The sequence below is a fragment of the Populus nigra genome, chromosome 19 (assembly GCF_951802175.1).
Source record: "Populus nigra chromosome 19, ddPopNigr1.1, whole genome shotgun sequence".
NCBI classification, from domain to species: domain Eukaryota; kingdom Viridiplantae; phylum Streptophyta; class Magnoliopsida; order Malpighiales; family Salicaceae; genus Populus; species Populus nigra.
Window position 1 is genome coordinate 7,132,715 of NC_084870.1, and position 139,513 is coordinate 7,272,227.

General features: G+C 33.7%; 19 protein-coding genes and 1 long non-coding RNA gene across 26 annotated transcripts; 8 read left to right on the top strand and 12 right to left on the bottom strand.

Moving 5' to 3' along the window:
• Positions 1-5,994: 5,994 nt before the first annotated feature.
• Positions 5,995-7,999, bottom strand: LOC133679703 (probable mannitol dehydrogenase). The gene is made up of 5 exons (XM_062102375.1): positions 7,848-7,999; positions 7,404-7,517; positions 6,700-7,213; positions 6,452-6,605; positions 5,995-6,356 (listed from the first exon to the last, which is right to left on the bottom strand). Exons 1-5 carry the CDS (start codon positions 7,946-7,948, stop codon positions 6,157-6,159), a joined length of 1,083 nt encoding a protein of 360 aa, XP_061958359.1. The 5' UTR covers positions 7,949-7,999; the 3' UTR covers positions 5,995-6,156.
• A 3,933-nt stretch (positions 8,000-11,932) lies between these two features.
• On the bottom strand, positions 11,933-14,173 carry LOC133679704 (probable mannitol dehydrogenase). The gene is made up of 4 exons (XM_062102376.1): positions 14,003-14,173; positions 12,647-12,684; positions 12,376-12,533; positions 11,933-12,263 (listed from the first exon to the last, which is right to left on the bottom strand). The coding sequence occupies exons 1-4, from the start codon at positions 14,136-14,138 to the stop codon at positions 12,065-12,067; spliced, it is 531 nt and encodes a 176-aa protein (XP_061958360.1). The 5' UTR covers positions 14,139-14,173; the 3' UTR covers positions 11,933-12,064.
• Positions 14,174-21,542: 7,369 nt separating this feature from the next.
• LOC133679118 (probable mannitol dehydrogenase) lies at positions 21,543-23,483 on the bottom strand. Its single transcript, XM_062101627.1, has 5 exons — positions 23,341-23,483; positions 22,896-23,009; positions 22,203-22,716; positions 21,957-22,110; positions 21,543-21,861 (listed from the first exon to the last, which is right to left on the bottom strand). The coding sequence occupies exons 1-5, from the start codon at positions 23,439-23,441 to the stop codon at positions 21,662-21,664; spliced, it is 1,083 nt and encodes a 360-aa protein (XP_061957611.1). The 5' UTR covers positions 23,442-23,483; the 3' UTR covers positions 21,543-21,661.
• Positions 23,484-27,762: 4,279 nt separating this feature from the next.
• On the bottom strand, positions 27,763-30,333 carry LOC133679904 (probable mannitol dehydrogenase). The gene is made up of 5 exons (XM_062102633.1): positions 29,976-30,333; positions 29,552-29,665; positions 28,429-28,942; positions 28,162-28,315; positions 27,763-28,045 (listed from the first exon to the last, which is right to left on the bottom strand). Exons 1-5 carry the CDS (start codon positions 30,134-30,136, stop codon positions 27,846-27,848), a joined length of 1,143 nt encoding a protein of 380 aa, XP_061958617.1. The 5' UTR covers positions 30,137-30,333; the 3' UTR covers positions 27,763-27,845.
• A 1,771-nt stretch (positions 30,334-32,104) lies between these two features.
• Positions 32,105-33,784, bottom strand: LOC133679915 (anthocyanin 5-aromatic acyltransferase-like). Its single transcript, XM_062102651.1, has one exon. The coding sequence runs from the start codon at positions 33,660-33,662 to the stop codon at positions 32,247-32,249; it is 1,416 nt and encodes a 471-aa protein (XP_061958635.1). The 5' UTR covers positions 33,663-33,784; the 3' UTR covers positions 32,105-32,246.
• Positions 33,785-34,485: 701 nt separating this feature from the next.
• Positions 34,486-35,184, top strand: LOC133679107 (arabinogalactan protein 23-like). Its single transcript, XM_062101617.1, has one exon. It carries the CDS (start codon positions 34,781-34,783, stop codon positions 34,961-34,963), a length of 183 nt encoding a protein of 60 aa, XP_061957601.1. The 5' UTR covers positions 34,486-34,780; the 3' UTR covers positions 34,964-35,184.
• Positions 35,185-35,801: 617 nt separating this feature from the next.
• On the top strand, positions 35,802-37,696 carry LOC133679992 (uncharacterized). The gene has a single exon (XM_062102763.1). The coding sequence runs from the start codon at positions 36,628-36,630 to the stop codon at positions 37,618-37,620; it is 993 nt and encodes a 330-aa protein (XP_061958747.1). The 5' UTR covers positions 35,802-36,627; the 3' UTR covers positions 37,621-37,696.
• A 1,929-nt stretch (positions 37,697-39,625) lies between these two features.
• On the bottom strand, positions 39,626-46,486 carry LOC133679991 (uncharacterized). Of its 2 annotated transcripts, none has more exons than XM_062102762.1 (9): positions 46,040-46,486; positions 43,888-43,988; positions 43,408-43,771; positions 41,961-42,785; positions 41,783-41,840; positions 41,486-41,547; positions 41,294-41,400; positions 41,119-41,206; positions 39,626-40,316 (listed from the first exon to the last, which is right to left on the bottom strand). In XM_062102762.1, the coding sequence occupies exons 1-9, from the start codon at positions 46,160-46,162 to the stop codon at positions 39,999-40,001; spliced, it is 2,046 nt and encodes a 681-aa protein (XP_061958746.1). In that variant the 5' UTR covers positions 46,163-46,486; the 3' UTR covers positions 39,626-39,998. The 2 variants fall into 2 exon arrangements, with proteins under 2 accessions (XP_061958746.1, XP_061958745.1); XM_062102761.1 differs by having other exon boundaries at positions 41,961-42,788.
• Positions 46,487-60,167: 13,681 nt separating this feature from the next.
• Positions 60,168-61,341, top strand: LOC133680478 (zinc finger A20 and AN1 domain-containing stress-associated protein 5-like). Its single transcript, XM_062103459.1, has one exon. The coding sequence runs from the start codon at positions 60,324-60,326 to the stop codon at positions 60,861-60,863; it is 540 nt and encodes a 179-aa protein (XP_061959443.1). The 5' UTR covers positions 60,168-60,323; the 3' UTR covers positions 60,864-61,341.
• A 4,120-nt stretch (positions 61,342-65,461) lies between these two features.
• LOC133679758 (sm-like protein LSM7) lies at positions 65,462-68,551 on the bottom strand. Its single transcript, XM_062102444.1, has 6 exons — positions 68,422-68,551; positions 68,258-68,310; positions 68,102-68,183; positions 67,281-67,352; positions 66,744-66,796; positions 65,462-65,955 (listed from the first exon to the last, which is right to left on the bottom strand). The coding sequence occupies exons 2-6, from the start codon at positions 68,258-68,260 to the stop codon at positions 65,866-65,868; spliced, it is 300 nt and encodes a 99-aa protein (XP_061958428.1). The 5' UTR covers positions 68,261-68,310; positions 68,422-68,551; the 3' UTR covers positions 65,462-65,865.
• A 231-nt stretch (positions 68,552-68,782) lies between these two features.
• On the top strand, positions 68,783-70,191 carry LOC133680441 (large ribosomal subunit protein eL31). The gene is made up of 2 exons (XM_062103400.1): positions 68,783-68,952; positions 69,755-70,191. The coding sequence occupies exons 1-2, from the start codon at positions 68,867-68,869 to the stop codon at positions 70,035-70,037; spliced, it is 369 nt and encodes a 122-aa protein (XP_061959384.1). The 5' UTR covers positions 68,783-68,866; the 3' UTR covers positions 70,038-70,191.
• Positions 70,192-70,333: 142 nt separating this feature from the next.
• Positions 70,334-73,730, top strand: LOC133680439 (protein gamma response 1-like). 2 transcript variants are annotated; one of them, XM_062103397.1, is made up of 3 exons: positions 70,334-71,264; positions 71,501-72,711; positions 73,003-73,730. In XM_062103397.1, the coding sequence occupies exons 2-3, from the start codon at positions 71,505-71,507 to the stop codon at positions 73,713-73,715; spliced, it is 1,920 nt and encodes a 639-aa protein (XP_061959381.1). In that variant the 5' UTR covers positions 70,334-71,264; positions 71,501-71,504; the 3' UTR covers positions 73,716-73,730. The 2 variants fall into 2 exon arrangements, with proteins under 2 accessions (XP_061959381.1, XP_061959382.1); XM_062103398.1 differs by having other exon boundaries at positions 71,505-72,711.
• Positions 73,731-76,261: 2,531 nt separating this feature from the next.
• Positions 76,262-77,693, bottom strand: LOC133680440 (DNA damage-repair/toleration protein DRT100-like). The gene has a single exon (XM_062103399.1). The coding sequence runs from the start codon at positions 77,529-77,531 to the stop codon at positions 76,434-76,436; it is 1,098 nt and encodes a 365-aa protein (XP_061959383.1). The 5' UTR covers positions 77,532-77,693; the 3' UTR covers positions 76,262-76,433.
• Positions 77,694-81,712: 4,019 nt separating this feature from the next.
• Positions 81,713-85,017, bottom strand: LOC133679577 (uncharacterized). Its single transcript, XM_062102214.1, has 7 exons — positions 84,684-85,017; positions 84,489-84,592; positions 83,055-83,123; positions 82,921-82,979; positions 82,446-82,506; positions 82,308-82,361; positions 81,713-82,147 (listed from the first exon to the last, which is right to left on the bottom strand). The coding sequence occupies exons 1-7, from the start codon at positions 84,847-84,849 to the stop codon at positions 81,866-81,868; spliced, it is 795 nt and encodes a 264-aa protein (XP_061958198.1). The 5' UTR covers positions 84,850-85,017; the 3' UTR covers positions 81,713-81,865.
• A 1,024-nt stretch (positions 85,018-86,041) lies between these two features.
• LOC133680454 (SURP and G-patch domain-containing protein 1-like protein) lies at positions 86,042-91,884 on the top strand. Of its 2 annotated transcripts, none has more exons than XM_062103413.1 (9): positions 86,042-86,228; positions 86,947-87,426; positions 88,214-88,340; positions 88,477-88,583; positions 88,938-89,084; positions 89,783-89,917; positions 90,005-90,184; positions 91,212-91,390; positions 91,543-91,884. In XM_062103413.1, the coding sequence occupies exons 2-9, from the start codon at positions 87,006-87,008 to the stop codon at positions 91,567-91,569; spliced, it is 1,323 nt and encodes a 440-aa protein (XP_061959397.1). In that variant the 5' UTR covers positions 86,042-86,228; positions 86,947-87,005; the 3' UTR covers positions 91,570-91,884. The 2 variants fall into 2 exon arrangements, with proteins under 2 accessions (XP_061959397.1, XP_061959396.1); XM_062103412.1 differs by having other exon boundaries at positions 86,959-87,426.
• A 6,888-nt stretch (positions 91,885-98,772) lies between these two features.
• On the top strand, positions 98,773-102,109 carry LOC133679359 (transcription factor bHLH130-like). 3 transcript variants are annotated; one of them, XM_062101931.1, is made up of 8 exons: positions 98,773-98,929; positions 99,258-99,416; positions 99,517-100,114; positions 100,796-101,100; positions 101,193-101,366; positions 101,480-101,545; positions 101,639-101,707; positions 101,812-102,109. In XM_062101931.1, the coding sequence occupies exons 3-8, from the start codon at positions 99,535-99,537 to the stop codon at positions 101,881-101,883; spliced, it is 1,266 nt and encodes a 421-aa protein (XP_061957915.1). In that variant the 5' UTR covers positions 98,773-98,929; positions 99,258-99,416; positions 99,517-99,534; the 3' UTR covers positions 101,884-102,109. The 3 variants fall into 3 exon arrangements, with proteins under 3 accessions (XP_061957915.1, XP_061957916.1, XP_061957914.1); XM_062101932.1 differs by having other exon boundaries at positions 99,258-99,403; XM_062101930.1 differs by having other exon boundaries at positions 99,258-99,362.
• Positions 102,110-107,491: 5,382 nt separating this feature from the next.
• On the bottom strand, positions 107,492-112,652 carry LOC133679799 (cucurbitadienol 11-hydroxylase-like). 2 transcript variants are annotated; one of them, XR_009836208.1, is made up of 10 exons: positions 111,924-112,652; positions 111,478-111,808; positions 111,222-111,371; positions 110,872-111,120; positions 110,685-110,774; positions 110,491-110,569; positions 110,293-110,399; positions 110,038-110,165; positions 108,171-109,917; positions 107,492-107,862 (listed from the first exon to the last, which is right to left on the bottom strand). XR_009836208.1 is itself a non-coding variant. In XM_062102497.1 (9 exons), the coding sequence occupies exons 1-9, from the start codon at positions 112,121-112,123 to the stop codon at positions 109,827-109,829; spliced, it is 1,425 nt and encodes a 474-aa protein (XP_061958481.1). In that variant the 5' UTR covers positions 112,124-112,652; the 3' UTR covers positions 107,492-109,826. The 2 variants fall into 2 exon arrangements, 1 of the variants encoding a protein (XP_061958481.1); XM_062102497.1 differs by having other exon boundaries at positions 107,492-109,917.
• A 6,161-nt stretch (positions 112,653-118,813) lies between these two features.
• On the bottom strand, positions 118,814-122,287 carry LOC133680587 (beta-amyrin 16-alpha-hydroxylase CYP87D16-like). The gene is made up of 9 exons (XM_062103604.1): positions 121,977-122,287; positions 120,802-121,132; positions 120,392-120,541; positions 119,970-120,218; positions 119,773-119,862; positions 119,596-119,674; positions 119,399-119,505; positions 119,129-119,256; positions 118,814-119,033 (listed from the first exon to the last, which is right to left on the bottom strand). Exons 1-9 carry the CDS (start codon positions 122,186-122,188, stop codon positions 118,925-118,927), a joined length of 1,455 nt encoding a protein of 484 aa, XP_061959588.1. The 5' UTR covers positions 122,189-122,287; the 3' UTR covers positions 118,814-118,924.
• A 6,845-nt stretch (positions 122,288-129,132) lies between these two features.
• Positions 129,133-130,172, top strand: LOC133679242 (uncharacterized). The gene is made up of 2 exons (XR_009836138.1): positions 129,133-129,695; positions 129,781-130,172. It is a non-coding gene; the product is annotated as an uncharacterized LOC133679242 (long non-coding RNA).
• A 1,249-nt stretch (positions 130,173-131,421) lies between these two features.
• Positions 131,422-133,617, bottom strand: LOC133679188 (cytochrome P450 705A5-like). The gene is made up of 2 exons (XM_062101711.1): positions 132,590-133,617; positions 131,422-132,372 (listed from the first exon to the last, which is right to left on the bottom strand). The coding sequence occupies exons 1-2, from the start codon at positions 133,496-133,498 to the stop codon at positions 131,743-131,745; spliced, it is 1,539 nt and encodes a 512-aa protein (XP_061957695.1). The 5' UTR covers positions 133,499-133,617; the 3' UTR covers positions 131,422-131,742.
• Positions 133,618-139,513: the final 5,896 nt, after the last annotated feature.

Consider the following 139,513-nt stretch of genomic DNA (forward strand, 5'->3'; position numbering starts at 1 on the left):
CCAGATTATCCTACCTCTGTTAGTGTAAATGCTCATGATATTGTTCATATGCACGAGACATGTGCACTGGTAAAAACAAAAACAAAGAAAAGGTCATCTGCACTGGTTAGCATTTCCCCAGAGTTTCATGTATATGTTGTTTGTTGGGCTTGTTTCATCGGAAGACACGGTTGGCTTCGGCTATACAACAAAATGGTCCCCTACCATCCCCGAATCCCACTCTTGAACATCTCCTAATGGAAATCCCATGACGAAATCGATGGCTGGCTCCCTCGGAAATATGCAGCTTTTGTTGTCAACCAAGGTTTTGTCTTTCCTTGTATTTTCAAGTCCAACATTTTGAGGGGTGCTGTGCTGTTGTTCCTTTCCTTTCTTTTCTTTTTTTCTTAAAAAAAATTAAATAAATCTTTTCCTTACTAAAATTAATAGACGATTGCCACTAAAATGCCCCAAAGCAGGCATACAATAAATTAATTATCGTGTGTATAGTGCGACTCTGGTTCATAAATATCAATCTTGATCCATAGATGATAATTTCCGCAATTTATAACACCATTGTTAAAAATGAACTTCAGCTTCTATCATCATACATTATAGCAATTGATCATATATACATTCTATTTTCCTAGCTAACAATTTGTCATAATTTACAAATTTCTTCGGTCTGGCAAAATGGAAAACAAAATCTACATTGTGCCAAATAAAACTGAACCTTATAGGAAACACAAACTCAAAATTATCATTTCTGTAGAGTAAAAAATGTGCATTGGCCATGCTTTTAATCCATTTCCAACTTTAGTCATGAGCAAGTTTTGTTTCGAGATATTTCGTAGGGCTTAAACTTAGACAGAGACTGTGTTGATGAACATTTGTGCCCTGTCCTAGTTCATATGAATTGTGATGGATGTACAGTATCACTCTGATGGTTAAAGCTACTGCATTATGCATTCATAAAAAGAGATGCAAGTATGTCTGGTAGCCAGATCAGGTGAACGCAAAAAAATAATGGCAAAAAATAAACCAATTCACCAAAAACAATATTATATGAACCGCATTTTATTTATTCTTAAAATAATAAATAAAATCATGAACAGGAAACCATTTTCTCTTTTTGCATCAACAGATAATAAAATCAAGAACAACAGGCGAAGTAATTATACAAAGTTCCTCAAAAAGAAAGTCAAACGAGCAGCGCGATGTCCAAATTTACTTAATGCTTAAGGAAAGCAAGCAGAGATAACAACAGGGACGAGCACAAGACAGCCGCGGACACCCCCAGAGAATAGGCTGCTCCCTTGTCCATTGTTGGTGCAGGTGCTGGCTCCATCTCAAGATCTTGAGCAGTAGCAGTTGCAAAATACATGGCCACAACAAAGAAGATGGCCATAGCCTTGAATGTACTCACTAATTGTGCCATGGAGACAGAAAAATATAAGGTGCAAGAAAAATCTGGTGTTTGCTGAGTATGTTAAACTGCTTACTGTGTGCTGCTAGTACTGTCTGTGCGCTCTGAGAGAGCTTAGACCCGAGGGCTATTTATAAGGTTTTGTGGAGGCTTGTGGGACCCCAGAACAGAACTTGGAACACCTGCGCCATGTTCACAGGTGAGAACCTTCTGAGTCGAGCAAGTAAAATCAACATTTGTGGTTGCTAGCCACATGGTTTGGGTTGGTTAAGCTGCTTCCATCCCAAGGGCCTTAACCTGTAAGGAAATTTCTAGTGTGGGACTTTGAATACTACGCCCTTTCTTTCTATTTTTTTCCGTCCATAAGTTTCTTTATCGTGTCGTGATTGAATTAAAATCAAAGTGATCGAATTAAAATCAAACATCAATTACAAGGTGATTTTGGGCCCAGATTGTGACAACGACGTTAGCCAGTGCAATTTCTGAATTGTCACGATTATTAGCCCCTCTAAGATTTCGTGAGCTGTGTCTAAAATACAATGCTAAAATTTTGAACCACATTTTACAGCTCAAATTTCAATATTTCTTTTGAAAAGTAGTTTATTTTTGGAAAGTAAATTCCAAGAAAATAAATGGTAAAAAATAAACTTCAATTATATAATTTTATTTCTTATTATCTCCTCTTCTTTTATCATGGATTGCATGTGTTATTAAAAAAAAAATGTTGTCCTAACTAAAACTAGTTTCGTCAATTTCCATTTGCTTACGAAGGTGTTTCCATCAAAATTTTCCAATAAAAGCATGACACATGTATCATTTAATCAGCAATTAATTGGGTGTTAAAACATGTGAGCAGGTCTCTCATGCCCTCCATTCGTATCTGCCCTCGTTCATAAATAGGGAAGGAAAAAAAATCTCCATCGATAGAGCGACATTAGACCACGAACTTATCTCAAGATGTCAATGCTCAAAAAGAAAAATTGAACGCTAATCAATGAAGACAGAGAAAAATAATTCTGACTATTAGCAGTGGAATTTGATTCCTTTAAGTTTTCAGAGATGCAAGGCAAAAGAAAGGACTAGAATGAGAATACCTAATTTGATTGTACCAGTAAGCTATTTTTAAGAATTTAGTTCTTAAGGACAAGCCTTGAACTTGAATCAATTAATCCCCCCTCTCCTTGGAGGAAAAAAAAAATGTAGCAGACTATATAAATTATTATTTTTATTTATTAACATGGATATCCGGGTTAACTTTCGTGTATCTCAACTAATCCCACGAACCATAAAGTTAACAACCATATAAACTTCTAGCGATTATAATATTAATAACCATATAACTATAATTTAATTAACTCCTCGTGTCCTGTATATACTAAGAAGTTATTGGAATAATTTTTCTTTTCTCTAAGAATATATGACAGCTAACATTAATGCGGATTAGTCCATGCTACCCTCTTTTCTTTGGGTAAAAAAAAATGGATATTTAATAGTTTTATTATACATCCAACAAGAATTATTGTATTTTTCTCATAAGTTATTATATTTATGTCAAGATTTAAATTTATCAGGAAACCGTAGTGAATAAGATTATTAGATATTGATTTATCTGTTAACTATTTATGATTTATTAATCTCCATTCAATTTTTTTTTCTACTCTAGTAATTGACCAGCAGACAAAAGTTGATCTCGCCTCCAAGTTCCTCAATTTTTTTTTTATAAATTAACGCTGCTTAAAAATTTTTGGTAAAATAATATATCCATAAAAAAAACCTCGGAAACGAAAAAGGTAAAAAGCAAAGCCCATTTAATTTGCCAAAATGAATATTATAAAAAGAGTTGCTAAAACGAAATAATAATTTATTAATATCAAAGAAAATACACAAGTTTTAATAAATCGATATATACATGCCCTCATCTAAAAACAAATACAACCACAAGACAACCCATATATAATAAATAAATCTTTATTTCACTGTATAAACAAACAAATAAATTATACAATATAATAAAAGGGCTCAGTATTCCTCTTACTGTTTACCTAGACTCAAAGTACTGTGAATTGAAGCAGTGTAATGACAGCTCAGCCTTTATCAAAGAGAGTTGCAAGGGCAGTAGGGAAGGGATGGGGTTGTCTTTTCAATGGGATGCATTTGGCATCGAATGGATAGTTGAGGAGAAAATGATCACTTCAAGTTTTGGTAGGGCTGCTCTAGGTGTCAATCAGGCTCGTGCACCCACGTGAGGATACCTGGTGCTTAGGCTGACCAGCCCTTGTCCCGGATCAGACCCGAGCACCACGTGGAGCTGGGGCTGGCTTGCCCTTTCCCTGGGTATCCGCCAAGCCCGCGCATCCACATAAGGACCCTGACGCATGGGTTGACCTACCCTTGCCCTGGGTGTCAGCCAAGCTTGTGCCCCCACGTGAGGACACCCAGCACTTGAGCTGATCTGCACTTGTGCTGGGAGTGACCAAGCACCATGTGGTGCTAGGGCTGGCTTGCCCTTGCCCTGGGTCAGACCTGAGTGCCATATAGCGCTGGGGCTGGCGTGCCCTTGCCCTGGACGTGACCAGGCTCACGTCCTCACGCGGGGACACTTGACGTTGACGTTGCCTTGCCCAGGGCGCACAGCTAGATCGCCCCACTTGGGTCCGGACACACCCTAAGCCCAACAACCTGGTTGGGCATGGACGCGACCAGGTCCAATTCCATGTTAGGCCTGGACGCCTCCACGCCTTACACCACGTTGGATTTGGCGTGGTCGCGTCCACCTCCATGTTGGGCCTGGACGCCTCCACGCCCAACCCCATTTTGGGTATGGACGCGACAAGGTCCCGCGTTGGGCCCAATACAATGGGTTCTGCGCAGGACCTAAGTATAATGAGTCCTCGCTAAAACCAAAATAATTTATGTTATAAATATTCTTTGGTTTTTTTAATATAATAATATGTGTTATAAATATTATTATTTCTTTTATAACTCAAAGTGTTTATATAAAAAATATTATTATTTGTGTTATAATTATCCTTGGAATTCTTAATATAATTATTTTTGTGATAAATATTATCATTTTTATTATAATTCTAAATATTCATATAAAAAATAATATTATTTGTGTTATTAATAATATTATTTTTATTATAATTAATACGATGAATATTAAAAATATTATATTTTATAAAAATAAAAAGTAAACCCTCCGTATAAATCGTTACCTAACACACTAGTTCCCATGTCAAACACTCAACGTAATTTGTGTTGACAAGGAAAGTTAACACAAAAAATTGATTTAAAATTAATGGGATTAATTTAATAAGATCAAAGTTGAAAACTAATTTTTAAATGATCATTTATCTGTTTTTTTAAAGACTACGTACTATATCTTTGTAGCCCTGTTGTCGACCCGGCAATATTGAAAGGTAACATGGTGATTAAAAACTTCTAATTAGTGTTTTTGTCAGCATTCAATGCATAAAAAATAGTGAGAAATAAGAAGGCAGTCGTTATCCATGTCCCCCTTCCACACGCATGATCTGATTTTGAATTATGGGACAGATAGTGACCTAATTAATTTAACAATTCAACACCTTAATATTCTTAATTATAATAGAGAGAAAGAAAGCAGTTGAATGAGTCTTTTTTAGAAGTATACTGGCATCATTTTTAAAATGTTTTTTATCAAAAAATTATATTAAAATTATATATTTTTTTATTTTTTAAAAATTATTTTTGATATCATCACAGTAAATGATCTAAAAATATTAAAAAATAATAATTTAAAAAGAAATAAAAAAATATTTTTATTAAAAGTATTTTTCAACGTAAAAACAAACCTGCCATGTCTCTCTTCAACACACATGATGTGTTTTATCTATTTTGAATTATGGGATAGATAGTGACCTAATTAATTTAACAATTCAACACCTTAATATTCTTAATTATAAGAGTTCTTTCTTCCTCCATGTTTGACGTCCTTTATTCTAAACTCATCCAAGCGCTGGCTGTACAATGAAATCAACAACACCAAACACATAAAATATTAAGAGAGAAGTAGTTCTCTCTCACGTCAAATTATAATTAAAGGAGGAAAGTATTTTTTTTTTTTTAGAGAGAGAAAAGATGGAAATAAATTAATTTTATTCAATGTGTGGGATTGAAAAGATCATGATTAAATTGACAATAAGGGTTTAAGTAATTATGATAAAGGAAAATAAATTAATGTGTGGGGTTGAAAAGATCAAGATTAATACGACCTATATTTGTTAAAACGGGACTTACTGATAATTTGTCCAAAGAATAAGGTCATGTCTGCAAATAACAGGGTTGCTCTCTTTGTTGAAATCTAATAGTTTTCCAATGTACTGAGTAAAAACATGTGCATGTAAAAATAAATCTGAAACGGGTAAGGTTGAAGTACAGGCGCTTGAAAAGAAAAACATTGCAGTTTTCTTATCTTAAATTGGGCTGGGTTAGCCGAAATGTACTCCATTGATCGATTCATATAAAGTGATGCTCTTCTGATAAATAATAACAAAGTGAGGTGCTCAAACAAAATAAGTAAAAGCTGAAATACTTGAACAGAAATATAACAAAAATAGAGGTACTAAATAACGTCACATCATTGCTTCAATTTTCAAACCATGATTAAATTATGCGCATAGAGGCGGCACCGAAAACTCCAGATTTTTCAAACTCACGAATCTGACATTACATGCGTTTTATTCGTACAGTGTTTATGAGTAGAGAATTCAAATCTTCATTGTGTTGCCGATATCGATAACAAATCGGTATCTGACATCTGTTTTCAAAAGCCGCTCCATGGCTGTGTTCACATAATCCATCGAGATAACCTCTATGTCTGCCGTGATGTTGTTCTTGGCAGCAAAATCAATCATCTCTTGCGTTTCCTTCATTCCTCCGATGCAACTCCCACCCACTATTTTTCTTCCTGCCAAGCCAATAACATGGAATTCGTCGCTGTCAGCTCAATATATACCAAAATAAATTTAGAACACATACTGAGATGCATGCATATATACACACCCATGATCAGAGGAAACACTGGTAGCTCAAGTGGCTTTTCAGGCGCACCAACCAAGACCAGCTTTCCTTGAGTCTTCAATAGACTAATCAGAGGCAAGATAGGATGCATGGCCGACACCGTGTCAATTACACCATCCATTGTGCCCATTGCAGCCTGAATAACAAACAATATCATATCATGTTTGATGTCGTTTAATTAGTTTTTACAGATGTATACAAGGAATGTGCTCTGAACCATGTTTATATACCTGCATCTCATCCTGGTCACGACTAACTAGAAACGAGTCAGCACCAAGATGCTCAAGGGCTTCTTGTTTCTTCTTGGGAGAGGTGCTAATAACTGTAACCTTGACCCCCATGGCCTTTGCAAACTTTACAGCTACATGACCTAGCCCGCCAAGCCCAACCACGCCCACATGCATACCCGGTTTGTCAAGATTAAAAAACCTCAAGGGGCTGTAAACTGTAATCCCAGCACATAGGAGAGGTGCAGCGGCATCTAGAGGTAGGTTGTCTGGAATACGAACTACGAAGTGCTCATCCGTGACCATGCTGTCTGAGTAGCCTCCGTACGTGGTGGTTCCATCGTGGTATTTGGTACTGTAGGTGAGTATCATTTTTGGGCAATAATTCTCGAGATCGTTGTTGCAACTATCGCAAGAGTGGCATGATCCAACCATGCACCCCACCCCCACTTTGTCTCCTACTTTGAACTTCTCAACTTTGCTTCCTACCTCTGTCACTTCCCCAACAATCTCATGCCTGCAGTGCCAATTTAATTTAATTAACCCTCAGATTCAATGCATGGATGAATTTAGTCCAGTCAAAGTTCCTCTAAACATTTTCCTTGGACTGCCAATTGCCATTCATAATGTTTATGTGCAAAAAAAATGAGAAATAACTATATTAACTATATATACGGTCATAGATTTTTCTTACTGTGTGTACATACCCGGGAACTAGAGGGTACATGGAACTACCCCACTCATTCTTGGCCATATGAAGGTCTGAGTGACATATTCCACAAAACAGCACCTTGAATCGCACATCCTTCTCTCCTGTAGACCTGTTGCAAGAAGGTGTTTCTTGCTTAGCATAAACCGCAAGTGAAAATGAGATATTCATAGGTAGAAAATCAATCAGATCGCCATTCACCAACCATAATATTACTAAAAATATAAAGCTATAAACATGTGATTCAATAAACTTGTTTCACATATTAAAAATAATAGACTGCCATATATCTGATGTAGCCCATCTTGCAGCAGCGCTGAATGCTTGTTGGTGTTTAGAAAAACAAGAAGAAAATGGATCCAAGCAAACCGAGCTAGACGAAAAGAAAAATAAAATCCCATAATTAAATAAAGCAGCGACAAGATGGAGGAGAGGGAATAACCTCCTGGAGAATTTGAAAGGGGAGAGGACCCCGGATTGGTCTCTGGCTGCCCATCCAAAAGCCTTGGTAGGATGTTCTTCCTCGTAAGATTTTTCTGCCATTTTCCCCCTCTTTTTGCTTTATTTGGTCCTGCCGAGAGAGAGTGCGTGGTGCACCAATTTATAATGCGTATAATGGGCAGCGATGACATACTGGGTGAGCTAAGCACCTTTAGTCGCTCACCCGTGAGCTAATCAATTACCTTGAGAGAAAAGCCATCTGTCCATGTAATAATAATACTTACCTTGACTTCTCGGCTGAGAAATTTCCCCTAAAGCCTGCTCAAGTATGCTGTCGCTTACTCTCAACTCTATTTCCTTGCGTTGAATTAACAAGTGAAAAAAAAGAAACATGTGAATTTCCGGCTTCCAAACCAATGGTTTAGAATAATATATTGAAAAATTTAATGTGATTTTTAATGCATGAACTTTTATGATTTCCTTAGATGATGCTTAAATTTTATTTGACTAGATTTCCAAATTAAAAAACAAATAAAATATGGATGTCCCTCCATTTGTGTCAACACATCTCTTGTCGTGTGATATGGCATGGTGATGTGTCAACAATTGCTTGAGACACATTAACTTAAAAACTCTAAATTAATTTTTAAAATAATGTAAAATGTACCACAGTTAATGATATGTTTCATTATATTATGTTTTTTAATTGAAAAATGTGAAAAAATATGTTAATATTTATAAAATAACATATCATATGTAGAAGTCCTTTAATTAAAAAAACATGATAAATGAGCTCACTTTCAAATGGATCGAAGTTGCAAGAGATCAATTCCAACCTTTTTTAGTACTTGATCGAGGGATTGGTTTTGTAATGATTTAATTTTGTTCAGAAATGTTTGTAGTAATCTGGACCCAGTGTGTAACGGTAGAAATAAAAAATTTTCTATCCCTCAAATTTCATGATAGTTATTTTTATTTTATTTTTATAATTAAAATAAACAATATAAAAAATAAATAAGTTTTTATATATTCTTTTATCAATAAAACATAAAACATTGACACATTAAATATTCAAGATATTTTAGAATCCTTCATAAATAAAGAGTTTCAATCTAGAAAAAAAAAATTTAAAAAATATAAATTATTTTTAAAAAGTAATCATTTCAACTAAAGAAATTTTTTATCAGAAGCTCTAAAGCTTCATTTATCTATACTTGAAATTTACAAAGAACAAAACTCTATTATACCAAAGCAAAGATGACACCCCATAAAAAATTTACAACAATACTTTAAAAACAAATTAAGGATACTTTTTAAAATATTAAATTATTAAATCTCGTTTCATAATACATATTCAAATTCATGTTTATACAAAGCACAAATATTCATTTAATTTCACTAATAAATCATATCATGGTATTTCTACTTCTTTTATTTCTCATTACCTCTCGTTTTTTATTCTCATCTTCTCTTCTCAAAGTCTTTTGTGGTTTTCAATTTATTAGGTTTTGTACAGCTTTACTTGTTTCACAGTTAGATATGAACATTGCTGCATTGCTTCATCGCCTTTAAAATAATTCAATCTTTTATTTTTCTTCTTCAACTCTCTGCTCTTCATCGCCTTAATTTAAAATAATTAAATAGAACTGTTGACCATTAGTGGGATAATGAAAAGGAGAGGGATTATTAAAGGTGGGCTGTGATTTTCCAAGATTTCTCCTTGTAGTGATGAAAAGGAGAGGGAAGAAACTTTTGTAATGTTGTTGACGTGGTTTTTTTTAATCATAATTAATAACTTGATTCTATTATATAAAAATTAATTAAATTAGTTGCAAGGAAGTTGTTGTATTAATAATAAATATAATAAAATATAAATAAGTTATTATAATAATATTTTTTTATATATATTGGAGTTCATATAAGAAAAAAATCAACCATACATATACTCTTCAAAATATCATTTTAATAATTTGGTTACTACGAATGGCTTTTGCTACCATCGGAGGTGTTCCAAAAAGATAAACATGATATAGTACATATTTGATAGGAAACTTTTCTTAACATGACAAACAAAAAAAAAAGGTGATACCGACGTTTTTTTAACGAGTAAGAAAAACATGATACTTGATTATTAACTTAACAAGATTTAATAAACATGTTTAATTTAATAATATAATTTTAAAAATTAAAATATTGTAAATAATATGAATAAAAAAAAGACAATAATTAATTATACTCAAGAAGTGAAAAAAAAAGCTTATCATCGATGTATCATCTCACTATAACAACTGCTCAACTATCAGAAATAACTTATCAAAATCATTCAAATGTTATTATGAAAAGCTTTATATCAATAACAAGAGAGGCTACACGGTGTGGTTAGAGTAATGAATTAGAAAACAAACTAATCAAAATATCATAAGATAAATATCTCATGCTTATATTTGATTTGATTTAAAAATAAATTTATAAAAAAAGATAAATTAAACAAAAAACGATAAATAAAAAGACCTGAAATAACTCGGGTTATTATCCAAATTAATGAAAAAATCTATAGAAAAAAGTAATGGGGTCCAATATTTAATTTAATAAATATTAAGGGGTGAAATTGAAAAAACACGACCTTACAAAAAAAGCAAAATTTATAAACCTGAGTTAATCTTCTCAATTCACAACCCCTGAAATCCTAGACTCGTGCTCAGTGAAGAAGTTCAATTATCAACAAATTAAATGCTGCAGCATGAAATCGTAAAAAAAGGGATCAATCTAGAAAAAATTTTCAAGGAAAAAAAACATAGCAAATAAAATAATGAGGATCAAATTGGAAGAAAAAAACCTTAAAAGGATGAAATCATAAAAAAATAAACTTTAAAAAATAATCCCAAATAAAACAAATATCAATTAAAAGAATAAGAACCAAATCTGAAAGATAAAAAATATTGAAGGGGATGAAATTGAAAAAAAATTCAATTTTATAAATCATCTCAAATAAAACAAATAATAATAATAAAAAAGAAATAACAAAGAAAAAGGCTGCTTTTATTTTTTGCAAGGTCAACACAAAAATCAAGGTGAGAGGAAAAGGATAAGGAAAAAAAGAGTTACATACACTAAATTGGATGTCCATTTGAAACACACATCACACCTGGACAAAGAGAAAGCAAAGACTAATCTAATGTCACTCTAGAAGCCACTATAACACCACCTCACAACGTCTCACGTAGTGGCAGAGGCGTGGGGGTTGGCAGGAATCCTGGCCCCTGCAAGGAAAATTTTCCCGGCCACTCCCTTGGCCCTCATTTAATACATATTTCAATAAAACAAATCTTTTTAAAATGATTCTTTTAATTTGGCTCTCCTCAATTTTTTTTTCTTGCTTCGCCCCTGGTCTCACGCATAGCCTAAAAGGATTAATGACATTTAACACGATGGCATGTGTGCAAGTCATTTTTTTAAAAAAATATCTATGCTAGATCAAATATCAAACAACTCGTCAAATAATATTATTATTACAAAAACTCAATATAAAAAAAATATATAAAGATCCATACATCAAAGCTATAAAAAATCTAAAACGATGAAGCCTCTAAATCCAACTTTTACAGGTGATCAAGTAATTTTACTATAATAAATAAATGTAAAAATCTTGTAAGAGTTTAGGATTAAAAGATTTGTTTCCTCTGTGATTTCAGGTTTGAGCCCTATGATTACTTATTTGATGATCATTGGAGGCTTACATAATCGTTAACTTCAGGGCCCGTAAGATTAGTCGAGGTGCGCGCAAGCTAGCTCAGACACCCACGTTAAACTAAAAAAAAAAAACCTTATTACCCTTGTGCAATTCATAAATAACTTTACGACCGTCAGAAAAGGATTATTCTACCCTCCATGCGAGGGTTAATAATTCTGGTACGCATGAAAAATCCCTACATTATTGTAATAAATTCACTCTTGGTCCACAATATTTAGGGTGGGCACTTGTAGTTTTTTTTCTTCTTAATATTGCATTGCAATTTTCTTATTTTAAATTGAGTTGGGTCAGTCGATGACAACCACAACAACAGAAGTTTTAAAAACTGTTACAAGTTGTACTCTACATTGATCTGTTTATATAAATTAAGAGGTGCTTAAAGAGTACCAAAAACTGAAGATGATTCAAGCTCATGAATTCTCATATTACATGCATTTTATTCTTGCAATATTTATGGGGGAGATAATTCAATTTTTCATTGTGTTGCCAATATCAATGACAAATCGATACCTAACATCAGTTTTCAATAGCCGCTCCATGGCAGTGTTCACATAATCCATTGAAATCAACTCGATATCTGCTGTTATGTTGTTCTTGGCAGCAAAATCAATCATCTCTTGTGTTTCCTGCATTCCTCCACCAGCACTCCCACCACTATTTTTCTTCCTGTTAGGCCAATAACATGGTAGTTATACTAATATTTATCTGTTTGATTACCCAGGAGAAGATCAATGCTGCGTTAAATTTAGAACACATACTGTGATATATGCATTTATACATGCCCACGATCAAAGGAAACACTGGTAGCTCAAGTGGTTTCGCAGGCGCACCAACCAAAAGCAGCTTTCCTTGAGTCTTCAATAGACTAATCAAAGGCAAGATAGGATGCATGGCCGACACCGTGTCAATTACACCATCCATTGTGCCCATTGCAGCCTGAATAACAAGCAATATTAGATCACAAAACAAACATACAGGATAAAAGATTTGATTTAATGTTTAATTAGTTTACAAATGCAAGGAAGGTGCTCTGAATCATGTTTATATACCTGCATCTGATCCTGATCACGGCTAACCAAAAATGAGTCGGCACCAACAAGGACGGAGCCAAGAATTTTTTCTATCTTAGACGGTTAAGCAGATATATATAAATTATTTTTCAAGATCAATTATTAACTTATATATATAAATTTTTTAAGTTAATAATAAAATTTAAATTTAAATTTAAATTTAAAGTATATAAAATTAAAAAAATAAAAATAAATTATACTATCGAAGTTGCACCCTGGTCAAATCTGAATTAATATCTTCAGCAAGCTCTCATTCCATGTAAATCATCATAAAATATGCAAAAAACTCATCTTTTATTTTATTGCGAAAACACAGTTTTAACATGTTTTATTGCTGAAAATACTCGCTTTATGGTGGCAATGAAAATAAACAAAGTCAAAATAAGATAAATCAACTTGTCAATCAAATAATAGTACTGCCGTGATTTATTTATTTTAATTAATCCTTGATATAATTCAGAAATGGTAGACATATTTTAAAAGTTCTTATAATGAATCACATCAATTTAATAATGTTATATCCGAGATCTCAAATAATACATCTCATGTTAATTGAAATATAAAATTTCTTAGCAAGCTAGCAAATAGCATCAACTTTAAATGATTTAAAGTTGTCCTTAGGTTTTAAAGAAGAACCAAGTACAACGAGTTTCCCGATTAATATTTATCTTTCCTATTTTATAAGAGAATTTATTGTAAAAGCTTATAAATTACAGTATAAAATAATTAAATTTTAATAAATATTTTAACAAGATTTAGTTAATGAATGTCATGAGAAAACTGGTTAGTTTTTTAAATTTTAACCGAACCAAGATTAATATATTTAATAACATCTTGCTTTTAATACTATAATATATATCAACTAAATCTTTTAGTCTATGTATGTGAAATCCAAAATAATTTTATATTTTTTAAAATATTAAAGACAAAGAAAAAAATATAATTTAATTATTTTTCATGAAGATATTCTTATCAATTTGTTGGATAAAAGATAGATTATTTAAATAAAAATTTAATAAAAAAATTCAATATTTCAACTAGGTTTTTACTGAGTTATGCATTTTGATTGTTTGCTAAGAATCATTTTGCAATTTTAAATAATATTAGATGGGATTACCAATGCCAAATTGGGGTTTTTTTTTTTAATGAGAATACATTAAGTAAAATTTAATTGAGATCCATCAGAGCACTACAACAATTTTTTTCAGAACTTATTAATTGCTGCATTTAATTACTGCATTTGTGTTTAAATTAGAGTTTTAGATACTGAAGGTCAGGATTTATTTTTTTACCAGGGCTACAGCCCTCCTCAGCCTTGTACATCCCTCTGCCTATGGGCACCAAGATGCTCGAGGGCTTCTTGTTTCTTGTTGGGTGAGGTGCTAATAACTGTCACCTTGGCCCCCATAGCTTTTGCAAACTTTACAGCTACATGACCTAGCCCACCGAGCCCAACCACACCCACATGCATACCGGTTTGTGAAGACCGTAAAATCTCAAGGGGCTATACACTAAAAATGTAACACGTGATTCAATAAACTTATTTCACATATTAAAAATAAAAGACTGCCATATATCTGATGTAGCCCATCTTGCAGCGGCGCTGAATGCTTGTTGGTGTTTAGAAAAACAAGAAGAAAATGGATCGAAGTAAACCGAGCTAGACGAAAAGAAAAGAAAATCCCATAATTAAATAAAGCAGCGACAAGATGGAGGAGAGGGGATAACCTCCTGGAGAATTTGAAAGGAGAGAGGACCCCGGATTGGTCTCTGGCTGCCCATCCAAAAGCCTTGGTAGGATGTTCTTCCTCGTAAGATTTTTCTGCCATTTCCCCCCTCTTTTTTCTTTATTTGGTACTGCCGAGAGACCGTGCATGGTGCACCTGTTTATAATGGCGGGTGGTCTGCCATTGCGTATTGGCAGGGATGACATACTGGGTGAGCTAAGCACCTTATCTTTCATGATGTGATAAAACTGATGTGATTGTAGATGCCTAATTGACAAGTAAAAATGTATCATCAACTGCGTATAATACAGATGAACGAGTGGATGGATAGAAAGAAAGAAGAATTATAATGATTAAGATTAGCAGTAATAAAAAAATAAATAAAAATTGAGGTTAATAATAATGGGGGGGAGAGTAAGGGATGGAAAAAGAGTAGAAATTTTGATATCGAGCAAAGAGGATGTTGGTGTTTTGCATGGTAGGAAATTAATTAAAATTAATTATAATATGCATTATATACACACCAAGTAAAAAACATTGCTTTGTAATCTTGTCATAATATTATTTTTTAAAGGATGTTGCTATAAACTATATGTTTTTATTGTTAATTAAGTGAATATAATATAATAAATATAATATAAATTTGTTTTTGGATTGATCTGGTTCTGACTCATAACTTGATTTTTATACTAAATCGATCACAAATCAGATTTAAAAATAATAATAACAATTACCTTGACTTCTCGGCTGAGAAATTTTCCATAAAGCTATCTCAGGTATACTGTCGCTTACTCTCAACTCTATTTCCTTGCGTTGAATTAACAAGTGAGAAAAAAAAAACGTGAATTTCCGGCTTCCAAACACTTGTTTTCCTCCAATAAAATAATATATTGGAAAAGTTAATGTGATTTTTAATGCATAAACTTTTATGATTTCCTTAGATGATGCTTAATTTTATTTGAATAGATTTCCCAAATTAATAAATAAATAAAATATGGATGTCCCTCCATTTATGTCAGCGTGTCTCTTGTAGGGTGACATGGTGATGTGTATATAACGGGGCTGCTCTCTTTGTTGAAATCTATCAGTTTTCCACTGTACCGAGTAAAAGCATGTGCATATAAAAATAGGAGTGTGCTTGTTGTTTAGGTAGTTTTTTTTTTTTGAAAAAAATAAATTTTAAAAAATATAGTTAATTGTAGTTAGTTGGATTTTGATATCTATTTGGTATAAATTATGGTTGAATTTTATGTGTAGTAAAAAAATATTTTTAAAATGTTTGGTTTATGTTTGAAAGAGTGGTTATGATTGCTTTTTATAGTGTTTTTTACTTGAAAATGTATTAAAATAATATTTTTTTTATTTTTTAAAATTATTTTTGATATCAGCGCATCAAAATAATCTAAAAACACCAAAAAAATATTAATTTGAAGCAAAGAGAAAAATAAAAAAATTTCAAATTTTTTCAAAAACGCATTTGAAACACAAAAACAAATAGAGTTATAGGAATTTTTTTTGCTTTTTTTTTAATTTTTAATTTTATTTTATCTTTTAATATTAAGTTAGTTGAAAATTGAATTTTATTTTTTATCTGTTTTTTATGGGGTTATCTTGATTTCATACCACATGTTGCGGGTTGGATAAGTTAACTTGGGTTGATTTTGTTTAATTTTTTTATCCTTTCTTAATTGAGTCTTTTTTTAATTGGGTTTTATAATATTTTTTTTTAATTTTTTTCTGTAAGGTTATCTTCATCTCATGATCCAGGTTGTGGGTTTAGTAACTTGATCAAAGTTGACTAGATTTATTTTTTAAGTTTTTTATTAATTGAATATATTTTTTAAAAAATCACCATTCAACAACTCAAATCTTTTTTTTTTCAATTTCATCCATCAATATTAAGTTATTTAGAAATTTAGCTATGCATTTTTTTTTTCAATTTGCTTTTTATAGAGTTATCCCGGTCTTAAGGATTTATTTTTTTTCACCTCTTAATTTCAACCTTCAACATTAGATCTATTGGGAATGGAGCTTCATGACTTTTTTATTTGCTTTTTATGAAGTTATCCTGATTCATGACCTAGGTCATGGGTTTAATATGTTAGTTTGAGTTGACTTGGATTGTTTTTTTGTTATTTATTATTTATTTTTATTTCATCATTGAAAACTAGGTTGGTTGAAAATTGAGATTCATATGTTTTTTTTACTTTCTTTCTATGAGATTATCTCAATCTCATGGTCCATATCACGAGTTTTGTGGATTGACATTACCAGAAAATCGGTAAATACAAACGAAGATACCGAGAAAATATTTTCGTTGGTAAATTTCCGAGAAATTTTACCGATGGAAATATTCCCTTGAGGATATTACAATGGGAAAAAAATTAAAACAAAGCAAAAAAATGACGACAAGTCATTTTTACCAACGGAATAAATTCCGTCGGTAAATTCGTTGGTAAACTCGTTGGTAAACTTTGAAGACTGTTAATCATGTCAATTACAAAGGGAATCACCGATGAAATTTTCCGTCGGTATATTTCAGAGAGCTCTAGAATTGTTCACTTTCCAATTGCACTGTTAATTGTTGTTCTTTACGTACAAAATCACCGACATATTGAAAATTCATCTGTGTTATTTGGTGGTTTTCTGAAAAAATTCAATTAATTTAAAATTTTCATTTAAATATTACAGACGGAATCACCGACGGATTGAAAAATTATCAGTAATTGTTGGCAGTTTTTGAAAAAAATTTACAAAAGTAAAAATTTAAATTAAATATCACCGATGAAATAATTAAAAAATATTAATATTCAATTATCCGTCAGTAAATCCGTCGCTAACGCGCTCCAATAAAAGCCCGAATCTCTTTATTTCACAAGAGAAAAACTTATTTCTTATTATTCTTCTTATTCTACTTCTACTTCTACTTCTTCTTCTTCTTCTTCTTCTTCACTATATGTAAAAAAAATATCTATTTCTTTCTCTTCTTTTCTCTCCTCATCTCCTTATCTTTTCCTCCATACTCGGGTATGTCTTCTTCTTCTTTCTTCTTTTATCCTCTTATTTTTTTTAATTAATATGCTTCACTTACAACAACATTAAGGTAAGATTTTTCTTTTTTCTTCTTCTTTCATGATTTTTTTTCACTATATTTGTTTTTTATTTTATTTTTAATTGTTTTGTTCTTAATAATTGTATAAATGTTGTTGTGAGATTTTTTTTCATATAAGATCAATTTTTAGTTGATTTATTTATAGGATTTTTAAATTTTTAGCAATTGCAACTTTATTTTTTTCATATGAATTTTTTTAGTTGAATTTATTTTTTCATTTTATTTATTTGTTGCAAATTTGTTTGAGTTGATTTTTTTATTCTTTTTTCCAAGCTTTTTGAGTATATATTATACAATGTTGATTTATGTTAATTTAATTATTTTATAATTTTATAAAATGATTTTTTTAAATATTTTTAAATAATCCGTTGGTAATAAAAAAATATTATTACCGAGTGATATACCGACGAAATGAAGCAGGTAATTTTTTTTATCAACAGAAAAAAAAAATTACCGATGAAAAATTCACCGACGGATCATTTTCATCGGTAATTTCATTGGTAAATTACTTACCGACGGAATATGTGTCTTACGCTGCCGGAAAAATTATATCGGTAAAACTATTAAATCTTGTTGTGTGATTTGAGTAGTTTTTTTTGTTAATTTTTTTATTCAATATTCTTTTTTAAATTCCATCCTTCAATACTGAGGTTGGTTAGGAATTGATCTTCATAATATATTTTGATTTGTTTTTTATACGGTTGTTACAATTTCATGACCTGGATTGTGAATTTAACAAGTCAATCTGGATTTATCCAACATGTAACTATCTCAAAAAAATTTTAAAAATCATCTAATATGTTACAATATTGATATTTTTTTTTAAAATATCATTCAATATACATTATCTTTTAAGTTTATAATTAATTTTTCTTATTAAGAAACATGTTAATATCGCGTCAACATTTTTTTTTAAGTAGTAACAATGATAACAATAATAGTAATGATGATGATTATGATAATAATAGATGTGATGGTGGTGGTAATAATAATAATGACAATGATAATACTAGTGATAATGACACTAATAGTAATAACAACAATAGTGATAATAAAAACTAAACTGATAAAAAAAACAACTAAAAATGAAGGAGGTTTTCTTGTAGCTATAAAGACAATTTACTATTCACTATAATAGTCAAGTGATGTCTATAGCATTAAAAAAAAAAGACTTGCCTTGGAGTTAGGGGTGCTTTTGTATCTTCACATAGCTTATTAGTTATTATAGATTTGGCTGGGGAATTTTGACCTATTTAATATTTTTAATGGCAATAAAATAACAAAAAAAACTCCTAATAATAAAAGAATCAACACAGTAAGGACAAATGTATTTCAATATTTTTATTTTTTTATAATAGTTAAATTACACATATATCTTTGAATTCAAAAAATATAAGTAATTAGGATCAGGGGTATTAAGATCTTTTAACCTAGAATTTTTTTTTTTGTTAATTGTATGATTGATTAATGATGAAAACATAATTTAACATCTACATAATATTTTTAATCTGGAAAAAATGTTGACACGTTGGGGTCACCACGTAGTTTGGATGGCACGGGTGGCAGTTCCCAGTGATCAAAAATAAACTTTCGTGGTATAATTTTATTCATCTTGTCTTTCCTTTTATTATGAGCTGCACGGGTTGTCAAAAAATAAACAACGTTGCCCTAATCTTAATTAATATTGATACATATTTATGATGTTGGTCTTTTATGTTCTTTTTTAACCTCATTTTAGTACCCAAACAATATTTTTTTATATGAAAAAATATATAAGCCCCGCGGAGAAGAGGGGACACTAAAGCTAGTTTTGTCTATTTCCATTTGCTTACGAAGGTGTTTCCATCAAAATTTTCCAAAAAAAGCATGACACATGTATCATTTAATCAGCAATTAATTGGGTGTTAAAACATGTAAGCAAGTCTCTCATGCCCATATAATTTGCAACGAAAAAGAAAAAAGCAAAGCACATATAATTTGCTAAAATGAATATTATAAAAAGAGTTGCTAAAACGAAATAATAATTTAGTAATATCGAAGAAAATACACAAGTTCTAATAAATCGATATATACATGCCCCTCATCTCAACAAAAATACAACCACAAGACAACCCCATATATAATAATAAATAAACCTTTATTTCACCGTATAAACAAAGAAATAAATAATAGTACTAAAAAAATCCCTCAAAAAAAGACTCTCAAAAGAGTACACATGTATGAATCCCATCCCAGTAACATAAAAATAACCAAGAGAATCACAGATCACAAAAACCTAGTGCCTCAAAAGAGCAAGCATAGACAAGAAGAGAGAAGAGCAGATAAGAAGAGCCCCAGACATCCCAAGAAAAAAGGAAGCAGCTCCGTTGTCCATTCCAGGAGCTGGCGCTGGCGCTAACTCTCCAAGATCTTGGGCGGAAACAGCAACACTGGCAAGCATTGCCATCACAACAGCAGCAGCAGCAAACAACTTCATTGCAGCAAATGCCATTGTACAAAATCGGGTGTCAAGACACGAAAACAAACCCTTTCAAGAGATATACTGAGAGCGTAACCAAGTCTTGAATATTGTTCAGTGTTCTTGATCCAGGGTGGTGATGAGAAGGACGAAGTGGCAAGGGGTGTTTATATAGTGAGGGTTGGTGTAGGTTTTCACAAAGAAAACGTGTGGGGTCATAGATAACGTGGACAGCTGGAGAGACACGTTGAGGCGGAGAAACACAGAGGCCAGCAATAAAACGGCTGGTGCTTAAAAATAATTTGATTTTTACTAACGTTAGCGGACACTTGTAGTCCTGATTTTATTTCCCTATCTTGGTAAACCGTTACCCAACACTAGTTCCCATGTCAAACACTCAACGTCATTTGTGTTAACATGGAAAGTTAACACAAAAAATTGATTTCAAATTAATGGATTAATTTAATAAGATCAAAGTTGAAAAACTAATTTTTAAATGATCATTTATCTGTTTTTTTAAGGAATACGTACTATATCTTTGTAGCACCCGGCAATATTGAAAGGTAACATGGTGATTAAAAACTTCTAATTAGTGTTTTTGTCAACATTCAATGCATAAAAAAATAGCAAGAAAGAAAGTAGTCGAACGTGTATGTTGGAGAGTATGATCATGATTACTTTTTGCGTAAAATATATTAAAATAATTTTTTTTTTTAAAAAAATTATTTTTAACTTTAATATATTAAAATGATCTAAAAATATCAAAAAAATACTAATTTAAAGTAAAAAGAATAAAAAAAATTAATTTTTTTTAAAAATATAAAATATTAAAATAGGACCGTTATCCATGTCCTTCTTCGACAGACATGATGTGTTCTATCAATTTTGAATTATGATGGTCACTGGAGGTTTGCTTCCTCTGTGGTCTCAGATTCGAGCCCTGTGGTTGCTCATATGATGGCCTCTTGAGGTTTACATGGTCATTAACTTCAGAGCCCATGAGATTAGTCGAGGTGCGCGCAAGCTGACCCGGACACCCACATTAAATTAAAAAAAAATTTGAATTATGGGACAGTACTGACCTAATTAATTTAACAATTCAACACCTTAATATTCTTAATTATATTAAAATATTAACACCAAACACATATTTGACGTCCTTTATTCTAAACTCATCCAAGCGCTGGCTGTACAATGAAATCAACACCAAACACATAAAATATTAAGAGAGAAGTAGTTCTGTCTCACGTCAAATTATAATTAAAGGAGGAAAGTTTTTTTTTGTTTTAGAGAGAGAAAAGATGGAAATAAATTAATTTTATTCAATGTGTGGGATTGAAAAGATCATGATTAAATTGACGCTAAGGGTTTAAGTAATTATGATAAAGGAAAATAAATTAATGTATGGGATTGAAAAGATCAAGATTAATATTAGTTAAAACGGGAATTACTGATAATTTGTCCAAAGAATAAGGTCATGTCTGCAAAGAACAGGGCTGCTCTCTTTGTTGAAATCTAATAGTTTTCCACTGTACTAAGTAAAAGCAATGTGTTGCCGATGTCAAATCACACGTTTTATTCGTACAGTGTTGATGAGTTAGAGAATTCAAATCTTCATTGTGTTGCCGATGTCGATAACAAATCGGTATCTGACATTACATGCGTTCTATTCGTACAGTGTTTATGAGGTAGAGAATTCAAGTCTTCATTGTGTTGCCGATGTCTATAACAAATCGGTATCTGACATCTGTTTTCAAAAGCCGCTCCATGGCTGTGTTCACATAATCCATCGAGATAACCTCAATGTCTGCCGTGATGTTGTTCTTGGCAGCAAAATCAATCATCTCTTGTGTTTCCTTCATTCCTCCTATGGTACTCCCTCCCACTATTTTTCTTCCTGCCAAGCCAATAACATGGAATTCGTCGCTGTCAGCTCAATATATACCAAAATAAATTTAGAACACATACTGAGATGCATGCATATATACACACCCATGATCAGAGGAAACACTGGTAGCTCAAGTGGCTTTTCAGGCGCACCAACCAAGACCAGCTTTCCTTGAGTCTTCAATAGACTAATCAAAGGCAAGATAGGATGAATGGCCGACACCGTGTCAATTACACCATCCATTGTGCCCATTGCAGCCTGAATAACAAACAAAATATTATATGATGTTTGATGTTTAATTAGTTTTACAGATACAAGGAATTAATGTGCTCTGAACCATGTATATATACCTGCATCTCATCCTGGTCACGACTAACCAGAAACGAGTCAGCACCAAGATGCTCAAGGGCTTCTTGTTTCTTCTTGGGAGAGGTGCTAATAACTGTAACCTTGACCCCCATGGCCTTCGCAAACTTTACAGCTACGTGACCTAGGCCGCCAAGCCCAACCACGCCCACATGCATACCCGGTTTGTCAAGATTAAAAAACCTCAAGGGGCTGTAAACTGTAATCCCAGCACATAGGAGAGGTGCAGCGGCATCTAGAGGTAGGTTGTCTGGAATACGAACTACGAAGTGCTCATCCGTGACCATGCTGTCTGAGTAGCCTCCGTACGTGGTGGTTCCATCGTGGTATTTGGTACTGTAGGTGAGTATCATTTTTGGGCAATAATTCTCGAGATTGTTGTTGCAACTATCGCAAGAGTGGCATGATCCAACCAAGCACCCCACCCCCACTTTGTCTCCAACTTTGAACTTCTCAACTTTGCTTCCTACCTCTGTCACTTCCCCAACAATCTCATGCCTGCACTGCCGATTTAATTTAATTAACCCTCAGATGCAATGCATGGATGAATTTATTCCAGTCAAAATTCCTCTAAGCATCTTCCATGAACTGCCAATTGCCATTCATGATGTTTGTGTGCAAAAAAAATGAGAAATAACTATATACGGTCATAGATTTTTCTGACCGTGTGTCCATACCCGGGAACTAGAGGGTACGTGGAAGTACCCCACTCATTCTTGGCCATATGAAGGTCTGAGTGACATATTCCACAAAACAGCACCTTGAATCTCACATCCTTCTCTCCTGTAGACCTGTTGCAAGAGGTGTTTCTTGCTTAGCTTAGCATAAACCGCAAGTGAAAATGAGATATATAGGTCAAAAATCAATCAGATCGCCATTCACCAACCATAATATTACTAAAAATGTAAAGCTATAAACATGTGATTCAATAAACTTATTTCACATATTAAAAATAATAGACTGCCATATATCTGATGTAGCCCATCTTGCAGCTGCGCTGAATGCTTGTTGGTGTTTAGAAAAACAAGAAGAAAATGGATCGAAGTAAACCGAGCTAGACGAAAAGAAAAGAAAATCCCATAATTAAATAAAGCAGCGACAAGATGGAGGAGAGGGAATAACCTCCTGGAGAATTTGAAAGGAGAGAGGACCCCGGATTGGTCTCTGGCTGCCCATCCAAAAGCCTTGGTAGGATGTTCTTCCTCGTAAGATTTTTCTGCCATTTCCACCCTCTTTTTTGTTTTATTTGGTACTGCCGAGAGAGTGTGCATGGTGCACCTATTTATAATGGCGGGTGGTCTGCCATTGCGTATTGGCAGGGATGACATACTGGGTGAGCTAAGCACCTTGAGGCGCCCATCCGTGAGCTAATCAATTACCTTGAGAGAAAAGCCGTCTGTCCATGTAGTAATAATAGTTACCTTGACCTCTCGTCTGAGAAATTTCCCATAAAGCTATCTCAAGTATGCTGTCGTTTACTCTCAACTCTATTTCCTTCCGTTGAATTAACAAGTGCAAAAAAAAAAACAAGTGAATTTCCGGCTTCCAAACCAATGGTTGTGTGCCTCCCAATAAAATAATATATTGAAAAAGTTAATGTGATTTTTAATGCATGAACTTTTATGATTTCCTTAGATGATGCTTAAATTTTATTTGAATAGATTTCCAAATTAAAAAATAAATAAAATATGGATGTCCCTCCATTTGTGTCAACACATCTCTTGTCGTGTGATATAGCATGGTGATGTGTCAACAATTGCTTAAGACACATTAACTTTAAAACTCTAAATTAATTTTTAAAATAGTGTAAAATGTACCAGAGTTAATGATATGTTTCATTATATTATGTTTTTTAATCGGAAAGAATGAAAAAATATGTTAATATTTATAAAATAATATATCATATGTAAAAGTCCTTTGATTAGAAAAACATGATAAATGAGCTCATTTTCAAACAGATCAAAGGTCCAAAAGATTAACTATTTAGTAGGTGGTTCAGTTGTAAGAGTTTAAGAGTAAGATGTTTGTTTTTTTTGTGATCTTAGTAGGTTTGAACCTCGTAGTTACTAATATAATGATCATTAGAAATTTACATGGTCATTAACTTCAAAACCCATGGAATTAGTTGAGGTATGTGCAAGCTGACCCGGATATCCATGTTAATAATAATAATAATAAAAAGGTGCGGGAGATCAATTCCAACTTATTTTAGTTGAGGAATGGGTTTTGTAATGATTTAAAAGTTCAGAAATGTTTGTAGTAATTTGGATTCAGTGTGTAACGGTAGAAATCAAAATTTTTTATCCCTCAAATTTCATGATAGTTATTTTTATTATTAAAATAAATAAGTTTTTATTTTTTTTTCAATAAAATATTGACACATGAGATGAAATATTCAAAATATTTTGTTAAGTGACATTATAAAAAAACATGAGAATCATTTATAAATAAAGGGTCTCAATCTAGAAAAAAAAGAATTTTTAAAGATATAAAAGTTTCTTTTAAGACAAGCGTTTCAAATAAAAAAACTTTTTTATTGAAAGCTTTAAAACCTTATTTTTTTATGCTTGAAGTCTACAAAGAATAAAATTTTATTAGACCAAAACATAAACGATACCCTATAAAAATTTTTCAACAGCACTTTAAAAACAAATCAATGATATTTTTTAAAATATTAAATCATCAAATCTTACTTCACAGTACACATTCCAATTCATGTTTCTACAAATCACTTTTCTTGATTTAATTTCACAAATAAATCATATCATGGTATTTCTACTTCTTTTATTTCTCATTACCTCTCGTTTTTTATTCTCATCTTCTCTTCTCAAAGTCTTTTGTGGTTTTCAATTTATTAGGTTTTGTACAGCTTTACTTGTTTCACAGTTAGATATGAACATTGCTGCATTGCTTCATCGCCTTTAAAATAATTCAATCTTTAATTTTTCTTCTTCAACTCTCTGCTCTTCATCGCCTTAATTTAAAATAATTAAATAGAACTGTTGACCATTAGTGGGATAATGAAAAGGAGAGGGATTATTAAAGGTGGGCTGTGATTTTCCAAGATTTCTCCTTGTAGTGATGAAAAGGAGAGGGAAGAAACTTTTGTAATGTTGTTGACGTGGTTTTTTTTAATCATAATTAATAACTTGATTCTATTATATAAAAATTAATTAAATTAGTTGCAAGGAAGTTGTTGTATTAATAATAAATATAATAAAATATAAATAAGTTATTATAATAATATTTTTTTATATATATTGGAGTTCATATAAGAAAAAAATCAACCATACATATACTCTTCAAAATATCATTTTAATAATTTGGTTACTACGAATGGCTTTTGCTACCATCGGAGGTGTTCCAAAAAGATAAACATGATATAGTACATATTTGATAGGAAACTTTTCTTAACATGACAAACAAAAAAAAAGGTGATACCGACGTTTTTTTAACGAGTAAGAAAAACATGATACCTTGATTATTAACTTAACAAGATTTAATAAACATGTTTAATTTAATAATATAATTTTAAAAATTAAAATATTATAAATAATATAAATAAAAAAAAAGACAATAATTAATTATACTTAAAAAGTGAAAAAAAAAAGCTTGTCATCGATGTATCATCGCTTCACTATGACAATTGCTCAACTATCAGAAATAACTTATCAAAATCATTCAAATGTTATTATGAAAAGCTTTATATCAATAACAAGAGAGGCTAAACGGTGTGGTTAGAGTAATGAATTAGAAAACAAACTAATCACAATATCATAAGATGAATATCTCATACTTATATTTGATTTGATTTAAAAATAAATTTCTAAAAAAAGATAAATTAAACAAAAAACGATAAATAAAAAGACCTGAAATAACTCGGGTTATTATCCAAATTAATGAAAAAATCTATAGAAAAAAATAACAGGGTCCAATATTTAATTTAATAAATATTAAGGGATGAAATTGAAAAAACACGACCTTAAAAAAAAAAAAAGCAAAATTTATAAACCTGAGTTAATCTTCTCAATTCACAACCCCTGAAATCCTAGACTCGTGCTCAGTGAAGAAGTTCAATTATCAACAAATTAAATGCTGCAGCATGAAATCGTAAAAAAAGGGATCAATCTAGAAAAAATTTCCAAGGAAAAAAAACATAGCAAATAAAATAACGAGGTTCAAATTGGAAGAAAAAAACCTTAAAAGGATGAAATCATAAAAAAATAAACTTTAAAAAATAATCCCAAATAAAAAAAAATATCAATTAAAAGAATAAGAACCAAATATGAAAGATAAAAAATATTGAAGGGGATGAAATTGAAAAAAAAATCCAATTTTATAAATCATCTCAAATAAAACAAATAATAATAAAAAAAAAGAACTAAATACTAAGAAATAACAAAGAAAAAGGCTGCTTTTATTTTTTGCAAGGTCAACACAAAAATCAAGATGAGAGGAAAAGGATAAGGAAAAAAAGAGTTGCATACACTAAATTGAATGTCCATTTGAAACACATATCACACCTGAACAAAGAGAAAGCAAAGACTAATCTAATGTCACTCTAGAAGCCACTATAACACCACCTCACAACGTCTCACGTAGTGGCAGAGGCGTGGGGGCTGGCAGGAATCCTGGTCCCTGCAAGGAAAATTTTCCCGGCCCTTCCCTTGGCCCTCATTTAATACATATTTCAATAAAACAAACCTTTTTAAAATGATTCTTTTAATTTGACCCTCCTTAATTTTTTTTTCTTGCTTCGCCCCTGGTCTCACACATAGCCTATGTTCTCACGCATAGCCTAAAAGGATTAATGACATTTAACACGATGACATGTGTGCAAGCCATTTTTTAAAAAAAATATCTATGCTAGATCAAATATCAAACAACTCGTCAAATAATATTATTATTACAAAAACTCAATATAAAAAAAGATAAAAAAAAAAATATAAAGATCCATACATCAAAGCTATAAAAAATCTAAAACGATGAAGCCTCTAAATCCAACTTTTACAGGTGATCAAGTAATTTACTATAATAAATAAATGTAAAAACCTTGCAAAAGTTTGGAATTAAAAGATTTGCTCCTTTTGTGATTTCAGGTTTGAGCCATATGGTTACTCATATGATGGTCATTGAAGGCTTACATAATCGTTAACTTTAGGGCCCGTAGAATTAGTCGAGGTACATGCAAGCTAGCTCGGACACCCACGTTAAACTAAAAAAAAAAAAAAACTTATTGCCCTTGTGCAATTCATAAATAACTTTACGACCGTCAGAAAAGGATTATTCTACCCTCCATGCAAGGGTTAATAATTCTGGTACGCATGAAAAATCCCTACATTATTGTAATAAATTCACTCTTGGTCCACAATATTTGGGGTGGGCACTTGTAGTTTTTTTTCTTCTTAATATTGCATTGCAATTTTCTTATTTTAAATTGAGTTGGGTCAGTCGATGACAACCACAACAACAGTAGTTGTAAAAATTACTACAAGTCGTACTCTACATTGATCTATTTATATAAATTAAGAGGAGCTTAAAGAGTACCAAAAACTGAAGATGATTCAAGCTCATGAATTCTCACATTACATGCATTTTATTCTTGCAATATTTATGGGGGAGATAATTCAATTTTTCATTGTGTTGCCAATATCAATCACAAATCGATACCTAACATCAGTTTTCAATAGCCGCTCCATTGCAGTGTTCACATAATCCATTGAAATCAACTCGATATCTGCTGTTATGTTGTTCTTGGCAGCAAAATCAATCATCTCTTGTGTTTCCTGCATTCCTCCACCAGCACTCCCACCCACTATTTTTCTTCCTGTTAGGCCAATAACATGGTAGCTATACTAATATTTATCTGTTTGATTACCCATGAGAAGATCAATGCTGCGTTAAGTTTAGACCACATACTGAGATACATGCATTTATACATACCCACGATCAAAGGAAACACTGGTAGCTCAAGTGGTTTCGCAGGCGCACCAACCAAAACCAGCTTTCCTTGAGTCTTCAATAGACTAATCAAAGGCAAGATAGGATGCATGGCCGACACCGTGTCAATTACACCATCCATTGTGCCCATTGCAGCCTGAATAACAAGCAATATTAGATCATAAAACAAACATACAGGATAAAAGATTTGATTTAATGTTTAATTAGTTTACAAATGCAAGGAAGGTGCTCTGAATCATGTTTATATACCTGCATCTGATCCTGATCACGGCTAACCAAAAATGAGTCGGCACCAAGATGCTCGAGGGCTTCTTGTTTCTTGTTGGGTGAGGTGCTAATAACTGTCACCTTGACCCCCATAGCTTTTGCAAACTTTACAGCTACATGACCTAGCCCACCGAGCCCAACCACACCCACATGCATACCCGGTTTGTCAAGACCGTAAAATCTCAAGGGGCTATACACTGTAATTCCAGCGCATAGGAGAGGTGCGGCTGCATCAAGAGATAGGTTGTCTGGAATATGAACTACGAAGTGCTCATCTACGACCATAATGTCCGAGTAGCCCCCGTATGTGGTGGTTCCATCTTGGTATTTTGCACCATATGTGATTATCACTTCCGAGTAGTAATTTTCAAGATTGTTGCTGCAACTATCGCAAGAGCGGCATGATCCAATCATGCCCGCCACCCCCACTTTGTCTCCAACTCTGAACTTTTCAACTTTGCTTCCTACTCCTGTCACCTGCCCAACAATCTCATGCCTGCATTGCCAATTTAATTTAATTTAATTAACACGTTTAATCACAATGCATGAATCAAATTATACTAGTCAAATTTGCTCTTTATACTAGTAAAAACTCCTCTAAACATTTTCGCTGGACTGCCAATTTTCCATTTATAATACATTGTTCGCAATGTTTATATACACAAAAAATATTATCATGTCGTAATATAATAAAAATCAAACCTACCAAATCCCTAAATCAGTAAATATATGATTATTATTTTAGGCAATTTCAGTAGATTAGTGGCGATAAATTAATCATGAAAGAGAATTTTCAATAAATTTACAAAATTACCATGTTCCTCCCACAACAATTGATCAAGTTAAAGATCGTAACAGAGAGGAGAGAAGGCGGCGGCGGCGGGGTGTTGGGTGGTTAAAATTTGATTGCTTTTGAGTCAAAAAAGAAAAAGAGATCCAAATCATAGTTGCAATTTTAAAGGGGAAAAATGGAGGAATCAGAAAGCGTGAAGGTTGAAACTCAGAACAGAAAATGTTGGTGCAAGCAAAAACTAAAGGAAAATGTTTAAAATGAAAGTCAAGATACAGAAGAAGTTAAAAGATTTCTCTTGCAGTATGTTCATACCCAGGAACTAGAGGGTACGTGGAAGTACCCCACTCATTCTTGGCCATATGAAGGTCTGTGTGACATATTCCACAAAACAGCACCTTCAATCTCACATCCTTCTCTCCTGTTGACCTGTTGCAAGAGGTATTTTTGCTTAGCATAAACCGCAAATGAAAATCAGAAATATTAAAAGGTAAGAAGTTTAGTCAGATCGCCACCACCGACCAAAATATTACTTAGAAGACATATAACTACAGAGACGTGATTTAATCAACTTATTTTACTAAAAGACTGCCATGTCTGATGTAGCCCATTCTGCAGCTGTACTGCAAGTTTATTGATGATTAAAAAAAAAGAAGAAAATGGGTCTAATTAAACCGAGCAAAGAAAAAAAACCCCATAATTATATAAAGTAGCAACAAGATAGAGGAGAGGGAATAACCTCCTGGAGAATTTGAAAGGAGAGAGGACCCTGGATTGGTCTCTGGCTGCCCATCCAAAAGCCTCGCTAGGATTTTCTTCATCGTAAGATTTTTCTGCCATTTTCCCCCCTCTGTTAGCCCTACTTGGTAATGCCGAGGGAGTGTGCATAGTGCCATCCATTTATAATGGCGGCTGGTCTGCTATTGCGTACAGTGGACAGGGATGACATACTGGGTGAGCTAAGCACCTTTAGAGAGAGAAGTCCCTCTCGTCCATGAGCTAGTCAATTTCCTTGAGAAAACAGTTAGTTAGTATCTATAACAAATATAAGGTGCGGGAGATTCACCGGAGCTCCCTCCCCGAATTTTTACGTTCATCAGTATAGTATGGTGACATTATTTTGATATTTTTGAAGGGTTTACAAGTTATTATTAATTTGTTTGGGATACTTTTATTATTTTAATATTTTTAAACAGTAAAATAATCAAAATATTTCTTAAAATAAAAAAATAAGTGGTATCGAATAGGAATATTTAGATTTTTTATATCATCAACAACCCTATCCTTTTTTCCTTCCTTCATTTCTCCCTCCTTCCCCGTAAATACACTTGTCATTATGTGTTTTGGTTATTACAAATTTAGACTTTTGAGTTTTGATAACTGTTTTTTAGTTTTTTTTTGTTAATTTTTTGTTTGTTTTTAAATTAATAATTGATTCTTAATTTGTATATATAATATATTTTAATTCGATATGGAATGAATTTGTATAGTATAAAGAAGTGAAAATTGGTCGAGTTCTCAAATAAATTGAAACTGACAATGTGAAGGTAGGGGTTGAATGATAATAAAAGAAAAAAATCGTGGTGATATTATTATTGTACATTATTAATTGGATTAGATTTTAACACTATGTTGGTACAAACATTTTACTTGAAACCAAACCTTTCATTTCAGCATGTTTCAAGTGGTATGGGCTTAAAGTAACCTTACTGTTTAGGCCTAGCCCAAGTAATAAGGGCTCGAAGTAACCCTATAATTTGGGCCTGGCCTAAACTCGAAGTAACCTTATTAACACAGCGCATAGCACTGGTGATTTGATATATATTTTTTTAAAAAAAAAATTGACCAAAATCCATAAACCCCTGGTTTAATCCAAAAACTAGAGGCTGCTTCAAACCAACACAAAAACTAAAAACTAAAGATTGAATAACGATTCAGACTCACGAAACCTCATATTACATGCCATTAATTCAATGAGTTGCTAGTGTCAACAGCAAATCGGTGCCTAACATCTCCTTTCAGGAATCGTTCCATGGCAGTGTTCACATAATCCATTGATATAACTTCAATGTCTGCCGTTGTGTTGTTAGTTAATGCATGGGATTACAAAGCATGACAGGGATGGGCATTAAGCTAGCAGGACCATGTGTTCGTCAACGCTGGGGATTATAACGGGTATTCGAGGATCAATTTTTTTTATATATATTATATACTATTTTTTATTCATCAGATAAAAGCTTTAAATATTTATAAATTATGCATTAGGTTTCAGGTTTTTTAGTATCTAATATGAATTAGTATCTATTATTTATTAATCATTAAAAAATAAAAATAATTAATATATATATTTGAAGTAGGTATATGCTGCTAAATGATAAAATAATAAATATTATTTATATATGTGTGTTATGTTAATATAAAGGCATGTATTCATCATATTTTATTAAAAAAAAACTTTAAATACTCTATAAATATATTTATACAATATAAATATATATTTTGAGTTAGGTTTAAGTGGGTTTCGAGTCGGGCTTGACAATATCTAAGACTAAATTCTAATAAAATTTAATTTTGAATAATAAAATAAAAAAGAATACAAATTTTTAAAAAAAAAAACTCAAGTAGACCGGATTAACATGTTAACCTTGCAACATGAATTATAAAATTAAGACAACCTTATAGAAAATAAACCACAACTAATCATAAAACTCAATCTTTCATGAGATAAAAGTTAAATAATGAAATTTTAAAAAAAATATAAATTAAAAAATAAATATAAAAAAATATTATTTTAATAAATAGTATCATGTGAGAAGATGCATGGTAAAATCACTAACATTTTTAATTTTTTTTTTAAATAACAACAACAACAAAAATCATCATAAATATGATTTAAAATTGAGTTCCATCCCCAATTAAATAGGAGAAAAAAAGGAATGATCCTGCAATAAAAGAAACAGGCATGCCAAAGAAAGAAATGCATCTAGAAATAAAAAGGACGGACGGACCATTATTGAAGAGCCTCGAGTTCTTGAATAAAGAGAGTCTTGAAAGCATCCATTTGACCCGTAGGGAGGGCTAAGCCTACCTCAATTCCACCCTTTTCGTCCCTGCTCTCAATGAGTGAAATGGCTCTCATTTTATCGATCGAAATATCCTCTATCTTCTTAGGCCTCCCCCACCCAAAATCCGTCTCATAGAGATTCAACTTCGGAGACCCGGAAACAATAACATGGATCACCGACCCAAACATTACCTCCCATTCTGAAATCCATTTTTCTGCCCCGCCAAACATTGCCTTATCCAACCTTCTAATTGTTTTTCCAATCACATTTGCAGCCACAATTATCCCATCTTCTCCCATTAGTTCATTCCTAGTTGCCGTGGACCGACCAAACCCAACACAGTTACCAAAATATGTGGTGGGCACCGGAAAGTCTATCCGGGTCATACCACCAGCAATAAAGCCAAGATAGATCGGATCCTCCCCCCTTGAATAGCAGTGGTTTTCACTTCCACCCCTCTGAATTTTAGCTCTCACTAAACAAACCCAAATAAAAGCACATGTTAACACATATGAAGATAAATGTACAGGTTGTGGTTGATTCTTGCTCTTGCATTGAACAACTATCCAATTCTTGATCCTCTCCATATCTGCCAATCTCACCACAAACGTGGCTCGGACCATATTTGGCAAATCTACTTGGGCTTCAGGTCCTTGAACCATTTCTTGTGAAGATTTTCTCTTCCACAATTCCTTCAAGAAAATCTCCTCGAGCCCATGTTCATCTTTTATCACTGACCGATTGTAAGATGGTAATGAAGCGATGGAGAGAGAACAGTCATGTGCGCTTAATAAGGCCCATGCCTTGATAAAATTGTTGAATGTCCTTCCATCAGCAACCACATGATGATAAGCAAGACCAATGCAAATCCCACAATTAGCGAAAACAGTAACCTGGACGGCAAACAGTGGAACCACTTCTACTTGTGCGCCAGTTGCTAAAGTACTGGTAGTAGCCAGTTTAGGCACAAGAGGGTAAAACCCATTGACATCTCTTGCATAATTACTAGTAAAGTAACTGAAATCACCACTAGACTCGGCAACTGTCAATGTGACAGAATCTCCATCATTGTAAACAATGTTAGGCTTAGTGGATCCTGCTGGGGAAAAAACGAGGTTTCCAGCAAAAGGAAAGAAATGTTGGAGAGCAAGGGATAGAGAGTGCTTGAGGCTGGGGATAGTGGTGGATAGGAAGTGAGAGGTGGAGTGTGGATATTCATAGAAAGTGAGAGGTTGGCTTGGAGAGAAAAATAGCCATGGTATGTCCAAGAAAGTAAGTGGAAGAATAGTTGGTGGCGCTGAATTGGGTGGTGGAGAGACTATGCAGTGCTCTACAACCTTAACTGTGGTGGATTTAGCCATGAGAGAGAGAATACGGGTTAGCTATAGAGTATAGACTACGAGAAAAATGAAGGAAATTTGATGCAAGGTAAGCTAGCTCCTACAACTCAAAGCTAGAGTATTTATAAATGGATAAATTAGCCAATTACCTGACGCACGGAGATTTATTATAGGCAGTGATGACGTTATTTAACACCTCGTCTACACGGCTACAATGAGTTGTGAGCTGCTCTCCATATGAAAATATTAATCACAGATCTTCGGAGGAACTCTGTGATGATCCCTTCATGCCTAAAACCCTCTCTTCTGGTCTACTCAACAGCCAATAACAAGCTTTTACAGTGTCTTCCCCATCCCTGTCGTAAGGCCAAACCAACCGGCACATTGATTAATGTACATAACAGCTTGGCCTTCATTCTAATGCAGCAACCGTTCCAGTTTATTTACATTCCCATCCTCCATAAGGTCCTGACCCAGGCAATATTACAGTTTGGTAGAAATAAAATAACCTAGATGAACCTAATTAATTAAATTTCATGTGTTTATTTATTTAATTACATAGTTTAAAAAACGAAAGAGTTACCCTAATATATATACAAGGGTAAGAATAATGAAAAGACTTGGAATGAACTATTAGTTAGTTCATTAAATTAAATTTGAATAATATAATAAAGAATTTTCTGAAATTAAATAATATTGTTAATTGATAGTTTAATTTGTAGACATCGTATAACATTTATGATTAATAATACCTGGAACGACGAAGTTATAATAACCCTTTAATCCAAAAAACAACGAAAATGAATTGTTAAAACTGCTAAATTCTCTCTTTGCCATATCATTTGGAGAAACATCCTCCTGTATTATATAAACTAACTACAGCACAAGACTCGCTCAAAACAATGAGCTTCGCCCCTATGAAACAAAAATACAAGCCTCTAATTTTTAAGTTTGACCAAGATTAGTGCACAAAAACAGCTGTTATCTTCCAACAACAGCTCCACCCAACCCCTATATATATCACCACCATGCCACGAATATTTTTCAGGCTGCAAGCTCTGTATCAAAGCAGGTTCGGCAAAGTTTTTTCTATCGCTATCGAGAGGTTATTTTGCCGTTTCACTGCCTGAAAAACAGCGATGGAAATGAAGAAGATTGCATGCGCTATCCTCTTCGCTGCTGCCTCCGTGATTGCAGTGATGGCTGATGAGGTTGCTGCTCCTGCCCCATCACCAGCAAGTGGTGCATCAGCTAGCTTGCCAATTGTTGGTTCATTGGTTGGCGCCTCCCTTGCTTCATTCATTGCATTGTACTTGCAGTAAATTGTTCACACCTCAAACCAATTAAAGAAGGAGATGGGGAATCAAGGAGCTTGAAGAGAGGAGAGTAAAAAGATGTATCAAGATGTTCTAGCTTAATTTATTTTCTTAGAATTTCTTTTTCCATGCAAAGAATTGCGGAGAATTTCTCCTCTTTCTAATTCGTTTGATTCTCATGTTATCAATTTTATAGAATTCAATAAAATAACCAACTTTTGGTGGAAGTTTGTTAATTTTTTAGTGTATTTAATCTTGGATTAATATAATACGCTTTTGTGCTCAATTTCTCTCTCTTTTGTTAGGCTATTTTATGTATTGGGTATTTGGGTTGATGACTACTGTTTTAATTTCCTTGATTATTGATTGTATAAAAAACAACAAAGAGCAAAAAAATGGAGCAAATTTTTTATTATTTGCGTTTTTGAGCTTTCTCCCACAACATCAGTTTATTCCGTGTTTATTTTTACGGTTTAATCATGTTAAAAATAAATTTTATAAAATAAAAAATATTATTTTAAAATATTTTAAAATAAAAAATACTTTTAAGAACAATTTATTTGATACAGCTCACAGAGGATTGTGCTTCATATGTGCCGTCTTTGTAATCAATGAAAACAAAGGAATCTGGGTCACACGCTTCATAAACAATTAAAAAGGTAACATTACATCACGTGGCATCATCTACTATTCACATGAATGACAGTCTGCTGCCTCCTGGACTCATCTTGATGCACACATGTGAACCATGCGTTGAGAGATGAAATGGGGTCACCAGGCATATCTCCCTGTAAATCGCAAGAACTACTAATAACCCGCATTGAAGTAGCGAGGATACTATATATTTTTAGTTTTCTTCTGGGCAGCAAGTAGTTTTGGTAATGCCCTCTATGAAGTTTTCTTCTGTTGCTTCTCTTGTGCTTCTTGCAATAGTGTGCTAAAAAATCACTGTCCTTGCTTTCGATGATGCTTTGGCTCCCTTGCCAGAAATGGCTACCGGATCAGCTGTTTCTTATTCGGCTGCGGTTGCTGCTATGGCATTCTCTCTTATGTAAACTTATGTATTTGGGGTCATCCTGCATTAGACTCTTCGTGGCTAGAATGTGTGTTTGTGTAGTGACTTTTATGTATTTTAGGAAAATATTACAATACTCTTCGCTTGAATTATGATGATCTTCTGATGCTATTCAAGAAATCGAAAGTGTTGTTCACAATCTTAAAAATCTAAGCAAAAATAAAGGGTTGAATTACTCGAAGTGGAACACTGGAGGTGAGAGTATCGACTGGAAAACAAGAATCGGACCAAGTATCATAAGAGCCCGACCGTTTCTTATGGCTTTTCTATAAACAAAGCTTTCAGTTTTCAATGTCTGGGCTCTAGGGTTTCCACGGCCCAAAGTTTTGAGTGCAGGTGTTGCTATGTTTTATTGGATAATTTACTTCCAGGAGAACCTCATTAATTGAATAAGTTCTTGGGAAAGTGAATCTGAAGATTTGGGTTGGGCTGGATTGGTTGAAAAAGAAAGAATTAGGCATGGCCTCAAGCTCTGCAACAAGTCAAAATCCATTCGTTCCACTAACCACCATCGCTACCCGATGTATTTCTGCACTTCAAATCAATAGCCACCGCAAGATTTCTGGTCTTAGACTTTAGAACACACCACACCAGTATGGCTTCCGTTGTGATCTCACGTAGACTCTCTCATAAGTTACTAAAACCCTCTCCTTCCTCGTCTATTTCCTCCCTTTTCATCTCCCATGGACCCCAAAACCACCCTTCCCTTGATTCTAATTCCGGTCTTTCTCAACAACCAACCTTAAACACTAATCTCAATATCTCTAATTCCTTTTCAAGCTTTCCTGCTCGTTACTCCACTCTGAAACACCAATCACTAATAGATCCAAAACCCCCAAATCTTACTCTCTATTTTATTAGATCGGACTCTCGTACTAGTACTAAAACCAGAGGTCATGACTTTACTCGTTCTAGTTATTTCTCCGCATCTGATATCGAAAAAGCCCAAAATCCAGCTAAAACCCCTGATTTCAATCAAAAAGGTTCTATTTTTACAAAATCCAAGGATTCTAGTTTGGATAGTGAGCTGAAAAATCCTAGATTTATTAGGTTGTTGAACCTTAAACCCAGATATTTTTCAAGTTCAAGTTCACCATCAGAATCCGATAAGTCCCAAAACCAAAGCGAGCATCCAAGCCAAATCCCTGATCTCAAACACCAAGAAATTGAGGGACCAACTGTAGAAAGGGACCTCTCAGCTTTAGCCAATGAGACCAGAGAGGTTTTGGAAAGTATGATGAAGAATATTTATGGTCTGAGCAGAGCTGTTGCTGTGCTGGGTCTGGTTCAACTAGGACTTGGAGCCTTGATCTCTTATGTTACAAAAGCAACTCCCATGACTGAGGTGTCAATTCAAAGTTTTGTGGCTTTCGGATTCCCTTTTACATTGGCCTTTATGTTGAGGCAATCATTGAAGCCAATGTACTTCTTTAAGAAGATGGAGGAGCTAGGAAGGTTGCAGATTTTGACTTTAACACTTCAGGTTGCTAAAAATTTGAATATCTTCTTTGTGAGGGCTCGTGGGGTTTCCTTTTTGTGCATTGCGGGGATGTCAGTTGGGCTGTTGATCACTTTGTTGTCAAGATGATTTCTTCCATTTTGATTTTTCAAGTCTCAGTTATCATAATAATAAATGTTAATTCTCATGGTTAGATTTTCTTTAAGAGTTTTCACATTGTTGTGTTGCTATACTTCCTAAGATGTCCCAAACAGAAGATTCATGTTATGGTGGTCGCGATTTTGGGTACGAATGTGCCTATTATTTCTGGCCAGGTCTATTTTGGACTTTGCTGTTGAATACAACTCTTATGTCACAGATTCGCCATCATCGCCATTTTGAGCATGGAAGTAATGATTTGAATTTTGATAGCTATTAGGGAAGTCTGAATGGTATCGTCGTTACTTGTATTTGTAGACCAATTACGGGATTTATGCTTTCTAGCTCCTTTGGGAATTCAGCCTTCGTACAACTCACCTTCATGGGTATAACGGTTTTGAGTTTTTAATCCCGTAGACATCCATTGGTTGATCCAATAATATCCGCCATGTCTGGACTCCTGGTTCATTTGTTAGACAGGTGTTGTTCAAACATCCAAACAGGTTTAAATAGTTTCTTTCCCTATAAACCTGCTCTGGCGGTGGACAATGCAGAAAGATACAGGGACTAGAAAGGATCATGGGTTGGGTTAATGGTTTGAGAAAGTATAGCCCGGAAAAAAATATAGCATGTTTGGTGAGCGATTGCTGATATTTGTCTAGACACCGGACCCCGATTTCTTGCATACGCCATTACCTCCAGTGTGTGACGCAGGAATATTCTTTAAACTGTCAGTGATAACTATACTTTAATGATATGCTATTTTCATTTAAATTTGCTAGAAACCAGTTCCATCCATGAATTGTTGATTCTAACAACATCGTATATTGATGGTAATTGTTAAGTTGTGCTTACGATCAAGGTTTAGGTGCAGAAATTGAATCTCAACGCTGTCCAGAAAATTTGAAATTGCAGAAAATTCAGCCACACTCGAAGTTAAAAAGCACCGTGTACGTGCATTCTAAATTGTTCTATACAGTCACCCAAGAAGAAACTTTCTTCGTAGAGTAGATGTTTTGCTGGTGAAAATAACACTTGAAGACAGGAGCAGAAACTGAAAAGGTGTCATCTAATGGGGAGTTCTCGTTTTTGAGTGAGTTTGCAACATTTTATGGAACCTAAGTCCCTTGACCTTGCAGATCTCTCCTAACATGATCTATTGGAATATGGATCATAGAGACATTTAACGGATCTATGATCATCAACGGGTGTGATCCTTTGGAAGGTACCAGAACAAAACACCAAAGCCAGTCTCCTTGATGCTACGAGTTTGTTCCCTGCTCAAATAACACCACCAGAAGGAGACTGTTTTGTAGGATAAAACTCTCATAGCCAAACAGCCTTGTATGAAAACCCCGAGGAAGAATTGTTGGAAGTAAAATACTGGTGCCACCAAACTATCTAAATCTGGCGGCACAGGCTTGGTTGCTGTATAATACAAAGCAGATCTCGATGCTACTGTACAAGTAGAGGCACATCCGATGGGCTGTCAAAGATTTAACGCGAAGAGTGACTATAAGAGCTACGCAAGAGATCAGCAAGGCACCTATCTGGGTGTGCTACTGCTATTGTAGATGTAACCAGTAGATCTAGGAACTTTGGAAGTTTTGGCATGGAATTATACGAGAGGGTTTTCTAACTGAATGATTTCCCCACCGGCTTCCTGTAATGGCTTCCTGGACCAAGTTTGATTTAATGGATAGCACGCAGTGAAAAAATATACAACCAAGGCAAAAACTAAAGACTACATATCGCCTTCCTGTGTAAAAGTTGGAAACAAGTTCACCAACCAACCTAGGAGATCTTCAAGTATCACATGAAAGCAAAGCAACGAAAACCCCTGATGTTTTTTCTGTTTTTGGACATACTAAAGAGAAGGTGAGCACATGCTCTAATAACAGCAACTTAGTCAATTCTTTTTCTTTTTTTATTTGTTTTCTTTTTCATTCTCTTTCTCTTTTTTCAATTAAAAAAAAACTGAACAAAACAAAATCCCTCAAGACAAAGGTATCAACTGTTTCCTTCCTATTCACAAAATTCAATCTCATGGTGTATATAACTCAGGGGTGGGACAGCTTTGCGAGAGTCCCAGGTATTTTTCCGATTCAGATCCAGCAAACTCCAGCCCCTCCAAAAAAGAACCCCAAAATATTTGCTAAAAGAAACCCTCCCTGTTCACTACACTTCAAATATTCGCTAATTTTAGCATATGTCCTCCATGTACAGAAAAATCTTAATCTGAGGATGAGGATCTGTGGATTCATCTCCTTCCTAGAACCAAAAAATCTGCCAGAGTTCTGATTCAGGCATTTTTATGCAACCTGTTCCGATCAAAATCTGGATGTTCAGGGAAAAGAAAACATGAACTGTCAAACTCCAGCAGTACCCGAACACCGATCTGGTTTTGGTTCTGTGCGGACATAGGTGAGACTGCGGACAGAAGGGGAGACAACACTGCTGCCAGAGACTGCAGCACTACTCCCAGCTGGAGTAGCTTGAGCATCTCGCTTCCACTGCAAACTTCTCGCACCAGGTTTCACATGGAGCCGAGGCCTAAATGCAGCAGGAGTGCCTCTTGGAAAAGCTGCTCTAGAAAACCTACCAGCAGTATACGAAGATCCACGGGCAATGCGGGGCCATGTTGTAATAGGATTAGCTTCTTGGTTGGAAGAGCTTCTCTTCATGACCTGCACGACAACAATATTGTTAAGATGCCTACCAAATCTTGGAGAAGACTCCTAAGAAAGTAATAAAATGTGCATCGGTTCCAACAAATTGCTCATCAAATCTAAATCCTAGCTACCATCTTTTCAAGCTAAAATGAAAGCATGCTTTAAGTTCTGATTGCTCCATAGAAAATAAGATGCTTCCTTATTATCAATGAGAATTGAAAACAGCAGTTTTAACGCTTCATCTACAAGCAGGCATGTGTGACTCTACCAGCTTGGACCACGTCTCAAACTTGATCGCTCAATATATGCTTGTAAAAGAACTTATATGCTTGTAAAAGAACTTAGGCCTTTCAAAAATATATTTAACCGAACAAATCTCAACAACTTTCCATCATGGAGTCATTCGATGTACTTTTGCGATACTTTTCATTTATGAATGTATGCATGCACACAGGCACTTGCAAGCCCCCACATGCACGAGAAGAGCACACAAAGTGGCTGCAAGAAAACTTGCAAAACAACAACTAAGTCACAGCCAATGAGGAGCAAAAGCACACAAGCGTGGTTCATTTTTTCATCGTAAATATTGACATCATAACAAAAAAATCTTCCAGCTAATGCAGCCATTGATTTAACTTTTTCAAATTTTGGCAACTTCATCTATCTATCAAACCAATAAACAAAGTTTGAAAAAAAAAGGAAAATGCACAGAACATACTCCTCAACTGACAGACATGCAAGCAACAAAAAAATAAAGACACCAGAACAGAAAAGACCACTGCTTGTAGCAAGATAAGATGGTCTCTATGTTCATCACCTTCAGAATACGTGACATAAACGAGGTGCCATCAAGAGACAATGCATTGTCTGCTGCCTCTTTGCGCATAAATTCCACATATGCTGACCTGCATAGTCATGTTGACTTAGCCCCAACAAAAAACAATTCAAAGAATTGCTAAGGAAACAGAGCTGACTAGTGTAAAACAACTCACCCTGTTGGTTGTCCTGTTGCTGCATCAGTTACTATAACCACTTTGAGTACGTCACCAAACTTGTTAAAATGCCGAGACAGACTGTCCTTAGTTGCAGCAAAATGAACCTGTGAATAGAGCAGTGAAAATATTACCAGGATACAGTGATGAATGATTCTTCAAAGCTACAGCTTGATGCGCATCAGCACTTACATTGCTAACAAAAATGGTTCGAGAATCAGCATCTTCTAAGGGGCAACCTGCAGTGTATGGACCTGAAGAATCATCCAAAACAACCTCATTTAAATATTAAAGAAAAATGGCCATAAGAAACAAGCAGGACACATATCAGAATGGCGACCTTCTTGCCATAGATGAGTTTGAGATGATGTCAACCATGAAAAACACCCAAATGGGTTAACTCCATAAGTCACAACTAAACTAACATAAATTTCATTTCATATTAGAACAACAGATTCAATGGCACTTAGAAGATTCTATAGAACTGACCGGATGCAGATGATGGAGGCTTCTGAGGTTCTTGCTGAATATCACCAGCAGGTTTTGCCTGTTCATCATCACGCCACATAAAAAGTGTCATCAGTCAATGCAAAGGAGGAATGGCAAGTGATTTCATAATAGAAAAGGCAAGAAGGATAAAGAACCCTGGCAAACGAGACCATCTTACATTTCCATTACCAACTGAGACAGGCTTGCTAACCTCCTTCATTAGCTTAGCACCAAATCTCCCAGCATTTCCTTCATTATTCTGAACCGATTTCTGATTATCCATTGCAGCATCCCTGGGTTCTTGATAATGAGGTGGCCTCCATGTATTCACATTCACAGAAATGTTTACTATTTTAAGAGAAGTGTTTGCAGCTGACTGATCCTTAGCTAAATTGTATTTTGACATGAGTGCATCCTCACCCTTGCTTCCGTAAGATGTGCCAGTATGAGAAACATCCATAACCCTATGATCTACAACATTGGCATCATCATAACCTTCATTATCAGACATCAAATCAGAAGTCAATCCAGCTTCATGCTCCATCATATTCATAGCCCCTGCATGTCCACAGTACTTGCTTCTTTGAGGATAGTTTGAGTGGTTTTGCTCCTGAATTCCATTAAGTTCTTCATATTTGTCATCTTCAACAGCGGCATCTCTAAATTCAGTGACTTGTTCAGTGGTCAATGATGCATCCATATCACGACCAAGCCGGTCAAACACACTTCCTGAAGATTTAACTTTTACTACATCTTCAGCAGCTTCTTGCACAGCTTTTAATACAGTAGCCATGGGGTTTGGAACTCTTGCAATTGACGAGAGCCTCCTAGGACGATCAACCAATGATGTGTCTTCAGTACATGTAGACACTACTGAGCGAAGACGCTTCAGCGAGGGTTCTTTTACCATGCCAGATGGTCTCAAAGTTCTGACAGCATCTCTCACTGCAAACTGAAGTAGTCGTCGAGGAGCACGACTGGTTGCTTGAGAAACTGTGTCCCTCTGCTAAAAAGCTTGTTAGTGAATGTAAAATTTGATGATCAAGGTACAAAGCTCTTATTTTCATTAAAAAAGAAGAAGAAGAAGAGAGAGAGAGAGAGCTTGAGTATTGAAATTATATTAAGATTCACAGCATGATGGAATCTAGTATTCAAAATCAGATGAGTAGGTATGTCTATTGCTAACCCTACCACCAGCAATCACACATCATACATCCTCCAAATTTTAGTTAAGAAACATAGTTCCCCAGGTCTGAACCACAGGGAATTATTTAATCTATTGTGTGTAAATTCACTTTAACAATTGAAGTTTTTTTTTTCTTAATGTGGAAACCCTGTGCAGCATAATGTGCAATAGAAGCTGTTTTATAGGCTGAGTGATGGTAGAAAATTATGGCCTCAAGTTTGTAAGCAAAGCAGAAACATAAATCTCCTAATTTCCAACAAAACATGAATTTGTGTAACTTTATTATGATTTTGGGAGCTTTAGATTATATCATAAATCTCCTAATTTCCATTCTTGATTTTAAGAGCACCCGTTAATGCCCATTTAGATAAAATAAAAATAATTAACTTTTAGGCCATACTACACAGTCAAATATGAAAGAAAAACTAGAAATCCAAACCTTCACATGTTGTCGCTCATCATGCTGACTCCTTTTCTTCTGCTGTGGAGGATGGGGAGATGTAGATCTTCTTGCACGACTGACTTCGCAATGAGTTTTTTCCTCCTGATGAATATTAACAACCACAGAGCTTCGAAGAGGAGGCCGGTGGTTCACATCTCTCACTACACCTTTCCATTCTCTTTTATGCCGGCCTCTATATGAATTATCAGGCTTCACTTTTTGGGGTTCAGAATCCATATGATGAGATTCATTCCCCCCAGTCTGTTCTGCCAGTGTGGGATTTGTTCTGGCCACTTCATCTGTGCCAGTCTCCTGAGGCTGTACATACAAATCCAGATTTGTAGCCAAGTGATCCCACAGCCTGTTAAAAAACAAGTGATCTCTTTATACAAATGGGAATGACTTAAAACAGAGTTAACAATAATATATTTTCTACAATATCAAAGGCATCAATAACTGGAATGAGAATCAAATTACCAGGATACAAAAGACTCACTGTCATCCCCCAAAAAAACATTCAATTCATTTCTTGCTTCTTCCTTATCCCTGCCATTTCTCAGCAAGACAATTACATATTCCTGCCAAAACATTTATATTTTAAGCATCGAGGAGAAAATTGTCAAACCCTCTGCTGAACCATGGAATATCGTAATAATAGAAATGTATTATGAATGTGCTTTTTAAGACAACTAATAACTAACAGGACTTAAAAATACTAAATGTGGTATCAATAACAAAAGAACATCACTCTGGAAACAAATATGTGATGTATAGAACTGACATTGGGAAGAACTTTTAGGATTAAACCTTTATAAACAACATAGGAAAAAATATAAAGGTAGTTCCAAGCTACTCAAATTTATAGACAAAGTAGCACAGGTGCAGTCTTAAAATTAGTTTTATTTTCTGAAATTATTATTAAGAGTATTACCATGTGACTTTTAAAATATTTCCTTAGGTTAGGTTTTGTTGCATTGATAATAAGACTAGTGTATTCTTTTCCTGCAAAGATCTAGGGCTTTAACTGGTGTAAATAGGCTGCTAGGACTATTTTTATATTTATCAATCTGTTCAGATTTTAGAGTTTTCTTGGTGAGCCGTAAACCTCATTATCTTGTTACAGCTTCAATTTTATTCATATCTTAACCATTTTTCAGCTGTAAATGCTGTTTTTTACTGCTTTTCTCTTCTCAACCTATGTCACAGAATCTCTCAAAGCATGTCCTGTAACATACATCAACATCTAAAAAATACACAAGTGCATTGGCTTCCCACTTCAGGCCAGATTCCAGCTCAAACTGTACATGATCCTGACCTAATACCCAAAACTGTACCAAATTCAGAAAATTAGTCCCGTAGTCAAATCACCCAAAAAAATAAATGAAAGCAAAAGGATCCTTGTATTTTTTTTTATACATAGAAAAAAAGAACCAACTCAGAACTCCATGTCCAGTCTGAATTAAATTCCTACGTGTACCTGAGCACCAATGAGAGCAACATGACACAACAAAACCAATTTATCAACACTTCATTCAGCTAAATGCCGGCTCACTTGATAAAGTCCACTCAAATAACTGAACAGTCCCATGTGAATAAGGCCAGGCAGCTAAAAATAATCTCAAGTACAAATTCTAAATCCTGCAAGGTTTTGATACTCCTTACCTTTTTTTCATATTCATAAACAACGTATTGCCTTTGCTAACTTCTCAATGTAGTACAGAATTCCAATAATCATGTAGCATGTTCAACCCCCATGAGACAATGCACTATCATGTGCACAGTCATTCATTTGAATCTTACCTTAGAGCAAAACCTTAAAAGTTTCCACAATCTACACATAACCAATTTCCTGGAGGTAACCCTGCTTTATTGCAAGATATTCAAATTCATTAACCTCAGCCCACATGAGGAAATAAAATATGTCATTGCAAATAAAATATTTATGCAATCCACCCACAGAGTTCCTTGCAGCGATAAAATATCAACCATCAACGAGACATCCAGAATCATAATAGCCTCAGATAAAATTCCAAAATGCAAAATCCCTAAAAACACCCAGAGGGTTGGACAGCATTCAACGAACTATGCACACCGAAAATGAGGTCAATTTACAAAAATGTTTGGCACATTTCCCTCACACAATTTTGAACGTTCTCTAGTTCAAAAGCAAACATGTAGCAATTACAGTTTCACCATTTATCTTCTCGCCTACGCGCTATCACCAATTATCTCACCGTGCATGTCCACATAACCAGTGACATTAACAAGTAACAGCTCTAACAGATTCTAAATTTATGTCATTTTCACCTCTCTTAATGTTAGCCCAGCAACAGCATTTTCCACTACATGAAAAATCACAGGATGAAATTCCACAAATACCTCTCCTGAACCAGTTCATAGCAGCATAAACTCACTTCAACTTTGCTAGACTCAATCCCAAACTAGTCGGGATAAAATGAACCCCATCATTTCATAGAAGGAAACAAAAAATAACACGATATCTAGACTCCAAAACTAGCCAGTCAAATTAAACCCTAAAGAATAGATTCACTGCACGCGAAATTCAAAATTTCAAAGAATACAAAAGCAACGAAATTTATTATTCATATACTCATACATAAATTCGTACCACAAGAACATCGTCAGTGTAATCGCCCATAAACTCCTTGAGCTTCTCGCTAACTCTATCTCTCAACAAAGCGGCTCCATCTCCACTGAAATTAACCCTAATTTTTTTATCCACGCTTCCCATCTCTCTCAAACAATCAGAAACCCTGATTAAATTTTCCGGCTATTAAATCGCCCGCAAAAAAACAATGATTGAAAGTCTACGATTCTGAAAACACACCCTAAGTTTGAGGGTTTAAGCGGCAATAAAAATTCTTCGACATTAATAGAGATGGTGTCATAAGTAAATGCGGATGGGTTAAGATTTTCTCGGGAAAGTGGGGGAGAATTATGGGGTTTCATGGAAATAAAAAAACCCCAGAGGATTTTAAATTTCCGGAGTTATGGCAGGGGTGTGGAATTTTTAAAAGAGATAAATTTCGGCATGGGTTTTTTAACGTTGCACTGGATTCTGTTATAGCGAAATTATGTTTTTGCCTTTCAGTTAAAAAAGAAAAGAAAAGGAAGTCTTGGTGTAGGGGCAGTTTAGTCTTTTCCACTTACCCATTAATATTGGATGGCATATTTATCTTTTTTAAAAAATAAACAGTCAAAATATTTATTTAATCTCGTTATCAAAAAAAAAAAATTAAAGTGGTTGATTAATGGTATATTTGACTTTTTGCTTATTAGATATAATAAAAATACAACATACTTTAACATGACACTTTGCCACGTTATCTTGAATGTGGGTCTGATAAACATGACAGATTTAAGGAATTTGAACTTGACAATTAGCCCAGTCCAAGATCATGTAGGTTTGGTAAACATATTAAACCTAAACCGCTTGGACTTAGCAATTAGCTACGTCCAAGGCACTTGGATCTAGTGCTTTACTGAGTCTAAGGTCACATGAGTTTGGCAAACAAGTCAGACCCAAGACACTTGGACTTGACAATCAGTTAAATTTAAGGTAATGATCATCCTTCCTGGCATGTTCAGGAGAATGACTAACCTCTGTGTGATCTAATCTCAGGGGATAACTCAACATCTATGAGCTTGGCTATATTTAACGTTTTAAAACTCTAATATCCTCACATCTTTTCAGGTATATAAAAAAACTTTAAGGACCCGTCATATTTTTATCTAACATTAATATAGATGTACAGAATATCCATTCCTCATTAAATATTATCAGAGTAATTACGCTGTAATCATTTCTTTTCATAAAATGACAAAACTCATGAGTTATAAATATACCATGAGACATTCAGAACAAATATTCACAATCTTCATTATCTACTGCATATATATTTTTAGAGCATCTCTTTCTAAAATATTCATGTATTTTCTCTCTCTAAAAAAATATTCATTTAAGCATCGGAGAGTTCCCGCGCTCGATCAAATGCGATCTTTTGCAAGTACTAACCACGAGTAGCTTTGACCTACCAAGAACCAGATACAAACTATCAACTATCTTATTTTAAAAAAATAAAAGAAATTATTATGACCATTTGATTAATTGATTGTCCAGCACGAAAGCCCTATTCTCATGCTAGTTGGATTTTTGGAACATCATCAATTTCAAAAGCATAACAATATATTTTAACCAGGTATAATTTAAATAAAGATACAATACAATCATTAAATATCAAACACTCTTTTTATCCCATAATACAATACTGAATAACATAGCAACACAATACAATACAGCTTATTTATACTAAATTTAATTATATCTTTAAAAATATATGTTTGTTGTATTGTTAATATTAAAACCTTCCCATCTATGTTCGGATCAAATGAGCATATAAATGAATTTTCATGCACACACCCATTATTAATAATAAAAAACCTTGATTAAAATGTTAATATAAGGAAAATTGATAAATCATTGCGTATCATATACTAATATCTATATTTTAATATTACAAATAATTTATGTCTCCTTCTACGGCAATCAAATGTTATTGAAAATATCCTTTGCTTAAATAAAATCTATATGGATGGTATGAGGTATAAACATATAAGGTGCATGATATAAAGAAAAGGTTGGTGTGATAGTATTAGCATTAAATTTATGGTTACTTTTTTTAAATAGTTATTTTTAATTTTAAGTTTACGTAAATAGTATCCAACGAATATAGCATAAATACTTTCATTTTTAAATGAATAAAAACTTTAAAAATATTTTTTAATATTTGTTTAACCTCTCAAAAGAAATAATAAAAGCTTATAAATCTGAAGAAGCCAAAAGTGATGTGAAAAATTGAAAATTAAAAGGATATAAATCAGTAATTTAACTAATTTGAAAAATGTTTTGGAATGTAAATATTTTTTATTAGCCTTTTTAGAGTTTTATTGATAGAAAAGAATAAAGCGTGATGCAAGTTTTGGGGGATTTAGAAAGCATATTTTATATTGTCTAGTGCTTTCCATGATCCACAAATAAATATACAAAGAGCATCGGAGCTAGTATTTGTTTTAGAAATTCGATTTGTTTTTAATAAAAAATCACTAGTGTATCAACTCCCAATCCAACCCTGACCCAAGGAGAAGATGGAGACAAAAAAAAAAAAAAAAAACTACAACAACTCGATCCTTTGTTATTGAACTTGTAAATCGATCGGGGTGTACTTCACGAACAAGGTAGATGAAAAAAATAAGGAGTTATTTTACAGAAAGAAAGAAGAAGAGGAAAAGAAAGCAATGGTCACTGATGCAGTGTTAAAAAACAGAAGTATTTATAGGATAAGGTTTTTTGGCGGTTGAATTATAGATTGGATAGGTGTATTTATAAATAATTCATTTCTTCAATGTTAAAGTATACTTGTAAAAAATACTTTTTAAAGTGTTTGAAGACTCTCAGATTATAAAATTAGAAACTTAATAAAAACAGTAGTGATAAAACAGTAGTGATAAAATAAATTAGAAACAGTAGTAATAAAAACAGTAGTGATAAAGTATATTCACGTGGCTCGCCTGTCGTAATTTGTAATCATATCCTCTGTAATGAACTTCTATTGGGTAATATCTCACACTTCCTCGTATAATGCTCTTATATGCCTTTAAAGAGTTGGTGCAGGTGGTGAGGAAAATACACATGCACACATTCTTTTAAGATCGGAAGAGGGCTAAGATGTCCTAACAGGAAACTAATTCCATATATGTCTTCAATTACAATGGACAAACATCCTAGCAAAGTAGAGGAGAAATAATGCAGACGAAAACCCAAAAGAAAAGGGTATGAGTAGCTGCTCAATCTGCTCAACGTTTGGCCTCGTTATAGACCAAGGACATCGCAAGTTCTCACTTCTGCTTATTGTCCAATGACACGATTATTACAACTACAGTGAATTTCCATCAAACAATCAAACTTCAAACTCTAGACTTCTGCTCTGATCAAATAACATTCTGCCACGCATACCTTCTCGATAGAACCTGGCGCATTGCGATCATTTACTCTGCCACCATTTCTATGCGATATATACGCCACCTCAATCTTCCTGTTTCAGTCCCCTCTTCTAACCAACCACGATTTCCTGTTTGTTTTAGGGTCTCTCTCTATTCTAATCTCATATATTTTTTATGCAGTGAAACATTTTTCTGTTTGTGTTCTACGTGTACTGTCTGAATTTTGTTCGTGTTTGATATTTTAAGTGAGCTTAATTAGCAGAGTTTAACACTGTTTTACGGTTTGTTGTTGCAGGGGTTTAGGTGTACTCACCTTCGAGTAACTTTTTTTGGATTTGGAGTCACCAGAGGTAACGGCTTTTAAGAAATTATCTTCCCCGTGCCAAGGTAAAGTTTTCTTCACTTCTACACTTCTGAAACTATTAATTAGGTATTTGGATTTTCGATAGTTGTAGTTGAATTCAGTGAAAAACAAATTTTATTTGAGTGGCTTTATTTCTTGATTTTACATAAATTTTGTTGAATTTGAGCTGTTGTGTTGGATGAAGTAAGTTTTAACCTCTAATCAACCCGCCACCTTGTTTTTGGGTTAGTGTGGTCCTATCAGAGTTCATGCAATGGTTAGATTTCCTTGGTGGTTTTGGATTGCTTTAGACAATCATATTTGACCTGCAGTTGTTGATGCTTCTCGATTGCTTAAGATTATTATTATTATTAGGAACTTATTAGACGTTGGATATCGTAAGCTGTCAGACCTTTCTTGATCTCATTCATCTCGGATTTGATTCCAGGTCACTTGATTTAACTTCATTCAGATTAGATAGCACCCGTTATAGCTTGAGATTCTAAATTGTTCTAGTTTTGTTTCATGCAAAAAGCTTAGAGGATATGGTTTGATAAGTTGCAGTAACAGTCGATCACATTAGCCCGTCGAGGTTTTGGTGATACCTGGTTATGTTCATCGAACGGATGATGCTGAAAATGTTTGGATTCACTTCATAACGGAAGAAAACGGGGAAAACTTTCTGAATCCCCTTCAGTTTTTTCAAAGATTTTATTCTCCTATATTCTCACGCTAGTTTTTCGAGGCAAGGATGTGTGTCTTGCAATAGAACCTAGAGTCAGACATGTTTTAATTAGAGCGTATATATATAAAGATGTAAACATGATTCCTGGTTTAGATAGGCATGAAACAACCACCGTGAATGTGTTGTTCTTGTTCACACAACGCACAAAACCAATGATGAAGGCACGTAGCAGCCTACTCAACAAATGAATGTCTCAAGCAACTTGCTTCTCGTCCCCTCCCCTCTACTTTTTAAATCTACCATATTGAAGAAATTTGTGGTACCTGGAAAGTAGACGTGTATGCTGACAAGGAACTGATTAGTAAATATCAAATGGTTAGAGCCCTAAAAATAAAAAATAAAATGTCTTTATTGTTTTCGGCTGGACCGGGTCCAGTCCAAAGCTAAATGCACTAAACTAGATCCGACCCAGTAAAAAAAATTAAATTTTTTTTATTTTTAATTGTGTTTTATTCGAAAAACTAGTGTTTAACATTATTCAATGATACTATATAAATTAGACAAATATCGCTTGATGACGGATGTATTTCATACGTGATGAAATTATAGATAGTTTAATTGAACAATAAAAAATATTTTATATAAAATATTATTTATTTCATGATGTAATAGCAATAGTTAAATCTACAATATTTAAATTAAAAACCATCAATATTAATATTTAAAATTATTTTATAACCTCAATTTTAAAAACATTCTTAGCCAAATATATTAAACTACTTTTTGTTCAGCTTCAATTTCAATCACAGTTTTAACCAAACATCATAAATATCAAATCACCTTCAACAAAAAGTACTTTTTATAAAATAATTTTTTTCAAATCACAATCATAAAAGTTAACATAATACCAAATCTTAATAAAGAAGGACAAGTGAATTCATGTGGAGTAGGCTAGTCCTTCCTTGTTGTTAGGGATAAATTTGGATTTTTCTGAAGCGTGCAATTTAGGCCCCATTTGTTTGCTAGAAAATAATTTTTTTTTGAAAAGTAAATTCTGGAAAAGTGAATTATTTTTTGATATTTGGTAGTGTGATAGAAAATAAGTTGGAAAACACTTTCCAGTATTTTGTTATGTTATGGAAAACGAGTTGAAAAATAACTTATTAATGTTTTATTTTTTCAAGTTTATTAAAATAATGAGGAACAAATCTTACAAATTAAAAAGTTGAATAAGAATGAAATTGAAAAAATATATAATTTCATAAATTATCTCAAATAAAATAAATAATAATCAAAATAATAGAGATAAAATCTAACAAATAAAAAAAAATTAAAGATGAAAATTAAAATAATAATAATAATCATTTCATAAATTATTTCAAATAAAATAAGTAGCAATAAAAAGAATAAGAACAAAATTTGATAGATAAAAAATTTCAATTAAAAAATGATAAGGGAAAAGCAAATAGCAATTATAAAAATAAGGACTAAAGTTAATATAAAAATCAAATTATAATGGATGAAATTGAAAAAAAAATATTTTTTAAAAAATATATATAGCAATCAAAAGTTTGAGGACCAAATTTGATATAATCAGCAAATAATATGACATTTCTAAATTTTTTCATAACTTCCAGAAAGTGTTTTTCGCCCAAAATAAAAGGAAAACACTTCCCTGAAAACCAAGCTAAATTTCTTTTAACTTAAAAGTGTTTTCTGTTTATTAACTTTTCTAATGACAAATAAACACAAGAAAATTTTAAAAATAATTTTTAAGAAATCAATTTCCGTCAAACAAACGAGGCACCAGTTTTATTGACAAATAGATATATGGGGCCTCTCTTGTACTGGAGCTCAGGTTCATGTGATGTTTAGAATTGATGTTGTAGTTGTTTTTTTAAAGGGTTTTTGTTTTAGAAATTGATTAAAATAATATTTTAAAATTTAAATTTTTTTTTAATATCAACACATCAAAATGATTTGAAAATATAAAAAAAATATTAATTTGAAATAAAAAAATCTCTATTTAAAAAAATAATAATTAAAGAAGCCTTATTTTTTTTTTATTAACGTGGGTGTTCGGGCAAACTTATGCGTACCTCAACTAATCTCACGGGTCCTGAAATTAATGATCATGTAAGCTTTCAGTGATCCTAAGATTTGTAAAACTCAAACTAGTAACTTTTAAAAAACAAACCTAAAATTGATTAGTTGAAATATAACTCTTAAATTTTAAAGGGTACTTAAAGAGGATATGTTTATGGCCAATAAGATTTTATTTTTAGGCCTATCTTATTAGATAAATCGTGTTTTTTAAAAATTTATTTATTTATTTATTGCTAAAAATTAATTTTTTTATATCTTTTGAATTGTTTTAATACACTAATCTCAAAAATAATTTTAAAAAAATAAAAAAAAATATCATTTTAATATATTTCAGCACGAAAAATACCAAACTTCCAAAATAATCTTAATATTAATAAAGAAATTAGAGGCAATTGAGCTGTTAGTACTATTTAAATTGTATGTATTTTTTATTAAAAAATTATTGTTTCAAAATAAATAAACATTGTTAAATTTATAGGAATCTCAAACAAAAAAAATTCTTTGAATCTCGATCAAAATTTGGGTTATAATTTATGAACTAATTTAAGGTCTCTCTAAAGCGACTTGAATCGATTTTATCCGAAGGCCGACCAGATGACGATTTCATATCGACCTCCTGCTGGTTCTGCTCTTTTTAAGAAAGGAAACCAGCCTAGTGCCACATTCACGTGTAGCCAACCATAATGCCTCGCTTTCAATCCTTCAACACGAACCCGCCACGTGTGTTCAATTGATGCACGAATATGAATCCGAACCGTTCAAACTTCTTCTTGTTTGACTTCTCACAGCCAGTCACATCAGTTGACCTGTTCAAGTGGTGGACCCACCGATAACCTTCCAAGCCCTTTGAATCACATCAGTTTTGTGATTCTTGATGTCAAACAAAGCTTTCGGCGCCGTTTGGAATTCCGAAAGGCGTTTTATAAATTTTTTTTAATATATATATTTTTAAATTATTTTGATGCATTAAATAAAAAATAATTTTAAAAAAATAAAAGATATAATATTTTAATAAATTTCAAAATAAAAATATTTTAAAAAATAAAAATTATTACATTTCTAAACATCTCTTTAAATGGTCAAAATCTAAGAGTTCATGCACATATTTCAAAAAAAAATTGATCCTCAAATTAGCTTCCAGCATGATCATTTGCACAACAATAAACCAACATCAATTAATATTCAGCATCCCATGCATAATGCTCTTGAAGTTTTTTAAATTCCTTGTTTTATTAATTTTCATGGATTAAATTATTTTCTTATTATGACTCATGTATAAAATTATAGTTAATTTTATTTATTAAAAAACAATTATTTAAATAATTTGTATCTTTTTCATAAATAATTTATTTTTTCCCCAAAAATATACATTTTATGTTTTGTAAATTAATGAGATATGTGACAAAAACTCCAAAATCCAGGAAAATAATGGGTATTTCTAATTGAATGAAAATAAGTATGGATAGTTTAAAAAAAAATGCCCAGATCAGTCGCGTAACAAGTTTGTTTGCTGTGAAAAAAGTTTTGCTTGGTGGGAAAAAAATCGTTTTTTAGGTAATGTTGTAAAATATGTCATAAAAAATTGTCAACGGCAAAATATTTCTTAATCATTTCATAAAGTTTATGGATTGAAAGATATTTTTAATTTATTAAATTATAAAATAATATTTCATAAAAAACTACCAATATTATCAATAATTTCAATCATAATCTTAATTACTATATTATCATCGCCACATCCTTCATTTCTAACTTAATCTTTTTTGTCTTTATCATTATTATCAGATTAGTATTATTATTTTTTTAATACTATTAACCAGTAAAATTATTTTATTATCATCATATTTTATGTATCATTACTTACCAAACATTATAAAAAAAATCCATGGAAATTTTTTTTAGTTTCATGAAAAAATGTTATATATACTTGGCTTTGTATTTTGCTAAAACTCTTGTGTGCTTTCATAAATTATTTTATTCTTAGAACATAAAATTAGAAAAAGATGTTTTACTTTAAGCAAAGCAATTTATTTTGGAATCAAATTTTAAAAAATCTTCATCTAAGAATATTTTTGGCAGCGTGGTAGGGATTGTTTTTCAAATAATTTTTTGTGTCGAAATACATGTCAATGATTTTTTTTATTTTTTAAAAATTATTTTTGACATCAGCACATCAAAACAATCCAAAACATATAAATTATATTAAATTTTAACAAAAAAATATTTTTTTGAAAACATGATTTGCACCGCATTGCTAAACGCTTTCTAATTATTAACGATGAAAACATTGTTTTATATATGCTAATGATGGTTTCAACTTAAAACTTAACACAGCACAAAGCAGGATTGAAATCAAAGGACATGACAATAGGAGATAGTTTTAAACAAACGTGTCCTAAGCCTCCATTCAGTTAAATTGAAGATTAAAATCATCAATCATTGAAGGATATTATCTTTTCCTCCCCTTTTTGGCACAAAAAGATGTCGTCTTGGATACTCTAAAACGGGTTCGGAGTGCATGTACATGGAATGATGGTGTCTCTACCGAACTACGAAATGTCAAAAACAAGGAAACACGTTAATAATTGATGAAAAAAACTACAATATTACTATTATTAGTATACACTAATGACTAATCTTTTGCATTTTTTTCCTGGTTTTGTTAAAACCTCTATCGAGCCCTGGTCGCGTGTGAGACTAGATGTCAGGTGAAATAATGCTCATTTTACGCTAATTATAATATTTCCAAATAAATAAATAAATGTAGATGGAGTTTAATTTCATATTAGTCGTAACAAGACAAGAGACTTCATTAATTAGATGAAGTTTTTACTCGGCACATGTTCTTTCATGCGTAGAGCATTTTTCTAGTAACATTATACTGTTACTAGCCATAATCAGCCCATGCTAATTTCACGTTTTGCACATTTGGAAGCTAGATCACACGCGTACAGAGAGGGTTACAGGCGATTATGTAACAGGGACCCACGCGTGTATGCCACGTAGAGCTCGACAGGGACTCGAAGGAAAAGGCGAGGTGGGGCGGTCAGTCCGTTTGGGCGGCTTAAAGCCTCCCTGTCACCATTAACATCCAAGAGGGGTCCGTCACATTGTCTGCGATGCCAATTTTACCACCCGTCAAGATTTTTGCAACGCGTGGATAAACAGGTTTTTTTTGGTGCAAGAGAAAGGGATATGGTGTCAACCAGGTGTATGTTACCGCTAGCAAGAGTCCAATCCAAAGGGTTGATGATGGTGGGAAAGATTAGACAAGGGCTACAGTTTGTTTATTCAGTAATTCCAAGCTCCGTTTGTCGTTGGCTTCTAAAAGTCATTATCCTCGGTCCTTACAGGCCATATCGAGTTGAAATCCGATCGAGGGGGAGAAGGTGAAAAATAAAATATTTGAGATATGCATAGATTGATGATCAGGGCATTTGATTTCGAGGGGCAAGGTCGGGGCAAGGTCGCTTCGATGTTAAGCTATCTAGATTTTTAGCTTTTCTCGAGCTGCTTCAAGTTTATCAACCAGCCTGTACGTGTAGATGGAGTAATTGTGCTTCCCTGTCACATCTTTCTTTGATATAAAAAAAAAAATGGAAGGAAGAAAAAGCATGGACGTCATGCCTAACCCCGGAGTCCTTCACAGATTAAGGAAACATAATTAACAGCATGCATGAATTTTCGAGGGATAATTATCAGTCACAAACATTTTAAGGATGGAATCATTCATGCAGTCTGAAAGCCTTAAAAAACCTTTTGTTTATGGACACCTTACCAATTCCTTTTTTGAACAAAAGAATTAGTATGAAAATAAAATGAAAGCAGTCACATGACAAAACCAGCGATAATGATGATCCAATATTCGAGCTCGAAATGTAAAGATTTCTTGATATTTTCCATATAAAAATCCACCCAACAAGAAAATTCGGGAACAGCGAGGCAGCGTCGACGATAGTTGATCAATCAATCATATTATTTAATCTCTGAAAAAATGCAGCACTAGGGAGTTGATAATCGAGAATACCACTTCCCCTGCTTAGTACAGGAGAAAGATAAATATAATAAAAAAACACGAGAAAGACAAAAGTGAGGAAATTCTTATAACTTTATAATGGTATAGATATTATTTTCCATCTTCTTTTTATATATATCTTTTTTGGAAGAGGATGGTGTAGTTTTATGGTTAACGTAGACTTCATACTATATATAATTTTTGTCCGGCATTGTTTTCATAACATGGTTTATGTAGGTTAAGGTAGTGTTTGACATTGTAGTGGTAATTATTTTTTAAAATGTTTTTTTGTTTGAAAATGTATTAAATATATTTTTTATTTTATAAAATTTATTTTTGACATCGGCACATTAAAACGATAAAAAAATATTAAAATATTAATTTAAAAAAAAACAAATTTTATGAAAAGCACGATTGAACCAGAGAAACAAATAATCACTAAAGGTGATTTCCTAGATAATTTTTTTATTTGAATAGATTAGAAAATACTTATTTTTCAGTATTTTAAAAGGTTTTATAATTATACAAGTTACATTTATTAAACCCAACCTAGTAGGTCCACCTGGGTTAGGTTTTAAAAAAATCAATTTGAAGTGATCTGGTTTGCTTAACGGGACAACTTACAACCTATAACCTGATTTTTTTTGTCAAATCTTTTTTCTCAAAATATAATTGTTTTGATTAACTTGGATTAATATGAGTTAACCCATTTAGTTTATGATTCGAGTTTGGAATCAAATAATAAACAACATATTTAATAACTTTTGTACAAGTAACATTTATTGTAGAGTAAATATGTATCATGCTAAAATATATAGCACTTTTGTTATGTAAAATAGGATTTTTCTCTTTATCCTCCTATAAAAAAAGATATTCCAATATGATATTTTATTGTTAGTTTTTATTTTATTTGCCATAAGTAAATCAAACCGATTTGAAACAACGAAATTTATCTTTCTTCTCCTTTGTGTAGCATCTCATCATCCTTCCTTTTCTAGAGATTTTTCTCTATTGATACAAAATCAAATATATCTCACTTTGGATGAAGGGACGCAAAACACTAAATAATCAAACATGAAAGTTTATTTTTTTAGAGAATATCATCCTTCGATATTAGAAATTTGAAACTTAAATTGAAAAATCATCTTATAAATTAAAAATGTTCTATTCACCAAACCAAAAATAAATTTTAGGAAATGTTTTGATATGAACACAAAATTAAGGTTTGGAATTATGAAAGTGAACGCCTGATAATTATGATTAAAGCCCTGAAAACCATGATGTCATTTGGAAGTAGGAATCAACACCATTTCAATGTGTATTTTTTTTTCTTTTTGATGTAATCCCTTCAATCCCTATATGGAAATCATTTATCTCAATATTGATTTTCATGAGTTTAAAGTCCTTGAGTATAAATCTTATTTAGGTCCAACAATTATACTTAGTTAAATATTTATGGGTCAAACACCTATATTTAGTTAATCATTTATGAGTCCAACACCCATACTTAGTTAAACTTTTTAATGCTGGGCTGCAAATCATCTAACATTAACAAGGTTTATAAGGATTTCTCTTTCTTGGAATTGAGAAGAGATGTCGTTTGTAGGTGCCCTCTTATTAGTTTGGATGTATTTATTATGGATTGTTAATAAGCCTCCGTATAGGAAGTTGCCTTGAGAAGCTTCAAATTTAATCCACGAAAGAGCTTACGACTATTGTTCATGGGAGAACAAAACATCTTTGTTGAGGTGGTGTCTATCATATCCCTATTCTTAAAGAGATGTGCGATCACACTATGGAGATCATATCAATCATTTCCAATGTAAATTATGATATAGTACTAGGAAAACTTTTATTTCTTCTAAAGTAAATGTGCTGTCGCACTAAAAAGAGTGAGTCCATCACATTTTTGGAAGGTTGAAGGCTTGTACCTTGGGGAGAACGTATCCATCCTCGTTGTTGAGATAATGTTTATCTCGTTCTTAGAGAGATGTGCGATTTTATTAGAAATATCATGTCAATTCCTTTTAGGGTAAATTGTTATGTAGCATTAAGGAGATGATCATTCTTTTCAAAGTAAATGTGTTATCACCCTAAAAAGAGTGAGTCTATCCTATCATTGGAAGGTTGAGAGGCTTGTGTTGTAAGGAGAACTTAAAAAGTGGAAAGCTTACTTTGAACAATTTAATTCATACACAAGAAACTTACATTATTAGTCATTGATCATAATACATTTTTATCTTTCCTTGAGGTATAATCAATCAAAAAATATATTTTTATTCGAGATTATAGTCTCGGCCCTGGGAGATAATGACATTCCTCCAATAGAGGTTTTATAGGTGATCGTTGAAGGGATTCCTCCCAGATCAACATAATATTTTAGATTATTATGAAAATAAGACTAATAAAGGATAATCTACCCTGCTAGGTTTAGAAACATGAATGAAGTCCTCGACTTGGAATAACTCTTGAAGTTGCACGGTCTAAATCAACATTCTGCTGGTACCCGCTAAAAGCTTTCCAAAACCTCGGGGCTCCAACTTTAATGGTAATTAGGGATGATAATAGCCCAACTTTTAAAAGAGCAATTAATGGCTTTTCGATCATTTCTCACAGATAGCGCCATTGATGAGATCTAAATTTATCCCATGAGCTTGTAATTAAACCAAGTTGATACTCGAGATACTTGGTTAATCTCTTAATTTTGACATTTTGATCCATTATTCTCGGGTGAGATGGCCGGTGGATCATGCTTAATACCTGTAAAAGGTCATTTCTTTTGTGTTTGGAGACTCTCTGATGATTAATTGAGTATCGTCTAAGAAAAAAAATAGTCATAATTTAAAAGAAAACCTTGAAAATAGATGTCTTTTGCAGTGGAGAAAAACTGAACTTGCTTTTGAAGGTATCTCACTTTCTTTTATAGTTTGTGAGCACTTTTTATTGAAGAGAAATTGTTAGAGTGTCAAAAAATATCTCTGATAAAATATTACTGATTTGTCATGATAAAATATCATTAATTTTTATTTGAAACATTGAATATGAGATTATTTGGAGTTAAAAAGAGCACGAGTTTAGTGCTTGACTAAACTCAGATATGGTATGACAATTTACTGGATTCACACATATTTAGACTTAGCACTTAATTGAGTTTAGAAACAATGAATTATTACTCTCTTTTTAATCAATTTTTTTAAAAGAAAGATCCAAACAAAAACAACAAATGCTGATATATCATCTTGATCTATCGGAAACTATTGGAATATTTAACAAAAACGAGTCTAGCCAGCCAGCACAGAAAGCTTTTTGAATGAGCAATTTGCCTAGAGAATTAACGAAGCAGAAGAAGCATCCAAGTAGTTGAATTACAGGTCCACACTAATTTGCATAAAATAAGCAAAGCCACATCATGTACTTTCTCGATAATGATTATTAAGTATTAACATCTCTTGAGTTGTGATTCCACAAAATTCAAAAGGGCATATCTGTCACGAGACTTCAAAAAAAAAAAAGTCCAAAAAGAAATGTTTGATACGCGTCTCTATGAGGCCCATATTCTTTCTCGCCATAACCGACCTTTCAATCCCTTCAAATCCCCCCCCCCCCCCATCTCTCTCTTCAGTAGCACCAAACCCCAACCCTTCTCTCTTCTCTCTCTCTCAGAACTAAAACAAGAAACCCTCACAACAACTCAAGAATTCTTCGATTCCGAATTCTTGAAAAGCAAAAAATATCATCAAGAAATGGCTCAAAGAGCAGAGAAAGAAGAGACCGAGTTCAAGGTACCAGAAACCTTGACTTCATGTATCAATAATTGTGGAGTTACGGGTAATCCTGCAACTAACAACATGTGTCAGAAATGTTTCAACGCTAGCACCAGCACGTCTAATTCTTCTTCCTCTTCCACCGCCACTAGCATGACGTTTGCAGCAACAGCCACCAGCGTATCTAACAACGAGATCTTAAAATTCACCGGCGAGAAGTCGGCGAGATCCAGCATATCTCGTTCGCTGGTGAAAGATCCACAAAAGTCACCTGAAACAGCATCGGATAAAGAAAGATCCTGTGCCTATCATGTGGCGAAGAAAGAGGTGAACAGGTGCTCAGGGTGCCGAAGAAGAGTGGGATTGACTGGATTCCGGTGTCGGTGTGGGGAGCTGTTTTGCTGGGAGCATCGGTACTCAGATCGACATGATTGTAGCTACGATTACAAAACTGCAGGTCGCGAAGCTATCGCGAGAGAGAATCCTGTTGTTAAAGCTGCCAAGATTGTTAGAGTTTGAATCAAGAAAGAAGACGTACATTTCAGGGTGATCGATTCTCTCGATACAAACCGAAGAGATCTCGACCGAGTACGTTCTACCAAGAGATATCGTTGAATCATCATGGGTTTCAAGATTATCAAGAAGTTTAAACACCGAGATCAAGATCAAATTCTTCGTGTTGTTGGATCAATCTATAGATTTTCATTCACTTTTTTTTTACTTTTTTTTAGAAATTAAAGATTAATATTATTAATATTATGATGCTTATTATTGTGCTTGATGTTTTTGTTTTTGTTAGAGCTTGGATTGGTCATGATTGTTTCTGGAAAGTTGATGATGGCAATGTCATGTGAATGTAAATTGGGATGAAAACGTGAGGGCTTTTATGTCAATTTATTTTACATGTGGACTTGGAATTTTCAGCTGTGAGGTTTGGAAAGTTCCGGGGCCCGCATGTGATGCTGTGTTCTTTTAATATATCGTGAGATTTTAATAAGCCAGCGGGGGTGGCAAAATAGCGTGATAAGTTTACTTTAGTTGACACTTGACATGATTGGCATTGTAAACAGAAAGAAAAAAGGCTGTAAGGTGGAGGTGGGCGTGACGGGGACATTTGCGCAAGTGGTTGCGTTTGTTTGCGAAATAATAATGGAGGTGTTGAGATCTCGAGAAGAAGTCATCATCGGATGGCTGTGGTTGATTGGCATGTAACTGACTTCGTGGAGGCGCGGGTACAGGATGGAATGGAGTGGGAATTAGAGACCAAATTCTTCTTTTTTTTTTTTTTTTTTTTTTGGGGGCGGGGGGGAGGTGGGGGGGCGGTAGGTGTCCTTTCGATGCCTTGTAAAGCTGTCCAAAATATGAACCAATAAGAATGTCACATTTGCTATTGGCTCGGGGGAGACTATTTTGTTTTTTTTTTTTTCTAAGTTTTTGGTAGCTGTAGGATATTCTATGATGGCAATGAGTCCGGTGGGGTTTGCCTCTCACCAAAACCCCATAATTGTCCCGGAGGAGGTTGCCTCTAGTGATGAGATTTGAAATGCTTTTCGATGGACAAAAATATTTAGTGTTTTTCTTTTTTGCTATATTAGTATAAAAAATATATTATAAAAAATAATAGAAAGACTGGCATTCAAGCATTATTTATATGAACAGTGATCATTTTAGATTTTTTTATTTGCATCATTTTGTTTATTGTTATGTTATTTTGCTTTTGTTTCTGCTTTTTGTTTAACAATTACAGTTTGGTTTAAATTATAAAATAATATTTGAAATTATAAATATGCGAGACGATGCTAGATAAAGAAAAATATACAAAAATGACACAATCTACTGTGTATTATAATATTTACTTATAGTGTTTTTTTTTTTCATTTGACTTTTTTTATTCATGCTTTAATCCTTTTATAATAAATTGACTTGAAATTGAGTTTAAAGTTTTATTTCTGTTGGTTTTATATTAGGCTTTTGTGATATTAAAAATAAATTTTAATATTAAATTAATATTTGATTTGTAAAAGGAAAATTCTATTTTATTTATTTAAACCATTTAAAACTTCAAGAAACAACATATCTATCTCTTCTTTTCAACTCAATTTTTAGCTGGATCAATATATTTATTATTATTAATAATATATATAATTTTTAATTTTTTTTATTGAATATGCATATAAACTTTTTAGTCTACAATTAATTTTTTTTTATGATAATTTTTTTTAACAATGTCCGCACTCTTTTTATGCATTGATAAATTTTTTTATTATTAATATATGTGTCCGGGTTAGCTTGAGTGTATTTCGACTAATCCTGTGGGTTTTGAAATTAATGACGATATAAACTTTCAATAATTATTTGTAAGATTTAAACTGATAACTTTTAAAAAGCAAACGTAGAAGTTATAGAATCATAAAATCAAACCAGTACAAAAATAATTAATTTTATATTTTTTCAAAAAAAAAAAGCTCCAACTTCGGTATCTCTCTCTCTCACACACACAAATCAGGTTCTTTCAATAGTTTGGGGCGGGTCTCTAGTTGCTACCTGATGAGGTGAAATTTTATCCCCATCATAAAAAAATACTATTAGTTTTCAGCGTTTGCTATAACTAGGTATCGGAAAACATTATACAAGTTTTAAAATGTGGCACAACTCTACTGCTCCTATCGATTATTAGAATGTATTTGGAAATATAGTGTGTTTTCAAAAAATTTAATTTTTTTTAAAAAATTTAATATGGTTTGTATGTTTTGGATCGTTTTGATGTGTTGATATCAAAAATAATTTTTAAAAAATAAAAAAAAATTATTAACATATATTTCGATAAAAAAATTATTTAAAAAACAATCATTACCGTAATATCAAACACATTTTTCTCAGACAAACAGGCATATGCCTGGAAAACGAAAAGACTGCCCGCTTTTTGCTGAAAGCAAGAAGGAAATTCGGTTTGGTTCCATGATGCTAACACTTGCTCGGCAACTCCAAAACCAACCACAAAAGAGGTGACAGATAGGCCTCGTAGATATCCCACATGTTCCACTTAGATTAGATCCAAACACGTAAGATAATCTCTGATGAGAATCAAGTCGCTTTCCTTCATCATGGACTTCGAACCCATTCTGTGGATTTACCAATTTCCTTGTTTCGAGTCATGAAAATAAGAGTTAAAGTGTAGGAAAATTCTATCCCATTCCTCTATCTTTTTCAGTTCGTGGTATAAAATGCTGATACGTGGTCCTAATTGAAAGGGGATGATGTAAACTATACACATTAAGACATAAATCAGAAAGGTTCTTGCTTATTCGGTGTTCCGACTCCCCATAAAAAAACAGTGGGAAGTGAGGAGAAGACAAGAAAAGAGGCTAAATATACATGGTATCGAAGGGGCGACAATAATTTTTCTGTGTGTCAGGTCGTGTTGCAGTCACAGAGAGCTCGTTTGGTGTATGATTGAACGATGACAAGAACGGGATCGGCCCTGTTTGTTTTCTTTATGTTTTCCTGTAGCCGACTGATTATCTAGAGATTTTATATGCCCAAAAGAAAAAGGATGGGGTGGGTGAGTGGGGATTTGCTTTCTAGTTTCTAATATGAAAATATCCTCTACGATGCCAAGAAGGGGGAATAAAATTAGGGTCTAAAAGTATGTTAGAAAGACAAAAGCTTGTTGAGGCGGACATGAAAGAAAGAGCACAAGACAAGGTGAATGACTCATCTTTCTTAGGTCAGGCTAACTCAATGACGCCTGCGTTTTTCAAAGCAGTACAACGAAGACTCCTTCATATGTTTGAAGCAAGCATGGAATGATGGAATTGTATGGAAAATGCATGGCAATGAGTCTGGACAGGGACTTTTTTTCCAGCTAGTCTTGTATCTTTATAATAATTTAATAGAGTTTCTTAATCTGTCCTAAAATGATATATGTGTAGGTTAAAAAAACAATTTATTGATAATAATTTTGGCTCGTGCAAGGTATAGTTGCGATAGGCCGACTGTACAAATCAGACCTGTTTGTGCATTTCAAGCACCTGGGATTTTTATGGTCAGCATGGATCTGAGCTGTCTTGACGGCAATGAGCATCCCTCAACAATATCAAGGTAGAATGGGCGAGGATTTCTCTTCGCTTTGCCATGAAGCCGAGAGGTAGCTTTCCCACCAACCTAAATCTGTACTCCAATATATAATTAAGGTTAACTATTTTAAAAAGCAACGCCAAATTTTAAGCATTGGAATGTCCGTCGGGGAATAAAATATTGGCGATGAGGAAAATAGTGGCACCAAGGCTGAGAGGAATATTTCTCAATTGAGCGGAGCAGATTGTCGATGATGTTGCCATCAACTGTTCGGCAAAGAAGATTGTTTCGAATTTGGTAACTATAACACTCGTAAATTTCAGCATACAAGAAGCTACGACATCTCAAAGACAAGAATTCATCCTTCATGACCATAAAAATATATAAAGTAAATAAATCAGGATATTCAGGGAGGTTTAAGATTTACGATGGAAATTTCATAATTCATCGAAGAAGTTGAAGCTTACCAAGTCGCGTGGCCAGTTGAAAAAGCAAAAACAAAAAAGAAACAATTGAACGAGAAACAAAAAGAAAATCAAGAGGAAAAAGCCACATCACAACTAGGCAGCAATTTTCAATTGCAGAAAGATAGCTTAAGATGACCGAAAGTGTGAGGTGGTGGGTTACCCCCACCATAAGCCCACATGTGACCCTTACTCGGTTTCAATGAATAAACGCATCACGAGATCATATAAATAACCACCTTAAAATTGCCTTTTACCAAGTCTTTAGATGCATTAGCCACCACCTTTGTTTTATCTAGCCATTTAATAGAAAAATCAGGATTTTGGCTCAGCTTGATTTTTCAGCCAATAAAATCCTAATAACCTTGCCATAAATTATATGGACCAGAAAACCCATAATTTTTCACTGGGTGGATGATGTCGTCATTAAGGGTTGTTTTTTTTTATTTTTTTTTTATCGTCCAATGAAAGTGTACCAAACAAAAGCCGAAGGGCCCAAAAAGGAATCCTTGCATATAACTTTGGAGAACAAACAAAAGATTTAACAGGGAAAAGAAAAATTCAAACCACCTGGCCTTACGACACAAAAAATCAACAGCTTTTCATGTTTCAACTGGATTAAAATAACATCAAGGATTTCAATAACACACACTTCACATATTTTTCACTGTCCTTTTCTGGGTAAGAAGGATGGATAACTTGGTAAGCACAACTAACTACTGCGTGCAATATACGGTATCTTAGTCAACTCAGCCAACTAAGTAACAGGGCGAGATAACAGTTTTACCATTCGAGTTCGTTGAAGATTGAAAAAAAAAAAAAAAAAAAAAAACAAATCAAGAGCACGGGTAGACTTAACAAAAGCTCACCACGAACTCCCTACCCAGTAGCGTGGCAATTTCTCAAAATTAGAATGAGAAGCAAGCCAAAAGAGCATCGAGATTCAAACTTAGCGGCTTTGAATATAAACAATGATATAACTAGGCTCCATCTGGCTGGACAAAAGGGTTGGCAATCTCATCTGTACCATCAGTTGGTGACACCAGCATCACTGCAGTTCCCCTGCAAACCTGTATCACAATAAAACATTGTACTCATTATATTCATACTTCCAATGTGAGAGAATAAAAAATGCAAGGCCAAAGACTCTCTACTTTAAATACTACGTGTCTGAATGCTCTGAAAATGTAGAAAATAAAATTTTCACCAATCTTTTGTTCAGGTAGTGATGAAATGTCAAGAAGTACAGGCAACAACTGAATGATGGTGGCAGTGAAAACATAGGCAATTGTTACGAAAATCTCACAGGAGACAAATTGCAGAAATTACAGGCTTGTCACGATGACAACAAATTTATGAAAAAACTATCAAATCCAATAGGAACCTTAACTACTCGAGTAGTTTGTAGTAATAAGAGCATTAGAGTAAGATCTAACAAAGACAAATCTCTAAAATATAAAAGATTTGGATTAGTGTGTAGTTAAACCTCTTCAAGAGTCCAATTTAAACAACTTTTTTTTTTTTAAAAAAAAAATCATTTCAACAACAATAAGCCCTGCCTTTATATTAACTTGAGAAAAATAATACTGCTCTGAAGGTTCAGCTCGATCTATCTTGCCCAGCACATGCCAAAATTTTAGAAAAATTTGTACTGATATCATTTGGACTTTCAAAAGAAATATATTGGTCCAAACTCATTCTATATGATAATTTTGGGTCAAATAATTCACTAGCAATCCTACACCACACGTCTGGTCATTATACATTTCAAAACATAAGCGCCAGTTTGGGTTCATACAAAATTAGACCCTTTTTGTGAATGTATAAATAGAATAAATGAGATTGGAAGAAAACATACAATCAGGCCAAGGCGCCTTGTCTGGTCAGTGGTCTTTAGTGGATCATCAGCATCTGCAACCCAAGTGAAAAGAAATCAAAATCAATCCTTATGCATTCTCTCTCAGAAACTGTAAATAGCACACACATAACTATATAGATAAAACTTCAGCAGTCAGTGAGTGCCAATGCAACTTCAGTTGCAAAATTCAAAAAAAATCTCGCAGAAGTTAAAACAAGTTGATGCTTGATACTAAACTATTATAAATTTCAAGATGATCTCAATGACGAGCTCTATGCACCCCCAAAGTGCAATTCTAGAGCTAACACCATTACATAATCCAGCCCATCCAAATGAAATGATAGTGTAAAGGAGATGGCTGTTGTTAACATGAATTAAGTAGAATGAAATGGTGATTTTCCATGACTCAGGTGACAGGATAATAGAACTACCTGTAGAGATGCTCTAAAACAAGTCCAGAAATATGTTGGGTGGATGCACTAAAAAATTGATGCAAAACTACCATAATACATTGCTAGAACAACGTAAAATGGTTACCTCTTAGAAATTCTACTGCTTCATCCAGGACAAGGTTTAGCAATTGATCGTATCCCTTCAAAGTCCCAGTCACTGAACCCAAAAGAGAAAGAGGTTAGCCTTACATGCCACAGTTAGAAAGTGACAATGTTTTATTTATGAAAGATCTGGAATCTCTATCTCAATCAAGTAGTGGCAGAAAGAAAATTTTCAAAAATCTGCCAGGTATATGCTGACAACAAAAAAAATTACACAAAAATATTTCTTACTTGTTGACCAAAAATTAGCCATTAATTCGATATCCACAATCTCATTCTCATATATCTGTTTCACACCCGTCTCCACTATACAATTTCAAGCATGGCTTGTGCCCCAATGCATTATATTCTTATGACAAATGACGAACCTATATCTTAAATCTTCTAATCAAAACCTAAAATCACAGCACTTAGGAACACCACATAAAAGCTAGCAGATCTCTAATTGCAAAAGTGACCATCCATTACATGATCAATTATCATCCCCTGAAATACACCTTCTACAATGTAAGGTGATTTCCAGTGCCACATTTTAAACATGGTCCTTCCATAGTCCATACTAGTCATCTGCCTTCCAGCTAATGTCTAAAATTAAAAAAAAAAATAGGAAATCCTTGTTCGACCCTTTACACCCAACTTGAGAAAATTTGACGATTACAACATTGCACCTAACATTCACTTTCAGTAAATACACAAACAACCAAACTGAACTCCAAAACAATGCAAAAACAAATCATAATCCAGAAATCCATATCCATAATATCTACATATAAAAATAGACGCAGAAAGGTAAAAAGTATCGACCTTGTCTACCACCAGTGAGCTTGACTTGAACACCCTTGTCCACAAACTTAGCCAAATCCAATACTGTTTCTTTCCTTCCGGACTGAAATCACATTTGATCACACACATTAAACCTTAATCACAAGATTAAAAATTTTAACACATAATCTCAATTACCATCTTATATAATCAATTATGCAGCTCCTCTTTACACAGAAATCCAAAATCCCCTAGAGTGATACAAAAAGAAAAGGATCATCCACGGAAACGAGAAATACATCCATGATGAAAAATATTAAAAAAACTAAATATAAATTAACAAAAAAACAAGAAGCAAGAACCTCGCTTTCTTTAGGGAAGTGAAGTGTGCCCTAGATTTTCTCTCTTCTTCTGTTCTGCTGTGCTTTTCCCGCTTTGCTTTTTTACACTGAAAGCTAAAACAACATTACTAGTTCTAGTCAAACTTGAACAAAAAGGTCTGGACTGTTGGTCCATTTTTACTTGGTCTCAAGCAACGAAGCCCATATGTCAATTCCCCTTGGGTCCAGACTTGAGCCGACCCAGGAAACAAAGTCTAGCCCTTTTTTTTTTTTTTTGTAAATATAGAAATCCAAATGACAAAAAAACCCTCGACGAAAGGGTATATAGGTAGTTTTGCGGAAAGACGAGGATATTTTATTATAGAGTGGTAGTATATTAATAGTGAAGCAGCAGCTAGGGTTTAGTTGTAGCAGCCGAAAGAAAGAGGAAGGTTGTGACCTTTCTGTGAATAGGTGCGCTGCAAAGATGCCAGAGAAATCAGGGAAAGGAAGAAAGGAGGAGGTTGTTACCAGAGAGTACACCATCAACCTCCATAAACGCTTGCATGGATGGTACTTGACTTTCTACCTCTTCATTTAGATATGATTTAAGAATTTGTTAGGTTTTTGAGTTATTGAAATATTTCTATACTGAAAGGTGTGTTTTTTCCCGGGTAAAACAACAAATTAGATTGAAAGGTTGAAGTTATTTTTTTGGTTTATCAGATTTGTTAAAGAGTGAAGAGAGGCTATTTACTATTGAATTGAAAGAAGAACTTGATTAGTTGCTGTTATGAATCTTCTAAGAGAATTTGAAGGAACAAACAATCATAGGGCTCATATATATATCCTATTCTTATAAGAGAGCCCTTTAAGCTCTTGCTCATTGTTTTCTTATAGCCTATTTCTTTTTTAGTTCGACTTGATTTTATATTGCTTTTAATTGACTTGAGATTTCGGTTGTCATCTTCGTTTTTCAGCCTTTTCCTCTTGAGATAAATTTGAATATATTTTCTTCAGAGTTGCGAGGTTAATTTTCTTGTACCTGCTTACATACAAAGATTTTTCACCATGCCGGATTACAAATCTTGGGCATTTGTTGTACATTTTATTTCTCCTTGCTGCGTTATTTGTCTTAAACCTTTATTGCAGACATTTTCACAATACATTCTAGGATGTCTTCTTAAAACTGATGTAATTTAAGCTTTGACCTGCGAGGGTTAAGAAGTTCAAACTTTGCTAGGCATGTAATTAGTGCAATTGAATAGGTTTTGCAAAGTTGTGCTCATTCATTGATAGGCAACTCCATCTTTCTTCTTGGTTGGGTGGTTGATATGATTTGTTTTGAAAAAAAATGTTTAATTTCTATGTGCAGCACCTTCAAGAAGAAGGCTCCAAAGGCCATTAAGGAAATAAGGAAGTTTGCTCAGAAGGCCATGGGGACTACTGATGTTAGAGTTGATGTTAAGCTTAACAAGCATATCTGGAGTCGTGGTATTAGAAGTGTCCCAAGGAGAATTCGTGTTCGCGTTGCACGGAAGAGGAATGATGATCAAGATGCCAAGGAAGAATTTTACTCCCTTGTCACTGTTTCAGAGCTACCTCTAGAGGGATTCAAGGGACTTGGCACCATGGTCATTGATGACAAAGAAGAGTGAAGTAACCTGCCTCCGTTTTGTTATTAGTTTAATTTCAGTTTTGGCCATATCTTTTGATCATTCTAGTGAATTTCATTTTGTTTTGGATTTTTTTAAGGGAACATCTTTACCAGAGAATATCTGACTTTTATTTATGCCTTGATAGTTTTAAGTATCTCGTTGTTGATGTTTAATCTAGTATTTCATCTCTATTGGGCCATTACCCCTGCAAAGGCAACAAGTGCTTGTGTATCTGCTGATTCTTCTGAGCTGAGGGCTTACAACATGATTATATACAAGAAAATCGATGGCTGTTTTACTTGTGAACAGAGTGGAATAGAGGTCTTTAGCTGTTCATAACGTGTATGCTTCCAATGTCATTCAGCTGCGCCAAGAGTTGACTGTCCATGTTAATTTGGTGTCGAAAACTTTTTGCACATTTTAGAATGAACTCAACTTTTCCACCTATTTGTGCCAACAGAAGTAGGGATTGTGAAAGTTTGATTCTCAGCTTATTTAGAGGTGTGGAGATCTTTGGAGTGCAAGAGACCTACCTCCGATGCCCAGTTGTAAGCTCCTGTTTCCTTATGAGCTGAGCATGTTCTTGGGGATTTTGAGCCTAGTTAAAGCTTGTTCAGGTTTTTGCAGCGAGGCTGCTTCCTGACAATCGGTCCGTCTGTACTCTGAACTACACGCTTTAAATCCCTTGATATAAAAAAAGGTTATTTATTAAAAAGATGATCTTGATTTAAACTACGTGTTTGATATAATAATTAAAATCTTGATTTTTCATTATCTATTTTTTATTATTTGAATTTCAAGATAATAAAAAATGTATTAATAAATTAATATAAAATCATTTTGATTTGACACTCCCTAAAAAACAACTTTTTATGCCGAAAATACTCATGGGATTGCAATAACAATAATAATTTAAAATGTTTTTTTTTTTAGAAATATACCAAATAATATATTTTTTTATTATTTAAAAATTATTTTTAATATTAATATATCAAAATAATTTAAAAATTTTAAAAAACATAATTCATACCGTGTTTAACCTGCATAAACCAGTGGACTGTCAAATTAACGAAAAGGCCCAGTCCATTGCCGCATGGAATCAAATGTCATGCCCGCGAAGCTTTTCGTTTTGATTTTTTGAAAGGACAATTAAGCCGCCATCGCCTGCTCAACAAATTCACAACGCCACTTCTACTAAGATCTATCCATCCACTTCAATCACATAAGGTATTCCCAAATTCTCTCCTTATTTTTTCTTTACATTTCCATTTCCTTTTTGCTGTTTGTTTCCTGAGAAAACGAGGTTAAAAAAACTCTCCATTTGCAGAATATAAAAACTTCAGGTTTAAGTTGCTTAGTTTCTCCTAATTAAGCTTTTATCTGCATTCCAATCCATCATGCAACTAATTTGGTTTCTGTGCTTCGCGGATCTTGTAATTAAAATTCACAAAATTTCGTTTTAGAAAGATGAAGGGAGAGCTCCTGGAGTGTTGTCCGAAACTAGAAGCCGGTGATGTCTCAGGGCTTAGTACTATACTGGTAGCAGCAATTCAGGAAGCAAAAGACAGGATTTCTCAAATAGAATACATATTCTGTAACCAGCTTTACCCGAATTTCCAAACGAAATCCAAGAGCTTGCTGAAAATTTATTCGGATGCGGAAGAGCTGTGGAAAGAAAAGGAAAAACATCTCTTGGAGCTTATTGAGAAGCTTCGGGTTGAGAAGCAGGAAGTTGTTGAAGAAAACAAGCTTCTCAAGGTTGGGAAGGAAAAGTCGGGGGAGCCGAATGAGAAGGCAAATGTGCTGCTTGCTATACCAAGAAATCGAGAATCAAAAATTGATGAGCTAGAGCTGGAGGTTATGAAGAAGTATAAGGAAGTTGATGAGGGAATGAAATTGCAGAATACGTTACTTCAGTTGGTTCAAACGAAGGCAGCTATGATTGTGGATAAAGGAAGGGATTTGAAAACGAATGAGGAGAAGACCAATGAGCTGCTTGCTAAATTGAAGAGTTTAGAGAAACATGTTGAAGAGCTACAAGAGGAGGTTAGGACGAAGACAGAAAAAGTAGCAGAGAAAACAGAGTTGGCAAACAGTTTGAGCAAGAAAGCTTTGTCTCTATTGAAATTGATTGAGGATAACGAGAAGTTGAGGACTGAGCATGAAAAGGAGAAGGAACAACTTATGTACAAAGTGGAATGTCTGGAGGAGAATCTTGGTGGACTTAAAAAAAAGTTTAGGGAAAAAACGGAAGAAATTGAAGAGGGGAGAGTATTGCAAGCTGAATTACTTCAACAAATTGAAATGAATGCTGTGGAAATCTTGAAGCAAAAAGAACAGTTGGAGAAGTCTGAGAATGATAAAAAGGTACTTTTAGACAAAGTGAATGGGTTAGAGGAGAAGGTCAATGAACTACAGGCAAATCTCAGTAGCAGCTTTAAAGAGGCTGAAAGAAAGGTTTCGTATGAAAACTTGCTTCACCGAATTGAATTGAAGGATTGTGAGTTGCTGGCTGAGAAGAGGAAGATGAGTGATTTGCATGGTCTTTACATAAAGTTGAGGTCTCAATATAAATATCTCTGCACAAAGTCTGGTCTTACTATGAAGAATATGCTTAATGACAAATTAGAAGATGAAAGTGGTTCCTTGAAGCATCAACTGACAACTTCAACTGGTAAGGTTTTATTGATTCTTTACTTCATGTTTCTATAAAGTAAAGAGAACTAGACAATTGAATTCCGTGGTGATTCGTCAGTAGTTGTAGCTTGGAAGATCATAGATAAATTGCTAAATTTTCCTGGTAGGTACTTCGAATGTTTAATCTGTTTTTTTTTCTGAATTTATGATGTTTGTGCTTTATAAAATCCTGCCAGAAAAAAAGCCCTAAGGGCGTATGTAGTTTCTCATAAATTGCATGTGCATTTCTTCATGATCCTAATCGATCTTCAATTGCTTGGTATTTTAGACCGTGGGAACAAAAATGTTGATGCATCTGCCGCGCCTTGTGAGATGAAAGAAGTCAAGACTGAAAATGAATTTAGCAATGTCTTGGTGGACAATGAAGTTGTGAAATCAATTCCAATCGCAAACTTCAAATCTCCGACTTCTGGTTATGCAGCACCAAAATGTCCTCCCACTGTAAAATCCGCTCGAATAATTGGCACAAAGCGACCTGCATCTAGTTGGATAGATACTAGATCTCGTCAAGGCAAAGATGGGCCTGACCCTCACGATAATTTCCTTGATACCCCATTGGAGAACCTTAGGGCAGACATGGACAAAGCCATGAAGGAAGAAGTTCATGATCCTCACGTTGTAGTTCAGAAAGAAAAAAACATGGACCCTGGCTGTTCAGATGATGAAACGCAGGATGCAAATGTTGATCGTAGCCCTGGGGAGCAGCGGATGCCTGTTCCAATAGGTGGAAAAAGAGGTTTCAAGTATGTTGAACCAGTTCGAAAGAAAGCTGAGAGGCAAAATTTGAAAGGAGTTCAATGCAAGCAGTGCAAAAAATTCTATGATGCAGTTCTTCCCAATAATGGAGGTAAGTCTGCTGATGGTAATCAACAGAACGTTCGGTGTGAACATCATGATGGTGTTTCTAGGCATCGATACAAGTATGCCCCTCCCTTGACTCCTGAGGGATTTTGGAATATTGGATTTGAATCTGAAATGTGATTTTCTTGAGCTTGAGATGCGTTTACTGTTTGTCACGTTATTTTTGGTTTTAAATCAAATCTGGTAAATAGCTAATAAATGGAAGTAAAAATAACATATCTTCGAGCATTTGCAAGGCCAACCCTCTTTCCCTGTTACCTGATGTGTATCAAAAGTAAGATTATCTTTTCATAACATTAGGTTCCTTTTTATGTTCACCATTGAATGACACATCCAATATGGGAATTTACTGTTCCAGGCAGATTAAATTATCGATACAAGGATCTAGCTGATATTCTTTAGGCTTCTTTTCATGCTAAACCTTGCCCTTTTACTGTCAATTAGGATAGGAAATTCTTGAATGTCTTAAATATCCAACAGCTCTTCGGGGTTGCAATTATAGTATTTTGCTGATTCAAACTTGCTTTCCAGTTTTTTACTTCGGACTACTTTATAGCTCCAAGAGCCAAGCTTCCCGTGTTGATTGATTTGCTAAGAATAGAAATGCTGTAGCTCTGTGTAACCTATTTATTTCTTCTTCCGTACTTGTTTGTGGTAATTATGTGTTATTTTTTAAAAAATATATTGAAATAATATTTTTATATTAGTATATCAAAATTATCTAAAAAATATAAAAAAATAAATTTAAAATAAAAAAATAAATTTAATTTTTTTCAAAAATGTTTTTGAAATAAAAAAACAGAAACCAAAATGACTGTATGTTTCAATCTGGTTAAAGTTTTCTGCGTCCTAACCGATCGAGTCATGACTGGATATTGGCGAAATTCAGTCAAGGCCGAAAACACTTAACTAGATGTCGCAATATTCAGCTTGATGATGATAAGAAGTGCATGTCTTATGGTTTGTTCTGGATTATATATGACTGTTCAAAATATTATAGAAAATGTTCTGGAAAATCATCTACCTGTTTCGCAACAGGGGTTTTAAGATCAATACCAGTGGACTTCTATCAACAACATTAACAGTCACTAGAAAAGTGCTGCTTATTGCACTTTGCTGGGTGTCTTTGAGAGAAATCAAGACACCAGGGGTAACTTGGTTTCACGAGTGAATGGTTTGCTTATCTGGATTTGAGCGGAAGTCCAAGAAGAAACTTAGAAATAGCAAGTTTCGTCATGTGTTGTTGGAAGCTGTTTCTATCACGAACTTTTAACGACCTTCCATTAAAAAGTGGAGTATGCCATTTTTGGAGGTAATGTTCATGTTACCTCTTCTCTTCTGTTTTGTGAGGATAAAGACTAGTCGAGTTTTCGTCGATGAAGCAGAAACATGTAGTGTACGCCAGCAAACCAACGCCCATATCGCTATTTGGCACCATCAGTGAGAAGGGAGCAGCATTGCTAGATTGTAATCAATGAGGTACGCAACATTTATTACATGGGAACATGCATTGCTGTATGAGAGTCTGACTTCTGCTATAGTGTTTACTTCTCTTCCCACCTAACAATATCATAAATCAATGCTGTGTGAGAAATTTAAGTTCTATCTTTGATAAATGCACGCGAAAAAGTATGGGTATGTGCTCTCTTTATGCAAAAAATAACTGGTTCGTGCCACTGCTTGTTAAGAGCTTGCTCAAATCCAATGTATTGGGCTAGGGTATCTTAAATAGGGCAGCAGATCATAACTATTGTCTAACCTACTCGCAACAAATGGAAGTTGATTTGTTTCTGCGCTTCCTGCACAGTGCTGAGAAAACTTGTAGGTTTCAAAAGGAGTAGTAGTGCTAGCAGTTAAAGAAATTGAGGAACTTTATGTATTCATTGATTATTTGTTTTTAAAGTGCAGAAAGATATATAGCCTTCACTGCTGTTCCTCCAGGTACCGAAGGCCTTGAAGATAGACCACACATCTATGAAAATAATAAGTAAAGCAAATCTTTTCATACAAATAATGCGAATCTCTTTATGATCCTGCTGTTGTTGATCACGTGGATGCTGTTTTTGCATATCCAAAAGCTAAAAAGACAAAGAAAGTGCTTTGGATTTCTTTTAGTATTGTTTTTTTCATTTTAAAAATGTTTTTGGAAAAGATTAATTTTTTTTTATTTTAAATAATTTTTTTTTGTTTTTAAATTATTTTAATATACTTATATTAAAAATAATTTTTTAAAAATAATAATAAAAATTATTTCACTATATTTCTAAATAAAAATATATTTTAAAAACGCGAGTCATCTTGTATTTTTAAAAAATAAAATTTTTAATTTTTTTATATTTTTAATTGTTTTAATATATTAATATTAAAAATAATTTTTAAAAAATAAAAAAATATATTATTTCAACATAAAAAACACTAAAAAAACTAACCACAATCAAAACAAGACAAGCCACTTCCTCCAACTCTCTTTTATCTTTTCATGTCTGGATTCTCCTTATTGTCCTGCAATTATTTCAGCAATGCTCATCATTAAACAATAATAATGATGCTTAGAAATTAATTAATAGTGCATGCTCTTGATCTCAGTTTCCCAGGAGTCTCTGTCAATCGAGCTCATGCTGTGTTATCACGTGCATGCAACTATTTTACATTTTGTCCATTTCAGCTTAGGATCAACATCACATTGCAATTACATTAATAAAATATAAAAATAACTCAACACTTAATATGATGATCCACTTTTACAATAATGACACTTGAGCACACCTGTAGAACAACCCGGTATTTCGGGCGAAAAACGAGACGCCCGGTTTTACCCTTTATCGGCCTATTAATACATTAACAAGTCTTTAATGGATTCCCGCAAAGACAATCATTAAAACTAAACGAGGATGCTTCAAGGTGATCAAATGGTGTCCCAACAGGAATTGTTCCGCAAAGATGATTGTGGCTTAAATCCAAATGCCCCACATATGCTGCCGACGAAAGTGAACCGGGTATCGGACCCTTCAGATTGTTGTAAGACAAGTCAAGAGCCATGAAGTAAGATTTCGGCCCGAAAGCATCCGGTATGTTACCTTCAATAGCATTCCTGCTCAAGTTCAATATCCCCAAACCGGTACTGCTCAACAAAGTTGCTGGCAATTGACCGGAAATCATGTTACTATCCAGATTAAGCGTAGAAAGAACCCGCATGCTGCCTAACCAGCCCGGTACCGAACCCGAGATTTTATTAACAGACAAATCCAAGTCTGCTAGCCGATACATGCCCGATATAGAGTTTGGTATTGCTCCGCTCAGCTGGTTTTTACTCAACAATGCACGGCTAAGCATTTTCAAGTTACCAAAATCAGCTGGCAACTGACCGGTCAACTTATTGCTGCTAAGATCCAAATGCTTCATATTTGCCAAAGCTGTGAGAGAAGCAGGGATCTCTCCAGTGAGTCCATTATCAGCAAGGTTTAAAACAGCAAGTCTCTGTAGATTCCCAATATTTGCAGGAATCTTGCCAGATATTTGGTTACCTATAAGATCCAAGATTCGGAGATTACTTAAAGAAGCAACACATCCAGGAATTTCACCCGAAACCCCTTTCCAGTCTGCCAGAATGAGCGTAGAGAGCCTGTCAAGTTTACATAATGAAGGGTTGATGGAACCTGTCATGTAGCCTGACCTGCCAGCCTTCTCGAAGATGGGGTCTTCAGATTCACCTCGCAGGTTGATATCTGCGACTCTGCCTGTGGTGGGGTCACAGCTGATGCCGTACCAGTTGGAGCAGCAGTTAGTGCCTGACCATGTGTTGAAGATGCCTAAGTATGGTTCATTGAGGGAAGACTTGAAGGCTAGTAATGCTGCTAGGTCTGATGGAGTGCAGCTGGAAGTGGCTGTGTAGATGAGGGTGAAGAGGAGAGCTAGTGTTGTGAGTAACGCACTCATCTCTGGTGATTTTGAGTTTTGCTGGGAGGACGTGTCTTTAATTGCTAGAATGTATTAGCTTTTGTGTTTTTAAGAGGAGGATGTCGGCAATGAAAGCACAGAGTGTGTTGCGTCAGAGAGAGAGAGAGGGAGAGAGAAGGAGGGGAGGAGGTTTTGGAAACGGGAAGATGAGGCTTGTTATATATATTGTTTTGGACGAGCATGTCCTTGATCTATTGTCTAATTTACGGTTCAAGTTCACACCCTATGATTTAGTTTCTATTTTTCTTTTTAAGAGTTCACGTATCTATTTATAAAAATATAAATAGATACGTGAACTCTTAAAAATATAAATGGCCCTCCCCCCTCCAGCTGTGCACTCTCTATGCAAAAGACATTATCTGCTGGGAAATGCGAAAAAAATAAAAACTTGGATCTAATAAAGACATTATATGCAAAAGTTCATGTTCGGTTTGTTTTTAATAAAAAAAACCAACCAAATAAAAAAAATTATACATGTTTAGAATTGAATCCAGTTGAATATCAGTTTAAACCAACCCATTTTAATTTAGTTTGGTTTTCTAAAAAGTAAAACCAACAAAACCTATTAATTTTTTAGAATTTTTTTTTTGGAGTTTTTATATATGAATCCAGTTGATTTTTATAGAATAAAAGATAAAACCGAAATCAATTCATAAAATAGACTAGATATTTATATATACTCAACAATTTATATAAATATAACCACGTAAAAAGAAGGAGAAAAATAGAAAAAGATATTAACCTATCCAAATAATATATATAAATATAATCACAAAAGTTGCAAATAAAACCTATCCAAACATTCAAATAATGTCCTTCTTTATACATTAGAAACAATATAAACTTTATATTTTTAATAAAAATATGCAAGTCTTGAAGGTTTTAGAAGGAAAAAAAAAATATATTATCATAATGAATAGCAAGCTTTTGAAAAAAATGAAACATCTTTTATATTTATTTTTTCAATTGATTTCGAAAGTCTTTCTTCTTTTTTAATTGGTTTGGTTTTTTCAATTATTATTTTTATTTTCCTGGTTTAATAATATTTTTTTTTCTAGTTCACAGTAGACACCGGCCACATCATCTATCTAACATTAACGTTACAGAGACCCTACCATCATTTCAGAACAAGAATCACAGCCCTCATGATTAAGACTTTTTCTTGTTTTCAATTTTTACTTTATAAAAGCAGATCTTACCGAATAAACCAAGATTTATAGAGTACAGTAATCAACGACATAATCGGTGCTAATTCATTAGTACATCGAGGAGAATTCTTCAACCAAATTATTGTCCGAAAATTAATGAGTGATGCTGATACAACGAATTCCTGTGTTTATGTGGGAGTGAGAGAACATGTTCTTCTTAAACCCTCCTGTAAGAATCTCTATATTCTTACCGAAACTAATGCCATGACGAGGAACCGCATTTATGTACAAAAAAAAAACTAATATCTTCTTAAATGTTAACCTTACCTAAATTTTATGTTTTGCACATAAGTTCTTGAATTTCATTTGGGCTTCAGAAAGTGCTTGTCGTGTTGCAGTAGTTCTGTAAATTTTTTTTTAATGTTTTAAAATCATTCTAATCTTTCCTTTTTCCTTTTTGCCTTTTGGATAAGTCTTACAGCTCACAGGGCTCTCCTCCATGAGGGGATTTCTGCACTCACTTTTGGCACAAGTTATGATGATATCGAAAGGACTCATCTAGGATAAACCCCACCAGCTATACCAAAAAGCTTTTTTCCATGACTGGCAGGCCCGTGTCCGAATATCTTTTGCCTCTGCAATATTGCCACTGCTCCTCACATCAAATGTACATACAAATCAAGCTTCAGCAGTGTTTCGAACAAGCTATGATGTAATTATGTAACCTTGTAATAGTTTTGAAAGATAGACCCTAGAAAGAAGAAGAAGAAGAAAGCGAGGCGACCATTTAAAGACAGGGCGAAGAAGTAAGAAAGTACTGTATCAACTAACAGGAGACGTTATGCGTCGTCCCAAGTGAAGGTCCCTGCAACGAAAGCAATGTGCTATATTCAAGTCATTACAAGGATGAAATCAGGCTGTGACTTGTACAGGACTGGGTTTGAGTGACATGTAGTTCTGGTTCAGGTTCCTCTCGTCACACATCAACTGTTCTTCCTCCTCCTCAACTTCCCTGGAAGAAGAAAGCTTTTGATTGGTTGGCATGGTGGAGCCAGGGTGTTCTGTTGAAGGGACCCAGGTGAGGACGCAGTCACGCAAGTTAATAAATGTTTCATAAATTAGTTGTCCATGTATAGAAAATGTATGTCCATCAGAGTACATTTTTTTTATAGAAAAAATCCTTAAATTATAAGACAAACAGATGCTAACAGGATCTTCAAAATCTTCGATTGTGCCGTGCCTCTTACTTCTGTTACTGAACCTTGTGCTTCACTTCCTCGGTAATCAATTGATCAAAAATCTTGATGGGATTTTAAACTTAAAGGGGACTCCATTTATTTATTATGAGAATGCAATCCATAGTTATATATCTATCTGGCTTCTGTAATCTTGGAGCTCCGCAGCATAATCTTGCTTCTCTCATTCATTCTTGCTGTACAATTGATTTCTTCTTCTTCTTCTTTCATGAAAAGCCTGAGAACAAAGAGGATGTGTGTGAAAGTTGTGGTAATTGAAAGCGTTTTTTGTCTAAATATATATTAAAATAATATTTTTTTATTTTTTAAAATTTATTTTTAATATCAACACATTGAAATAACAAAAAAAAATATAAAATATTTTTTAATAAAAAATAAATTTTAACCAATTTTTATTTTTACCGCAGTACCAAACATGGGAAAGTATATCCGTGAACAAGATAATTAAATTATGACCCCACCATATACAAGCAACTTGTGTGTATATCATGTGATAAAAAGCAAAGAGATGTTTTAGATATAGTGTATCAATCAAATGTACAGGCCCATTCTGCTCACAATATCGGGTAAAAAATCTATATGCTGTATGAGGAACAAAGCACATGTCTATGCACACATGGGTAGGTGCATTTTGTTTTTCAGTCTATAAGCGCCCTTCCTGCTTTATACACTGTTGGATGTTAGAACAAATTATCACCAGCACTGTTAAATTTTTTTCCCAAAATTGTTTATGAACATGGTAAAGTAAAGGATGAATTTAAATAATTTTATCCCCTGTATTCAGCAGTTTATAGTTTAAAATCTTCTTAACATTGACCATATAGATTCCAAAGAGTTTCATTTCAGCTTGTAATTGTTAATTAAGTGGGTAGTGAAATGCTATGATGAACCCACCTTTTTAATTATCGGTTTAAGTTCTTTGAATGCTTAAGACCTCTTGTGGAATACGGTCACATTTAGAGAAGTTTTGAAGGGAATATAAAAGAAGAACAACGTAAGAAAAGAGAGAGAGAGAGACATTGATTATAAAGATCCAAACGTATAAACGGCCTAACGAAGGATAAGTGGATTATGATCAATCATGCAAGAACATGGCGTTGTCCTACTTAGAAAATCATTGAAAGTTTGAGACTTGTCATGTGAAATGGCCAACCTCCAACAGACACCTCTACTCATAAAAAAAGGAGACAGTGCCATGAGATTTTGGATCGTGAAATAATGACAGATAATTTAACTGTTTCATGTCGGTGGAGTCACAGTCTCAGTAGCTACTTGCATAATCACCTGTTTCATTTAATTATTTTTAAGTTTGCTCTGTTGTTTACCTGGTTGTTATCGTTTGTTTTCTTCTTGGTGGTTGTGACAAAGCTGATGAAAAATACATGTTTCTGGGATATTCAGATTCCAGCACGTGCATGTTTATCCGTTTCTGTACAAAAAGCTTCTCTTATTAACTTTTACAATTTCTGAATTGCAATGCAAGTTTCTGGTGAACACCAATCTTGAGAGAAAATTGAACGAAGTCCGCAATTCATCTGGGAGTGTCAGTCGTCTTGCATGTAATTTGGTGTTTCATGAAGAGCAAAGAAGCATTTAACAGGATGCGAAGGTTATAGTCGGAGGCCCACACAACATGACTCTGGATTTATGACGATTGAAGAGTTCTGGTGGCGAAACACACACAACACACTCTCAAAAACACAATCCACGAACATTTCTGCTGAAGTGCCCGTTTTGCATGGTCTATCCCAAGGAGTTTCAACTAAAACAACGTTAAATACTGTTTTGGTTTGTAAATTGAATGTTACCTCTCCTACAAATCCCTGTTAACCAAAAAAATTCAAATTGTTATCCAAAATTTCCAAATAATCATTGATGGTCTCACTGGTTTGCTGGTGATGTATTAATATCAAGCAAAAATATCCTCGGTGATAAATGACTGTTCACCGCCGTTCACAAAATCTTCTGAGGGGAATTGAAGCTGCTCATAGTTTAACTGTCTAGAAGCTTCATACAAAGCGATGCCAACACTCACAGAGAGATTTAGGCATCTAACATATGTTTCAACCATAGGTATCCTGATCATCCCACCACCAAACATTTCGCTTTTGCAGTCCAGCAAGGCTTCAGGCGGTAAGCCAGATGTTTCTGAGCCAAATACTAGATAATCGCCTTTCCTATAGGAGAATTCCTGCAAAAGGAGATACAAATCTGTAGCTCATTTTAAGCATTTATGGGACTGTCATAGATTTTGACACCAATGAGATGCATCAGTTATTCACTCATTGCAAATGAGATCTTTAAGAATGGCAAAATTGCTTAATGAGTCGTGACAAGAAAAAAAGACTTACTGAATGAGTTGTTGTTCCTCTTTTAGTAAATGCCAGCAGACGTTTATCCCCTTCCTGCATGCATCAAGGGACAGTAATATGCTTAATCAAAGAAAGAAAACATGGTTTCCAAAATACACCATCAGAAATGAGCAAAACCTGCTGCCTGAAATAGTCTTGAAACTCTGCCCAGGAGTCATGAACTTTCACAACCACATATCTAAGATTGAGACTTGATAAAAGGAAACACATCCATATGAAGTTAATGCTAATAGAATTTGAATATTAAATGATCTTGCAGAATAATGCTTCTAAGAGATCTACGTTGTTTCTATCTCTAAAATCAGAAACAACTAAAAAAAGCTGGGTCTGGTGCAACGAACAAAAGTCAAGCTCTTACAGTAGTAAGCACTATCAAATTACCATTTTTTTTGTTTGTTCTTCCATCTTCTTAAGGTTAAAGAAGAAGAAAACATGCAGTTCCACAAGCAGCTCATTTAGTCTGAACCTTAGAAAGACAGAAACATATAAATATTTAGTCCCATATCAAGGGATGTTGATGTGGCAGAACAAGTAACTACACTGACAAAATGTCTAGCTAAAAGATCCCTTGACAGAAGATGTGCAAGGATACGGCCAGTAATCTAGTCCAGCACGCTTTAGTTTTGCATCATCAACTTGGAATCCTAAGGGCTAAGAGAGAAAGAGGCATGTCAAATGAGCAATAGGTGATAATCACGAAGTAGATGATCAATTGTGAATTAGTACCCCAACTAAGTGTAGGCCAACAGCCGTTGCCGCACATGTTCTTGCAATGCAACCTGTATTTCCAGGAATCTGCCAAGGACAACAAAAATGAGGCTGCCTTGAGAAATTGAGGTTGTCTGCAACCCAAAAGAAACAGGAAAAATATGTTTTAATTGCTATTGAATTTGATGATACCAAAATACTTCTAACATTTGGAGAAATTAATAACAGGGAAAATGAATGATTAAAAAACAAATAACTGGGAAAATATATTGAGCTCTCACGTGATGCACAGCCATTTAATTTACTCCATATATGAAAATCAACAGTCGTTAATATTCCTTCCATTTGTGAACACAAACGCACAAGAGCTAGCAAGCAACAAAAGGTTACTTCTTGTCAACACTCAAACAGCACGAGCAAATTCCACAACAGTTTCAGACAAAGGGTACCATAGAGGCACTGTTCACAATGAACAAGCAGAATGCAAACTATATAGTCCAACCGACCAACCCAAAATTTCAAAAATCAGGTTCAAACAATTGAAGCAACCCAATTTATGAGCAACAACAGATTGTTTTACATGAAACATCAAGTTGACCACAAATTACTAGGAACTTAAGGATTCTGCTCAACTTGTTTTGTGTTTTCTCTTCAACTAACAATGAGAGATAGGAACATCAGATTTGAGAACATTTATAGCAGATAATGCTTACAGACTACACAAAATATATCATATTCAATGGTTGATTTTGGACATATTGAGCAAGCAACAGCAAGAACATCACAAGCTTAACCCGGATGGTTTACAACCCCTAACTCCCAACCATATATTCTCATTGATCATCTTTTTAATTAAAGGGACTGTAGTAGGCGTGCACAGGCCCGTATATGAATGGTTATTTAGTGTTATCAGTTTCAAACTAAATGGCTCTACAACTCTATGCTTTTACTCCATAAAGTACAAAAGATAATGCTCTGGTTATCTTCTTTCTTTTGCTTGAAAGTGAGTCTATTTTTGCATGATTGTCTATAACCATTACTCTAGACTATTAATATTGCATCTTCACCATCACAATTCTCTGGGATGTCTATAGTTACCGGAGGGGTCACCCCTCGTTGTACGGACCACTGTCATGTCTGAACCGAATAACATGAACAGCAACAATAACAAAGATTGAACAATCTAAACTTGCCTCAATTTTAACTGCCCCAATGGCTTACACCCGACATGATATTTTGGCAATCTAATTACACCTCAAACTAAAACAATTACATATAATTCACATAAACACGCCCGAATTCCAATGGATTAACTTCTTCTTTAATAAAATCAATGAGTTGACTTAAACAATTAGATAATTAAGAGCCAAAATAACACAAACACTGCATTGAGCCAGCAATGATACTATATCTTGAATAAAAAAGGTGTGAAATTTAGATTATAGCTAGTACCTGAGGAGAAACTAGTACCACTTGAAGAAGCTTCTTATTGCGAGAGACTTCGTTAACTCCCTTACCCACTCCATCTGGCAAAGAATTCCCATTTCCTCTTCCAGCTACACCCACAAAATTAAACAATAAGCACCCCCAAAACATTATAAAAAAAATCATAAGCATATCGCGAAAGATAGTTAAAGAGGGTATTACATTGAGAGCAAATAGGAGAGTAGCATTGAGACAGTGGAAGAGAAGGGTTGAAATGCTTCTTGAGTTGTGATAAGCAGAAAGGACGTAAAAGAGAGGCTCTTGAACGGAAGTTGAAAGGTAAAGGGGTTGTGATGTTTAAGGTTTTTAAGCTCCTACTTGTGTCCATGGGAACGGAATTCCCTCTGTGTTTTGTTGCAGTACTGGTGGGTTGTCTAGCTTCTTGCTTTCTGCTGCACTGCTTGGATGGAGCTGTAATGGAATTTGGGGATAGTAATGTTTGTTTTTATTTTATGTTGCTCCTCTAAATTGTTGAATTGGTAGTGTAAGCTCCTTGCTTGTTTTTGTTTTTTCATACAGAAAGAAGATTTTGTTCGTCTATTTAATTGATTTTTTTTAGTATACATCAGAACACGAAAAAATAATAATAAAGTCATGGGAATTCTCTTCCAACATCATGGATTATAGTGTTGAAGAGGGATCTGGTAGTTGATATATAAATGCGTGTCTGATTATTTATAATTAGATCTCTTGAAAATAATAATCACCATTAAATTTGTATCAATTTATTTATCAGCATAGTTAGATATTAAAAAATATTTTCCTATATCACATTTTTTATAAGAAAATTTAATTTTTTTTCTTGCAAAAAAAAAAAAGAGTTTGACTATTAAATAATATGCATTTATATTAATAGGCATGGAGATGCTGATTTTTAGCAATATATCTGGACATTAAAATAAATATTTTTACTTGAAAATAGTTTTTTTCTTGCATGAGATGTCCGGGTTAGCTTGCATGTACCTTCACTAATCTCCATGGATCCTAAAATTAACGACCAGGTAAGCTTCTAGTGGCTATCAATATTAAAAACCACAATACTCGAACCTGAAATTACAAGGAAAACAAAATTTTTAATTTCAAACTTTTATTACTGGACTATCTATTCATTGGTTGATTTTTTTATTTATTTTAATTGTATATGATACATGTGAATAGAACTTATAAATAATATATGCATGAATAAAGATTTTATGAATCTTTATTTTAATAAATCAACATGGTATTCAATACATGTTATAATATTAATATTATATTAAAAATATAATTATCATTCAAAGTTGTTGATATTTTATCCAACAATATATTTTTATAAATGTTATCAAATACTTTTCAACATTTCTTTTTAACATAAATTTTATTAAATGCACTTTCCATTCTCATCACGCAAAACCAGTAAAGTGGCAATATGGTCTTTTTCTTGTTTTCTCCTTACATCCAGGGTCTAAAGTAAATGAAGTAACGCTACCATAATGCATATTTTCTCAAACGCCAAGGACAATAATGTCAATTTACCCAACCATATACAGCAAAGCAAATCCTCTCGTTCATGCGTCTCAAGTCCTAGCCTCTCTCTCCTTCCCTTTCCCCAATTTAGAAGGAAAAAAACCTTTCTTTCTTCTTCTCTATCCAGCCCAAAAAATCATCACGATCAATGCTTAAATAACTTTCACAAATTGACATCAACGCTTCTGATAAATCATTAAGGTATCTATACAAAAGTTTCAAATCTCGTCGAATTTTGATTTTGTGGATTTTAAAGCTTATTGATTATTGTTTGGCAGATTTGAGTTTTAGGGTTTTAGATTATCTGTTTAAATTACTTATTTTTGCGGATCTAAAAAAAATTGGAATTCTTTGGCTCGTATATTTTCTGTGCTTTGAATTGAATTGACTTCATGTCAGTTAATTAGAGTTAGGGATTGATTATAGTCGTGAGACGATTGGGAAATTTCGTTTCTATATAAATTATAGAATTTCTCAAGTATTTGGGTTCTTCCATGATTTGGAGTTTTATTAGTTTCCTGAAAACCTCTAAATTTATAATTTGAAAGCTAAACTTTTTTTTTTTTAAAAAAAAGTTTTTATAGGGGCTGAAACGAATTTGAGAGTGCTAAAAATGGGATTTGGCCTATAAGCGGTTAGGGTTGAGGGGTTCGGTAGCTATGGAGTAATTGGGCAGGTTTGGTCTAGTTAGTGTGGATTATTAATTTATTATAGACAGGTTTGGATGGTCGATAATTACCGGTCTTATTTGAGATGCAGAAGATATAATTTTTCTGGTAAAGGATTTGGGTGGATTATTGATAATGTAGTTGTTCATGTTCCTTTTTGTTTACTATCATTGTTATATTAAGAAATGCATGACTCGCAGTCGTAAAGATCAGACCTAAAGGTCTCTACGTATGTCTAAATTGCTTGAAAGCTTACTTGTCAGACAGTAACTTCCTGTAAACAACCTGAGGATATTTGGCTCTTTAGCAAATGGACAAAGGAGCACCATCTAGTCTGTTTGTTAATGATGGTTCATTTATGGAGAAGTTTAAACAACTTCAGCAAGGGAATGGGAAGGAACAGGAAAAGGATAAGGGTGCTGCAGAAAAGGATTCTAAACCCAAAACAATTGTTTCAGGGACTGTGACGCCTAAACCTTCTTTTGGTAAAGTAACTATGCAGTTTAAGACTAATGATGCATCGAAGACATCCCAGACTGCTTCCAGTGGCAAACTTGCTTTCAGCTTGAAACAGAAGTCAAAGCTTGTGGCACCTGCAGTTAAGTTGGGTGAAGATGACGAGGATGAAGATGAAGCAGATGCTGTAAATACTTCAGGTGGTGTGTCTGCAAAGAGGCAGAAGTTGGGTCAACTGGATGCATCTGAACAATCATTGAAACGATTGGATGTTGGTAATTACTACTAATATAGATATTCTCTGAGCTGGTTGAGTTGCAATGAAAGCTTCTTGTGCTTTATTTGGTGTTTTAACTTCTTGATTGATAGATGATACTTGAGAAGATATTTATCATTTATGAATGCGGCTTTTTACATTCTGACAAGATGTCTGCTGCTGTAGTGTCAGATATGACCTTAGTTATCACACTTGCACACAGCTGCTAGAATGCTTCTGCTTATACCTATTTCTTGCTAGATTTTCATACTCTATTCTCTATTGGCTTTTGATTTTTATGGTTTGAATTTATATCAAGGTATTCATGTATGTCACAAGTCTATCATTCCTTTGATCTCACTTGCAAAACAGATGACTAGAGTTAAAGTTTTTGTAAAATGATTTTTCTTTTCACCCCTTCCTTCACACACAGTTGGACTGTCAGTAGTTGTCAATCTTCATTATTTCCTATGGTCTTCATGTTTTTAAAGCTTTACATGGACGCACCTCTTTCAAAAAGGAGTCTTTAGCTGTGGAATAAATTCTCCCCCCAGTTAAGTATAGTGCGATTGAAACCATCATCTGGGTAATGCCTACTTTGATCTTGACCAGCAAATGAGGAGAACAAATCGTTCTTGAATGTTTCTTGTCTCATGAATGCAGCTTATATCTTAAGTGCCAATCAACATTGGTGGAAAGAGATGTTCAATGAAAGATTTGCCATATGTGGCACGCCTGCTACAAGAGTAATTTGCATTCCCTTGTTCATGCTCTTGGTATTAATCAGTTTTATAAGTGATGTGCAGCACCACCTCCCCCAAGTGATCCCACAGTGAAGAATGTTGCAGACAAACTAGCAAGTTTCGTTGCTAAACATGGAAGGCAATTTGAGAATGTTACACGCCAAAAGAATCCTGGAGATACACCTTTCAAGTGAGTTATGAGTAACACTGGTCTCATTACACATTGATTTTCCTATTAATTCTGATAGCATCCTTTTCCTTTGCTTCAAGTTGTGCATTGGAGACTTAAATGTTTTATTTATAAGTGGTGCTTGTGTTATCTGCAGATTTTTATTTGATGAGAATTGCACAGACTTCAAGTATTATCAGTATAGGCTCGCCGAAGAAGAAAAGGCTCTTTCACAGAACAGGGATTCTCATATCTCTTCTAGTGGTCAGTCCTTCGATTGCTACCCTTGTAGCGGTTATATTTATTGTCTGGGAGCTAAGACTGTCTAAAGCTTCCCTGGTTGCATTTTGTTTCTTGCCCTCAAGTCTTGGTAACAAAGTTCACACCTGAAGATGTTGACACGATGTCACATCTTAAGACTGCATTTATCTGATCTTATGACGGATAAAAATGCTTGACATATTAAAGTAGTAATGTAATGTGACTTTAGAAGAAAGATCTTCATTTCTTTGTTTGTATTGTTGGGAGTCTCTGTTTGTGTTGCTTTGTTTAATTTTCCTTCAAATTTTGTTGATATTAGAGTGAAATTTTCATGCCAAGCACACTTTGTCTGCATAGGTGGTACAAGTACTTCGGCATCTAAATCCACAGCTAGCTCTCAAAGGTCACAGCAGCAGCAATCAAATTACCAAATTCCCGCTTCAGCTTTATACGAAGCTGCTGAAGAGCCCAAGGGTTCATTGTCAACATCTTCAGGAAGAGCTGGTAATAGCACATTATCAGTATACAATGGATGTATTTGGAAGTTTATTTCTATTTTTAACCCATGGGAAAAACTAATCTGTTCTTTAAGTTCTTTTAAAAACAGAAGCTGCTTGAGCACTTTGGAGATGTTCGCACTTGATGAAAGTCAACTGAGTGGAGTCTGTAGATTGTATCGAATTAGATCCCTTTAATGTTAGATCACCCAATTCTGTACCTAGGCAAACCTTTCAGACTTGGGTTCATTCAAATCCATCAATCTCTCTCTACACCAGAATGTCTACCAAACAGACTTCATTTCATGGCTCTTTCACGGCTCTTTTATTGAATTTGTTTGCATAATGTTGAAAGCCAATTAATGCTGGATTAGTCACCCTGTTCCAAAGTCATGGGTCAATGTTTAAAGAATATATGTATTGGTTATATTCTACAATGATTTCCATTTAGAATCAGATCAAAATGATTGTCTAGAAATTGTTGTAGCCTCGCATGATTTTTAGCAGTTGCCTTTTTTTATCATGTCATTATTGCGTAGAGGTATTGGTGGCTATTTGGTACATCACTGCTTTCTCGTGTGTGAACAGATGAATTGTCTGCATGTTAAGTCCCACATTATGTCAGGACAAACATCGATTATGTGATTTTATGTATAACTGTATACATCTGTTGGGTGTTGCATTTACTTCTTTTTCATATTGCAGGTGAATCTAGTGCACCAGCAGGTACAGATCCTATAGAAATGATGGAGTTCTACATGAAGAAAGCTGCTCAGGAAGAGAGGAGGAGACAGCCTAAACAGTCTAAGGATGAGATGCCCCCTCCTGCTTCTCTTCAAGGTATATGCTTTATGTGCAGAAGAATTGTGGTCTCCAAATGCTTTCTTCATATAATTGTCTTATTTTGAAGTTTTGGTGGCACTGCAGCTTCTTCCATAAAAGGTCATCACATGGGTGATTACATCCCACCAGAAGAGCTTGAGAAATTCTTGGCTACTTGTAATGATGTAGCTGCAACAAAAGCTGCTAAAGAGGCTGCAGAAAGGGCTAGAATCCAGGCGGATAATGTTGGCCATAAACTCTTGTCCAAAATGGGTTGGAAAGAAGGTTCTGAGTCTTGTCCCCCCCTCTCTCACACACATGTGCTGATGTGCACACATGAAATTCTGATTGAAGTTATAAATCATGAATCAAATAATTTTGTCTTGATGGGATATTCAACTATGTGATTGCTGTGTGGATGGCAGGATTTGAATTGTTTTCCCTGCTAGAGAATGAATAAATTATTCTTAGTATGTTTCTTCTAGTTCGTTTGGCCTGCGTTAGTTTATTTAGATGTGCCTGATTTGTATCACGTGTTGTACCGATAGCAGTTAATATTACTCTATTAGTAAAACCGTAATTGCTCTTACAGCTACATTTTGCATAATGAGTTAGTTTGGAAATCGGATCAAAGTGTGCTCATGAGTTACTGATAGCAGTTCAGGGAATTTATCAATAGCATTTTGCATTACCTTTCGTGAAAATTGAGATGGATTTCTAATTAGTTGCTTGAGGGGCTGTTGATGGAACCCTTGATAGGGAGAATAGAGAACCTGAGATCTGAAGTGAACAATCAGTCAAAGGAATAAAATTAGAGTCTTTACTATTCTGTTAATAAAGTGTACTTACTCTACAGCTTGCCTTTTGCATGATGGTCAGCAAGGAAATGTGAACAAAGTGTGGTCATGAATACTACTTTTTTCTTGAATCAAAACATGAACATGAACTAAAGAATTTTGTTGATTTGATCATTATTCACCGACGGACTAGAAAGCAGGACCACAATGGATCTGCTTGAACATCCTTATAATAACCATAAGTGGTGGAATACTTAGATTTAGATGCATTATATGCATACTATTCCAGTGCGTTTCTCCTTCTCAAACAGAGCATGAGATTAGAGTTGGAATCATTTGTGGTTTTGTTGAATTCCTCATTTGCCGCCTGACTTGGAATGTGTGTTATACTTGAGCAGATTGTAATTATTTCTGAGAACGTAGTTGGACTTCTCTATTTGCTCTATTTGTTTAATAATTTGTTTTTGCTTTGTAATGTGGAGTAGAAGCCTGATAATATTGTGTGTGGCTTTCAGGTGAGGGTCTGGGGAGCTCCAGAAGTGGTATTTCAAATCCGATCATGGCTGGCAATGTAAAGAAGGATCACTTGGGTGTTGGTGCTCACAACCCCGGGGAGGTGTCTCCTGATGATGATATATACGAGCAGTATAAGAAGCGAATGATGCTTGGTTACCGTCACAGGCCGAACCCTCTGGTATTATCCCTTGCTTCTCTTGTCCTTTCCTTCATGTAATTTGATATTGGTTATTAGTTTAATAAATTGTCCACCGTATCCTCCGTAGAATTGCAAGTTCAATTATTACAAGGCTAGCCTTGTTCTGATGGTCTACCATTTCATCTTGACAGAACAACCCTCGAAAAGCGTACTACTGATCAATATTTCATGCGAGCTGTTTGTTTGTAGACTTTGTCTTCAAGAAATAAACAGCGATCGTCGAAACTGCTTATTGTGCTGAAGAAGAGTATTGGATTGTCCCCAGACAGAATGGAAGTTGTCTAGAGTTTGCTATTTGTGAAATCAGTGTTCAATGATAAATTACTTTTTTTCTTTCTTTTTTCTGCTTTCATATTAGGGGTGCATATTGGGAAGGAAACGATCTAAATTCATTCATTTTAGTTTGCGTGCAGTATTGGGAAGGAAACGATCTGCATTCATTCATTTTAGTTTGCTATTTTTCTTCTTGATAATCCTCTTACTATTTCGCTCTACGTGCACAAAATAAATTAAGTTATAGAAGAATCTAGACTGGTATGGACTGTGACCTGAGGGACAGAATGGTAGATTGATTGGAGTTCTTTGGGAATATAACATAGTAAAATAAAAAATAAAAAATAAAACTGATAAAATAACACAGGAAAATATCAGAGTTTTGAAAGTCGTAGATGATTTTTGTTATTTATGAGTTGCAGTTGTCTTATACACTCTTAAATTGACAATAAAGAGAGGAGAGAGAAGAAAAGGAAAATAAAGAAAGTATTGAAACTTTAATGATAATATTATCAGTACTGGTAGAAATATCTGGATGAGATAAATTTAATGATATTAAAAAAATTATCAACAACAATTGAAGTGGATTATATGAGTGGTTTAAAGGCAATTGAGTTCTGTTACTTCTAGTTTATTTATTGTTTGTTTTTTATTTTGGTGTTGAATTTATCTTGTTGGATATTTTTTTTTTAGTTTAATATGAGTGTTCGGGCCAGTTTACGCGTATCTCGACTAATCTCACGGGCCCTAAAATTAATGATCATATAAGCTTTCAGTGGTCATCATATGAGTAACCACAGGGCTCGAACTTGAGATCACAGAGGGAGCAAATCTTTTGGTCTCAATCTCTTACCACTAGGTCATCATCTAAATAGTTGTTGGGATATTTTTAATGATACCGGTGGTATTATTATCTAAGTTTTGCTGTGATTTTGGATTAGTTTTTTTTTATTTTTATTTTTCTCTATCTTTTATCTCCTTAAAAATTATAAAGAGGAGAGAAAAAAAAATGTTAAAGATACATTGAAGCTTTGAAAACAATACTATTAATATCATTAAAAAAAATCTAGATAAAATAAATTCAATAACAAAAAAATCATAAATGATAATGATCAAAAAAATCACAGCGAATAAAGTTGAATTTTATGAGCTATCTAAAAGTGTTAAGGTTTATTTGTTTTTGAACCATTTATGTAGCTTATTTTGTTCAATATTTATAATTTTTTTTTATGTTATTAGAATATTTTTTTTAATAATATTAGTAAAGTTATCATTGTAATTTTGGTACGTCTCTGTGATTTTTTTTCCTTTTTTCTTTCGTTTTTCTGTCTTCTCCCCTCTTTCATCTCTCTTTATTGAATCGTGTCCAATAACTTTATAATTTGATAGTAGCTTATGATATTTACTGCTCACTTTACGTGATATTTTTCTAGATATTTTTTGCATTTGATATTTTATCATTTTTCTCACCATGATAGAATCCCAAAGAACTCAGATTGATTGTCGTGTCGTCAAGTCGTCCATCCATCAAGAACTTCAATAAAGCACTGCCCTCGGATATATATATATTTTTTCTTCGCTGGGTAAGTTGAACCTTGGATCTAGGCCCGGACCCCTGGGTAGGTGGGCCTCTGAAAGTAAGGCTGTCTCATTTTCCGCCGTGTGTTCGATAGTGTTGGCTCCTTCTAGTTGGATACCTTGCGCTATAACCGTGGGGGCCACATCCCTACTCGGCTAATTTAATGAAGCCTAGGGAACCACCGTGTTCAGGGCCACGTCCAGTGTACTGAGCTCGGAACAGCCATCAGCCATGCCCTTTTTCTTTGAGAATGGAGGCATCCGTATTTCATTTCAAATTACCGATCATGGCAACCAAAAGTTAGGGCAATATGCGGAATCCAAGCGGTGAATCCTTATCGGCACATGTATACATGACAAGAATCTTAGAACAAATGCCATTATTTGGAATATTATATTACATATTTTTAAGATCCTTAAAAACTGTAATAATACAGGTCAAGTTGCTTCTCAAATTAAGATTAATACCAGAGCACCCGAGGTTCTTGCAAAACTCCTCTTTTCGAGGCAGGAACTTATTCTTCAGAGTACCTTAAAAAGCTTAATCTTGGAGTGAATAACCAAACATCGAGGCGAAAATACACTCACGTGTCTCTGTTTCCCTCCACAGAACAAACAGCTGCTACCTTTTTTCCTTTGTTTTTTTATGGTTTTTGCTATTTAATGCGAAAAGCTTGCTCCTTTCTCTTCATGCTTTTCCCATTATACTAGCATATTCATTTGAAGTTATTTACCAGCGAAAATCCTCACTTAAACCACAGATAGCAGAGTCTTTCTTCTCTTTCATTGGTACACAGAACTGTTTTCTATTTTACTAGAACTCTATAGAAGCAAAACGATTTTATTTTGTTAAAATGGCCAATTCATGGACAAACAGTGCACCGAAGGACAGTTAAGAACGAATCATAGGTTCGGATATTCCGGTCTGTACGTGCCCATATATATCAGTATACCTAGATTGTAGTTGCTGCAGATTTTAGAGGCATTATGGTTGGATTCTTTCACATTCTAAAGAATATTATGGTTTTTCTTTTTTATTTTCTTACAGTAAATATTAACTGATAACTTCACAACCAATGGTCATTCACTTTTAAAGACTCGGATTAAAAGAACGCATGAACACAAAAGGCACCATGCATTAAGCCATACAGACCATATGTACAATCCAAACTGAAGGAACCACCAATTAAGAGGTGGATTGGGTTGATACATGTCCAGATTTTCCCGAATAAATTACTCCACAACCTTTTGTCTGGGGCAAATCACACAATAAAGTAGGGTTTGCTTCTTATCCCATTTTACAGTTGTGGATTATTTATATCATACTGAACTTCGCCTACCGTATCTTCATTATATATATTAATTCCATGCTACCGGGAGTTGCCCCTCTTTCCACTAGAGCACAGCTAGCTGATCATATATAAACAAAGGCTCCTAAGATAATTAAGGAGTTGCCGTTTTATCACATTATAGTTTGTCCAAATTAATTAGCGGGCTTAAAATGTGCTTATCTAGTACCAAAAGGGGAAGAAAATAAAAGGTTCTTGCACAATAGAAGAATAAAAGAACAATAGTGAAAGGATTTTTCTTCTTTCTTTCTAAAATATTATTCTTTACTTCCATCTAAATCGTAGATTCGTCCCTGATGCTTTGGCATTTGAGAACAAAGTATTTATTTGATTCCACACAAACACACACACACACACACACACGATATATATATATATAGAAAGATTCCAATTAACAAGATCGTACTTTTTTTTTTTTTATCAAGAACAGCGCTACCCCGTCGTCTGATAAGAGGGGACGGATAGATGAAAGTGCATTTATGTGGTGCTCCAATCAGTGACCCCCAAAATGGCAGTTTTAGGTCAGTGTTGGTGAGAACTGAGAACCACAAGCTTCCAAACGTCTAATGAGGCTCATTTCGGGTCTTTGGTTGGTGGGAGTGATTTACGATTTAGCTTTGAAAAGGAAAGGGATATATATAAACAGCACAAAATTAATCAATTATAGAGACCGGTTCCATGATGGGTTTTTCATGAAAATCATCAGTGAAACTAGGAAGATTGCTGGGTCACGTGCTTCTCAAGTAGCTAGGTTTATTTCCTATTAGAATTTACAGCAAGACAACGAGAAAGAAATTTCCCAGATAATTAAATAAAAATGAAATTAGGATCGATGAATTGAAAACCAAGGCAAGTTCTTAGTTAATCATTTTCAGCAGCGCTACGCTAACCTGTTTTGGAAGATGGTTGCAAATTATGATTTTGTTGAAGAGAAATTACAGTAATAAGATAGGTTAATTAGGTTACACGCCGAAGCTGACATGACGAGGCCAAGCGGGGTAGGGACCAAGGAATAGAGAAGAGATGCTCAGCCTTGACGGTCATACTGGATCGTCAGCTCCTCCGCTCGAAGGGAATAGTTCTTTAGTGAAAGCATCGGAATGGCCAAATTCTTCCTGCCTTCTATCCACTGGAACAGTCCCTTTTCCCTTTCAGAAGAGAACATTTATCAGTTGCTTGTAATATCTTCTTTATTTTTTTTTTTGTGATTTATTTTTTTATGGTTAAAAATTAAAATATCCTATATCATTCATGCATTGATTTGGACTAAGTATTCTTTTCAGACAATCTTAAAAATCTATTTTGTGCATTAATTAGTCTAGTATGTTTTAAAATATATGCAAGTTTGACTAAAAAAATTCAAAGGAAGGAGACGAGCTTTCTTTAATTCGACTAACCCATGAAGTTATTAAAAAAATTATTTAATTTCCATGCCTTCTTTTTCTATTTGAACGTCCATTTTGACAATAGTTTTCTTTCTTTAACCTTGTTTTTTTAACCTCTTTTATTCGAGGATAAGTGTGTTTTTGGAATAGCCGGTGTGATGATGTGAATAGTATTTTTTTTATTTTTTAAAAATTAATTTTGATATTATTATATCAAAAAATCTGAAAATATTAAAAAATAATTCATTTAAATTAAAAAAATTAATTTTTTTAAAAAACTTTTAAAATAAATAAAAAAAAGCAGAAATAAATCCATTCCCAGATGATTTTAATGACACTACCTTCCCATCAACTTGATATATTCAAATAAATCTAATAAATCTTTGAAAAAACTGGAGGTAGTTAAAATCCATGTAGCGTCCCGGAGAACACATTTTCAGTAGCAGCGACCATTTATGTCATTTGACAATTAGTGGAGATCGACGGTCCAAGGCGTGTCCACCCCAGGAGGATAAACCTTCTCGACATGAGGGTGGACTTCTTACAGGTCAACTAATTCTATAAAGCAACTGGAAGAGGCCGTAGCGAAGGAACTTGATTACAATTAATCTACTTAAATTCATCAAATGATATTTGATTGCTTACATTGTTCGCAATTAGCCTTCCTGTAGCCATGTGTGAATTTGAATTAAGTGGCGGGCACAGCTACCCTGGCTTTGGTTGGTCAATATTTCCAGTCATTGAAAGGCTATAATAATATCATAAAACACAATCCAGCTCGGTACATGATGATTGTTCTTGGACAAAACAATTAGGGTTTTCTTAATTTCTCGACAAATATGAAGGAAAGAGACTCTGTTCAGCTTGTCTTTATTCCCGAATCTCTGACGCCTTCACCGAAAGGGTTTTTTTATTTATTTAAAAATGACTTGGCTCCGATGGTTCAACTCCTGGGAAGAGTCAATATTTATACACGATATGTTCACATGGAAGGAAATTGATATTTAATGCCTTCGAAGTCCCTGGAAAACCACCATGTAGAAAAAATCCCATAAACCACCTGCGAAGACAGTTTTGCATAGATTATTTTTTTATGTCTTAACAGGAAAAGATTACACGCTGAAAGTTTTGTCGGTAACTACGGTCCAACAATATTTACTTTGACCCCAACTTCTCATAATTACAACATTTGAGGACAAAAGAAAGGGTGTCATTCCCATTCCACTACTATCTATAATGAATAATATGACCACATTAAACATGTCTTAATCACTTTATAATTTTATTTATTTTTTTATTTTTTTTAAATAACAATGATAATAAGGATTATCCAAGCTAGTAACCCTCGTCTTATTTTTTTTTGTCTTTAAAGTCATAAGAGACGCGAGGACTGATTGGTCTTAAAATGACGTGCTTTTTGTTATAAATCGGAATGCCAGGGGTTAGTTGGGTATTCTCTGATAGACCAGTGATGTAATTGGAAATACATATTTGTTTGGAGACCTAGCCGAGTATCACGTTACAGTCGGAGGACAAAATGGTCCTTTACCTTTACATTTCTCCGGAGCAGCCACTGTTGCAATTGCGGCTGAGGACGAGTCAACGTGTTGACATGACTCGGAAATTTTCATCCTGAGTATATTTACTAATATAAAAGCATTATTTATTTATTTATTTAAAATTATTTTTTATATTATAGGTTAATGTCAAAAATAAATTTTAAAATATAAAAAAATATTATTTTAATATATTTTTAATAAACTCTGTATTTTATCAAATTAATTAAATGATGACACCATTATTTTTAGTGTATAAAATAGACTATTTTATTTTTCCAATCATTGAATATTTTAAAATAAAGTTTAATTTCAACTCTTTCGACTTGATAGCTTCATCATTGTGCAAAGAAACTAATACTAAATGTATAGAACAAAACCAGCATTAGCTGTTTTATTTTACTAATATTTTCATTTTCATATATCAACTTGTTAGCAACTAAAATGTTTATTTATAAAATAAAAACCAATAATATTTCATAGAAAAAAGAAATTATCAACTTGTATTTCTTTATTGATAAATTAATCAAGAAACTCTCATGCTAGTTAATTAGTTTAAACATCCCATTAGCTGGCTAATTAAACTAAACAACCCTCACGTTTAGGCCTCCAAAAGAGGGGGGCACATCTAACTTAGCCAAGCCACTTGCCTCTTCCCTTGACCCATAGCCAACAGGCAGCCACGCTATCTGCCACGCCACGTTTCATGCCCCCACAGTCACAGCAGCACACAAACACTGACTTGTCTCTCCACGTCATGCAAGGGTCGAAAGCACGCTATACCTTTTTTAAGCCTTACTGGATAACACTGTCAAAAACCCTAAAACCAAAAAATAAATATATATATATATATATATAAATAAAATCACTGAAACTTTTTTTAAAGGTAAGAGACAGCTTTAGATAAGTTTAAACATTAAACAAGATTAAGCTTTTTTTTTTGTTTCTAAATGATTGAAACATTAAAAGGATTTAATTAATTATTCGAAATGCTAATTTCAAGATTTGAAAAAAAAAAGAAAAAGAAATCTTTAACCAATAAATCAATAAACCAACTTAAATATTAATAATTTCAATAACCATCAGGCTAGTTTGGTCAACGGCCACGAATCCATGTCATGAATCCAGGATCAGATGACATCACCGAATGGCATTAATGAAATTCTATAAAAAAGCGAGTGCTATGATGTAGCAAAATGGTTAATAAATATACCATGTGGAGAGACAGGAACAAGGCTACAAGATTGCTCAACTCCTGCAAGACACTCTCTCTCTCTGAGTTTGTCTTTGGTTTCTTTTGTTGTTGTTAATTTCTGTGTTTTGCAGGTAAAAACGAAACGACTGTGATTTTGGATAAAGACCCAGAAAAAAGCTGAGGTACTTTCCTGATAGTACTCAAAAGCGGTGTTTAATTTGAGTCAAGACTGCACTATGTATACTGCCTGTCTTTTCCCTCTTGAGGCTTCTTTTGCTTTGATGCCACTTTCAATGCACGTGAACCTAAATCAAGAAATATTCTGAGCTAAAGCAAACTTGGTTTTCTGTTCTTGTCATATTTACATGTCCTAGTATTATCCAACATTTAAGAAGCTGCCTTTTTGGGTTCCTGAATTGTATGTTAAGCAAGAGTTGACCAATTATAGCTGTGTAGATGCAAGCTCTGGGATTTTTCTGAGATGTAATTTTTGTTGATTTTTTTCTGTAGATCTTTCGGGTTGGACTTACTTTGAAGGAAAAGTTGATCTTTCTTGGGTTTTATATTCCATATATTGAAGGGCAAGCAACTCTGAAGTTTAAGCCAAGTTTGGAGGTCTGAGCACTGCTGCAAGCAAAGCAATTCACTATTTAGAAGTGCTTAAATCTGGTTCTCGTGTTTTTTTATCAACAATTTAATTAAGCTGAGCCAAAAAGAAATCAATTAGCGATTAAATTGATCAATGATGTATGGTATTGGTGGCTTGCAGGGATCCTCAAAAGAAGACATGAATCTTTTGTACAGTTCTAGTTTCAAGTATTCAGATGGAGAATTGAGAAAGAGTCAAGAATTCATGGATTTAAATCCCTATCACTACCATCAACAACAACAACAAATCCAGCAAAATTCTGGTCTGATGCGTTATCGCTCTGCGCCAAGCTCAATCCTGGAGAGCCTCGTGAATGGTACAAGTGGCCATGATGGCGGTGGCATCGAAAGCGGGGATTATCGGTATCTTCGATCTTCAAGCCCTGAAATGGATACCATGTTGGCGAGGTTTATGTCATCATGTAATGGTTCTGGTGATTCCAGTTCTCAAAATCTGCAAGAATTTGGAGAGAGACCAGCGATAAAGCAAGAAGGAGGAGATTCGGAGATGGTTTATCAAAGTTTACCAGGGCATAATTTGGTTACTGACAATTCAGTGAGTGTTGGGAATTCTATGGATAGCGCATTCAATGTTATGAGTTCAATGGCTTTAGAGAATTCTATGCAAGCAACTAAGATGAGTACCGCGAACGGATCTAATCTTGCTAGGCAAAACAGCTCTCCAGCTGGACTTTTCTCCGACCTTGGCGTTGACAATGGTATGGCTCTTTTCTTCTCTCTCTCTCTCTCTCTCTCTCTTGAATTTCTATATTTCTAATTAATGAATTTTTTCCATGAAAATCGCCTTATTAAATTTGGGAAATGTAGTCAGAACCTTGTGTTGTGTTTTTTATGTTGATCAGTGTCATCAGTTTCAGGAAAAGAAAATTGTCTAAAAATTGAAGTAGTCTGTTAAATGGCGTTTTGTTTTGTCAAGTTGAAAAAAATGAAAAAGATCTAATTTTTGAAGAAAGGAGAATAGACACTCTACCTTTTTCTTCACTTTCTCAGTAATCAAACATGTTGTGGTCTCTTCCTGGATTTGTTGCACTTTCTTTGGCCGGAAAGTTGAAGGGATCTCAAAAGTTTTACTTTATACAAGGTTGACTTTTGAAATGTTTCCCATTTCTTTTCTTCTCATTGAATCACTCATGTTGTCGGTGAAAGAAACAGAGAACCGAGCAGAGTTCTGGAACGAAATTGGTCATTGCAAATGAATTATGTTAAATGATCCGTCCCAAACCATTAATTTTGATGACAAATTGAGTAGGTCTGCTTATAATTTGGTTATTGAATATGTTTCCTTTTAATCTTTAGTTCAATCTCTATGACTAATTAATTATCTTATGTTCATCTCTTCAAGATTGATTCATTGCTGAATAACTCTTAATGGTTAACAGGCTTTGTCGTAATGAGAGAAGGTGGCAGCTTCAGAGCTGGAAATGGTACGAATGGAGAAGCTAGTCCAACTAATAAGTTAAGAAGGCATGTGAACTTCTCATCAGGGCAAAGGATGTTGCCTCAGATTGCTGAAATTGGAGAAGAATGTATTGGTGGGAGGAGTCCAGAAGGCGATGTTAGCGAGGCAAGGTACATGCCTAGGTTCACTAGTGATTCTTGGGACGGTGCTTCTCTTAGTGGTCTTAAGAGACGGAGGGATAATGATGGGAACATGTTTTCTGGCCTAAACACACTGGACAATCAGGTATCATTTGCAGTATGCAGATAAAATTGTAGCTTTTCTTCATTCTGCTTATGCTTTGTTAAAATGATAATGGTATTATAATTCTCCATCAGGATGGAAATTCTGGAAACCGTGTGACTGGTTTGACTCACCACTTGAGCTTGCCCAAGACTCTTTCAGAAACGGCTACCATCGAGAAGTTTTTGGATTTTCAAGGCAATTCTGTCCCGTGTAAGATTCGAGCCAAAAGAGGTTTCGCTACCCACCCACGAAGCATAGCAGAGAGGGTATGTCCCTGATGGCAATTAGTTGATTTAGCCATGGTATCAATGGCCTTTCCTTGTTATTTAGGAAACCCGTAATCAACTAATAAAAAGCTTTTCTTGGGTGTATATTGCAGGTAAGAAGAACTCGGATTAGTGAAAGAATGAGAAAATTGCAAGAACTTTTCCCAAACATGGACAAGGTAGTTCTGACTCTAGATTTGTCATTCTCAAACAGTAATTCAAATTGACATTAGAGATATATGCTAAACAATTATCAATTTCTTCTTGGACAGCAAACAAACACAGCAGATATGTTAGATTTGGCAGTTGAGCACATTAAAGATCTACAGAAACAAGTAAAGGTAACATACAAAAGATACTAATCATCAATCAAATTCACATGATCTTTCTTGTTTCAAGTATCTCTATCTTCCTTTACCAAAAATCTCTCTCTTTTTTTTTGCAGACCCTCACGGATACGAAAGCGAAGTGCACGTGTTCTAGTAAACAGAAGCAATATTCAAGTCCCTCAGCTTGATTTTAGTTTCTGTACAGATAGCACTAGGACAATGGCAAGACAAAAAACAAGCACATAGCTACCTAGTTTTGATCTACTGTAAAATAATAGGTATCAGGAGACACTGAGCTTTAAGGATAATTTGATATACGCTTTTCTCTGTAATATTTTGTAGTGCTGGCCTCGGCATTCTACCGAAAGCAAGGCCCTTCAAAATGATCGATCTACAGCTCTTCTTCTGTTTGTATTTTCCTGTATGTAACTTTTGATCTGTTGAGCTGGGCCATTGTTCTTGCATTATCTGTCAATTTCTCAAAACAAACGCCAGAAGAGTTGCATTTGCTCTTACAACTCTGTCAGTCATACCTCTTTTGGCCTTCGGTCTAAAAAACACCACATTGTTTCTTAATCTGAAATCATACCGGTCTTAAAGTCCAAAGGTTCCATTTGGTGATCTAAAAAGACTAGACTGGGTTTGAAGTTAACCTACCATTACATTTAAGATTTTAAAATTAGAGAGGGCAGATTCGAGACTGGAAACTTCTTTGAATTTTAACTTTGCAGCCAGTTTCTGCTCATCTAAAATGATAATGAGCTTTATCGAGTCTAGAAACTGTAATTAGTTCTCTGGGTTGGTGTTAGGGCCTCAAGCCCCGTCGTTTACCCAAAACAAAAGATAAAAACTTATCACGTAGCTTGGGCTAATTTTATCTTGTAGGTTTGGGCTAATTGCCACCCTTTCTCTTCCCTCTTTCGTTTCGCTGTCTAGTTGTGGTCTCTGGTGGACTTCAGTGATGGTAGAACTTCGGCCTTGTCATGACTCGTGAATCCATTTCACCATAGCCATTTTGTTTTTCAATAAGAAAAAACCTTTATAGGTCGAAAAATATAAAGAATTAAATTTCCTTAAAATCAATCATAGTAGCAAGCCTATCATATTTCTCATTCCTATTCCATTTTTAAAAATTAATTTATTATTAATCATCATGGAAACCACATTGAATTATCTTTTCTCAATGAGTTTTAATGCCTATTAATTAATTAAACTGTATTAGAATTCTTAAAAATAAATAAATAACACGATCTTCTCATCCTCCCTCCAGCTATTAATAAAGAGTAAAAAAAATCTATATAAAGGGGGGAAAAACAGAGTACAAAAGATAAACTAGACAAAATAAACCCACAAAACAAAAACAAAAATAAAACAAACAATTTTATGTACTCACGTCTCTAAACAAACAATAAACACAACCGTTTTAAGTGGTTTAGAAACCCTAGTTTCGTTTGATCTTCAAATCTCACATCTGAATAATATGTGCTGTCTGGTGGTTGTGTGATACAAAGTGTGGTAATAAGTAACTTGTGTGAGGAAAGGATATGTGAAAACTAAGCTGCCATTGTGCAAGGTGTACTTTGTGTACTCCAGTCACACAGAAATGATCAGCTAGATTGCACAGTGCAGGTAATTCTCTGGATGAAGAGATCGTCGATGGTGGGAATTGAGAGATGAGTTGGGTTAGGCTGAAAATATTTCTTCGACGTTATCCTGAGATTTAAGGAGTTTGGAATGAGGCGGTAGTGGAGGAGTTGTGAGACAAGAATCCTGAAAATATAAATGAATCTCAGTACTAAACAGTTACTGTATACATATTTACCAAGTCGAACGTGAAAAACGAAAATCTATATGGGAGGGGCACCCATGAGAAACACAAGCTAAATCATCTGTGAAATAGACGACAATATTTCATTCAGCTCGTCAGTGTGACGGATACTTTGCAGGCCACTCCCCCCTTAAAATGATTATTTATCGACTAACTGGTGGTGTCCCGCCGATGGAATGACATTTCTGTACATTTGCCGTTGCCCAGAGCCCATATAGTCACCCCTAGCTGAACTGTTCGCGCAGTTTCTATTTCAAATTTGATACGTATCCATAATCCGTTTTACTTGCTCTATATAGAGATTACTTTACGATGCATAAAGAGCAAGTTACTTTCAAAATAAAGTATTGAATAATGCATATTTAATATATAAAAAAAGAGCTTTTTTCTTCAAAACATTATCAACACAATCGAGTCCCGGCAAATAGTTTTTTTATGGTTTTTTTCAAAAATATCTCATGTTAAAATTAAATTTCTTTGTTTATGTATTTTATTAATTAAAACACATATTTTCTAATTCATGGCATGGTTATTTTACTAAAAATTTATCGTGATTTGAAAAATAGAGCAAGTTTTAATTAAAAAAAAAAAAAGCAAAAGATTATGTCTTGATAATTCTCACACACTGTATGCAAAAATAAAAAATTAATTATTCTGAGAAGATTGTATAAAAACTATACATTAAAATAACTAGATATTTTATTCTCGTAAGGAAATTTTTTTAAAAAATTTATGTATGTTAGATTCATGGATAAAAAAGTATATATGAATTGTGATTATTTTTAAATTATCATTGTGATTATTTTATGACCTTTCACATCATATTGTTCTACGCAATGCATTTTTGTTTTTGTTAATATAATGTAATAATAAAGAGATACTTTATACCACTGTTTGAAGCTTTTTTATGCAGGATTCCCACCGGACTCATAAGCAAGCGGGAAATGATGAGGTGGCACGAAATCCCTGTACTCTAATCAAACCTGGCCCGCAAATAGATTGAAAGCCTAAAGTGTTGTAATACATAGAGATACACTGACTTTAGCTCAGTCATAACCACGGTCCTTTACCTCGGTTTATATTGGTGCTAATGAAGTAGGAGACACCCTCAGGAATTTGCATGCTCTATTTAATTAACATAACTTGCAAATATGTAAAAAAAAAAAAAAAAAAAAGCTGAATCAGATGGGAAAGATATTCTTTATTGCATTTCTTGAACACCTTTTGCTTATACAAGAAAGTTCATGTTGTTAAATTAATTAAGATCAAATAGAGAAAGGAGACTAGAATTCTGAATAATCGGTATATTATGAATGCTTAATGTTAACCTAAATACAAATAAAGTATATATAGGTCAAACTGAAAGTACTATTCTACCCTTAATAAATAAGATTACATAAATATTATTTAACATTTCCCCTCAAACTCACGATGCGGCAGCTACAAGCATCGAGAGTTTGCCAACCAAAAAACGAAAACGAGAGATGGAATGCGCCTTGGTAAAGAAATCTGCAATCTGCAAGGAAGAAGGAACAAAAGGCAAAGCAATGGTACCATGTTTGAGATGATGACGAGTAAGATGACAATCGATTTCAATGTGCTTAGTGCGCTCATGAAAAACCGAGTTATGAGCAATCTGAATAGAACTCTGATTGTCACAATACATAGGAGTAGGATGAGAAAAGGAAATTCTCATATCAGCAAGTAACCAACGTAACCAAACAATCTCTCTGGTAGTAGATGCCATGGCACGATATTCTGCTTCGGTGGATGATTGAGAAACAATAGATTGTTTCTTGCTCTTTCAAGAAATAAGAGAATCACCTAAAAAGATACAGAACCCGGTAACAGACTTGCGATCTGTGGGATCACTACCATGATCAGCATCAGAGTATGCACGCAACTCCAAGGAAGAGGTGGATGAAAGTAAAAGACTCTGAAAAACTGTACCCCGAAGATATCGTAAAATACGAAGAACAGCTGCCCAGTGAACAGTAGTAGGAGAAGCAACAAACTGACTAACAATATGAACATCATATGCAATATCTGGACGAGTAATGGTGAGATATACCAAACTCCCAACAATAGTGTGGTATAAAGTAGGATCTGTCAAAGGTAAACCATCAGAAGAAGAGTACCTTGCGTTAACCTCAATAGGAGTATCTACAGTTTTGTTATCAGTAAGTCTAGCCCGTTCAAGAATATCTGCAACATATTTCGACTGAGAAAGAAGGTAACCTCTAGGTGAGTATGCTACCTCAATACCCAGGAAATATCGAAGATAACCCAAATCCTTCATTTCAAATCATCTAGCCAACTCTGTCTTCAAAACTGAAATACCATCAATATCATCACCAGTAATAATCATGTCATCAACATATAAAGACAGAATGATACGACCTGCATCAGTGCACTTAATAAAAAGAGCAGAATCATGACTGCTAGAAATAAAGCCAAGAGACGAGATCATAATAGAGAATTTCTCAAACCAAGCACGAGGTGCTTGTTTGAGACCATATAATGCTTTCTTAAGCTTACAAACATATCCAGAGTCATGTGAAATACCAGGAGGGGGTGCCATATAAACTTCTTTTTGAAGATCTCCATTCAAGAATGCATTTTTAACATCAAGCTGAGAAATATGCCACTGACGAACCGAAGCTACGACAATAAGAGTGCGAATAGTAGTCATTTTTGCAACCGGGGCAAATGTCTCCTCATAGTCCATACCATACTGTTGAGAGTATCCTTTTACAACCAGCCTAGCTTTGTATCGCTCAATAGACCCATCAAAATTAGTCTTGATCTTATACACCCAACGACAACCAACAACACTCTTACCAGGAGGTAGAGGAACCAGATCCTAAGTATCTGTCTTATGTAAAGCAGAAAGTTCCTCATCCATAGCTTGCTGCCAAAGCGGATCAAGAATTGCCTCTTTATAGGAAGAGGGCTCAAAGAGACAATGAATAGAAGCTAAAAAGGAAGTAAATGATGAAGAATAACAAGAATAAGCAAAATCTGGTAGTTTTGTGGACTTACGAATGCGGATGGACTGACGTGGAGGTGGATCCACAATCTCAGATGAAGCTTGAGGGGCTGTAGATGAGAATGGAGCTTCAGGTGTGCCAAAGAGTAAAGTACCAGTACCTGCAGAGTTATGAGTACAAATTGATCGAACATAGGGAGAGGTATCATTACCAGAATCCTCAGAAAAAGGATCTATATGAATAAGATCAGATTTTGTCAGGCTATGAGTAGTGGATGAAATAGAAAAGAAAGGTATTTGCTCAAGGAAGACAACATGACGAGACACATAAAGTTTCTGAGTTATTGGATCAAAACAACGATACCCCTTTTTACCTTCACCATAACCCAGAAAGACACAAATAGCAGATCAAGAGGATAGCTTACTGCGTTCTACATGAGGACGAAGAACGAAACAAGTACAACCAAAGACTCTAAATGAGGAATAATCAGGGGCATACCCATATAACTTTTCAAAAGGAGATAGACCCAAACTATGAGAAGATGGAATTGTATTAATCAAACTTACAGCAGTAAGAACAGCTTCTCCCCAAAACTCACTAGGAACAAAGGCAGACAACAAGAGAGAACGAGCAGTTTCAACAATGTGCCTATGTTTTCTTTCAGCTACACCATTTTGTTCAGGAGTATCTGTACATGAAGTTTGGTGGATGGTTCCATCTAAGGCAAGCATTTGACAAAATTTATTAGAGGTGTATTCCCCACCCAAATCACATCTAAAACATTTGATCACAGCAGAATGTTGAGTTTTGATAAGAGCTTGAAAAGCTGCATATATCTCAAAGAATTCAGAACGATGTTTCATTAAATAAACCCAACAATAACGAGTATGATCATCAATAAAAGAGACATAATATCGAGACCCTCCTTTTTGTGGAAACAGGAGAAGGTCCCCATACATCAGAATGAATCAAATCAAATGGTGAAGATGAAACAGAAATACTTCGATTAAAAGGTAAAGCAGAAAATTTGCCAGTTTACATCCACTACAATCAGAAATGTCACAAGTTTTCAAATTTCCTAAAGCTCCTGTGGATGCCAAAAATCTCAAACGAGAAGATGAAACATGACCTAGACGGGAATGCTATAAATAAAAACTAGAAGATGAAACATGACCTAGACGGGAATGCTATAAATAAAAACTAGAAGATGAAAGACTCAAACGAAAAGAAGACAAATCAGCAGTAGCAGCAGCGGCGGCAGCAGCAGCAACTGGCACTTTTAACTCATCCAAAATATATAGTCCATTCTCCCTACGGCCGGTCCCAATCAGCTTCTGAGACTGCAGATCCTGTACACAACAAAAAGAACCAGAAAACATGACTAAATAATCACCAGAATCACATATTTGACCAACAGACACAAGATTCAATTTGAGTTTTGGAATAAGATAAACATTAGGGAGAGACAAGTGAGGTGTGACAACAGAACCAACACCTGCTAAGGGCATGGGAGTGCCATCAGCAGTCATAACAGGAATGGAGGACAAAGGGGACACTGAGGTAAAAGATGAGGAATCTGGAGACATGTGATGGGAAGCACCAGAATCCAAGACCCATTCAGAGTGTGACATACCTGAGGAATTATGAGGCAACTGACCTATGGAAGAAACGGACATTGCTTGTGGCTGCAAGGAGAGAAACTTCTGAAATTGCTCAGCCAAAGTATTAGGATCGGTAATAGAGCCTGGGGAAGCTACTGCTGCAGTATTGTGGTGTGGTGGTTTATAACCCTGAGGTGGTCGATGAGCATTAGATTGTGACTGACTGCTAGACTTCCAAGCTTGATTCTGCTGTCTCAACTTAGGACACTGAGCCTTCCAATGATCTTTCTGCTTACAGAAACTGCACTCATCAAAGCCAACCCTTGTGTAAGGCTTGTTCTGATGATTAGAGAATGACTTAGAAGGTACTGCTAGTACAGAAGGATTTGAAGCAGAAAGAATTCCCTTTTCAGAATAAGACTGAAGACGTATTTCTTCAGCCAATAACTCACTGACAACAGAGTCAACAGAAAGCAGTGGAGTACGATGCAGAATTGAACCTCTAAGTCCTTCGAAGTCACTGCGAAGCGCTGTTAAAAACTGTACCAATCGTTGCTGCTCTCTACGCTCAATATAGGCACCACATGCCTTTAATTCTGCTGATTCTGTAAGAGCCAATTGATCCCAAAGATCTGTCATAGCAGAATAAAACTCTTGAATACTCATATTCTTCTGATGAAGAGCTCGTATGTCATTCTCTAATTGATATTGTTTTGCAAAATTTGATTGCGTGAATAACCTTTGCAGATGACCCCAAACCTCTTTTGTTGTCTCATACTTCGCCAACTGTGTACCTATCGAATGCTCAATAGAATTGTTGATCCAAGTAATGATCTTTGCATTATTTGCTTCCCATGTATCTATCAAAACAGCATCCCCTTCCTCAATATTCTTAGGTACTATATAAGTTCCACTAACATACCCCCACATCTTCTTACCCTTAAGAAAATTTCGCATTACATAGCTCCAATACGAATAGTTCTTCCCATCCAACCTCACACTCACAGACTGAAGCGAATCATCTCTTTCAGTAGCCATAATTAACAATCACAGAGAACCAGAATGCAAAAGCAGCGGAAAACAAAATACCAAATTGCAGAAACTGAACAGAGATTGCAGAAACTAAACAAATATCTTCTCAAAATTATACGATTACTCCAAAACACAAAACCAATTTGCAGAAACTGAATGCAAATACCAAATTGCAAAAGCTGAAGGGTAGACGAAATACCAAAATAATTGCAGAAACTGACAAAATACCAAATTTTGCAGAAGCGGAAGACAAAATATCACTCTAAAAAAATTACCAAAATAGTTGGATCCGCGAACTTGTGCTTGGGATTAAGCCTCGTTTCATAAAACCAGCTCTGATACCATGTTAAATTAATTAAGATCAAATAGAGAAAGGAGGCTAGAATTCTGAATAATCGGTATATTATGAATGCTTAATGTTAACCTAAATACAAATAAAGTATATATAGGTCAAACTGAAAGTACTATTCTACCCTTAATAAATAAGATTACATAAATATTATTTAACACATGTAATATTCTACATAAAAAGGTTAACTTCGTCCTCTTCACGGTGTGAGGTTTGAGACTCTTTCATTGACGAGGAAGGATCATTATTATTTTCTATTTGCTTATAAACAAGTGCATAAGAAAAGTTGATTAAGAACATGCACTTCCAGAGGTAAGGGAAAAAAACTACTTCAGTTCTTGGCTGTAAACTTAATCTGGATGCCATCGCCAAATGAAATGATAGGAGTGCGAGATACGTCTCCTCCCCTGACCTTGGTAAACCTGCCATTACAAAAAAAAACGCAACAGTTAACAAAAAAAACTCCGTGATAAAAAATATATTCCATGTAGTAACCTCAACGTTCAAGTATGACGCCTATCAAGAGAAAAAATCAAATCTACCTGTATTTGGTGACCAAGATATGAAGAAAAGTCGACAAGACCAGCTTGCTGTACTCCGCCCCGGCGCATTGCCTTGTGCCGCCACCGAATGGCATGAAGTTTTTGGAAATGGTAACTTGGTCAAGTTCCTGTTGTAAGGAATTAAAAAATATATGTCTATATCAATTAAGAGCAGGAATGGCAAGCGTATAAATGATTGTGACAGTGAATCGATTTTAATCCTCCCCGAGATTTTGTGAAGGTAGAATTTCTCACCTTCCACCGCCATGGGTTGAATGTAACTGGATCCTTGAATGTCTCAGGATTTAATTGAATAGCAGGAGTAACAATCATTACTGTCCAACCAGCTGGAACAGTGTATCCTGGAAATTTCACAAGCAATCCATTAGATCGAACAGTTTGGAAAAAGAAAGCATAGAAATGTTGAATTAAGAATTGGTTTTGGTGGCATACCTTTGACCTGGAAATCTTTCAATGCCTTTCGGAACAGACCAGGTGGGATGTTGGAAATTCTAAGTGTTTCATTGACGACCTGTGGATGATTGACCACATATTCCATGAGGATAAAAAAGATTCATCTTAAAAAAAAGGGAGTCGAAATATTGATGTAAAATTGTAACACAAAAGGCAAGAACGTGGAAGCTAACCATTTGGGTAAAAGTCATCGATCTGTACTCTTCCCAAGTGAGGCGGGAGTTTGGATTTTCTCTGTTCTTCACAATTGCGTCGTGCTCAGCCTGATGAAACAATTAGTGCGTGCGGGTGTGAACAGAGTGGCATTTTTAATTTGGAAGCTTAAAAAAGAATTGATAAAAGGTGTGAGTGAACACATACTGCTAATTCCTCAACTACTCGGGGGTTCTCTGAAAGAAACTTGAATGTTAGAGTTAGAGTGGTTGACATAGATTCAAAGCTGGCAAATAAGATCCCGAACATGAGTTGGGGGATGAAATCCACTGTCAAGAACTTCTCTGTCTCCATATCATCAATGGCTTGATCAAGAAAATCTCCCCGACGCTTTGATGGATCGTTGAGTCTCTCCATCAGTGTATTCTTCAACATTTTCAACATCTTCTCTCGGTCCTGAATCAAAAGAAAGACATGTTATCGATGAATCCCAATTCCTGATGAGTAGAAATTAAAATAAAAACTTCAAGTGATGTTTGAGGGACTCCTCTGTTTACCTGCATGCACTGGTGGAAGGAAGTGCCAGGGATATTCAAGGGCAAGGAGATGAAACTGTTCAAGATCCTTGTGTAATTCTCACTTAGCTTCTCTCTCGAGTTTTCAGCATCATAACCAAATATTTTGTTCGCAGTAAAATTGAAAACCATCTACAGCCAGAAAAAGAAGAAGCAGGTTATAATTAAGCAGACGCATGCATTAGATTTAGAAAATGTTAATTAATACTAGTGTGCCAGCTGAAAATGGTGTACTCACAACTGAAATAACTTGTTTGACGTCAACAGGTCCTTGAGTAGCCCACTTTGCTAAGTTGGTGTGCAGCATGTCTTCTATTTTAGGAAGCAATAATTCCTTCAGGCTCTCAACGCCAAAGTGGTTCAAAGTTATGCTTCTCAAGTATCGGTGAACTTTGCCGATGGCGTTCACCCTCGTTTCACCCTCAAGAGCGAAAAACTTGGCAAATGAATCCAAATACCATAGCTCAACCAGAGTTCCTTCATGTTGCAAGATGTACTTGTTCATTTCATAGTCAGTGGACACAATGATAGGCCTACCAACTAAGCTGGTTTTAAAGATCGGTCCATACCTGAAACAAGGGAATTCATATATCAATTCGTTGGTAGTGAAATTAATAAGCAAGCAAGTAAACGCATGGACTTTGTTTCTTTCTAACAATCCACAGACTATGGCATATTACGTACTTTTGCATCCTTTTCTTGACGAATGGATGGAGGTCTAGAGATCTTCCAGGAATAATGAACTGCAGAGTTTCTCCGATGAGGGGCCAGCCCATGGAGCCTAGAGGGAGAACCCCATCAATTTTAGGATTCTTCCATTTGCTAATCAAATGACTATAGTATACCACAACCAATGCTACAACAACCAATCCAATTGCCCACATCCTTTTGCTCTTTCTCTCCCCCGCCCTCTTGAGGCAATGGATGCAAGCTAGAGAAGGAAAGATAAAGAGACAGTGATAGAAGTGAAGAGGTGAATGGAGAGTCGGGTCACCACACGCCTTAAATACAACACCAGTTCTGTAGTAAGCTTAGACTTGTTCGAAAACAGCGACCACAGACTTGGTTTAGAATTAAACAAGTAGTGAAAGAAAATATATATTATCAACGGATTAAATCCTCAGGTGCTTTATTTTAATTAAGACAACTGAGGATGTTCGTAGAAACTAAATTAATTTGACCACCATAAAATAAAAAAAAAACAATACAAACGTTCAAGTCTTGAAGGAGGACAAAAATGCAGGTAGGTTAATTTGAGGTTGAATTCTTGACTTTTTAGCACCAATTCTAGTCAATGTAAACTTGCACTAGGCGTTGTAGAAAAAAAAGAGGAAAAAAAGCAGTCATGGAATCGAAATGAAAATAAAAGAGAGGCAAAAACCATCCTTTTACCCTCTTTGTTTATAGCAAATGATCGTCTTCTTCAAAGGCAAAGGAAGAGATACCTCCCTTCCCATCGGTACTGTTTTTTCAAAAAGAAAAAAAACAGTAGTCGGTGGTAAAGGCTGCTTTCTTCTCTCCACCAATGAAAAAGAAAGTAAAAGGAAAAAACATGTAAATCAGTGCCTTTTGGTTTTACCCCTTGTGTTCTTGATTTTGGTCAATTAAAATCAAAATTGACGAAATGTTGGATGAGTTGGCCTGAATCAATAATTGCTTTGTACAAGAATCAAATTCACTCCATAAAAATATATGAATTAACGTAAATTCTTTTTGTTGAAAAAAATATATAAAAAATGATTTTTAGTTAAAAAGTGAATAGTGCCAACAAAGTAGATATATCTTGCTTCTTCCGTTTCTATGCGATTTTCAGTGAGTTTCATAAACTAAAAACGTTGCCTACCACTTTAATCAAACAGGCATTAAAATTGTTGTTTCTTTATAACGTAACCGTTGCCGCATAAACAAACACATTTTAAGTCATTAATAAAAAAATAATTTAATAAAAAATATTTTTTGTGAGATTTATTTTAAAGTTTGATATATTTGGTTAAAAATACAGTTAAAATTATGATTGAAAAAAAACAATTTTTTATGTTTGGTTAATATGCTTTTTGTATGAGGTTTGATTGTAAAATTATCTAAAAAGACATATATCAATATATATAATGGAAAAATAATATTGTTATTTTATAATTATGATTACATTACGAATTGAATAATTCTTGTACATTAATAAAAGTTTTTCAGTGTCCTATCAAATTATTTGAAAAAAAAACATAAAAAAGTTATATTAATTAAAAAAAACCAAAATTAAAATAAAATAATAATTCAATGATAGACCAGGTAATGCAAGTAAATGTAAAAAATATATTAAAAAAAAACGAGTTTAAGGAGCAAAATAAAAAATTCAATGCTAAAGATATTCAGGCATTTTAAATGTTCATGTAAAAAGAAAATTACAACACGGCCTCTGCACAAAATTTTTTTTTTAAAAGATTATTTTAGTAACACCATTATTAAAACAAAAGTAAAACAAAAACATGTTTTTTTTTTTTTTTTTTACTTCAGTCACTTTGGATAAATAGTCTTCATTTCAGTCAACTCGTATTTTTGCTCCATGACAAAACAGTGCTTCTCTCACAGACGAGGAATCCTAGCATGAAATTGCTCGCCCTCATATTCATGGCCATGACATCAATTGTGTGGCCATCATCCAAGGAAAGGGGAAACATCGTTTTGTTGGTGGAGCTGATGAGAAAGTTGCTAGTGTTCGAAGCTCCTTTATATTTTTTGAAGACACTGAATCTTGCCACTTGTCAAAAGTCTAGTTTTTCTGAAAACCTTCAAGTTAATAACAGTAATTTGGGAACAGAGGGGAAGATGAGCGCCGGGAAAGTTTTGCACTGTTAATTAAATTTATACAGTGTTGGTGAGAGAGAGGAGAACACAGCAACGAAAAGCGATTGTAAATTGCTTTTCACAAACTGAGGTTGGTACTCAGTTTTGAAGTGGGGCCACGTGAAAAAAAGTATGGTTAATATTAAACAAACGCTTTAAGAAAACTTTTAATTCTAACCGCAGCTGCAACAGCAGACCCAAACACCAACCTAGGATTTACTTTGGTTGCTGTTTTAAAACACACCTGCCACGTTCTCTCTCCTCTGCCCCTCCCATCTTCTTCCCTCCTCTTCCCCTTCGCATTGACCTTAATTGTCGTTCCCATACAAACTCAGCAGCGGCGGTGATGCAGATGTGTGTGGGCAACGGAGAAAAGGTTCGGTGGATGTGGATAAACATGGGTAACGGAGAAAAAGGTTTCATAAACGGACAGGAAAAAGGTTATTTTAGTCATTGACTTAACAAAAGGTTGAAAAAGCTGTGATACATCTCGCTTAGAGCCCCAGTCCAAATGGTAATTGATAGCAGACCATGATTTATGCATCCACTCATCATGGGCCTGGCCCACAAATCCTATCTAGGTAAATATCTGAAATGTAATAATATCGAATTTGAAAATATGATTGTTATTATTTTTTATATAATATATTAAAATAATTTAAAAATATATATAAAAAATTTAAATAAAAAATTTTAGAATTTATCTAACTAATGTAATACCAAAAAGGGCTGGCGTTTTTTCACTGTGATACATTAATAATATTAATCGACAAACATGCGGAAGCTTACTCTCCTCCATTCGACTACTGTTACATTATTAATATTAATAAAGCGAGATTATATATATATATATATATATATATATATATATATATATATATATATATATATTGATGTGATCTACATGAATATTGCCTTTGATATTGATGTGGGTAAAAACATAATCAGAAACGTGTATTAAAAGTCATTTATATCCTTCAAATGTTAATCGTTAATTTTGGGTGGGTGGATGTCATACCACGTACATGGCATGGATACAATTAGACAATATGCTTATTAGACGACGAAGGGAGATTCTGATGTCAGCAATGCAATTATTGGTCTTGGAAGCATTCTATGGTTCCGCGTAAGTGCTCCACTGCTGAAGATATTTGAATGGACCACCATTTCTAAGCAAGAAACCAACCAGATCCACTCTATATTTCGTCTTTCGCTTGTTTTGTCGACCGGAGCTATGATTACGAGCCATCAAAAGCCGTCCTCATTGGATGATAAACAAAAGTAAATCTGACCTTCGATCAAGTCTGGCTGCTGGATAATAAACAAGAGCATTGATCTGCTACTTTCTCAGGCGACGTACGTTATCCAGTATTCATGTGCCGGTGTGTGTCTCGACGATCCTCGCAGCTACCTCGTTAATTTGACAGGGTTTCAACATTGGGTGATACGGACAGTTTGCGTTTAGAAAAAAAAAAGAAAAAAAAAAAGTTTTCCAATGTTTGCATGTTCTGTTCTCATTATATTTGTTGCGGTGATTTAAATTATAGAAAAAGCTAATCAGAACTGTCCTTAGAGCATCAATTGAGTGTTAGCTGAATGCATTTATTATGATTTAAGTGCATGTTATTTTATATGGTAATAGTTTTAAGTATTTACAATAAATTCTAAATAAAAAAAGGGAAATATTATTGTGATTGATTATAAGCATGGAATGACTCTAAACAAGTGTTACAAGGACGCTTATATATTAGCAGGATCTTTAAATATTTATTACAGAGTACGTAGTAATTAATATATAGTTAAATAGTTATTGTTTTTATTATATATGTAATAAATCATATCCATTCAATTAGATTTAATGAACATTACAAAACACGTCACAAAGGATCTAAATCCAACAACTATAAATATATATTGCATCCAAACTGTTATTTAAAGAGACAAGATTATTGATTTATTTGGAGTTAGAAAACTTGAAAAAGAAAACTGGATCGAAACAAAAAATATTACATAAAACAGGTAAATACTAACATTTAATGTTAGTTGCGCGACCTCTTTGCAACTTTCTAGAAATGTGACACTCGACCTATGAATCCATATCTCTTGAAAACTAGGTTAGATACTCAAATAGCCAGGAAACTCACTCATATATATATATATATATATATATATATATATATATATATATATATATATATATATATATATATATATATCTACTCACATCCCTCGATCTCTTACCGAAATTCCTTGGTAATGAATATATTTTTAGGATGGTGAAAGAGAAATATGTGGTGGAAAAGAAGATTGATACCTAGATTAGCTCGTGCTCTTAAAGAAGTTGAAGAAGGTGAGTCGTCCTAGCCAAGGAACGACTCCGACCACTATCCAAATCTCTTTTATCTCTCTTAGCACTAGAAATGTTGATTTTTCTAATAAGAATAACTAATTTAAGAAAGCTCATATTATCAATGTTGCCCTTCATCTGTAAAATAAGGAAATTTAGGATAAGAGAAAGGAACCAATCAGCTATTTATTTTTACCCTTAAAACTTTGGTTTAGTGAGTGTTTGGTAGTGTAGCTACAGATAAGATTCACTCGTAGCCACACATATTACCGTTCGGTTAAGAAAAAAGTATTTTATGTTGGTAGGACCCCCCTCAATTTTACAATTGTGCCGCGGGTTTTGTAGAAGTAGCATTTTGCTGCATCTCGTGTGGGAGAAATCACTGTTCAGTGAAGCATGTCTCCACTGTTTTGGCCGGACTAGGTCTGATTCAAAGTTAAAAATGCATTAAACTGAATCCGACCCGGCAAAATAAAGGGTGAAGATATATAAAAATATTCGCTAGTTATCTAGAAAACGTCCCTTTAAGTCTTTTATGGTGACATGTTATTATCGGAGATTGTAGGCCTTTAAGGGCACATACATTTCCTCTCTTATTTTATTAATTTAATCATCGGAGGATTCATTACCTAATTAAAAAGGACTTGTTGTACAAGCTCATCATCTACTTCCTTCATCTTTAAAATTTTCTGGTACTTTTAAGTTGTTGTTTGTTTTTTTTTATGTTTTAAAGTATTTTTAAAAAAATATAAATTGTTTTTATTTTTTTATTTTAAATTAATATTTTTTGGTGTTTTCAGATGTGCTAATATCAAAAATAATTTTTAAAAAATAAAAAATATTATTTTAATTTATTTTCAAGTAAAAAATCATTTAAAAAACAATCATAATCAAACTCTTAAAATGCTATAAAAAAAAATCAATGTGCGGAGAGTCTAAAATATCTATTATGGAGATTTGAAGTTATCCTCCTCCTGGATTAGATGTTTTGCTACAGGCTGCTGTGGTAAAATCTATTTTTTTATTTTTTTTGGAGAACTTTGTTATGCCTTTGCTTTGTTTTCTTGCACTTGAAAAAGGAAAAATGAGGAACTACATGAAAAGAAAAACATTTGATTGGATAAGAAAGAAAAGGACTTTTATGAAAACAAAACATTAAAAAAAAACAAAATTAATGAATTTTGTGGGTTATGTTTTCTTATGACAGTATTATACATACGCTTCCTCTCCCAACTGAGTTATATGGTTTCTTAGTATCTTATTGGTCTGTAGAAAGAATGAGTCATACAAAGCTAAAATTAATTAGTTTAGACTATGGATATAAAGCGTTACACTATTCCAACATCTTTTTTTCTAAATTAAAGAGAATTTAATTTACAACTTATCCTGTTTTTTTCCCATGTTTCCCTATCCCACTAATCAATAAAAATCTTTCCTGTTTCATTAATTATGCCGTTAATCAGTATTAACTATGTGTTAATAACTTAGACAAATTAAACCCTTCTTGCTGCATTAATCACATTCATCAAATATCAATCTCCTTTTTTTTATGTCGTTTTCATCTAAAATTCTTGCTGCTACGATGTATATGAAATATTCAAACCTATTGGAAACTCAGACGTTAATTGACGCCTTGTTCAAAATCTGCCGTGTTAATTTATATCCACTTTAAGAGCCTAATCTTGAGTAATTATATACTTCAGGGACCAAAATGTTCCTTTCCCATTTTTTTTTTTTAACATGTTGCAGAAAAAACTAATAATCTACTGATCCGCTCTTCAAAACATAAAGTTTGAAAAATTTAAAATTCATTAGAAAAAAATTGCCTCCGGGAAAAGAATGAATAATTGAATTAAATAATATTAACGTCAAGCTGGCTGGTCGACCATACGAAATTCTTATTTGATAATGTGGTTATAATTGTTTTTTAAAATATTATTTATGCTAAAATATATCAAAATGATATTTTTTTTATTTTAAAAAAATTATTTTTGAGATCAATGCATTAAAATGATTCAAAACACAAAAAAAAATAATTAATTTTTAACAAAAAAAAATAAAATTTTTAATCCCATAACGTGATTTTTTAAAGTTTTGAAATCTTCACATAGAGTAAACAATCAAGTTTGGCCTGATGATCAATATGCCGAAGACTCCCTTAATCTCAACATAAATATCCTCTACGTACATATATAACGATGAAAAAAAATTACCCTCAAAATATTCTAGAATATATATATATATATATATATATATATATATAGACTAGAAAGTATTAAAAACGTTTATGATTTGAATTTAAATTCTTACTCTTTTTTTGTAATTTAAGAAATTATTTATAAATAAATTAAAGCATTTTAGTAACACGTGGAGAACACTTATGGAATTAAATTAGGAACTTGCTTCCGTTTCATATAGATTGATAGATAGCTTTGTTAATCTATCCAAACATAACATTGCGACAAGCCAATAAACAGGAGATTCATTTATTTTTCAATCAAGCTCTGCGAATTGAATCATGCTTTGGTGAAACCTGAATATGAACACCATCTGGGAATAATAAAATTGGACTTCGAGTGATACGTCCTCCTTTCACCTTTGTCCATCTGTTACATTAATAAACAGGAGCATAATCATCTTAGATTCTCGATACCCATGGTAGGCTATATTTTTTCTCAAAAAAAAAAAGAAATATATATACCTATATTTGGTGACCAGGACATGGAGGAAGGCCGCCATGTAAACTTTACTGAATTCTGCCCCAGCACATTGTCTCGTGCCTCCACCAAATGGCATGAAAGACTTGGAAAGAGTGACTTGGTCAAGATCCTGTAGGTTCAGTTAAACAATACAAAAAAAAATCAGCAAATCAGGACTCGTGCGCAACATATTCAAAACTCTTGAAAAGACATGGATTTCCGTTTTTTGTTTTGTTTTTATCCTGAAAGCTTTTCATGATAAAATGGCACACCTTCCAGCGCCATGGATTGAACTTTAGTGGATCCTTGTATGTTTCAGGATTCAGGTGAACAATAGGCGTAACAAGCATTATAGTCCAACCGGCCGGAATTGTGTATCCTGGAAGGTGAAGATCATAAAATGCTAAACCAATCAAGTCAAAGAATTAATATTGAAAGCAGAGAAAACAAATTAAGAGAGATAGCCTACCTTTGACGTTAATATCCTTCAAAGCCTTTCGCAATAAACCAGGTGGAATATTCATCAACCTAAGCGTCTCGTTGACGACCTGTTCATTGAAAACACGTCCAAGCAAGAAACACAAATAACATTTCAATACTTGAAGCTTAGGAAGATTAATTTAACAGGTGAGATTAGGGTACTAACGCTCTGTGTAAAAGTCATTTCTTTGTATTCTTCCCATGTCAGCAGGGAATCCGGATTCTCTCTTTTCTTTAGAACTGCCTCATTCTCGGCCTGGAAAATAAATTACGAGTGTTAGAACATGGATTTATTTTTTCATTATAATGAGTAAGAACTTTGCATGGTTTATTTGGTTCTATGGAATTATTATATACACGTACCGTCAACTCTTCTAATACCAGAGGGTTTTCAGCAAGAAACTTGATAGCTAGTGTTAGTGTTGTCGACACAGATTCAAAGGCGGCGAATAAAATCCCAAAAGCGAGTTCAGCAATAAAATCCACTGTCAAAAACTTCTCTGATGCCATATCATTAATAGCTTGATCAAGAAAATCTCCAGGACGTTTATCCGGAGAATTAAACCTCTCTTTTATTATATGCCTCACCATGTTCGACATCTTCTCTTTGTCCTGGATAAATAAAGAGATGTGTGGTGATTACTTTTCGGGGAGGTAAGTTTTTCTTACGAAATATCCGTAATAATTTGAGTGGATGGTAATTAAACAATATAGCTTGTTGATTAATTTACTGAGAATCTTCCGAGAAAGAAATTTCAAATTCTAACAAATATTCTCCTCCTTACCTTCATACACTTGTGAAATGTAGTGCCAGGAATATTCAAGGGAAAGGACATGAGACTTTTGATGAAATTGGGCAAGTTTTCAATTTTCTCCCCCTTTGAGTTTTCAACATCATAACCAAATGCAACCTTCGCGGTGAAGTTGAAAATCATCTACAAAACGCCAGAAAGCCGAGTCAATCAAGAGCATAAACAACTAATTAAACAATGCTGTAATTAAATATTTGCTAAGCCTCGCAACTCAATTGTATATCTCACTTGATGAGTGAGGTTTAGATTTCGAACCCATGAAAAACAAGCTAGTAAGGCTACATCTCACTTGATGTGAATCATGTGAGGAATATCAGATCCATATGATAAATTTGCAATGTTATTCTACATAGCAGCTCTAAGTGAAAATGGTAATTAATTACCCGTGAAATAGATGATTTAACCTCAACAGGTCCCTGAGTGGACCACTGGCACAAGTTATTGTTTACTGCGACTTCAATTTGAGGAAGCATCTTTTCCCTCAGGCTCTCACCACCGAAGTGATTCAAAGTAATGCCTCTCAAGTATCTGTGCACACGACCAATCGCAGTAACCTTGGATTCACCTTCAAATGCAAACAACTTGGCAAAGGAGTCCAAATACCACATCTCCACTAAGTTGCCTTCCTGGGAAAAGATGTACTTGTTGACTTCAGGATCAGCTGAGACTATGATTGGTCTTCCAACCAGATTTGTCCGAAAAATGGGCCCATACCTGGAACAAGGGAATGTTCAAAAACAATGAAATATATATAGACCAAGATTATCATATTAGTTAGCCGTGACAAAGATGTTAGCTGCTATATCTTTAGCATTATAAAAAACGGAATATAGACCAAATATTTAGAAATGCGTTCCATTTCTTGAAAAAATAAATGCAATCCATTTCAGAACAAATTGTGGAAAAAAAAGCTAAGTAACACTTCCTCTAGCTCTTTTTTAAGTGGGACTTGAAAATTCTGAATTTCTGATTCAGTTCCAGGCTTCGACATAAGTTAAATAAAGTGATTCAATTAAAACAAAATCGTAATATTTTGAGAAATAATGGAGACCAAAATATTTAACCAAGTTCTGCAGTTTAATTTTCAAACTCTCCAAAATCAGACGTCCAAAACTTTATGAAACTAGGCATAAGCCAAAGATACTACCGAAGGTCAAGAAAGACCAGTAGCCTGAAAGCCCCAAACTGGCTTGGACAAAAGGAGATGTGATATCGTAATCTAAATGAGATGTAATTCGTGGAAAAACATGAAAAATCTAGCTAGCACCTAGTACACATGGCGTAATTTGCATGTTAGAGTGACAACTAGCACAGAGACCTGCAATTATGATCGAAAACATGAAAGAAAACCAGCAAAACTTTTAGCAGCTCAGGCATCCATTGCCTGAAGAGGAAAGAGAATTTTTTATGAAGGATTTACACTCTTGCCTACTATAAGAGGCTGATCATGGGACAATCAAACCAGACCAACATATAATAAATACACACACACACACACACACACACTCCCATGTTATATATATATATATATATATATATATATATACTCCCATGTTACCTTTGGATTCGTTTCCTGACGAATGGGTGAATATCTATGGAGTTACGGCTTGGAATAAGTAACTGAATGGTCTCTCCGATGATAGGTAGACCCATAGAACCAGGAGGGAGTTGAACTCGAACGCCATTAATTTTTGGGTATTTCCATTTAATAAGCAAATGGGTGTAATATATGACGAAAAATGCTACAAGGACCAACCCAATTCCCAACATTTTGTGCCTTTTTGCTTTATCTCTCCCTCGAAGGATAATGGAAGTGAGGAAGAGAAGCAAAGGATAGCACAAGTATTAGAAGTGAAGGTTGAGTTTGGAAAAATCAGCGAAGGATGATGCTTAAATAGACCTAAGGGCTGCCTTAAAGAATCTAAGACCCAATTGTTCCAACAAATAAAGCAACCTCTGGTTTTTTTTTTTCCTTTTTTTAATCAGGCACGTTCCTTCAAGCATAAAATACAGTAAATGTTCAGCAGATGGTCTAACCCGCAACATCATTCCATGATGGCTTGGCGTCTTGAATCAGAAGTCTAAATGCAAAGCAAGGGCCATACTTTCCTTCATGAGTTATTATCTTCCATGAATTATTATTTCATTTTCTGTAAATATATTATATAGTCAGAAACACTTAATTATTTTTTAAAAACAAAAGAAGTGAAGTAATTATTAATTGAAATATTGGAAAGATTTTTCCTTCGAGTAAATAGCTTTTCCCCTCAATTTGGATAAATACTTGATCTGGTACACACAATTGCCTTCATAATTCTTTTATCACCGAGGATTAAAACTTTGATTGGAATCCAAAAACTACAAATACCACTACTTAATTAGAAAAATATATAAATAATGCTAAATATATATAAGTGATGAAGTCCTAAAAAATATAAGTAGTCTAGGAATAGAGTTTTAGATTAAATAATCAGTTAATCAATTGGTACTAATAATCTCATCCATTCTTCCTAGCCAAGGAGGTTGATAGCTTATTCTAGATATTTGGTGTGTCAAGATGACTTGCAGCTAGAACCTGCAAAAAGTCCTCTTTAGTGGAGGTGAAGACTTTTCAACATTTAAATAAATATATTTTTAGAAAGAGAAAATAAAAGAATATTCTAAACAAAAATGCTATGAAAGTATATATGCAATAAAAAATTAAGATTGTAAACATTTATTTTAAAGGTTTCATAGTATATTTATAGCACATAAGTCTTGTTATTTTGTAAAGAAAAGGGTCTGGAATGTAATTTTACTTTAATAGCATTTAATGAGGTATATATATCATTTACATCCATATTAATGTTTGATAAAAATATGACGAGTCTCTCAAAGACTTTTATACACCTAAAAGATGTAAAAGATTAAAGTCCAAAACATTAAATGTAGTTAATCCTATGGAAGAGAAGCTCTTCCCCTAGGCTAAACTCAAGGGAAAATGGCCATTCTCTTGGACATGTCAATGGAGAATGGTTATTCCTTTAGGCCTATGGAGGTTAAACCCTTCCCTTAGACTAGACCCGAGGGAGAATAGTCATTCATTTAGGCATGCATAGGGAGGACGATTATTTTCTTGGGCGTGCCAAATAGTGTGACATGAAGATGCATTATTTTTTAAAAAAAATCAAAAGATGATAGTGATGTCTACTTGACTTGTTTTATCTAGTTTCTTTTTGAAACCGGAGTTGTCTTTGTGCACCAATTACTTGACTTTTTTATTGGTTGTAATGAAAAGAGCGAAGTTGTTCTTGTATGACTAAAACAACATTATTGAATACTTGTATTTGTTAGAAGAGTTGTTGGGCGTATAGGAGAATTGGAGTTCCCGTAGAGAGATTAATTACTATCCCATATATATATGCTAGAGTTTTGTTACGCATGGGAATTTTTTTTTGTAGAAGTTAAAAGGAAATGGAGTAGTTTTTGTTCAGTTTTCCACTGACAATGTTATTGATAAAGTTGTGGAAAAACTTCACAAAAAAATACATTTTCATTTGCTGGTGAGTTTTAGGCCTATTTTGATCCTGCAATACAAGTCTCTCATGGAATGAGATACACTTTAATGTTTAAGTTAGTATTTGAGTTTGTTTGAGCAAGTGACAAGAATGCAGAAAAATCAAGATGATGAAATATGTATTTTTTATATGTACAAGAAAGATGCTAGATGTAGAGTTATTCATATTAAACTTTTTTTAAAAAAAAAAACCCTGAGAATATAAAATATGTGAAGAATATTTGGAATAACTTATCATCTTTAAGATGGTAGTTTTCTTTCACAGTAATTACCACTTGGTACCTATATTTGAAGTCGTAATTTGTACACGTGTAAAATAAAAGAGAGAAGGGTGTATTATTAATATTAATCTATAAGTTGGAATATCGCTAACACACCCTCTTCTTTTTCAACGGCACATCAGTAAATTTATTATATTGATCTTCCATTTCATATTCATATTTTGATTTAGGAATCTTCGTAAAACTTCAAGTATTGCTTTATTAGAACCTATATGAAGGCATAGCAATTCAATTAAATATGGAGAAAAAAAATTAAACACTTGAGAATCTAGATAAACTCAATAAAACAAATTAATTTAATTAGTATTCTTAATACTAAATTATATGTTACCATGATATTTCATTGAGCACATAATGAAGTCAAAATCAAAGAAAAGTCTAAAAAATGCTAATATAGTAAGCCAGAAGACTTGAAAAAAATGCTAATATGGTTGACAGAACATTATCATTATAATTTTCATAAGACTTGAAAAAAAATAATAAATACGAAAATTGAATCTATTCGAATGAAAGCAACCCAATATAGTAAGTATTGAAATTTCAAATATATAATGTCCTCTCCATTTTATAAACTTTCCAGTGAGTTTCCTCTTTTAAATTGTTTACAATTGGAGACTTTTCTACGTGTCTCAATCTTAGAATTTTCTTGTTACGTGTTATTAATTGGACAGCGGGTCGCACTACACGGTCCCTGATAGAAGAATTAAAGATTATGATATCTTTAATTTTAGCATTCGTAGTAGAATTTGTTGAGTTAATTTAGGATTTGTAGAATTAATCGAGATATATATAAATTAATCTGAATATTTATATTAATTAAAAAAATATTATGATGATAAAACATAAAATCCTCTCATCAATATTGAAAGATCAAACAGTTTCATAACTTGAAATCCAAACATAATTGTAAATTAATTTATTCTTTAATGCATTATAGATCCTTGAACAAACTTGCAAAACACACCCCCACAAAAAAAAATTCAATGATTGAGTATAAAAAAATTGCATTTTAGAATATCATATAGCTAGATCCAAGTTAGCATTGATGGAGGATATCAAATCTAATAAAATCTAATAACTAAATTTGAGATTTAAACAAAAAAGGAAGAAAAGCTATTAAGAATTATTTATTGAGTTTTTTGTTTTTTTAATTACAAGCCACGTATTCATACGTTATAGGTGTATACAACTTTAAAAATGATAAATATCACATTAGATGTTAATATCCATTCTATCTTGATTCTATTATAAGAAAGAATCGAATTTTAAGATTAATTTTTACTAATTATGAATATGTCACATTAGTTAATAACAAGATTTAATAAGAACACTAATTCGATAAGTATCCTTAGCATTTAAGTGATGTTCACTATTCGTGTGATCCTAAGAATATTATTAATCATATATTTCACCAAATAATTAGTGCCGCTTTCTATGACCAGTACAAAATCAAATTTGTTAATTGCTAGTTAATTAGGATATTTTAATACAATGGAAATTCTGTCTCTCCTTTCATTTATTTTGGCTTTCTCTGATATTTAATATTAGGGTTTTTGATGTATTTTTTTTTTATAATTCAAGATGTCCGGACCAGCTTATTTATATTATAACTAATTCTTAGATCTATTAAATACCATGCAAACCTAATAAACAAGTAAATATTACAGGCATGACAAACGTGCAAAGACAGACTGAACTTAGATGCCAAGAAAGGGAACAATTCCCTGCCATGACCGGACCGGTAGCATGACAATTGATAACAGTTTTTTAAAAATTAATTTAATAATATGTTTGTTTTAATAATTTGTTTTTTGAGTTTGGTAGCGTGACAACTGATATTTAATATGTTCGTTGTGGACTGACTTGACTCATCGTCGAAGGACCTTCCAATTAATTATTCAGTTTTTTCTTATATCAGCATATAGATTATTTTTTCTTAGTCAAATTCGAACACTAGACAGGGCTAGCCGCCGTCAAAGGCGGAGCTTTCAGAGGATAATGATAAGATTGTCTTTTAATATGTTTTTTTTAAATATATTAAAATAATATTTTTTATTTCTTAAAATTTATTTTTCACAAATAATTTAAAAAAATAAAAAACAATTAATTTTTTTAAAAAATAAAAATTAAAAAAAAAACTCTTGAATCTTGTGCGAATCTCCCTCTAAATCCTCTGCCAATGCAAGCTAGACGTTCTCTTTTCTAATTTGTTCTGTGTTCTAGATGTGTCATTTATTTATTTATTTTGTCTGTTAATACTAACATGGTCCTTGAAAAAAAATTAACGGAAGTGTTCTTTGCATAAAAATATTTTATAGATAATTCTTTTGTGTTTATTTTATGTAAAATATTTTATAATTAAATTAAATATCCTACTTATTTAAAAGAAATATCTTCAATTTCGCAAAATTTTATGTATAAGACATTTTATAAAAAATAATTAATTTATAATATTATTGGACTGAATCTAAGAAATAGGAATTAAAGTATAGGAAAGAAAGAATTTTTGGAAGAAGAGATCACAAACAAACTCTAATTTACAGTTTTATTCATAAACTCTAATTTACAATTGTATTACTGAATAATTATCTTCTAATAGCCTCAATAATCAAAACTCTGTGTTATAGCTCTTAAGGCTATTTGTATATCAGGAAAACAACGTAATAAACAAAGTTATAAAAATAATTAAAGAGATCTAAACAAAAAAAAAACAAAAAAACCCTTAGATTAACTAGAAAAAGTATGTCAAATATGGAACAATCTATTTAGAGCTTTATCAAGGTGTGTTTGAGATTACAATAATATTGACAGTTCAAAGTATTTTTAATTTAGAAATTTATTAAAATAAAAAAAATTATTTTTATCATCAACACATCAACACATCAAAACAATTTAAAAATATAAAAAAAATTATTTTAAATAAAATATAATTTACATCGCATTCTTAAACCCACTCTAAAAACCGTGAATAGCTATAAAAATTAACACATATAAGAAACAAAGCTTTAAAAATCTTTTAAGAAACTTCTGGACCATTTCTAGTCAAAAGTTAAGCAATGACTAAGCAACGTGTTTGACGAAAATCTCCTACATCAATCTCATCAAGCTGGTGACATGTTGTCTTGAGTTCTAGCAATCAATTAGAAAAGTGAGATGAATATTGAATATCGAAAACACCAGAAGTTCCAAAATGAATTGCACTACTGTACTGTTGTTGACGATTATTATTATTATTATTTTTATTTACGTGGGGTGTCCGGGCCAGCTTACGCGCACCACGACTATTCCCCACGGCCCGCTGGACATCCTGCAAGTCCAGGAACAGGTAAGACACCGCGGGGGTGACGGGCGTACACATAGAGGGTCGAACCCGAGACGGGAACGGAACAAGTCACACGAATTAATCACAGCAGTTAAACCCTCATATGCTGGGTACACATGAGAGCTCGAACCAGGACACTCAGGCAGGGCAAAGCCTGCCAAGGCCACTGAGCTACAAGCCTCTGTATATTAAAGCTACTTACTATGATGGATTATTAAAGCTACAAGATGAGGAACCCCTGTGTTTGTGACCCCTAGACGAAGATTTATTTAAATATCCTTCCTTAGTCACATTTGTAACCTAATGATTGAAGAGCAAATCCTGAAAACCAGTGTTAGTGCCTTCGCTTTTCATTGGCCTCTAGTGTGCTGGTTTCGTAAAGCTAGACACTCATAAAATATGTCGAGAATCAGTCTCCATAACATTCCCAAGTTCCACAAAACCATTACTGGTCATCAATGGCTTCTTCCACACCAATCTCTTTCTCGTACTATTCTCATTCTCTGTGCTATATTCCTTCTCCATAAACTGGGATAAAAACACAATTTTTACCCTTGCCCTGTTCAGCCTCAACAACTACCCTCTCTCTCTCTTCTAGATGCCAACACTGCACACTTTCCTTTTTATGATTTTCAATTTCACCAACCACCATTTTACCCCTTTGTCATTTTATCTGTATTAACGTTGAAATCACTTCACCAACCAACACCATCTGTATTAACTTTTGGTTCGTTTAGGTCATGGTAAATAATTTTGATAGATAAGCACGAACCCTGCAACCAATTTCGGTGCCAGTGACGCACTAGTTACTATGATGGATTTGACCATTAGAGGTTCCATAACGAGCAAGAAAATGAACCCACCATGACATGATATCTACGTTGAATATGTTCAACAAGAGCATTTGATGCACCACAAGCCCTTTTGCCAGCAATACTAGAAGTGGGGGATGCCAGAACTGTTCTCAGCACAACGACGAAGAAAACAGAGCATGTTGCGCTGACGGCAAGAACGTACCAAAAAAATTTACCGGCTTATAAATTGAACATGAATTTTACTGGAACTTGTTAAAACTTGACTTCATCAGTTTCTTAGATGACAGTAGGGATTTTAATTAGCTTTTCTAAACAATTTATGTGTTCGAAGTAAAGTACTCTGCATCAAACGTTATAATCTTTAGACATCAAGTTGGCTAAACACCCATGAACGTTATCTTACTACGTATCTCTTCATAATTAAACTAATTTCAAGTTCGGATAAAAATCAAAGATAAAAGATTAGGTTTTGAGTAAAGTATGAATTCTGTTTAATTTAAACCCGACCCAAAATAAAACAATAATCTTAAACTTTAATATATAAAAAATTTAGGTTCTTGCAAACATATCACTTCATACTCTCTCCACTCTAGCCGCTTCTGTCATTGTCATTTTGCTGTCTCTTGCAGGAGGAACAATTTTCCCAAATGCCTTCTGAGCGCAGACCTACATGGCGCTGCTATTCTAGGCCATACTCTCTTCTATAGTGTCTTCTCAGTAGTGTTTCCATGGAACTTTTAAAGGCTTTTATTATCTGTGAGGATTGCAAGTTCAGTACTCCTGCCTATTTCAACTGTTTGAAACAGTCCGCTATCCTAATTTTTCTGATTTTGGCAGTTTCTCTGACTGAAAGATAAAATCATTCACTGGAGTTAGTGGCATTGTGATCGGTGAAGCAGTAGAAACATTCACTGCTAAAAAAATATTGCTATTAGCATTGGATTTTAGCAACTACGTAATTCGGCTGTTGAATCAATATCGGAATATTTATATATGATTGAAGGATTTAGTAATGGAAAATCTTTTGCTGCGAAACAATAAATTATCCAAGGAAGGATACGATTTTTCATTGTTGATGTGTCAACATCAAATCAGCAACGGAAAAATTAAAATATTTATTTCTTAAATTCCCCTTCTCTCACTAGTCTCTTCCCGCTTCTCTAGAAATTCAAAATTCAAAAACTTTTGATTTGTCTTTTTTTTTTTTTCATTTAACCTTGATAAAGCTGTTATCGCAAGCAAGATTGTTGATGAATATGGGTCTCCTCTCAGAAAAGCACTTGAGTTCCTGAAACAGTCACAGGTGCATTCCTAAGTCCGAAAGAAATCATATTTGGTGGCATCGTACTCTTTAGCTGTTTTGACATGGCTTCCCATTCCTTGTTCAGACTCAGGAGCATGCATCGTCTCATTTCCAGAGAAGCATGGACTCTCTCCATCAAAGATCATGGTTGGGAAGTCTCGGATTGCACAGCTGAAGATCTAAGGGTAAACAAGTTCAATTTCTCTTTGTCGGAGTAATTAATGCCGTAAAGATTAGGTTTGTGAGGAAGAAAATCCTGGCTTTGCTTATACTTTCACAAATGCAGACAGAAATTGTTTTAGATTCTGTAGGTTTAAATTATGGATATTTTTAGAATTCTAAAAGTTGAATCAAAATCCTCTGGTTTGGGGTGGACGTGTCCAAATTTCTCACATTGAGTATGAACTACTTTTACAATCTCAATGGTATTGACGCCTTCAAGATTTTTCAATGCAAACATGATATTCCATGTGCCAACTGTTGCAATGTACAAATTTCATGGAAAATGTTTTGTCGGTGAATTTACAGGATGAAACAAAGAAAGAAAAAATGGCAGAAATCATCCACCAAGATGTTAAAATTAATTTTGAAATTTTTACTCAAAATGTTTTTTAATTCTTCTAACTATATGCATGCAACTATTAAATATATATTTATCTTTTAAATTTTTTGAATTATCCTTATAAATATATATTTGAAGTATTACAAGTCTAAGTCGAAATCCACTAGACTTCCTCTCTTAGTTGAGTAATATTTATATGAATGAGATTTATTTTTCTTCATGCTTCTCATATTTTTATTTTTATTTTTATCCTTTAAATATTTTTATATGGTATTAAAGCTAGTTCGATTTAATAAGCTTTTAAATAGACTAAAGAGTGTGAAATCTTAAAATAGAGTGCATGGACAAGTAACGTTCAAAAAAAATAAAGGTGCAAGATGATAATTCTCAACAAGAGAATTGAAACCTTGTATCAAAAAAAAAAATTTAAAAAAAAAACCTCAGTTCAAGTTTAAAACTTCTTACATAAAAGATGAGATATAGTTCAAGAAAGACCACAAATGAAGAAGAAAAGAGAGAACTCTTCCTATAAAACAAGAGAAATCGCGAAAAAGCCATGAAAAGAAGAAGGCAGTAGCATGAAGAAATGGAATGGGGTCACTTGAAAAGCTAAATATTAAAAAAAAAAAATTTAACTAGAGAATTACAGCAACAACTATAAGTGGATAAAAATAGCTAGGAGTAGTGATGTTCAGACAAACATTAATTAAAGAAAAGCAAATTAAAAAAATGACAATGAAATGTCATTATCTAACCATGATAAAAGGAGTGGCTAAGACAAAGATGCAAAAGAGATCTTTTTAAGATGAAAATAGAGGTTAATTCCAAGAAATAAATTATGGATGCAATATGAAAAAAAAATGAAAGAAGATATTGAAAATTGTCTAAGAGGATACTCCATCGCATTTTAAATTTCAAGAATTGTTACCTTTCAAAATTAAGGAGGAGTGTTGGAATTAATTTTAAAGTTTTTTATTCAAAATATCTTTTAGTTTTTTTAGGTATATGCATGTAATTATTAAAAATATATTTGTATTTGGAGTATTGTAAGTCAAAGTTCAAATCTAAGAAAATAATATTTATTTTTCATAATGCTTCTCATGTTCCCATTTTCACTTTTCTCCTTCAAATGTTTCTAACACAAGGTACCAACTACTCATTAACTGGATCAACATGTCAATACTATTATTCTCTAGTTATATTTGAAGTATTTACATTATTTAACAAAAGTATAGACTCTGTAAAAGATCTAAACATGATCACATGATCTTATAAAGCAAGGGAAAGAGGACAGGTCTCGAATTTGCTTCCTGTGCAAACAACTTAATTGAAAACCTAGAAAACAAAAAAAAAAGATACCAGAACCACTGCTTGGCATAGACAAGGGTGGTGATTTGTATGGAGAGTGGATCCTTAGAATTAAGCAAAAAACCAATATAGCTAGGAAGAAAAAATGCAAAAATTGAGTGATTCTTCTCTGAGGATTTAAGCAGAAAACAGGTTGCGGTGGAGAACAGGGTTGGACAAGAATGGTTTATCCAAGCTCATAGTCACACCAGCTTTAGTGTCCATGTTAACTTTTGATCCATCTGGGCCATCTCCACCAACAACCTTCCAATCAAAACATTGAACCATAGCTGTAACACTACCATTGATCAAACTTGAGGACATGTTGGTCCCAGGGCACATTCTCCTTCCCCCGCCAAAAGGGACGTAAACCTGTAGGTTTTGGCCCTCAGTGTTTTCTTCTTCTTTCAAGAACCTCTCTGGAATGAAATCATTTGGGTTGTCCCATATCTTTGGATCCCTCATGATAGAGTATGCGTTCATTATCATTGTGATTCCTTTGGGTATATCATATCCTGCAAGTTTGCAGTCTTCACGGCATACTCTATCGAATAAAGGCACTGGTGGATGTAGTCTCATTGCTTCCTTCACGCACGCTTGGAAATAAGGCAGGTTTGGGATATCTGCTTCGTCCACAAGTCTCTCTGTCCCAACAACTGAATCTATCTCCTCTCTCAGCTTCTTGAACGCTGCAGGATGGTTGACAAGCTCCCCTAAAATCCATAGTATGGCATCTGCTGTGGTACTGGTACCTCCAGTGAAGAGATCCTGAGAGAAAACAAATTTTTAAGAGACTTCTTTTTTATTTTTTGAAGAAAGAAAATAGCAATTTCATTAAAAGGCATATACATCACAATTTTCATATAGATCCAGGGTTTTAAGAGATTATTTAAGACAATTACGTCTTGACTATTCATTCTAAAGTATAATTACAAGAAGGAGAGATTAATTAATGAAGAAGGGAAAGGGATGAGAAAGTAATTACCAGAAAGAAAGTCTTCATTTGCTTCCTGGTTATCCTCATTTCAGCATTTTTATCATGATACACCTCCAGAAGAATATCCATCAGGTCTTTATTCTCCATGTGAGGACCTTCTCTCTTTGCTTTCTCCTCATGCTCTACCATGACTTTTTCAAACAATTCATCATACCTTCTAGGCACGTCAGCAATTTTCTTTCTCAAGAACCAGATACCTATCCTTTTCAAGGGACCGAACAAGTTACATACAGCAAGCTTTGCAGCCAGATCAAAGGATTCACTCACCAGCTCTCTACACTTATCAGCCTGATTATCTTCCCCTGAACACCTAGCACTCATAATCATCCTGCAAGTACTATTGTTTGCTAGTGTTAATACCTCGGCACTCAAATCTGCACCCTCATTTTTTTGACCCATCTCCAACATTTTACTCAAAAACCTCACAACTTCTTCGCGTCGAACATTCTTTAACTTCTTCATCTGGCTGGTCCCCAACAATTCTGTCATGCAAATTTTCTTCATGAATTTCCAGTAATCCCCATATGGGGCATTGAAAAAGCTTGTTGAGCTTCCAAATAGTAAATTATCCTCAAAGGGGGATTTTATTCTAGAGGCAAAATGGACATCTTGTGCTCTGAAGATTTCTGTAGCCACCGGAGCTGATGAGACAAGAACAGCAGGATATGTGACCAAACGGAGATAGAGGAGAGGGCCATATTTATTGTTGAGAGCATGGAATCCTTTGTATGCTACAGGGGTTAGTAAATGGAGGTGGCCGATCAAAGGAAGTGTGGGTGGGCTTGGAGGCGGGCAATAGCCGGCAGGTTTCTTGCCGGTTCTCTTGAAGATGTATTGAAGGAAGATTGTGATAAACCAGAGGACAAAGAAGGCAAGAAAATATTGAATGACAGTCATGTTGGCTATTTGGCTTAGAGAAAGCTAGCTAACATTCAATGGGTGAAATTATGTTTTGAACTGAATCCTCCTGCATTTATAACTTTATCTCTCAGTATCTTTCATTGCAAGGGTTGAATCATGTATGTTCTCATGATTTTTTTATATAAAAAAATAGGAGTCATCAATATTGATTAGTTGAAATTTTGTTTGAATAAGTAGGAGCTTTGTATTGGTCAATGCCTACTTTCCATGGATCTATAAAGGATGAGTTTTTGAAAAAATAAATAATTTTCTTTTTTTATTCAGTTTAAAGTTTTATCTTTTGTTTTTACTTTTTTTATTATGTATTATTGGATTTTTCTATTTTTTATTTAAAAATAATATTTTCAATATTATTAGACTTCTCTAGTTTCCTTATTTAAAAGAAATAGCCTTTTTTTCTTATCCAATATTATTAGGATTTGTTATTCTTTTTATAAAAAAAATGTTGTAGTAATAATCTCTTAAGTAAGGAAAGTTGGATAAAATAAAAAATTAAATATTTTAAAAATCTTCTCATGGTTAAAGTTTCATGATCTTCAAGATTTTTTAGTCATTTCCTTATTGTCATTCTCAATTCAAATATATATTTTTTTCGAATAGTGAAATTGATAAAAATACACTCCATACGTACGTACATACATAAATAATGCACAAGTAGTTGACTACATTGAAAAAGTCAACGATGGAAATGTCCTGTGAAAATTGTCAAATCTGAACACAGAATTTGGCTTTGAACCTTGCGGTTCAATCAAGAGGTGATTGATATTATTCTCGGTTAGTTATAATAATAAAAAAGAAAGAAAAAGCTCAATATAATTCCTCTCTGAATACCTAAAATTCGGGTCCGACATTTTATGCAAATCTTTTAGTAGCAAAGAAGATTTCAAGTCAAAAAAACCCGGTCCAATTCCATTGCTTTGCAAGTAATAATTAAAGAAATTATTAAGCACAGAAAAACCAAGTTATTCAAGGTGGATAACTATATATTATATGCTTTAAATTTTACAGTAAAGTATATTTTTTAACCAATTTTCGTGTATCAAAAACTTAACCCGTCTCCTTAGTTTAATAGTAGTAAAAAAAATCAATCAAACCAATTATTGAGAAAAACTGTAATTCCATGCACTTGAAATCATAGTCAAGTCACAAACGTGTTAGTTAATCTATTTAGGAGGTTCCGGTCCATCTTAGTCAATTCCTTTTGTTTTACTTGGAGATCATGGAAGAGGAAATCTTCAAGTAAAAACCCATTAAGCAATTAATTTATCGAAAAGTAATGAGTCCAACGGGTTGCTTAAAAATCCAGGCCATCGAATTGATACAGGATTCATCAAAGCACAATCTGTTTACCGTTTGAGTTCTTTCACAAATCCAGGAATCATTCCTTTTGGAGTGAAAAAGCTTCGTATTTGACTCGAGAGATTCATATAATATATGGGATTCTTGTTTATAAGCCTGCAAATTGGATAATTAAGCTCCCTGATGATTAAAATACGTACAGAAAAGATTCCCAGAAAGCATGGTATTGATCATTTGTCACTGTTTCAAGCTCAGCTTTCACTTCCTGTCCAGCCATCCACGCACGTTCCAGGTAAGCTCCACTGATGGGAGCTGAAACTCCATGGCAATGCCAAGGTCAGGTCAGGGCTTCCTTTCTGCCTTTGACTGTATCATCAATAGAAAACCCGCTGCGGAAAGTGGAATACTTCTTTCGTAGATTTTTTGGAGTGCCGTCGATGGAAATTTGTCTGAGGGTCCGCTATTGGCTATAAATTTGACTTTTTCTTCTCTCTTTATGGTTTTCATCATAATGGTAGAGTTGGGGGCCATTGCAGAGTTAACGACAAGGGACCCACCGCCACTTTTGTATTGACCTGTTCTTCTTTCTCCCCGGGGATCATTGACAAGGAAGGAACTCGGCTGGTTCGGAATACAAGGGCGTGTCAGGATTTTTAATGTGTTTTTTATTTATTAATATATTAAAATAATATTTTTTTAATATTAACATATCAACATAATTTAAATACATGATAAAAAAATAATTGAAAACTAAAAAAAATAATAAAAAATCTTTAAAAATACAGTTGTAATACATTAACAAACAAGAAATTCATTGTCAGTCGTGACAGCTAGTGAGTTTTGAGTCCTGGAAAATGGATATAAAATCATATGCTGCTAGGCTAGGAAATCCAGTCCTGAAACAATGTAGGACAGATTCAATAGCCACGTTCAGCATTATTTTAAAAGGAGATCTGACTACCGTCAATGCCATCAGTTTGATTGGAGCATAAAATGTTTATTTCTGAATTAATTTTAGACCGAGCAAGGCTGCAGGGGGTAAACTCCGTCAGAATTCTTAATGTTATTGTCACATTTGGCTTGCATTGAATCGCATATAATATAAATCGATCCTGGCTGCCTGTATAATATAGAACGGCGTTAGACTAAGACCGTATAAATTCATTGACTACGATTAGCAAAGAATACAGTCTTATTTTTCAAAAGTAGAATATTTTTTTTATTTTATACTTAGTATAATAAATAATTGAGAAATTCGTCTTGGAGTACCCATGTTTGTTGAACTGTACACGGAAAAAATAAAAACTAATGTAAAAAAAAATATTCAGTATTGTTAATGTGTTTTTTTAGCAAAATATATATATATATATATATTGGCTGTTTTGATAGATTTAAAGATAAATCGAATAACTGATAAAAATATAATTTGACTTTTAAAAAATCAAGATAATATTTGTTTTAAAATATTGAAACAATAATATATTAAATCGACTCAGATTAATTAATCTATCAAATTCGCTACCCGGGTTATTAGACTTTGATGACCTTATAAAAAGTGAATAAAAAATTTATTAAACTCAATTCTCAATCAACTCGGTGTTGGATGGTAAAACTGAAAACAAAATTCATTTAAAAAATAAGTCAAGTCAACCTAAATTAACTTGCTGAACATGAATTGTAAGATCGAAATAACCCTGTAGAAAATAAATTAAAACAAATTATGAAGTTCAACTCTCAATGATGAAGGATGAAATTAAAAAAAAATCAATTTGAAAAAGTATACAAAAAACAACATATGTCAACTGACCAAATTTGTGACCCGAGTCATGAGATCATGATAACTTTATAAAATGCAAACAAAGACAAATTATGAAGCATGATTCTCAAGCAACCCAATATTAAAGGATAAAAATAATATATATATATATATATATATATATATATATATAGAAAGACACCGAATCAACCAACCTAACATGTGATCAAGTTATCAGATCATGATAATCTCATAGAAAGTGAATAAAAAATATAAATATCAATTTTCATTAACCCAGTATTGAATGATTAAATTGAGAAAAAAATCAAATAAAAAAATGACTTTATTCAACTTAGGTTAACATGTCAAATCTAGATCACGAAGCCAAGATATATCCTTATAAATAAAATAAAAAAATATATAAATTTTAATTCCCAACTAACCCAATGTTGAAGAATAAAATTGAAAAAAAATATTCAATTACAAAATGATAAAAAAAAAAAAACTTGAATCAACCTAGCTAACTTAAAAAAACTTGCGATCCGAGTTATAAGACCATGATAACCCTATATAAAAAAATCAAAAAATAACAATGAAGCTCAATTCTCAATGATCTCAATGTTAATGGATGAAGTTGAGAAAAAATTAATGAAAAATAACAAAAACAAATAATTTGAGTTAACACGGCTAACCTGTAAAACTTACAACCTCGATCATGAAATCAGAATAACTCCATGAAAAATAAATAAAGGCAAATTATAAAGTCTTATACCCAATAAACCTATTGTTAGAAAATTAAATTGAAAAAAAATCCTAAAAAAATCTTGAGGGCTAAACTAAAAGGAAGTTTGGCTCTTCACTATTCATTATTATTGTGATATATAGGTGTTTTACAACAAGTAGATGAAATATCTTATGAAAAAAACTAATTGATTGCTATAAATAGCCTAAAAAAGTACACTTTGTTTTTAAAATTTTTTTTATATTATTTGGTCCTTATAGTTTTATGTTTTACATTTAAGTCCTTAGATTTTAATTTTATCACATTTCAATCCCTAAGTTATGAGAGATGAGAAAGAAAATTGCTAAAAAAAAAGAGGAGAGATAAATATTTTGGTTTGCCACATTTCAACAATAAAAAAGATTAATTTTTGACCCCGTTTGTTTGCTGGAAAGTAGTTTTCTTTTGGAAAATGAATTTCGGGAAAGTGAATTCTGGAAAAGTGAATTATTTTCTGATGTTTGGCAGTGCAATGAAAAATAAGTTGGAAAACACTTTCCAGTATTTGGTTATGTCATGGAAAATGAGCTGAAAAATAACTTATTAATGTTTTATTTTTCTCAAGTTTATTAAAATAATGAGGAACAAATCCTACAAATTAAAAGGTTGGATGAGAATGAAATTGAAAAAAAATATAATTTCATAAATTATCTCAAATAAAATAAATAATAATCAAAATAATAGAGATCAAATCCAAAAAATAAAAAGATAAAAGATGAAGAAATTAAAATAACAATAATTAACATTTCATAAATTATTTCAAATAAAATAAGTAATAATCAAAAGAATGAAGATCAAATTTGATACATAAAAAATTTCAATAAAAAAATGATAAGAGAAAAGCAAATAACAATTATAAAAATAAGGACCAAAGTTAATATAAAAATTAAAATTTAAGAGATATAATTGAAAAATAAATATTCAAAACAAAATATATATAGCAATCAAAATTTTGAGGACTAAATTTGATATAATCAGTAAATAATATGATATTTTTAAATTTTTCATAACTTTCAAAAAATATTTTTCGCTTAAATTTTTTTAAAAATAAATTTTGAGAAACAAATATAGCTTTTATGTTCATATATTCGTCATGGAGGAAGAAGTTCAATGGAGAAGGTTTATCCTCTTAGATCTAGACTGTAAGAAGTGGACAAGGGTTTTTATTGTTTTTTATTCAGTTTAATTTTAATTTTTTAGAATGATTGAAAGATGTTTTGAGATTAAAAATGAAGTTATTAAGGTTTATAGGTTTTTTTAAAATATTTTCAAGTAAAAACAAAATAAAATCAGGCTGAGGTCCAAAAACTTGAAACAAAATTTTCTGATTATCGAAGATGATAAAAAGCACACCAGTGAATAAAAACATCGTCTGCCTTGATGGATAGCGCTGTCAAACAAAGCTTAATTTTTATTATACATATGAAAGTCAAATTATTTATACTTTTATTTTTCATATGGTTATAAAAAATAATCATTTATTCTTTATTTATTGATTGAAAATTGCTTTATAGATCATGATAGATTTTTATATGAAGAATTAAGTTTCTAATAAAAAAAGGGTTGTTCATTAACATAGAAAAATGAATTTTATCTAAAAAATACATTTTTTTCATTCTAAGTTTAATTCTTTATGAAATTTAATTATTTTAAGTTTATATTGAAAAACTCAACTGCTGATAAAGAGATCACAGTGATGTCAAATAAAAATAATAATTAAGAAAAAGAAATGTTGACTAAATAAATAAATATTTATTTTTTTTATTTTAGAATTATATCATTGAAAAAATATTTATTTTATGAACCACAAAATCAAATATCTACCAAGATAGGAAGAAATAATAAAAGATCATCTACGTGTCACTATGACAGAGCGAAGACAACTTCTCTTGTCGTTTTTAATCCAACGGATAACAATAAACAAGTTCCGGATAGATAAATGCCAAATCCTTCAACCAAGCACCACACGTGCTTTTCTATTTTTATTTTATTTAAAGAAAACGGACGAGGAACGACTATGATTTTCGTCGACATCCTCGAGAAAGATTCTTATTTGCCATGCAGGTATAAGCAGAAATTGCATGTGATTTTATTTATTCATGCACAACAAGTATTATTTCCTAGATGATCTTGATAAAAATCGAATGGTAAACAT

Bases quoted from the DNA above. Each gene is read 5' to 3' on its own strand.
- LOC133679703 (XM_062102375.1), bottom strand. From the start codon at position 7,948: ATGGCAGAAAAATCTTACGAGGAAGAACATCCTACCAAGGCTTTTGGA. The intron at 7,518-7,847 runs GTTATTCCCTCT...TTCTTGCAACAG, and splicing joins CCTTTCAAATTCTCCAGGAG to GTCTACAGGAGAGAAGGATG. The intron at 7,214-7,403 runs GTATGTACACAC...TTGGCACTGCAG, and splicing joins ATGTACCCTCTAGTTCCCGG to GCATGAGATTGTTGGGGAAG.
- LOC133679704 (XM_062102376.1), bottom strand. From the start codon at position 14,138: ATGCATGTGGGTGTGGTTGGGCTCGGTGGGCTAGGTCATGTAGCTGTA. The intron at 12,534-12,646 runs GTATATAAACAT...CTTGTTATTCAG, and splicing joins GTGATCAGGATCAGATGCAG to GCTGCAATGGGCACAATGGA. The intron at 12,264-12,375 runs GTATAAATGCAT...TTGGCCTAACAG, and splicing joins TTTCCTTTGATCGTGGGCAT to GAAGAAAAATAGTGGTGGGA.
- LOC133679118 (XM_062101627.1), bottom strand. From the start codon at position 23,441: ATGGCAGAAAAATCTTACGAGGAAGAACATCCTACCAAGGCTTTTGGA. The intron at 22,717-22,895 runs GTATGGACACAC...TCGGCAGTGCAG, and splicing joins ACGTACCCTCTAGTTCCCGG to GCATGAGATTGTTGGGGAAG. The intron at 21,862-21,956 runs GTGTGTATATAT...TTGGCTTGGCAG, and splicing joins AGTGTTTCCTCTGATCATGG to GAAGAAAAATAGTGGGAGGG.
- LOC133679904 (XM_062102633.1), bottom strand. From the start codon at position 30,136: ATGGATGGCACTATGCACACTCCCTCGGCATTACCAAGTAGGGCTAAC. The intron at 29,666-29,975 runs GTTATTCCCTCT...CTCTTGCAACAG, and splicing joins CCTTTCAAATTCTCCAGGAG to GTCAACAGGAGAGAAGGATG. The intron at 28,046-28,161 runs GTATGTATAAAT...TTGGCCTAACAG, and splicing joins AGTGTTTCCTTTGATCGTGG to GAAGAAAAATAGTGGGTGGG.
- LOC133679915 (XM_062102651.1), bottom strand. From the start codon at position 33,662: ATGGCTAAATCCACCACAGTTAAGGTTGTAGAGCACTGCATAGTCTCT.
- LOC133679107 (XM_062101617.1), top strand. From the start codon at position 34,781: ATGGAAATGAAGAAGATTGCATGCGCTATCCTCTTCGCTGCTGCCTCC.
- LOC133679992 (XM_062102763.1), top strand. From the start codon at position 36,628: ATGGCTTCCGTTGTGATCTCACGTAGACTCTCTCATAAGTTACTAAAA.
- LOC133679991 (XM_062102761.1), bottom strand. From the start codon at position 46,162: ATGGGAAGCGTGGATAAAAAAATTAGGGTTAATTTCAGTGGAGATGGA. The intron at 41,841-41,960 runs GTAAGATGGTCT...GATGATGAACAG, and splicing joins TCTCAGTTGGTAATGGAAAT to GCAAAACCTGCTGGTGATAT. The intron at 41,548-41,782 runs GTCAGTTCTATA...ATGATTCTTCAG, and splicing joins GCCTCCATCATCTGCATCCG to GTCCATACACTGCAGGTTGC.
- LOC133680478 (XM_062103459.1), top strand. From the start codon at position 60,324: ATGGCTCAAAGAGCAGAGAAAGAAGAGACCGAGTTCAAGGTACCAGAA.
- LOC133679758 (XM_062102444.1), bottom strand. The intron at 67,353-68,101 runs GTCGATACTTTT...TTTTGGGTTCAG, and splicing joins GCTCACTGGTGGTAGACAAG to TGACTGGGACTTTGAAGGGA. The intron at 66,797-67,280 runs GTAACCATTTTA...CTTGGGTTGCAG, and splicing joins AGCAGTAGAATTTCTAAGAG to ATGCTGATGATCCACTAAAG.
- LOC133680441 (XM_062103400.1), top strand. From the start codon at position 68,867: ATGCCAGAGAAATCAGGGAAAGGAAGAAAGGAGGAGGTTGTTACCAGA. The intron at 68,953-69,754 runs GTACTTGACTTT...TTCTATGTGCAG, and splicing joins CATAAACGCTTGCATGGATG to CACCTTCAAGAAGAAGGCTC.
- LOC133680439 (XM_062103397.1), top strand. From the start codon at position 71,505: ATGAAGGGAGAGCTCCTGGAGTGTTGTCCGAAACTAGAAGCCGGTGAT. The intron at 72,712-73,002 runs GTAAGGTTTTAT...TTGGTATTTTAG, and splicing joins TCAACTGACAACTTCAACTG to ACCGTGGGAACAAAAATGTT.
- LOC133680440 (XM_062103399.1), bottom strand. From the start codon at position 77,531: ATGAGTGCGTTACTCACAACACTAGCTCTCCTCTTCACCCTCATCTAC.
- LOC133679577 (XM_062102214.1), bottom strand. From the start codon at position 84,849: ATGGACACAAGTAGGAGCTTAAAAACCTTAAACATCACAACCCCTTTA. The intron at 83,124-84,488 runs GTACTAGCTATA...TGTCCTTGGCAG, and splicing joins TGGTACTAGTTTCTCCTCAG to ATTCCTGGAAATACAGGTTG. The intron at 82,362-82,445 runs GTTTTGCTCATT...TGATGCATGCAG, and splicing joins AAGACTATTTCAGGCAGCAG to GAAGGGGATAAACGTCTGCT.
- LOC133680454 (XM_062103413.1), top strand. From the start codon at position 87,006: ATGGACAAAGGAGCACCATCTAGTCTGTTTGTTAATGATGGTTCATTT. The intron at 88,584-88,937 runs GTCAGTCCTTCG...TTGTCTGCATAG, and splicing joins TTCTCATATCTCTTCTAGTG to GTGGTACAAGTACTTCGGCA. The intron at 89,085-89,782 runs GTAATAGCACAT...TTCATATTGCAG, and splicing joins AACATCTTCAGGAAGAGCTG to GTGAATCTAGTGCACCAGCA.
- LOC133679359 (XM_062101931.1), top strand. From the start codon at position 99,535: ATGAATCTTTTGTACAGTTCTAGTTTCAAGTATTCAGATGGAGAATTG. The intron at 100,115-100,795 runs GTATGGCTCTTT...AATGGTTAACAG, and splicing joins CGACCTTGGCGTTGACAATG to GCTTTGTCGTAATGAGAGAA. The intron at 101,101-101,192 runs GTATCATTTGCA...ATTCTCCATCAG, and splicing joins TAAACACACTGGACAATCAG to GATGGAAATTCTGGAAACCG.
- LOC133679799 (XM_062102497.1), bottom strand. From the start codon at position 112,123: ATGTGGGCAATTGGATTGGTTGTTGTAGCATTGGTTGTGGTATACTAT. The intron at 110,570-110,684 runs GTTAGCTTCCAC...AATCATCCACAG, and splicing joins CGATGACTTTTACCCAAATG to GTCGTCAATGAAACACTTAG. The intron at 110,166-110,292 runs GTGAGAAATTCT...TCCTTACAACAG, and splicing joins TCAACCCATGGCGGTGGAAG to GAACTTGACCAAGTTACCAT.
- LOC133680587 (XM_062103604.1), bottom strand. From the start codon at position 122,188: ATGTTGGGAATTGGGTTGGTCCTTGTAGCATTTTTCGTCATATATTAC. The intron at 119,675-119,772 runs GTTAGTACCCTA...TTCAATGAACAG, and splicing joins AAATGACTTTTACACAGAGC to GTCGTCAACGAGACGCTTAG. The intron at 119,034-119,128 runs GTATATATATTT...TTAATGTAACAG, and splicing joins GTCCTGGTCACCAAATATAG to ATGGACAAAGGTGAAAGGAG.
- LOC133679188 (XM_062101711.1), bottom strand. From the start codon at position 133,498: ATGACTGTCATTCAATATTTTCTTGCCTTCTTTGTCCTCTGGTTTATC. The intron at 132,373-132,589 runs GTAATTACTTTC...GTTTTCTCTCAG, and splicing joins AAATGAAGACTTTCTTTCTG to GATCTCTTCACTGGAGGTAC.